General features: G+C 31.9%; 6 protein-coding genes across 13 annotated transcripts; 2 read left to right on the forward strand and 4 right to left on the reverse strand.

The window, feature by feature from the left end:
• Positions 1 to 1,857: 1,857 nt before the first annotated feature.
• Positions 1,858 to 12,571, reverse strand: LOC113400118 (activated Cdc42 kinase Ack). The gene is made up of 10 exons (XM_026639558.2): positions 12,179 to 12,571; positions 11,847 to 12,094; positions 11,186 to 11,603; positions 10,444 to 10,645; positions 8,456 to 8,651; positions 8,013 to 8,138; positions 7,337 to 7,413; positions 4,351 to 4,548; positions 3,595 to 3,720; positions 1,858 to 3,265 (listed from the first exon to the last, which is right to left on the reverse strand). The coding sequence occupies exons 1-10, from the start codon at positions 12,263 to 12,265 to the stop codon at positions 2,205 to 2,207; spliced, it is 2,739 nt and encodes a 912-aa protein (XP_026495343.1). The 5' UTR covers positions 12,266 to 12,571; the 3' UTR covers positions 1,858 to 2,204.
• A 480-nt stretch (positions 12,572 to 13,051) lies between these two features.
• On the forward strand, positions 13,052 to 25,503 carry LOC113400123 (cilia- and flagella-associated protein 65-like). The gene is made up of 26 exons (XM_026639572.2): positions 13,052 to 13,162; positions 13,243 to 13,462; positions 13,604 to 13,758; positions 14,720 to 14,839; positions 14,914 to 15,196; positions 15,945 to 16,026; positions 16,105 to 16,285; positions 17,246 to 17,352; positions 17,432 to 17,564; positions 17,680 to 17,843; positions 18,074 to 18,241; positions 19,434 to 19,500; positions 19,583 to 19,753; positions 20,122 to 20,310; positions 20,802 to 20,878; positions 21,243 to 21,513; positions 21,814 to 22,053; positions 22,212 to 22,385; positions 22,618 to 22,761; positions 23,391 to 23,506; positions 23,700 to 23,819; positions 23,896 to 24,028; positions 24,268 to 24,405; positions 25,008 to 25,126; positions 25,204 to 25,323; positions 25,404 to 25,503. The coding sequence occupies exons 1-26, from the start codon at positions 13,052 to 13,054 to the stop codon at positions 25,501 to 25,503; spliced, it is 3,903 nt and encodes a 1,300-aa protein (XP_026495357.2).
• A 60-nt stretch (positions 25,504 to 25,563) lies between these two features.
• LOC113400119 (S1 RNA-binding domain-containing protein 1) lies at positions 25,564 to 31,977 on the reverse strand. Its single transcript, XM_026639559.2, has 12 exons — positions 31,423 to 31,977; positions 30,672 to 30,825; positions 30,363 to 30,589; positions 29,831 to 30,079; positions 29,193 to 29,427; positions 28,924 to 29,042; positions 28,206 to 28,353; positions 27,714 to 27,797; positions 27,498 to 27,640; positions 27,129 to 27,341; positions 26,635 to 26,891; positions 25,564 to 25,819 (listed from the first exon to the last, which is right to left on the reverse strand). Exons 1-12 carry the CDS (start codon positions 31,893 to 31,895, stop codon positions 25,635 to 25,637), a joined length of 2,487 nt encoding a protein of 828 aa, XP_026495344.2. The 5' UTR covers positions 31,896 to 31,977; the 3' UTR covers positions 25,564 to 25,634.
• Positions 31,978 to 34,484: 2,507 nt separating this feature from the next.
• LOC113400121 (protein-lysine N-methyltransferase EEF2KMT) lies at positions 34,485 to 35,971 on the reverse strand. 2 transcript variants are annotated; one of them, XM_026639569.2, is made up of 5 exons: positions 35,738 to 35,971; positions 35,320 to 35,637; positions 34,982 to 35,240; positions 34,679 to 34,894; positions 34,485 to 34,601 (listed from the first exon to the last, which is right to left on the reverse strand). In XM_026639569.2, the coding sequence occupies exons 1-5, from the start codon at positions 35,804 to 35,806 to the stop codon at positions 34,495 to 34,497; spliced, it is 969 nt and encodes a 322-aa protein (XP_026495354.2). In that variant the 5' UTR covers positions 35,807 to 35,971; the 3' UTR covers positions 34,485 to 34,494. The 2 variants fall into 2 exon arrangements, with proteins under 2 accessions (XP_026495354.2, XP_064071587.1); XM_064215517.1 differs by having other exon boundaries at positions 35,320 to 35,650; positions 35,738 to 35,959.
• Positions 35,972 to 37,936: 1,965 nt separating this feature from the next.
• Positions 37,937 to 39,952, forward strand: LOC113400122 (mitochondrial inner membrane protease ATP23 homolog). Its single transcript, XM_026639570.2, has 5 exons — positions 37,937 to 38,256; positions 38,365 to 38,410; positions 38,495 to 38,576; positions 38,661 to 38,885; positions 39,655 to 39,952. The coding sequence occupies exons 1-5, from the start codon at positions 38,058 to 38,060 to the stop codon at positions 39,850 to 39,852; spliced, it is 750 nt and encodes a 249-aa protein (XP_026495355.1). The 5' UTR covers positions 37,937 to 38,057; the 3' UTR covers positions 39,853 to 39,952.
• LOC113400120 (glycine receptor subunit alpha-4-like) lies at positions 39,933 to 67,559 on the reverse strand. Of its 7 annotated transcripts, none has more exons than XM_026639564.2 (11): positions 67,048 to 67,559; positions 50,812 to 50,879; positions 48,786 to 48,853; positions 47,922 to 48,142; positions 47,384 to 47,466; positions 46,139 to 46,264; positions 45,088 to 45,286; positions 44,535 to 44,763; positions 43,354 to 43,464; positions 42,989 to 43,057; positions 39,933 to 42,587 (listed from the first exon to the last, which is right to left on the reverse strand). In XM_026639564.2, exons 1-11 carry the CDS (start codon positions 67,137 to 67,139, stop codon positions 42,372 to 42,374), a joined length of 1,482 nt encoding a protein of 493 aa, XP_026495349.2. In that variant the 5' UTR covers positions 67,140 to 67,559; the 3' UTR covers positions 39,933 to 42,371. The 7 variants fall into 7 exon arrangements, with proteins under 7 accessions (XP_026495349.2, XP_026495352.1, XP_026495347.2 ...); XM_026639567.2 differs by having other exon boundaries at positions 46,112 to 46,264; positions 50,812 to 50,875; positions 67,048 to 67,556; XM_026639562.2 differs by having other exon boundaries at positions 46,112 to 46,264; positions 67,048 to 67,555.
• Between the last annotated feature and the right edge of the window lie 63,490 nt (positions 67,560 to 131,049).

Here is a 131,049-nt window from a genome sequence, read left to right on the forward strand (position 1 = left end):
ATGTCTGTAACTTTCTAAGTCTATACATTATATGTTTAATAGTCAATTTTTTTTGTACCGCACCTACATACATTAACAAAACAATTTATATACACACATATAAAGATCTCTTGCTATAATGAACAATTAACTGTCTTAATTTTTGATTACAGCTCTTAGTTATAATGATGACATAATATCATATGTTGTTCTAAATAAAGAATATAAAATAGTAATCCTGTTTAAAAATTAGCACATTTTACAGACATATATTTGTTATAATAATATATTTGAGATTAATAGTAGTTTTATAAGGCTACTAAAAATGTATTACTCTTCATATTTTATATAAACATAAGTTGAAACTAGTACTAGAGCATTCAAACTGTGTAGCAAGGAAGAAAACATTTAACGTTCAAATATTTAATACAAATATTATCTTGTACCGGATTGTAGAACTGAATAAACAATTTTGATCATTTGCGCTTTTAAATAAAGAAGCATAAATCAAAGCAACTTTTTCAGACTTAAATTAACTTCTAGAAGTGTCATGGCTATTATATGATACCCAAAATCAAATATAACTAATGTTAGCTGCCATCGTAGATATTTCTGTAATTAATAAAAAATATTAATGTATCTTTGTTTAATTGTCTTCAAAGCGTTACTTGCATTTTTAGTCAGACTGTATTACTTTCTAATAAGCGTTCTGATTCAAATAAGATTGAACATGGATGTTTCGAAAAGTATAAGTGAATGTAAAAAAAAAATATATATAAAATATATTTTAACTGGCTTCAAGTGAATGTCTTCGCTAAACCTAGATCTAAAACTAACAGGTACATTGCGGTGAGGCACCATGTGATGTCGGGATAATTGTGTTTAAATTTCTCGACACAAATACCGTTTGTAAACATTGAACAATATTAAATAATCTCATTCATAGAAAAATTAAAAATCCGGTTTTGGTACGTATAATCTCTTTACATCGATAGTAATGCCCACAACAATTTTCGCGATGGCTCAGGCAACTAATTATTTATACTATAAATTATAAACTATAAGAAAAATATAATCAATTCGTTAATTTCAGATATTTCTTTAAACTAAAAAAAAAGTAAAGTACACACACGTTTACTATTATTAAAGAAAGAAAATTTGCTCTTGTATTTAGGAACTACGTCTTAAGTCATGACTCTATTATTAAAAAAAAAAGTCAATTGACGTAGCAAATCTGAAGACATGTTAACAGCAATAAACAAGACATTTTCTACTGATGTATTTTATATAACCAGTAATACAAATAAATATAAAATGGACAAATCTAAATCAGAATTCGGAAATATACACTCATCCACTTCAAACTCCCATAGTATATGAAAAAACAACTAAATATTTTGTATCTACTGTCTTTCTGTTGGAGTAAATATTTTTGGAACGCGGTTCTTTTACGAGGCTTCAGTAGAGTGAACTGGCAGAAATCGTTCCTTCTCTCTCTCTCTCTGTCTCTTTCTATCAAATTATATAATATTATTTAAACATATATTTTGTTATTGTTTTAATTCACACGGGATTTTTAATAATAATATTTCTTGCCATTAAATTAGTCGCATACTTTGTTAATTTATTTCATTGTGTGTGTTTTTTTATACTTAATATAGCGAAAGCAACTTCTTTTCAACTGGGTGACCCTCGACATACCTCGTTTTTCAGAATAACTTTAAATGTTACAAATAGGGGAATCAAAATGTATTTCTAATTATCTAAATGTAGATACTTTACAAAAATATTTTTCATCTGGAATCTTTAAAAAAAAAATCAATTGAATACCAAAAGTAATACATTTGTTTTAAGTTTATTACTAAATTTACTTTCGTCCCAGATAAATCCATAACGACTTGTCGCTTTTATACAAAACCTTTAATATGTTCATAATTTAAAATATATATATCACAACTAATAATAAACCAAAAGTATAATTATCATCAATTCTTCTATATAAATTCAGTCTGGTCAGTAGTTTCATGTCCAATATTAAACCTAAATATACAATTTTCAAAACAAACTGTTAATTTGACAATCATTATGCTATATAAAATAATAATTTATTTATGTTAAATTTCACTATGGTACTGACTTTGCAGTTTTTTAATTTCAACTTATATGACTTATAATAATTTAGACAGTTAAGGGAGATAATACTAAATTTTACAAATCTATAAAACCTACTTGGGTTGATACGGGCAAGGAGGCGCCGGACGATGGGGCCTCGGTATGGGCTCATACACTTCATCATATATACAAGTATTCGTATAATTTGCACTCGCATACACATCGGGGGTCTCCCCGATCTCACTGTATATATTACTGGCAGTATCGTTCACTTCATCGTACAATACATTCCGGGACGTGGAGGCGCCGTAGGCCGAGTAGCCGTATTGCCCATAATCAACATTCTGGTACTTCAGAGCACTGTAGTTCTTAGAGTTCTCGAGGGAGTCGCTGAAGTTCATTAACTTCTCGCCTTCCTCTTCGTATTTCGGCACATAAATGTTCTTCTCGTAGTCATTGTTCGTCTGACTCCCAGACGGTGTCGAGAATTTCGTGTAATAATCCTTGGTCTCCAAAATAAACTGCTGCTGTGTCGGATTAATCTCGAAGTTACTGTAAATCGGTATGTCGTTGTACCTTTCGTTATTCGTGTTACCGAAGTTCGATGTGGAGGCAACATTACCATACGTGCTGCTATTCGCATAAACATTTTCATTTGTATTTTTCGATCTGAGATTCAACGATTCTGATATCCTGTCGTCCAGCGACATTTCAGCTAACGATTTCACGTTTTCATTCGTTAGGGTCATTTCTGATTCGTCTTTATTCCTCTTTGAGAGAGCGTTCGTGGTTGAATTGGCGTTTGCTAACGTGCCATATGATGTAGCTTGGCTCGTGAGATTATTCATGGCTGGGGTCATGTTATTGTATACGTTTCCATCTGCACTTGTTGATGCATAATTCGAGTACGTTTGAGATTGACTGTATCTATTAAGGGTATCGTCTACTTGTAATTCGTAGGTGGGTTTAGTTCTAGGAGATTCAGGGTTATTCGTCGGCCAGAATGAAGTGTCGAATGGATCTGTCTGGGATGTATAAGCTTGAGTAGTCGTCACGTTGAGCCCGTCTAGAGATTTAGCACCATACAAATTCGGTTGTGACGTCACGGCCTGAGATTCTGTGCAATATGTTGGTAGGCTTTCTATGCTTTGTTGTCCCCAATCTAATTCTTGTCCTGAAAATATACAAAAATAAGACTAGTAGATTACTCTTCAAGCTGAACAATCATAAAACCCACTTTAGCCCTTAGCTTTGATTTTTTAAACTTCGAATACATAAGAACATGATTTGGAATATAATAATGGTAATGCCACACATAATCAATGAGATTTGACAAACTTCATTCAAATTTATCACGATGGATATATATGGAACAGGTAATTATTACTTAATAAATAGTCACGTTACGGTTTCATACATAGACAATCATTAACATAAATTATCTTTAATTTAACATATAACATATATATGTTATTATTATTATATATAGCTATAACAGCTTACCAATTTCTGGTACATCAATCGGTTCATCCAAAATAGAGATATTATTGGGATTAGCTTGCTTCTTGGTTGGTGTAGTTCTATTAGTCATTGGAGGCAAATCCAAGTCGATGAGTAGCTCTTCTTTCACTATAAAACATAATTATAATATAAACAATGTAACAAGGATCTCGTAATAACATTATAGGCCAAGTGACATGGAGTTTCAGCGATATTAATTTCACTAAAATGTACTTCTTCCCCATTCCCCACACTTTTCATTTCTCTTTACGATAAATAGAGCTGTCTTTACTTGAAAGTACAAACGATGCAAAAAAAAAAAACGCGCGTTACGTTACGTATGCAAGAAGACACGCTGCTTTAGGTTAAATCAGAATAATTATATTGACTTCGCAAAGTTAAACCTGGCACGGTATTCGTTCCTATAATCAGATTCCAATTATTTAAAAAAAATTTAAAGCTGTCGTCCAAAAACAGACTAATAAGGCATAGTACCGGATACAAGATTATATTAATGATAAAAAAGGGTGGACTTAGAATTTTTTCATTAGGGATATAAAATAACTTTAATTGACATAATTTGTAAATAAAATGGTGGTGAGGAGTTCCTATAGAGTTTATTGTCGGTTCCTCATTATAAATCTATTTTCCGAACCTAGCTTTACATTTAATACAACACTGTAACATGTTCACTCAAAGGTGCTTTTATGAGTCTACTTCAATAAATAATATCTTGATTAACTAGGACAGACAACGTACCGTGATTCAGGCTCTTGGAGTAGTGGTCGCGCAGCTGGCGCGCGGCGGGCGCGTCGGAGCGGTCGTTGACGAGCTTGTTGTAGGTGACGTGCCTGCTGTGCGCGTGCGGCGCGCGCGTGCTGGCCGCCTGCGCCGCCTCCGCCGTGCGCCGCCGCCGCGCCGCGCCCTCTGCGCCCCCCGTCGCGCCGCCCGGCGCCGCTGCCGACGGCACCGTTATGTTTATTAAAAATGTGCCGATTATAACAGAGACCGACTAGTCGGCCGACTATACGGCAAAACCAACCACGATTAATTTACGCTTTGCATAGGTCGGAGCGGCGGTTTTTGTGTAAAATAAAACTGTTATTGTCCATTAAAGTGAAAGAGCTTAAGTTAGTTAAAATAATGCTCAGGAACTTAAAATAATTAAAATTTAATCATGTCAAAAAGAAAAAAGTTTGATAGATTTATTTTTACCAATTCGATAATGATTCACGTAAAGTCAAGTGTAACCAGTGTAAATGATAATTTATCTAAATTTAATTTAATGTTCCTCCAATCAATAAATATTTTATCAAGAAATATATATAATAAAAGAAGCCAGTTAGCCGGCACCATTTGCCGAGTAGTCCCCGACTAGTCGCCGACTACGAATGTGGCCGAATAGTCGGCTTTAGCCCCTAGTCTTCAAAATTCTTTGTCGTCATCTTTAATAATTATACTGAATCTTTTTATATGAGTAATTTTTTCAATATGTTCACAACCCTATTTTCTACCCCTAGCTGATTTCACTTTTGGGTCGAAACAAGTACCGGTGAAACGTCGGCGGATGACGCTGACATACATTAGACTCGCTGTCATGTATAAGTACCATTTGATCTCAGAGGAGTAATTTCTCTTAATTCAATTCGTGCGTAATTAATTTTACTAATGAAGGATTATAGTTTACTTTAATATCTTAGAAACATTAAAAAACATATTTTTAGTTTCTCAAACTACGTTTTGTACGTATTTTACTTGCCATAGGGGCCATTCATTTATTACGTTAGACTATTTTCGCTTGTTTTTGACCACTCCCCCCCCCCCCTTATTATAAGAAAAAAATAAGAATAAGCGGACCCCCTCCCCACTGTTTAATATTTATTACGTAAGAATCTAAAGGAAAAAATGAATACACGTTTGGTTTATTTTAATGTTTATGTTTCAAAGAATCAATATTTTGAAACATTTATTTGTAATTTCAAAGGTACTAATAATCTTTATTTTTTGGCCCGCCCGTTGCCATAGAAATAGATTTTTTTTTTATACCTATCCACATCCGAGTGAACCTCAACAATCGAACCTTTTTCAAATAATGTTAGCTTTGCGCATTTTTTTTATCTTAAGTAAGAACTATCGAGACTCCTTCCCACCCCCTTGTAAGAAAACATAAGACATGGTCGAGCCCCCTGGCCCCCCTATATCGTTTGTCGTAAACTTGTTTAATCTCACTTCTAAATTTGAATCTTACTTTTAAATTTTTTCTTGAAAATAGGTATATTTATTTTATAAAAGTATCCCATTTTGTGTAGTGCGTTTTAAGTATGACATTTCTATGGCCTTTTTAATGCGAATTTCTAATACGTAGTTTATATGTATCTTCTAAGGATTAACCAGAATTTACAATTTAAGTATATGAAAACAGTTTTTTTGGATGAAACACCGACACAGTCCAGCTATTATGTACAAAATATTTACAAATTATATATACAAAAAACCGTATCAAAATCTTATGCGTCGTCCTGCTTCTAAATTGTATTAAATACTTAGAGCGTGTTTGTAATGACGTCAGAAGTACTAGATACGGACGTATTACTATCGCTGCTCCTTAACAATTTATAAAGACATAATTTAAAATTACTTATAAAGTTTTTTAAAAAAAATAACTGAACAAGGATTTTACAAACAAAACTAAGTCCAGCCCGGCGTTAAATACTTAATAATTATATATAGAGAACTTTTTAAAAAATAAAACATACAGAAAGGAAAAATTGAAGGTCGTAGATTTGAAAAAACATAACACACCAGATAAGTTTTAATTTAAACTAATATAGGTGCGAAATATTTCACAATGTTCATAAACAGTTCAGACGCACGCGTGATAAAACACGCTTAGTCATAGATTTGCAATTTTCAATGCTACGGATAGTTTTGCGTCGTATTATTGAATATATTGTTGCATTCGTGAATTAAATTAAACATACATGCAAACAATAATCTTAAATCATAAAATAAAGAATATTTTTTAGTTAAAACGCTCCGGTTAAAAAAATAATATTAAAAATAACTCTATGCCATAACACTATTGAATATATATGTCGCCGTAAAATTGTAAATACCGTTAGATTATAATGTATCTCGCGAGATTTTCAACTGTTGAAATATTGTGAACCGTAACATACTGCTTAAAACTTAACGCATTTTTTATTAGATTATAATCTATCGACTTTAATTTCAGTTAAATTATATAGGTTAGAGCAACCTAACCTAACCGAAATATTATCAAACTATCGAAATTGTATGTTTTATTGTAAGTTGAATAACTGACGGATATATTATTTACTTGGGGGTAGATCTTCGTGCAAGTCCACCTGGGTAGGTACCATCCACACATCATATAGTGTACCACCGAGCTGCAATACTTTACATTGTTGAGTTCCGGTTTTAATGGCGAGTAAGTCAGAACGGACATAATAACTGAGTTCCCAAAATTTTTGGTGCATTGGAAATGTAAGGAAAGATTAAAATTTTTTACGGCGCCATAATCTATTGGAGCTGTGTATACCACTTATCATCAGATAGCCTGTTTGCCTAAACATTTCACAAAAAAACTTCCGAATTTTCTCTTGGTTTTTTGGGTAAAATCATTATATATCGCTTACGGCACACGATACGTGTATCCCTGCAAATACCGGGAAAAATCTGCAATTAATCAACTATAAGATTCATGATAATCTGTAGATCTTACCTTTTCGAACCGGTGACAGCGCCGGAGCTTTCTTAGCGCTTTGAACGTTCTTGCTTTTAACAGCCGTCACTAATGTACTAGAAATAAAATACTTGTTTATAATAAAAATATTTTACTTTCTTCTTAACATACATGTATTCATATTTTACAAGCTTGAAATATATATATATATATATATATATATATGTGTCGTAGATAAAGCGGAATGGGCGTATTCTGAAACGATGGTGGGCAACACTGGGGGTGGTTGACAGCTGCCGGTTGCCAAGGGTTGTTTATTGAAGGACACGTATATCCCACCTACGTCCGACTTCGCCGCGTTTCCGAAAAACGTACGATGGACGAAGATCGCCCACATTCCCCCACGTTCCCTTCGTTATAAATTTATGATTGAAATAAAGTCAATATAATAAAAAGTATCGATACCTAATGCTATAAAATAGTAATAAAAAATAAATAACTATAACTGAAATCAATTCTATGCAGTATGTGAATTTATTTTATAGTAATAGTAGTTGTCGCTCGCGGCTTCGCTTGCGTTTAAGTGGTTGTATATGCCAAATATCGTCCAAGTCGGTTCAGTCGCTTAGCCGTAAAAGAGCAACACACAGACAGATAGACAGTTCGCATTTATAATATTAGCACAGATTAGGGTATTTCTTTGCAAATATGTTACCTGGGAAATAATCCGACTTCGAGACTGCTCTGGTTCTGTCCCTTCCACCAGTGCAGTTCAGGCCTCTTGTCTATGAGTACTATAGCGTCGCCCGCTTCTATTGTCATCTGTCCATGTTTTCTATAACTGTGAACAAAGTAATCTTCATTTTACGTGTATTATAATGATGATGAGGGGGACATCCCTGCTGATTTCAGCCACGGTACATTTCTCTCTTGCTCTGTTTCATTCAATGGGACGTAACGCCAAATTAAAGGAACCTACATTTGCATGTTTTTCGAGACATCCAAGTATATCACTACTTATAATTCAGCTGCTTTAAGAATGGACAGTAAAACCTAATAGCGTTTATTGACTCGACCAGGGATTTGAACCTATGACCTCGGGATCTCCATATGTACGAGGCGAAAATCTCTGAAGCAAGAATAAGATGTAAAACTTACCTAAGACTAGCAATTGCTGTTTCAAACTTATTTGTCTCCATGTACCGCTGTATACCAACAAAGGTCGGACGTTCCTTGGGATTGAGGTCCCAGCACTGCATCATCAGCATGTAAATATCAGGCGGGCAAGCATTAGGAGCTGATAAACGTTGACCTTCACGCATTATGAGGCGAAGGATCTCTGAACCGTTTAATCCTAAAACAAGAGTTCAAGATGATTTTTTAATCATTCTTTAGGACAATTATCCGGACGCAATTTTGAAAATTAAAACTTTAAATAGACGAAAATTTAGTAAACTTTTTACAGATGTTTGTTTTGTTAACCCTACCCTATTCCGTATTTCGATAGTCAATACTTAGACCATAGATAATAATTTACGTATACAGAAAAATAAATACATGTATCAGTAATAATAATAAGCTATTTCTCAGTATTAATATATTTTGTGCGGCTAATTCCATTTTGGTAATCCTTTGTGCCTTTGGTAATCCGGATTCCATTCTCATTTACCCGGATTAGCGAGTTTCTACCGTAATATGTTGTGTATAAACTGGATCATCCGTTCATAAATGTTTGTGTGTGATTAATGTTCGTATAAAATCATCAACGACTTTACTCATATGTTATGCTGACAAAGATTACGTATTGAATATATTAGCATAATAGCATATAATGTCAATTACGACCTACAGAGGAGCTGTCTTCATCGCGACCCTGATAAATATATTTGTATAGATCGTACAGTATATGGTACAGAATGAGTCTGTTACGAATGTTGAGTGTCTGTTTCCTTACAACGGAAATTGCCTGATTAAATATATGTCTGTGTACATTGTACACAAAAAAAAAACATTTTATATACAAAGGTAGGGTTACAGATTACGTTCTTATCAACTATTGCTATAAAATAAAGTGAATATGTAAGCTGTAGTATACACATTGATTTGTAATATAAGTTGTTACAAAATTTCTGCTAAAAGCAAGCAATTTGTCAAACATATGTTAATTTTTTTTTAATATATGAGTCATATTGTAACGAAATGATTGATAAGCGTAGAGTTCCAATTATATATTTGTATTTAGTTATTAATATTATAATATTTAATTATTTTTTTTTTGTGACAAGGGAACAAGGTCATATTCTAATCAAATAGACTATTAAAAGAAATCTTGAAACATCTTTTTACAGGATAAATTAAATTTAAAGCTACCTCTGCAATATGATTCTATTAGAATTCACTTTGTATCTTACAGATGAAATATCAACAAATAACACACAGTGAAACATCAACTTAATATGCGTATCCTTTAAATATATTATTAGTTATTTTTAACTTGGCCAATAAAAAAACTTAAAGCCCATGTCAAAAAACATTGGTAACTAAGGCATATTACTCAATAGAGGATTATATTAATGATAAAAAAAGTGTGACTTAGTATATATTTTTGATTTATAGGCAGGATTTATAAAAATTTAATTGTACTTTATTGATATACAGTTTAATTAAAATGGTGGATAAGAGTTACTACTGAGTTCCAAGCTGGTTTTTCTCGGTAGAATTTACTTTCCAAACCAGTGGTAGCTTTACATTTAATCTAACACTTGACACGGCACAAAAAATTAGTGTCTTTATGAGCCTACTTGAATAAATAATATTTTTATTTTGTTTTTTAAATATTATAGTCGATATTGCGTTTTATTCATTTTTAATATCGCACACCATTCTGAATTCATGCTTGTCTACTAAAGTGAGATTCGAGTTGCTTTTTATAGAATAGCTCTACTGGTAGTTGAAATGTAGGTTCTACAGAGAAGCACTGGCAAAAAACGCAGCAATTTTATTCGTTTTAAAATCATGATATAATAAAATTTATCATTCATAAAACTTAAAACTAGTTATAAGAGTCTATTTGGATTAATTATATTTGAATTCAAATGCAATACTACACTGCTCTATTAAACCTAGCAATAAATCATAATTCTCACCCATCCAAGGATCTTCTCCAAAAGTATACATCTCCCACAGTGCAACAGCAAACATCCAAACATCAGATGCATGAGAAAATTGCCTAGAACGTAAAGACTCAGGAGCACACCAGGGGAATGGTACACGACGGCGTTCACTCATCACATAACAATCATCAGCATCCGGCAGAGCACGCATTAGACCAAAATCACCAATTTTAACCTAATGAAAAACATATTATGTGATATGGAGTTAATTATACAAACCTGCAAGTGTACTTCAATATTTAACTTTATACAAATTCAACTTTATTAAGATATATAAGTCTATGGTACTTAAAACAACATTATCTATGAGCCTAATTAGCTAAATGGTTCACATATCTTCCGTTCGAGCCTAAGCAAGCAATAAAGAATTTTCATATACTTAATTTGTAATTTATTTCCTGTTAGACAATATAAGAAAACATTGTGAGGAAACCTGCATGAATCAGATAAAATTCTGACACATTTGAACAAACCACATTGAAACTGCATAAAGTTTTCCCTGGGCTCTAAAACATGTTCCTCAAGTTCCTCTAGCAGTGGGTCATTAACGAGGTATTACTTAATTTACTTTAAGATTAGACATAATTTGATTACTAAAAATCTATATGTTTGTTTGTTTAATTTCATACTTAACAAATTGCATAAAAATCTCTTAGGTATGATAAAGTCACTTATATTACATAACAATTTTAATAAGTTGTCAAAATAGACTTACCAAATCTAAATTAGATAACAATATATTCCGGCAAGCTAAATCTCTGTGCAAAAATCTATTTTTCTCCAAATGTGCCATTCCAGCTGCTACTTGAACAGACCACTTTGATATGTAGTTCAAAGACACTTTACCATCTTGAGCTCTTATGTAATCTAATAAAGCACCCATAGGGGCTAGTTCGCACACCATCATCAGTGGATGAAAAACAACACCATGTAATTTGATTAAATTAGGATGTTTTAAGCTATGCATAGCCTCAACTTCTCTTCTAAAGTCATCATAAATTCCCGGCTGAGAGAATGCATCAGCCTTTAATACTTTAACAGCAACTGGCACCATTTGATTTGATGGATCTGTCATTCTCCATTCTCCTCGTTTTACAACTCCGAATGATCCATTACCTAATTCATTGTGTAACCTATGAATGATATTGCATTAACATCACATACTGAATAATTAATAACACTAAGATGTAATATCATGTATATAATGAGCTACGAGTAAAACTATTATTATATAAGTTGCAGAAAGACAAGTCACAAGTAATTTATTGTTAGTTATTAAGGATATTTAAAATTCTATAATACTTCCTCTTTATTAATACCTACTAGATGTTGTATAATGAAATTAAATTAATTTGATATAATAAAATCATACTTACACAATATCTTTCTCCAATATAATACATGTTGTACGAGCTTCAGTTTGTATTTGAGGTTTGATTGCTATATCAGTCTTCTCTCTTGTGATGGAACCTGATCCAAATAATTTATTCCAAAATTTCCTATTCCACAATTGTAACTTCTTTTTTCTGACAGCATCAAGCAGTCTTCGAATGCCAGGTTTGCTGATGCCAATTTTTTCAAGGTCTTCTGCATGTACATAGTCAAAATGCGCCAATCTTGTTATCTGTAATAATGGTTTTAAGTTTACTTATATTACAACTTTTTTATTAACATTTTTAATAACACTTTGTAACAAAATCTCACAAACCTGTAGCTGGTCTCTGATCGGTATATAGAACTGCTCAAGCTGCACATTTTGCAGAATCTCACATAACCAATCAGTACCAGAGTCCATTGTAAATTACGCGTTGCAGCTAGCTTCGTAATATGGTTATTAGAAATCTTCTCAGAAATAACATTTCCAGCAGGAAGTAGAAATTACTGTATACGAGTGCTATTATAGGCTTAAAACTTAAAAAGCTCTCTGAGATATTTATCACATCGAGCTAGATATCCAGTCTATTTGGTTTTATTATAAAAAAAAGTTGTTATATTTTTGTATTGTCTATCTATACACAAAAAAACAAACACAGGACGTATATTACAGAAAAGCTACCTTGTCTTCATCATTGATAAAAACGAACTACAGAAAGAGACAGTAAATCATCATCGCGTATGAAGTATTGAACGGTGTTGCCATATTTTACAAATAGCAGGTAATAAAATCAATATACTATCGTATAATTTTTATAAGTTAAGCTATATTACAATTTATACTATTATGAATAATGATTTTATTGTTTAGATTCAATTAGATAGGTACTCAAATATTGAATTTTAGGTGAAGTATTCGAGGTAAGAAAATTGATCATTGGTTACTTATAACTATTATGTGCCAATAAATTAATTGTTTATACTATTATTAATATTTTGGCCAAAAATATTATTTTGAAATGAGATATTTTATCGTAAGCATAGTTCTGTCCGTAAATATTTTGAACTAAGACGATAAAAAAAACGTCATAATTAAGAGATAAAAAATTGCTTTGATTGACCATCAAATATTTTTCGTAGGAAGTTCATGTTCAATTTGATAGAAAAATAAGAATTTAATTAAAATAACACTTTTAAACAACATATAATGCAAAACTTTTCAGCAGAAAGTATGTCTGATCATAAATCAGTTCATTTTAATAATATTCCTATTGATACTGTTTCTGAAAAAAGCATATCTATCCAAAATGTTTCGAATGTAAGTACATATTTTGAGTTGGATATTAAAATTGGCAAAGTGAACTAAAACATATAAAAGGTTAATAATTTATATTTCAGCACAATTTAACTTATCGCGTTTCATTAATGTACATACTCAATAGCATTGACCAAGTTTTTAAAGTTTCCATTACCTCGAACCCTGTAAGCCCTTTCGATTGGGCCGAGGTAAAAATTGTCTTTAAACCCAAAACTGTCGGACAATCATATACTGATTATTATATAATAGAGGACACAGGTGGAAACACTTGCAGATTAACTATAACAGGAAAATGCTTTGGTGAGTTATGAATTGGTATTGATTAGACTCTACATTTCAATTTTAATTTAATTTTCAGAAGTCCTTAATGGCCATATTAAACATGTATTTCCTAAACTTATCTACCTTGTTACTAGTATATGAACTATTTTACCCTTCCAGGACCTAGAGTATATCTTAATAAAAAACAACTTGTATTTAAAATATTGAAAAATGTAAATAAGCAAATACAAGAGACTATAAATATTATTAATAAATCTTCTGTTGACGCTACTTACCAGTGGCTCTTACCTGTTGGAGGGCAAGGATTTTTTCAAGTAAATACTATTTTTTTAAGTAACAAGTGAAATCAGGTATAATAAAAGCATATGACAAACTTTCTTCGTTTCTTGTGGTTTTGATTACGTACCGTAAATCTCGCTATGAATCTCGTTATGTATCTCGTTGCTGTCAAGTCAACAGATAAACTATATTCTGGCATGAGGGTCTGGTTTCGGGTATGACGGCAAAAGTCTTTAGAAAAACATTGTAAATCTATATATATTATTTTTTTATTCTGTATACATTCTAAAGCTGACGTTATCAGAATAATAAAAGGAAGTAATACAAAATATCAACAGTGTTCTGTTATTTTGGTATAAGACCTAGATCACCGCGCCATTCTATCTACTATGTACCCAGAAGAAATATCACTACGGAGGAGCGCTGACTCTTTCACGACCCCGTGGAGGTCAATTTGATGACCTCGTTTAAAAGAACATCAGCCGATATAGCTGACATTAATCGAAATCTAAAATTGCGGGTTTAAACCCTCGCAAGTTACACTAATTTTTAATGAGCATTAAAGCAACGAGATGGAACATGCTCCAAACCTCCATGGAAGAAAATCAGACCTTAACCATACAGTTCGATATTTACAGTCTCTTCGTTTTCTCTCTTTTCGTCTGTTTTTTTACAACATACAGTATGCCTGGTGCTTAACTTGCTTTGCTATTTTAATGCCTACGGGTTCATCATGGGTTTTCTAATTTGGTTTTCAGAATTTATCTATGCTATTTATTAATCAAAATTAGAAAGAACGAATTCAATTCCGTTAATTTTAATTATTGTTGCATGTTGTGGCATTTAAAATGAAAGGTGCAAATAGTGAGGAACCGAACAACTTTATTAGAAAATGTTTTTAAATAAAATCCATTTTGACCGATTAGTTACAGCAAGACTAGTTTGTCTGGTTCATATTACCAGTATTCAATTTTGACGCCGTTCTTGTATTTATAGATTTCAACTGGTAACTGTGGAGTAATTCGCGCATTTGAAAAAATAAACACAACTATCACATTCTCTGGTATAGCGCTTGGATTTTATACAGCAGAGTTAGTTTGCTTGGTTCTTAACCAGGTAACGTAGAAATTCTTGGCCGTATAATATGCATTTTCGTATATATTTTTAGTTATTTGTTCGTTATTTTATAGGAACCCTTATATTTAAGCGTAATAGCATCTGTAGTACTAGCCGGTACACCACAGTATAACATACAAGACCATATTTTCGAAAAGTATTGGAAACGAAAAAGTCGATCAACGCATTTAATGGAGAATAGCTTAAATCGTTTAAGCTACATACCATCAGCTTCGGTTTTTGACAGATATTTCGACTTTGGTACAGGAAGTGTTAAAGACATGACCTTAAATATATCAAAAACATTGTGTGTTACTAATCATAAGCAGGAAGACGGTTGTATACAGTGGCTTCCAGGTTAGTGATAAATAGTTAGAATAGTTATAAATCTATTTACTCACGAATTATCGGCATACATTAGTGTAAGTGACGCTCGTGTGCGTGAGACGACTGCAAAGACAATAAAAAAATACAAATTATCTTTCTTCTTCCAATTTGTTAAATTAATTTTATCAAAAAATCTAATCTAAATCTAATCTAAAAATCCTATAATACGGATATGTATTTGTTCGTCAATATTTTTGAAGAATTTAATTATGCGCCATCTTGAAAAAGGTAATGTCGTAGAGCATGTTAATACCTGCAACGTATTTTTTTTTTCAATACATTTCAAACAATACTTATAAAACTAACTTGGATGTAGGGCTTTGTGCAAGCTCGTCTGGGTAGGAACCATCATGAATATTCTATCGGCAAACAACGATAGGGTACTTTCTATTGTCTTGTTCGGGTTCAAGGAGATTAAAAAAAATGAGTAGTGATTAATGTTTCTTACAGTAGGTATCAATATTTACGGGCAATGATGACCACTTGCCATTAGGTGGCCCATTTCCCAGTCAGCATAAATAAATAAAATATAAAAACCTTGGTGCGCTTAAGGTTGTAATGAAGAGTTAGTTCAATCCAAATCTTACTTCGGATTTATAATAGGCAGATAGTGCGCACAAGTCATAGTGCTTTTTTTCACATTTTTTTTTTATGGAAATAAATAGCCTATACTTTATAGTATAGATATTGTTAATTCATCCCAGTTGCATGCCCACAGATTCTGATAATGTTTTCCTCATTGATCCCATTACAACTGTGATTCCACCTAATGAATCCAGATTGTTTACTGTAAGATTCAGGTAAAAATATTCGGTATACGAAAAACATTGCTATTTTTGTTTCCTTGACTTTATTTTATTATATCGTTTCTCTATTAGGCCAAAAGCTGACAACGAAGTTTATAGCTATTTATTATGTGGGGATTATCAGTACAAGATATACAATGAAGAAAATTCAGATGTAATTAAAATCAAACATACGTTGTTCAGAATACCGTGTGTGGGCAACACATGGTCTCCTTGTACTGAATGGAGTACAGAATGGAACTGTCCAGCAGAGGTAGTGTCAGTATGTTATTGGAGCATACTTAGTATCTATTATTGTATTCCAGTTTTAAGAGAAAACTATAGGTCAAGGGATATGTTTTCGCCAATAGTGTAAGAGTATTGGATTTAGTATCTAGTCTCATGAATTATAGGAAAACGATGCTTATCGTATTTGTTATAGGTTTAATCTTTGGTCATATTAATATCATCCTCATTAAAAGGAAATGCAGCGTTATAAATTATATTTAATTACGGTTTAACTGGAGAACAGGACAACTTATTTATCTTTTGGTTAATAGTGACAAGGATTTAAGATTGGAGGTTTCTTTCATGTTGTAGTTTCCTACTGTAATTTGTTCTTATGATATAAATATATTATACATTTAGCATCCAACAACCCGCATTGGAGCAGCGTGATGGAATATGCTCCAAGCCTTCTCCTCAAAGGGAGAGGAGACCTTAGCTCAGCAGTGGGAAATTTACAGGCTGTTAATGTAATACATTTATAAAACCAACAGAACTGACTGGATTTGCTTCAAATCCTTCAGCTCCATACGTGTTTTTTTTATGAAATATCAGTAAATATCAGATTGTTTTTATGGAACCGTGAGAGCAAATCTAGTAGGTACCATTATCAAAATTGTTAGGTGTCAAATTATTTATTGCAGAGGGAAATGGGTGTGCGTATTCATACGCTATAAAGTTTTTATTAGAATAGGTATATATCTGTAATCGTAATTTTATAATTAAGTGGTTATCCACTTTGAGTAGTTAATTACTACCATAAATTGAGTACAAGTTTACAGGAGAGCAAAATAACCAGTTTCCATTCGCCGATCCACTTTTTCAGCACAATATAAAGGTGCATTCAAACGCCCTTGACAGTAACTGAGGTCAATTAATAATTAGTCTTTATTTCGATGATATTAATATGTTTTGTTCGTAAGTTAAAAGCACTTTTTAATATTTCTAGATAACTCTACCTCCCACAGTTCCTTCTCGAACGGCTTTTAGCAATTTTTTACTATCGAATAAATTGGATATACCCATGCACTTCAAATTAGTAACGCCACCAAAAACGTTAGTGCACTACAATTACATGAATATATTTTTTTATATATTTTATAAAACCAGTTACGATTCAAGTGACGTGTTATAGGAATTTTGTCGTAATGCCTATGTGTGGGATCGTAACAGGACGTGGTTGGCAAATACTTACGGTAGCTTTTGAGCCACTGTTGTTTGGTGAATACTGCGAAAATTGGGACCTCATTATAAACAGAAATCAAAAAGTAAGTAAATTAATTTTTGTTGAATATTTAAGTTTGTATATTAAATTTTTATAATTTTTATAAATAGTGGCAATAGTAACTTTAATGGACTAATAAAATTTCCCGTTACAAACAGGCTCGTATATGCTTTTTCGCTAGTGCGGAAATAAGTCAAGTTGAGATGATGTCTCACGGATACAATCCAGATACACACGCAATGTATGAGTTTCAACCGACAATAACTGGCTGCACTAACTATTGTACTGCATACCTACATAACCTTACTAGGATGGAAATACAGTTTGTATTTATTTGTATACTATTTCGTTTTATAAATTTTTAATTACGACAATTTCATCCAATATTGATGTAAACAACTAAATGATGGGTATCTGTATCGTTAAGCCTGATTTTTTTGGATAATATTTTGTAAAATATAGATTGAGGTTTTAAAATGAAGGTATCTTGTATACTATATACCTTTAGGATGGAATGAACTAATTAAATTATATTTTCATTTTGACGAAAAGTATGCGGATTCTAAACAACGTTTCATGGTTGGGAGCTGATAACTGTGGATCTTTAGTGTTATTACCTAAAGAAATAGTTCGCTACCATTGGTGGTTCTTCCCCAAAGAACCGAACAAAGTGTACAAAACAACTGTGACGTGTAGCTTTGTCTGTCTGATCAACGGCAAGTAAGTACAATGTTGCATGTACATCATACTGTCTAAGGCAGAACTTCACCTGGTTCAGCTCATAAGCGTACCGATATCACTTTGTAAACCCATTGTAATTTCAGTAGTTCGGGATGGCAAAATAAAATTATGTTTTACAGTGATGTCCAATCTCTCTATATTTGAAAGAAAGAAAGAAGAAAGAAAGAAAGAAAAAACATTTATTGACATACACACATATAAAGAAAAAAAATATATATATACAAAAATGGATATAAAAACAATATAATAATAAAGAAAAAATAATTAAATATAATTAATATGACACTTGTGTGCAGTCAAAAGGAGACAGCTCAGGCTATGAGGGATTTTTATCCCTCTGCTGATTTTCAGCTGTCTCCCTTGTAGCCACGCAATGACAGTATCAACTTGAAAAAAAAAAAAAAGAAAAACATTTGAGGGGCACGAGACGCAAGGCGCAGGTTGCGGCCGATCACACCAACTATTTCTTTGCAATCCCTCACAATCATCCAATTGTTTTCTTATGACAGCTCAATCATTTTAAAAATAAGAAATAGTGTTACATGCCAGTATTAAATGTTATTCCATATAAAATAATATTAATTAAAGTTGTACAAATTATTGATCAATTAATTACAATAATAATTGTATATATTTATAATATGTAATAATAATTTGATATAATTAATTATGACATCCTATGACGTATTACCGTATTGGAGGCTAGGGCTAGTCTCTAACACCATATTTGTGGTTGAGACACAATGTTTATTCAGGAAAGCACGGGTGCGATGCATTGCGTCATCAAGCGAACCCCGAGAGCACGAACACAGCAAATAAAAATTTAACTTGTTTGATTGTAATAAAAAAAACTCCAGTTTATCGGAAAAACGCTTTTCGTACCTATGTATTCGGTTGTATTCGTGCAATTAATGATGAAATAACTCATCTATATGTATTTGAGAAGGTTATACCACTACTACGAGAAAAAAGTCATTTATGTATAAGAAATATACCAGTTAAGGATAAATTACACCAATTCGCTGTTCATATTCAACTAATTTGACACTATATTGAAAAATAAAACTAAATAAATGCATACCTACTCGTTATTTTCTAAAAGGGCATTGGCTTTTATAGATTTATGATTTACTATGTTTAGCACAAACAAATAACAATAACATGTTTCCAGACCAATAGGTGAGCCAACTGAAGTATTTGTTCAAATAAATGGATTTTCGGAGCTACCGGATTTAAGAGTACTCTCATTGCATATTTCTTATTTTGAGCATTTTTGTCGATAACAATATCGAAATTGCTACATTATTTTATCAACTTTAGGTATTACCAAAGACTTTGAATATTCACGATGCGTTGGTTGGAGAAAACGTGACGTTTAATGTCACGTTATATAACTATGGATCGTGCTATTTTACGTCGAAATTGTATCACACCATAGACGGTATGGGCGATGATTTCAAAGGAGATAAATTTGAAATGGAGTCTTCGATTGTGAGTAATATTGTAATAATAGAATGAATACTAATTAATTTTGTCTTTGAGTAAAAATGAAAATCAGTTATTTTGTGTATTATTTAACATATTCAGTCTTATTTATCCTCGAAAGAGTCAGCCAATGCAGGTACGAGGTAAATAACATATGTCAGTAAACTCTTACCAGTGTACGTCTATCTTTCAAATAGAAAATAAAAAGACAAGCAAGACTTATTCCATTGAAATAGTGTGTGTGCTATGAAAAAGCTATTAACAGATATATTTATAATGATTTGATCCAAGATTATCAATTATCATATTATCACTGCTTTAAATATTTACTTAAATCTACTAATTTATCCAATAAATGCAACTTATTGTTGCAGAATAGTCTGAAACCATCAAATCACTGCGAAGTAACACTGACGGTAACAGCAGACCGGGCCGGTTCTAGACAAATAAATATCAAATACACCGTTCTGTTTCGTACAGAATATGAGGAAGTGGAAGAGATACAACCAATAGATAAAAATATTTGCACCGTTTGGTATGATGGAATATACCCAACTATCAAAGTAAGGTCCAAATTAATCTTGAAAAAATGCAATTATAAAAGCTTATAAGATGACGGACCCAAATCCAACCACTGCACTAATTATCTTCAAAACCACGTCAGAAACGTTGCTTACAATTTATGGTTTTTATATATACAAGACCTAAGTTGGCCATTTTGAAGTTTGTCAAAAGTGGCTGCACGAAAGTTTGTAGGAATAAAAAAGAGGATTATCTACATAATAAATCATTTAAACTCTTGTAATATAATTAATTCTAATCTAATTTACTAATAAATGAGAAATATTACAAAAGTTAATATTGTTAAAGGAAAACCCAATCGAAATCTGACATCTTTAAAAGAAAAGTTTACAGAAAGTAATTATAACTTGAAAGGTTATTTCATATTTCTTTTGGTTTCTATCGGCCTTTGGACTTGATAGCGTTAACAATATACAAACTCCCATTTCACCTTTTTAATATTAGCACGATAAATTCACAATTTTATTTTCAGATTAAACGTACAATATCAATTAAGTGCCCTATTGTTCTGAGTAACCACTGCGTCGGGAACATAGTTAACGTAGAAGAGTTCGTATAGCTTACTTATCTCTTATATATTGATTATAAAATCATTTGTTAAAAAAGAAACTTGTATATTAGCTCAGCTTATATTATTTAACTACATGGCTCGTCATCATGGCATATTCAATCCTGTCCTTAAAGAAGTTGTTGGGTTTTTCTGTTACGAAATTCTAACAAGCTCACAGTTGACAGTTACACACGCATACATTTTTATGTGTATGCACAAACCTATGATTGCGTACAGCCTATATTTTCTCCTGTAAAGTTGGTAAAAGAGTTCCTGTTGTAAAGTTGCTGGACAGCTTATTAGAAGTCGAAATTTTCTTAATAATAACTTTATAGTTTCCGTATATCTGCGGATTTTTTTCAGACTGAACAAAGGTCTTCGAGAATGTCGTCCCAATAAACCATTGAATATTAGTCTGCATGCTCCTGACCTTTGTGTACGATCTGAAGAGGTTGAATTTGCGTTCGTTTTGAGTTGCATATATTCAGTACCTGTGCCATTCCGCTTTCGTAGGGAAAAAATATGCGATTGCGAAATGGTTGAAGTTCCAGTTGGTATATCAACGTATGAGATGAGACACACGTGTGTTCATAGACCTTTGGTTGAATTATTTCCTATGAATGGAATCGTTGCGGTATTAACTTTAATTAAATAACTATGAGTTTATCTATTATACTATACATTTGTTTCTAATATTTAAACCAACGTAACTGTATCACATTGACTTAGTGCGATGAAAATATCTAGTGTAGCTTTGTCATAATATTTTTTGGAAATTTGATGCCCATTATATTTTATACATGGTTCAAATATATTTGACCGAATCAAATTACCTAACTAGTTTTGAAATAAAAAATCATATATATTATTTTAAAAAAATATAGGCGATTTGCACATGGTCTTTAAGAAGTATATTTTGTTAATATTATTTCAGCCTAACAATCCTGTGTTATTACATATGAGATTTCAATACACACTCAAAGGACGAAACATACTCTGTTTTGTATTAACTTTGCCTAACCAAAGAACTTTAAATATTTTTATTCATGTAAACGCACTAATGAATTCAAAAGGTATTCTTATTGCTTTACGAAGACAGACCATTGTGGACGATTATTTAACCGTTTTGGATTGTGGAAGAGTTCCCATTAACAACTTGGACCCCGTAATTCGGGTAGGATTATTTTTAACTTTAATAAATTAAATTTATAAATAAATAGTTTTTTACATAGTATTAAAATATGGTGGTAAAATGGTTTCATTGACTTCTTAGCGGAAAATATTTAATAAATTCCTTCTTTTACAATTCGTTGAAAAAAAAAAAAATTTTAGATCGCATGGCTCTATAACCCAACCGAAGTTTTTACAACATGGCGTCTTTTACGAGGGAACTCAGTTACGTCAGACCCAGTTATACGTAGTCTACAATACTTCGCGGAAGTTCCACCAATGGATAAATTGGCAGTACCCTTTGCTTTCATGCCAACGGAAATGGTCGATTATGAAGTTAGCAAATATCTTTGGATATTAAAAATAATAAATCAGCAGTAAACTGAACTAGTTTTTAAAACATATTTTGCACTTACTACATTTTTCTAAGTTGTATATTTGACGCAATCGCATAATAACAAACTAAAGTTTTTAAATTAATTAACGCATCTTTAATTCAAATGTAGATAGGTACTAAAGAGTAGAAGATTATTTTTTTTATGACAAAAATGTATATTTCTCTCTTTAGGTAATTTTCTATTGTTCATTTGGATACGATACAGTGAAAATTCTGGTCAAAGGACAGGGTGGTTTACCTAATTGTATTGAAACGAGGCTTGACATACCATTATATGTGGAAAAAAATATCCGGTCTACCTACAGACACAATGTTGTAAGTAAAAGCGTAATCCTTATGTTGAAATATATCTACGATTTAAGTAATAGTATTAATTATATTAAGAGGCATTTCCCTAATTTGTTTAAAACTAAAGCTAATACGAACAAATACTTTAAATGTTGAACAGTTATTTAAATAACATTTTTATCTCTGATTTTCACGGCTCCTAATTTTACTAGCCACAACACAGCGCCATCTTGCGCTACCGCGCTGATGGAAGCGTATCATTGATCCCTTAAGATTTACGTGTAAGCCTTTTAGATCAACCAAAAGTCGATAAATTCAAAGCAGCATAAATAGCCTTTTTGAGTTCCAATGCAAAAAAGGGAAATGTAGAACCCGTTTCCTTTTGGAGTTTTTTAAACCACAATGAGGTACCTCTAAATAAATCCAGCCACTGATTCAAAGGCAAGTAATCGCATCCTAATATATACGGATTCGCCCACCCACGTATGTGCGCTTCGCGGAACTGTCCGCAGCGCGAGCAAGGAACATGCATCACACATGCCTCTGACATAGATACGTTTTAAAACTCGAATTATATGTCATTTTAAGTGTAAGTGTTACAGATAAAAGATTGAAATATATTCAAAAACAAAATATATCATATCATTACATTTTAGGTCTCCCTTTCCAAAGACCATCTTACCATACCAATAATGCCCACGCACTCACTTTCAAGGGACATTATAGCTATTAACAACGATACAGAAAATACTATGAGATTTATTTGGTTGCCGTAAGTTTTTTTATATAGCTATAACATTATTTTATATAAATGATAAATGTTAGTTGAAATATCCCTACAAATTAATGTATATATTTTAAATAATCATTACATGATTTAATCACAACGTAACGTAACGAAGTGCATCAGGTATGTTTTAGTTGAAATATGATAATTATAAGTTACAGTACAATATTTTATATAGTGAACGTATTGCAAATGTTGTCAACATTGTAATGACGCCATGGTGGGGTGTTATCCAGCCTAAAAGTTCAGAGTGGATAACAGTTACCGCCTATTCTCTACAAGAACCGGCAACATTTACGTAAGAGAATCCATTTTTAATTTAATGAAACTACAAGGCATATCCAATTCTATCAAAATGTTTTTTTTTTTTTTAGGACGACAATTTCATGCGAAATTTTAGATTTGACTAAGCGCAAGCAGTACCAAATGAACGAGATACTGAGGAGGAATAAAATAGACAAATGCAGTCGAGAATTTATTTTGACCGAGGAAGGACTTTCTAATCCCGTAAAACCTTGTTTATTAAAAAAAATATAGTAAAAGTGGAAGATGCTGAAAAAAAAAAGGAAATCGATAGAGATCTTAGCGGTTTAGCGGTCAAAAATATTGATTTTGATTTATTGCATGCCCAAAAAAATACAAGATTAATATTTATATAGCAAAAAAAATATTTATATATTTGAACATAAAATCACAAAAATATTATTTATGCTGTGCATTTATATGAGTTAATTGATGCATTACAGGGAATAAATGACTGTCCACCTTATGTACTCGATATCAAGAAGCCCAAAGCCTCATACCTGGCTATGACTATATCGATTTCTTCACAGGGTCAACGAGATGGATTTCCAAGAATGAAGTTAAAACAAATGTGGGAGCAGGTGCCAAATTTCAGGATTAATTTATAAAAATAGTTAAGGATACAACTATATATACTAGATGGATTTTATAATAAACTTATCAACTATACTAGAGATATTTATAGAGCAAAACGTGTTCATGCACTCAAACATTTCTTAACTTGGTATAGTAAAAGATCAGGCCAAAATATCATATCAAAATTTATTTTAAATCATTATTTTACATGATTTTGTAAATTTGAACCACCGCCTCGAAATGGAGATTCTACCGAGAAGAACCGACAAGGAAGTCAATAGTTACTCTTTTCCGACAATTACTTTCATTACGTATGAACTAAACGTACTTGAATGAAAACGCCAAATTAAATCCAGGCCGCTGCTGAAGATTTCCTGGTGCCACCTCGAGTCGTCTTATCCACTTTTAACCTCACTTTGCTAGTAAACATGTTACGAATATGTATAAGCACCGCAATTACTTCTTATAGGACTGCTTATAAAATGGCCTTTGTCAAGAATTAGAAAACCTTTTAAGGAAATTAAACTTTTATCGAATGGTAGAAGTAGAGTTGTACAAATAACAATTCGCGTATCGCGCATCTAATCCAGTGACTAATTCTCCCCAGCCTCCGCCATATGACTTGCTATCAACTGACTTGAGCAATTATGGAGATCATTCAGAGAATTCGACGGCTACCAACATCGCAACGGGGGATATCATAAAAATCCTTGATGGAATATTGTGGTAGTTTTACCAAAAAGTCTGTATAATTCCATAACATCCTGTGCAAGAAATTTAAGATATTTGGCTAAATATTTCAGGGACGCACTGCACAGTAAGATGTTTAAAGCTCATATTGAGTTTTATGCCAAGGAAAGTATACCGACCTACGACCAATTACTCAAAGTTACGAAACATGATGCGAAGAAGCTAAGTAGACGGTGGGTTATTCACAACCACAAAATATTGTATCCAAAAATATAACTTTGAAATTAATTTAAGGCATTTTTGCTTTCTCTAGAGTAACGTCAGGAATATGCGATGCTGTTGTCAATAAGGCCGTATTTCACGTTTACAACCTCAAAACAAAACAAGGGTTGTCAATTTTGGAAGCAGAATAATTATTATTTATAGTTTATTGTTAATAGAATTTAAATTAAATATAACAAAAACAAAAGTAATTTCATTGAATTAGCATTTATTAAAAAAAAAAAAACAGATCTTATCGGAAAAAATAGGCAAAATAAATATATCAGTCAAGAATGTTGTCAAGTTTTAGTTGTAGCTTCTTTGGTTTGGGAGTTGCAATAACTGTAACAGCAACTCTATCTCCTAGTTTCAATGTTGCGTTACCCATCTTGCTCGTGTGTATGAGTCCATTGTCTCCAACGCCACAGTCAACGAAACATCCAAATGGCACTACATTACGAACAACACCTACAAAAATATTACACTTAAAAATAAACTTTACACTAGATTCCAATGGCAGGGGAAAAAAGATTTACATACATACAATTACTACAAACAGTTCTTGTGTTAGAGACTAGCCCTAGCCTCTAATACGGTGCTACGTCATAGGATGCCATAATTAATTATATCATTAATAATATCACATATTATAAATATATACAATCATTATTGTAATTAATTGATCTATAATTTGTACAACTTTAGTTAATATTATTTTATATGGAATAACATTTAATACTGGCATGTAGCACTATTTCTTATTTTAAAAATGATTGAGCTGTCATAAGGAAAACAATTGGATGAATGTGAGGGATTGTAAAGAAATATAGAGAGATTGGAGCATCATTGTAAAACACAATTTTATTTTGCCATCCCGAACTACTGAAATTACCTGTTTAATATCTTTTTGTCTATAAAAAAAACACTCTCCCACACATCGCCGACATTCGAAACGACATTATTCAACAATCCATAGTGAATACCACAGATTATTTTGAACTCGAACAATGATGTCATATCAATTCAAGGTCAAAGTTGTTTATTTATTTTTATTAGGAATATAAATTAAAATAAAAAATATATAGCATCTCTGATTAGAGATGTTAGAGTAGCGTCTATGCCGCTGGAATCTGTAGTAAAAATAATTAGTATTCCTATAGTGTAAATATTAACTAAATAACTGTTAGAACTTGATTTTGGATCAGAGTTCTAATAGTCTACAAATTTTGAGTATTATAACCAATTCCACACCTCCCAAGGTTCGTTTTGGAAAAATGTGTTACCTGTGAGACTTGTGCCCTTCTTCAATTGGTCGGGAGCTTGAACGGATAGTGAGTAAACAGGTCTGCAGAATGTTATCATGTTGTCTTCATATGTTTTTTGCTTGAAAGCATTTACTATTAACTCGAGAGTGCTGATATCAGTGTTCAAGTCCTTGCTCATTGATACATGGTCTATTGTTGCTACTTTTCTGTCAACTTCTTCGGGGAATCGAGGTTTTGTTAGATCCTTAATATTAACACCTATTTTTTTAGCGAATCTTGAAAAAAATACAAAATTACAGACTTACTGTTTTTTTTTTATTTTTATTTGTAGGCGGATTGGCAGCCAACTGATTGTAAGTGGTCACCACCCATAGACATTTTCATTGTAAGTAATATTAACAGGGTTGGTTACATCGTTCATTGGAAGATTCCTAATTACCCCACTCTACCCCTGATTATATCGACATTCAAACAATAAAATTAAAACATAATAAATAATTAAAATATCTTACAACTTCGCAACAGTGTAACTTTCTGGATGTACAATTGTTGAATCCAAAGGTTCCGAGCCTCCCAATACTTTCAAAAAACCCGCGCATTGTTGGTAAGTTATTTTTCCGATTCCGCTGACTTTCAAAATCTCCGCTCTCATTTTAAAACTGCCATTGTCTTGACGGTACGATATTATCTTCTTCGCTCGGCTTTCATTTAATCCAGAAATCCGTCTAAAAATTTAGGATATCATATAATATTTTTTTAAATATAATTACAATTCATTTTGAGTAATATTTGTGTACGTTGTCATTAAAGGTTTCTTATTCAAGAAAGTTTTACTAGTGTTACCGACGTTGAAGCGTTTTTTTATAATATTAACTTTATACCTTAACATTGCTTGTGACGCTGTGTTAATATCCACTCCAACTAAACTAACAACCTTTTCCACGGTTGCATCCAAAACACTTTCCAGCATTTTTGGAGGAATGTCATGCTGGTAAAGTCCGACGCCTAAATTCTTAGGTTCAACCTGAAAATATTAAATTTCTTCAAATACTTTTCTAAATATAGTTTAATTGCAATTTGGGATCATATCCAAATACCTTTATCAGTTCTCCCAAAGGATCCAATACTCTCCTTGCGATTGATAAAGCTGATATCAAATTTGGATCCATGTTTGGGTGTTCCTTGAATAAAATATTTATATTAAACTTTTGTCTCATCAATTCTAACATATTTTACGAAAAATCTATCTGAATCCGTTTTCGTACAATTACTTATCCATTTAATTTTTCTTCAGTTTCATATTGTAAATTGTGTAAAAAGTAAATTTCGGTAGAGAAAAATCTAATTTGAGCAATGAGTGATCCAAATCTGTACATTAATGTTTTAAAAGTATATTTCGAACTTTGCTACGTCAATCAATTAAATATGCCAAAAGTTGATCACCTAATAGTATGCATATTATATCATAAATCTTAGACTTTTCTAAAAACGACATCGACAATCGCTGTCGCCAATCGCCAATCGTTGAGAATAGACATAATTAAATATTACTTATTTATATAGATAAATAATCTAAAAACGAAATATACCTTCTGCGCCTCCTTGCTGATAGAGTAAATGGACGCACCCTGTTCAGGCACAATAATTACTGGTATTTCATCAGATATGTAATGTTTTTTCAGCCAAGATTCGGTTTCACGACATGCTGTACCATTGCCTAGACCGATTAATTCTACTCTGAAAAACATGTACGAGTGTATTTAAACAATCTCCTAAGCGGTTGGACCAGTTTCGATGAAATTTTTATGTGAATTTGTGTGGGCCTCTGAATTGTTTAGGTACGGTAGGCGGTGCTACGATCAGGAAATAAACAACATAGTTTTACCCAGACGAATTCGGGTCGGGTAAAAAAATATAAAATAAAAAAAAAGTATACAAAAATATCCTTATAGTGGTCGTAAATAAAAGTTGAAACTTTATAGTTGTTGTTGACACTAGCCTAGGATTTAGGCATTGTACCATAAGCATACGACATAAGTAGTATCGAAAAACTATATAATGATAATTTTAACAAATAGATTATATTAAATATTATTAATTTAAATAAATAAATCGTAAAAAAATGTTTGAAAACAGAATTAAGTTATCAGCACTTAAGAAGGCTGTAGTTAAAGTTCGAAAACCAAGAATTGTTAATATGATGAACTTAAACAGGGAATATATTTACTCAATATATGTACAAGCTATTCACTTTTATAAGCACAATGTAAATGTTATTTTTAATTTATTTCAAAATTATTACAATACCTATGCTTTTTAAGAAGATTTCTTAACTGGTTAACAGCTGGATCGTTATTATTGCAATGAAAATTTGGGTATATGTTACAAGCTTCTAATTTCATTCCCGTATTGTCTATGATTCCAACCTTAAAATATAACATTGTTATTTCCTCCATTTAGGCAGTTTAGTGTCGGTGTTTTTCATAAGAAGCCAACAAGACACTTAATGTTTGAACCAAATGGCCAAATTTTCAAGCAATGAGCTTTTTTTATGTCAAGCAAAACGCCAAACTTACTTTGCAGCCAGCCTTGAACCCTGGATCTAATCCTGCTATATTTCTATTCTTTATCGGTTCTGTTAAAAGATATTTTTCCAAATTAGCTGAGAATGTTTTGACGGCTTCTTTTTGTGCCGCATTCGTTAGTTCTGATCGCACTTGTCTAGAGAGCCATGGTTTTATTAGACGATTATATGCGTCGCCAAGTCCCTTATTCACCCAATGATTACTTCTCCACAGAGTTTGACAAAACCTTCAATTGATTATTTTTTTTATTATTGTATAAAGTAAATACTCTCTACTTAATGATTAGGCTAGATTGCTACAGATGTCAAAGCTCTGGATGGCAACCGATTTTCGTTGATTTAAGAAAAAAATCTGAACTTTTATATATTATAATAATGAGCTCTGGTCCCTAATATCATAGAAACAATATTAAACGCCTGAGAAAATGTTGGAAAATTTCATACAGAGGATTGGACTTATGATGCAAGAAAATAGATGCACCGGTACCACCATTGTCCAGTAGATATTTTAAATTTTTATATACTTAAGGCCATAATGCAAATAATTCTTATGTACATAAATATTAAAAGGTAAAACCAAACAAAACCTACATAGCTAAAAGACTAATAGAATATTTGACTAAAACTTACCTTTCAAGTCTATTGTAAAACCAATCAGGTATAATAACTTTCACAGAGAGTATTTTTTCTTCCTCACCTCTGTTAACAGCCAATGTCTGGTAACATTTTACGAATGCAACGGGACACTTCCAATCAAAATATAATTTGTATGTTTCTGGATCTGATCTATTATCAAGCTTTTTGTTATCACCTTCTTGCTTTTCCTTAGTAGAACTCTTCGTTCGACTACTTTGTAGAGTAAATCTAGTTTCTTCTTTCCTATTTAAATTATAGTTTTATTTAATAAACGAAAATAAGTGTTTTTTTTTATTTTGATATTTGCATTTTTATTGGACGGTTTGGAGCGATTCGGAACGATGTATGTATACAGTACCCTATAGCACTCAAAATAATCTAGCTGGTAGAAACCAGTGAAAATAGTTCTGGAGGTTACCCCCTACATACAAACAAACAAATTTCATCTCATTATGAATTACATAAAAAGGATATGTAAATACATATACTATATACCACTAATATAGCATTATTACATGTGACTTACAATGTCCTCATTTGTTGAAGAACTCTTGCATCCTTATACATGATATCTGCTACAATGTGCATTATATGAGTTTCTATTTTATCGACACTTGATAGTTCCTCTGAACCATCACAAAGTGAATTCAAATCAATATATTCATCATTCAAAGCCCTCACTGCATATTTTTCTAAGCCTAAATTGCGGGCCCTTTCTGCTAAGGACACAGAATGTGATTTTAAGGGTCCATACTGAAAACAAAATATATAAAATTATTATTAGTTATAATAATAATGCCAATTTTTTTTAAAAATGTTATGTGTATTTACTCACTACTAAATCTAGTTCAGATAGATTTTTTGTTTTTAATATGCTTTGTTCGATCTCTGGTGTCAGTTTCTTAGATTTTCTTAATGTTTCCAAAACAGATTTCACTTTCTTTTTAAATTGTAGCACATTTTGATAACTTTCATAAATATCTTGAAGTCTGAAATTAATAATAAAGAGGACATACATAGAAATAAATCTTAAAATATAAAAGTACTTGTTTAAATTTAACAGGCAAGTAATAAGAGTTGACAGATTTTTAGTTCATAGATTTATTAGTAAATATTTATTTATTTTGTGAAAACAAACTGTATATAGTAAATTTCAAACACAATAAGTATGTATTAACTAAAGGGTTTAAAATATGATTTTATGAGAACAATTATTGTTATTTAAATAAATACTAGTCTTTTACATAAGGGAAATGTAACAAATCAATTCAACATATTTGTATTAACAAATAATTTTAATATACAAGCTGATTTATTAATTTATGTTTATAAGCTCTTTATTTTTTTATTCTAAAAATTTATTTTATTTTTCAACTATAACTTGTAAATAAAATATAGTCTACATATTTATTTAATAGTATCTAGTTTAAAGAAAATGTGTGACAATATTTTGTTTTAGCAGATCTAGTGGAAAGTGTAAAATATTCAGGAGAATATAATGAATCAAATTGTTTTAAAAAAGATCTTGAGTAATAGTATAGAGAGTAGTGAATTAAAACCTAAAAAAAAAACAATGCAGTCATTACCGATCTGGCATAAGATGATCGACAGTTTCCTTTCTATATCTAGCGATAAATGGTAGTGTGCAACCTTCATTTATTAACGAAATAAATTTTTGAGCTAAGACTGGAGTAATTTTTTCAAAATTTGATAGCATTTCAGCATCATTGAATAAGCTATTGCATTCTTCATATGGAATTTCTCTATTAAGATTAATATCGTTATCAGTGTCATCATTTACGTCTAATTCTTTTTTACTTTGTTTTTTTATTATTTTTCTCTTGGGCTTATCATCATTAATGTCTTTTTTTATTTGCTTTTTAATGACTTTCTTCTTAGGCTTGTCATCTTCACTATTGTCACTTAACAATTCCTTAATTGTGACGAGTTTTTTACTACTTGCTTTAGTAGTTATTCTCTTTTTTATACTAGGTTTTTGATTTTCATCATCAACATCTTTTATTTTCCTTTTTCTAGAACGAGAATCTACGTCTTCCATATTCAATACAAAAATATTTCAATCTAAATTTTATTTATTTCAATAACTGCTTTTGTCCAGTGGTCAAAATACAGGTACTTATTTCAAATTCAAAATAATTTATATCATTACTTAACTTTTGAAGATAAACTTCAAACTGCTTCTATCAAAGTCAGTTGCGTGTAATGATAGACCCAGATATTTGCAAAATTTGTATTGGAAATAAAGGAACGTATTCGATTAAATAAAAATTGATTAATGGTACAATATTAATAAAAATAGAGTACTCAATTGGGTATAGCAAAATGTGAATGGAGCATTATAAGAAATACAAATTTGAATGGTAAAAATTACAAGAAATAATACTACAATAAACAAATTAGAAAATCGTGCAACGTACGCTCCAATCGAATGTATAAAAATATCTTAATAAAAAAGCACATTTTAACAACACGTTTAAAATTATATGATATTAAAAATGCATAAGTTATTGCCACTGGCAGCAAATGTGTTTAAAGAAATTTAATTTTTAACATATAAACATTTAAATTAACACTTAAGAATTTATTTTGTTTCTTTGCATAATGTTTCATTAAATATTAATTATTTGGGCTTGAAAATTAGTATTATAACCTGAATTTATTTATTTACGCGCAAAGTACCAAATTGTAGAAAATCATTTAGGTTTGGACTTTCAAGAACATTTTTTCTTGTATGAATCCTAACTTTATTTTTTTGCAACTACATTTTTATTAAATATATTTTCTTCAAAGTACATGTTTATTTTCATATTCACTAACAATTTTAAATAATATATCGCCCGATTTTTTTTTCAAAGTTATCTATTGAAGCTTAGGACAATGAAAGTAAATGATTTAAACTTTTTCATTAAATTGATTACTGAAACTGATAATAACACAGATTATGAAAATAACTCAAAGGTTTAACATAGGTTTTTGTGCGACCGTCTTGTTAGTCAAGTGGCTGGCTATAGGGTTCGAGATATCAAGTTCTGGATTCAAACCCAATTCAAAAAAGATTGTTAGGTTTTTCTGTTAAAAAAATCCCGGCCCTTGGAAAGTACGTAAATTCGTTGGTGCACCTGAACTTTTTTCAGTCCTGTTGGATATTCCGTGCGTCTCGCGATGCGCCTACTGTTGCGCCATCTCGCGGAACAGTGGTGACAATACGTAGATGCCCAGCTGACTGGCGCCTTCCCAAGTAGTATATGATTCATACGTACTTCGAGGTCATTATTAATCGAAAATAATTAACGTTATGACCTCGACGATAATCCAATGTGGTTTTCAATCAATCTATTTACATTTTTTTCGTGCAAAATCGATATCAAAAGGTACGTAATGTACCAAAAAAAAAATTAGAAATCCAACCCTTCCGAGTGAATGTGTTGCCGCTTATTATTGAATTGAATTTTAGGTAAAAAACTATTCGAAAGCAGGCATGTCTCCAACGTGAGAGAAATTATCGATGTAGATGGTAAACGTATCATCGAGGGAAAATATTTGCCACAAACTAGGGTAACAAACCCTCCGTACGATGTTACGTTGAAGGTATATGAAAAAAATTTTTTTTATTGTAAATTGTATTATTAAGATCTTATGCAAACGACACTAAATCATGAATTTTTACAGTTACTTGTATAAGGATAACAACTCGTTGAAGCAAATATGCACGATCGTACAGTCAAACTAAATAAGTATTTTTAGAGTAATTGTAGATTCTAGTTTCATAGCAATTTCACTAGTGCAAGAGGCACTAATAAGTTAATGCTTTGCTCTTTCGTTTTCCTCAAAGCATGATATATGGCACTGGTGCTGTGGTCCTTGTGTGATTAAAAATATAATTTTTGTGTTGTTTTGTTCATAACTCTAAATTAATGACCCATTCGATATTTTTTTGTATCCAGTGAACACTGAATATTTCATAGGATCAATTTCTTTGTCGCTTGGCTTTTTAACTCTTCCACTATTTTATTGCTATAATAATAAGAATTAATTTTTATAGTTGAATGGGGACCGCACAAAATCCAGGACGCAGTGTGGCTGCAAGGCCGGCTTATCGCTTCGAGGGTGTAAGCACGTCGCTGCTGTTGCCATTTTCATTAACAATGAAAGTTCAAATTCGAAAACTGATCCGCCACAAGTTTGGAATCAACCAAAGAAGAGTCAGGTTTAAAAATATAAAAAAGGTGCTACGATAGAAAGTCTCTTTTCTACCACGAAACGTTTGATCGATTGGAATCATAATCACACGGGCATCTACTAACTTTCCGAATGAGCCGCGAGGGCGGCGCCACATGCGATGCGCACGGGGCCTATTACCGTCGGATTATTACAGTAAAGCTAATGTACCTGTATTTGCACACATTTGTGCACTACATATATTTATTTACTGCGTCCATCGCCCTTGAGATTAGTCGCCGTGGCCGAAATTATTGTAAAATTAAAGAATATTAGAAAACGCAACGGTTTCACAATTTTAAAAACAAAAATCTCAGTATAGTAAGGAAATAAATAATAATTATGATGACAAAAGTAAGCCATTACTAATTAATATGTGTACCTATGTTTAAAAAAGGAATATTAAGAAAACATAGACACTATGATATTTTATTTATTTTTAACAAACATCTATTGATAGAATTATCCCAATCTATTAATCCATTATTGGATAAATTTATCTCCTCATGTTTAAAACATTTCAACTCTGAAAAGAAAACAAAAAAATTTAAAAAGTTGAATGATATTAAGTTATTATCAATATATAACCTAATGGATACATACCTAGTTCCTTTAGAAATTCATTAAATGTATCTTGATTTCGTATGACACTGGCTATGTATATATCTACATTATTATTTATCTTGTGGATCATTAAAAGTACATTTAACAATGACTGCAATATTGATGGGTCATATACTATATCAGCTCCAATAACAATATTTGGTATATAAGGTAATGATAATTCTTCCGTATCATTCCAATCCAACAACATGACACCTAAATATGTTATTCAGTATTAGAGATTACACAAGAACATTTTAAATAGCCCATACATACAATTTTTATTTATAAAAAATATCCAACCTATTGATTTGCCTCCGTTTGTGTACATATTTGTTTTAATATTTTCTTTCAAACAAAAATCTGATAAATTTACTTGAATGTTATTATTCATTGTATTCAATACATCTGAATGGCAATCAGTCATTATCATGGATGTTATATCACATAGTTTAGCAACAGTTATGCCAGTGAATCCAACGCCAGACCCTAGTTCAAGAACATTCTTGTTAGAAAATGTTTCTTTATGACACAAAGCCCAATCTGATAGCATAAGAGCAGCCTAAAATAATAATTGAAGTATTTTAATTCTTACTACTAGTAATAATAATACTTAATTTGGAGTACATATTTATCTTTACCTCCCAAGTCTTTAAGCCAGTAGTCCCATTAAGTACCATGTTTTTTGTTTCCTTGATGGTTATTATATTATTAAAATCATTCCCAACTACATAGTGGCGGTAACAAAAATCATTTATGGAGGTTTTCATGATATTACATAGGAATGTATACATATCGTCATGGACTTCTTGTTCAGGTTCTAATGATTGTATTAGCATTTTAAAAAAGCGGACACAAAAATCTCGATGGCAAGGGTATTTTTTAAAAAGAGCGGTTTTTACGGTTTGCTTTAAAAATAAGTCTTGATTTTCCCAAGTCATTTTTTTTATTTCTTCGGGCTGAAAAATGTAGCTAATTAATTAATTTTAAGATTTAATTCAAAAATGTTTAGGTAAGTACAGGTACTTATTATTCATGATTTTTTTAAGATGAACTTACTTTCAGATTGCAATGTAGGCCTTTAAAAAAAGATAAAGAAAGCTTTTTAATTAAATTATGATCCACCATATTGCTTTTTTGTTTTGTTTAAATACAATGTATGTATTCTTTTTAAATTCTAACCTATTCAAGCAATTTACATGTGAATGTTTGTTGTCATTCACTTAACTTTTTATTTTATTTCTGTAATGTAATCGGTAATTCAGTGTTGACAAATCGTGCCTTTATATTTAGCATAGGCATGGCGATCTGAGATCGATTAATCGAAAGTTCGATTTTTCGAGATTTTTTTAATCGATATGTAGTACTAGATCGATTCATTGAATCGATACATCACCCTTTAAAATCGACATTCGATTTTTTCTGTTTTGGTATAAACCATACCATTAGTTGAAGGTGCCGGTATTACAAGAGTGCTGCCGGCTGCCGATTAATTATTCGAAATCTCGCGAGATGGCTGTGTCTTTAGTCTACTTCGCCTCACTTCTCTTCAATAAAAAGAAAATTACGTTTATAATCTTTGACTTTTTGTATCTGTGCTGTGATTGTCATTACGTCATCATTCATTCATTTGTTGTTTGATTGCGTGACTGTTTGCTTATTAAACATACTGTGACTAGCGAAATAAATACAAATTTTTATGTAGTGTTTGTTGCGGAATAATAACTAATTGAGAGTACGTAAGGAAAGCGCTCCTCATTTTTTAAAGAACTTTAATTGTAGACGGCTTAAAGAAAAGATTTGGGAGTGTCGAGCAAGTTCATTTGTTGGCTGCTGTGACCATTTTAGATCCTAGATTTAAAAAAAGTCATTTTACTGACCATGTAGCCTGTTCACGAGCGATAAATAGAATCAACACTACAATTTCAGATATTACTCTGCAACAACTTTCACAAAATAATATTGAGGAAGTCGATGCTATAGATGGTACTGATAATGATATGAATAAAGGAATTTGGGATTTTCATAAGATGTTGGTGAAAAAGCAACTTTCTATGTGTAATTCACTTGCACAGGAAAGTCAAGGCTTAAATGAAGAATTCAAACATTATTTATCGTAGGCAGTTGTGCACTGAAGTATGATCCTATACTTTACTGGCAAGAACAAAAAAACTCTATTTATCACCATGTTCACTCAATAGCCATGATGTATGATGAGTATTGTGGGATCATCTGTTCTATGTTTGTTTTTAAAAAGTTTAGATATTAAGCATTGGGAACTATAAGCTAAATTAAACTATTTGTTTTGTGAACAATCAATTTTTAAAATAATGTCTTGTTTTCTACCTGATCTGATACTTTGATATGGAAATAAAAATAATTGTTATTATCGAATTCCCTGATTTTACTGATTAAAAGATCGTTGTTTTGTTTTTTGTCTTGTGTTTAATAAAATTGATTTATACTTACATTGTAAAAGCAAATTTGAAAAAAGATCGATTTTTTGGAAATCGATCTTTTAGACCTCGATATTTTTGTGGATCGATTCGTCAGGTCACGATTCGAATCGATCTAAAAATCGATCTTTTTCGAAAGAATTACCATCCCTAATTTAGTAATATGGTGACAAAATGTCAAAAGTTTTGAAATGTTTTGTACCGTCGAGAACAAAATTGGCAAAAGTGGCAATAGGTTATACTATGGTCTATTTTGTTAAATAGTCTTGGAAAAATGAAAAAAAAAATTTGACTAAGAAAAATTTAAGAACATATAAAATCTTTCTCTAATACCCTTTAAATTGAATAAAAGTATAAGTATTTGTCATAAAAATTGGTCAAATTACCTTTTTATATTTTGATAATGCTTAGCAAAATTGGTCTATATATTATACCAATAGTTCTTATTAGTACTTTATAAACTCGACTCAAGACATACGTCCTTAAGCGGGAACTCATATCAGATCTCATTAACTTCCTAAAGTCGTTTTGTAATGCTTCATAAGCATCCAAGGGTAAATTTATTGCTTTTCGATAATTAGACATCCTTTCTTTCTTTATAATAGCCAAGTCAATTACATCAACTTGTAATCGATAATATATACAAAATGAAGATAACACGACAACAGAAAAAATATAACTAAAAACATATTCTGGGCTGTATGTAAAACAATTTTGCCTTTTCGAAGACGATAGGTATAGTTTAGAAAATAATTTGTCAGTGTCACTGACAATTATTGTCAATTGTCAAATTATCAAAGGAACGAACGGGACAACAAATCTATTACCTACTTGTAACCTAAACTATAATAAAGTTTTATATATTACTTACTACTAAGTACTAATCTGATAAAAGTAAATTGTAAATTAATATTTATAACTTAATGTCTAGTAAAAATGAAGAACCATCAAAACTGGATGAAAACGGTAATGAGAAGAAAGAATCTTGGGGTTATGATTTGTATCCAGAAAGACGAGGAACATTTAAACCAACTATCACTAATGTGTTGATAGGTAAAGAGGGAAAAGAAGGTATAGAAAAAATCAAATGTGAGAAGAATGTGTATAATTGTATAAAGGAAAGTAAGTATAATAATCGTTTTGATTTAATAAAAATTAACATTTGTTTTTCATTCTTTAAATTTGAATATGGAAATAAACACAAATCACGATAATGAATATATCTTATAGGTCCTATTGTAAAGGTGATGCTGGCAGCACTCAAGAGCTCTGGTTGGTTAGTTGAAGTACATATATCTATTAAATAAACATTTAGTCACAGACATGGACCAAATTATTAACATGTGAATTTTTTTTGTAGCCCTGTCGATATTAGACGGCATATCTCTTGTGAGGTGTGTGATTATTCTGTCAGTGGTGGTTATGACCCACAATTAAATCAGGTACAGTTTCTTTTAATTTACTATTTAATATATTGCGTACTTACATCTAAATCATTCTTTACAATTTGTTTTGTCTTATTTAAGATTGTGGTATGTCAAAATGTATCAACACGGAAGGGTATGGTACAAGGAGTCTTGACTCATGAGATGATCCACATGTTCGACTATTGCCGTAATGAACTAGATTTCAAGAATATGGAACACCTTGCGTGCACTGAAATCAGAGCTGCCAACCTCACACATTGTTCATTTGCTAGTGCCTGGTCACAAGGTGATGCATCATTGACAAAAATTAAACAAGCTCATCAGGTATGCTTCAACTAAATGCTGTTAAAGAATTAACACAAATGTATATATTATGCAAAGTTTAATATTTTTATCATATATTTATATATTGATGATGTATTTAGTATAGTATCACTTGTGTAATTTCAATGAAATTCTGCCACATATGAATCCACCGACCAACATTGGAGCAGTGTGGTGGAATATGGTCCTAACTTTCTCGTTAAATGAAGGGTTAGCCCAGAAGTGGTAGATTTATAGACTGTTACTTTATTTTATTGATGATGTCCTGATCAATTTTCGAAGACCAACTTAATTAGCCAACTTTATTTTTACTCAAGAAATTTAAATATTAATAAAATATATATATGTGTAAAAAAGTTTATTAACAGTACAATCTTAATATTAAGAAAGTCTCTCAATATAACATGAGAATTAATATCCTATATATATACTTATTTAAGCAGGCTCCTACATGCACTTTTGAATTGTCAAGATACAGGATTAAATTGAATGTAAAACTGATAATGCTAGATTTGATTAAGGTGAATCAATAATTAATGGTGAGATTTTTCTCAAATAAAATTACGTAGTCAACTATTCAAAATGAAATATATATACTAATTCTATGCTTTTTATCATCCATATAATCTCTATTAAGTAATAAGTTCTATTAATTAATTTACCGAATAAAGTAACAATTATAATAAAATGTTGTCAACCTTGTCTGCACTATAAATTGCATAGTTTAGTAGTTTTTGTAAATTATTTACCACAATTATTTTTTTTGCAGGATTGTGTTAAAACAAAAGCTCTATACTCAGTCCTTGCTGTACGTCAGATCGGTAAGGCAGAGGCTGTTGATGTCATAGAAAAAGTATTTCCAAAGTGTTACAATGACCTGGAGCCCATAGGAAGAAGAATTAGGAGGAACTCAGAGGATATGGAACGTGCTTACCGAGAAGCGTCTTACTATGGATATGATTTGTAAAATAGGAACATAAAGTAATGTAGATATGTACATATTGCGATAGGTTTTATTGCAATTTTAGGGTGAAATAATAAAAGATATTTTAATTTATTTAAAATAATGTCTTTTATTTCAACTATTATTTACACATACAATATGTATTGTCTAATTGAAACCTTCATTTTATTTACTACTGTTCACATAACAGTAATCAACTTATATTATTATTTTTTAAACACAAAACAGATTAATTTATTTAATAAGTGAATATTTAAGAGGCAATATTTATTGGTAAATAATAAGTTGCTGGCAACATCATGTGTTATGATTTTTTTAACATTCATATAATTCATATAATTTTTTTTTCTTTCATAAAGAAATGCAAAGTTTTACATTAAATTAAATGATAACCTGCATTCAAACTTCAAACGATTTTTGAAACTGTAATTAAATACAATAGCTAATGTCGAAATACGTTTACTTGACATTGATACTCTAATTATTATAAAACAAACAATCCATAAAAAAATAAAATTTAATGAGGTTTTTTATATTAAAAAGATATATACAATTATTTATTAATAGTTACTTGTAAATAAAAAGTTTTTAGGCTATATTAATAATTATTCGCTTCATTTCTTTTATGACGTGATTAATAATAACAATAATGTCTCTAGAGATCAAATTAATGTAGTTGTGATCTGACAGGTACAGATTAGTTTTTTTTTTAATTCTATATCCGTAGTGAAAATGAATTTGAAACTTTGTGCATAAAAAATATTTGTGCCTTAATATGCCACGGAGGCAAAAGCCAGCAGATAAAGCAATAAATAAGTATAAATATTAAATAAATATTGGACAACATCACATACATTACTCTGATCCCAATGTAAGTAGCTAAAGCACTTGTGTTATGGACATCAGAAGTAACGACGGTACCACAAACACCCAGACCCAAGACAACATAGAAAACTAATGAAGTTTTTCTACATCGACTCGGCCGGGAATCGAACCCGGGACCTCGGAGTGGCGTACCCATGAAAACCGGTGTACACACTACTCGACCACGGAGGTCGTCAAGAAATAAGACAAGCTTATTTACATTTGAATTAATTACATTTGACTAGCATAAAATGTCGTTTTAAAAAACTAGCGTCATACGCGCTATTAAATTAAGTTTTACTAAATAATAACAATTGATTAAAAAAACTAAATCATTTGTTATTTATATTCGTTTTAATGGGTATCCCGTAGAGTACTTATTTTTTTAATATTGATATGTGCATATTACATAGTTTTGATAAGTATGAAATACATTGTCATTTACACGTTCTTTGTGTATATACACCGAATGTGTATATTTTCTTTATAATTGTGTAAGATATTGTGAAACTCGAAGTGCTTTTAAATTTATTTAAGCTGATGACGAATGATCCATATATTTAGAAAATACAGTGTTAAAAGTATTTCTCTAAAATTATTTTTTAAGCCTATAATGTTATATTTATGTAAAGCGAAAGGCACAGTAATAAGGCGTGATGTTCTAGTAATCTACTGAGCTCAAATGGTCCCAATGTCGTGTGATATTTTAAGGCAAAATCTTCAATGTAGACTTATGTTTTTAATCTATACATTAATAAATACTAAAACTATAAATATAGGATTTATTTAAATATCAATCGTTGTCAATACAATATCTACCAAAAACACGTTAATCCACTTTTTATGAAAACTTGCAAAAACCACTCGATGATGATGAATAATATATTTCGCTGAGCGAGAATTGCTTATTTTTGTCTAACTGAATAAAGTCGTGAGAAGGACTAGTAAATATGTTTATAGTTAAAAAAACAAGGAGATAAAAATTCATTCTGCAAATAATTATATTAAAGTAAAAGCTTAAAGAATTAGTACCTATGTCAAATTGGATACTAATTCTTTTGAACTCTATGACATTTCAGTCTACATACAAATAAGATCTTCAAATCTGACTACATTTTAAATTCAGAACTGTACAATAGGACGGATAGTCAAAACGTTCTTAAAAGTATTAACATTAGGCACACACATGACATTCATTTCATCAGCATAAGGGAAGTTTTCAAGAATACTGAAAACTTCTTCGGTATAATTACATTTCAGATAGTTACGACTATCTTAGAAAATGGTAGTACAGGGTTATTATAATAGATAAAGCTTTAAATTATTTAAATTACAAGAAAATAACAAAAGTATATTTTAGTTATTGCTTTTTTAAATTATTGCATTTCTCCTGGCCATACCATATCATGATTTTATAATAAATTTCTGTTATTTCGTCATAATTATTAAAATATATCAAGACAATAAACATATTGCAATGTTTTAAATGAACTTATACATATATCCTATAAAACAGTTTAACGTTTTTTAATATTTTTTTTATAAACTTAATAATTAAATCGTCATTAACAATGGGTCAAACGTTAATAAAGTATCTAGCAGCTTATCTAATATTTACAATTGTCTTATACCGAGTAGGCACTCTATACGAAGTCACATTAGTCGGGCATCGCTCGGTGTGCTTCACTGAGATAAGTGGTCCAGTAGATGATAGTGAAAAGAGTAAAACAAATAGGGAATACCATGAGGGCGAACTTGTCTAGTGCCCCATGTTGAGCGCCACAGAACATGACGCCTCGATCAGCCATCGCAGCAAACCTTACTAAGAAACTTCCAGAGGAGTCACCTGGCATCGTGTCCAAAATTGGCGAGTCCTAAAGAGAATATCATTAAATAATATCGGGTTTTAACTTCTTAGAATTTTGGCATTTTATTATTAAACATACTACGACTTCAATTTACAATTTTAAATCTACTAGCGTCCATAACATACCTGTGTGTGCAATGCGATGAAAGCATTGGTGTAGGTACTTGTTTTGTCTAATTATTTATACTGAGCCACAAAAAGGTAGTTGAAGATAATAAAGCTTTAAATATAGTCAAATTTTGCGCTAATAGAGTTAAAATATTGTGTAATCTTTTAACGGATTTTATAAGTTCTAGCTTATTGTCTATCTATGCACTCAAATCAATTTAGTCTACATGGATGGACCTAAATACATAAAGTTCTTCTAGCTTCATTTAGCGTGACCCACACAGTGCATTGAACTTTTACCTTACTGACTGTTCTCGTCTCACATCCGACTTTATTGTCTCTTCGAAGCCTTCTCTCCTTAGATGACAACTAAAAATTGTTTGCCTAATTTAAGAAAAAAACAACAAAGTCCATACATATACCGTACGCTAACGCGCAACTGTTTTAGCTGATGCCGTGTAAATGCAATTTACTTACTACTTAGTAATTGAACACATCTTTTTTACGTCGTCGTGTAAACACGTGCGTGTTAATGCTAACGTTTGGCTAAAACATACTCCATTGTATATTTTTAATGCTTTTGAAGTCTACATGGATAATAATTTATTCAAGATGTTGAGTTGAGATGTAAATGCTAAGAGTTCACTGCTTATAAAAATATTTACCCTCTGAATCGTCTGATGAGAGAATTGTTGCTTAAGACCTTCATCTTCTACACTGAGTTGCGGAGAGAAAACACCACCTTGAGGTGTACCACTAACTGGTGTACTTAACCTCTGTTAAAAAAAAATAGTCTTCATTATAAAATAAACACAAGGAAATTTGACTACAAAAGCTTAGTGAGAAAAGTAAAAGCCCGTAAATACACTTCAGATCAAGAGGGTCATTTATCTAGAAAGTTTGTAGCCTTTTTTATATCTCTGCTTGCTGAATGATATATCGTGTAAACACTTAAGTCTTTATTGGCTCGAAGCGAGTTAAGAACCCAAGATCTCGAGATCTGCAGTCTTTTAGGCTAGCAATTAGACCAAGAAGTTGATTATACTAATACTATAAAAAGGAAAGTAAGTTTTGTTTATTGGTGATAATTTCAGTACAAACTTAGAATCTTTATATTTTTCAGATACAGTCACGGGATTCCCGGAATATGTAATACGTGGATGGTTAATGATAGAGTTTGTAATGAAAAAGAATCAATAAATAAATAAAAACGTAGAATTTCGGTAATACCATCGATCTATCATAGTTCAACCTTTGCCATGCACATCAACGCTTACCATCATTGCTCGTATTGCCCTTTCTATCGAGCCAAATTTGGTAGGAACCTTTTAGTAGAGTTTCGGATATTCACTTTAAAATAGATTACTGTAATTTTCGTCAGGTCAAGGTCTTTTTGAAAGTTTTAGAGAGAGTTTGGTATACTTCTCGATCCGGATGACGAAAACGTCCTTTGGGATTTGATGGTGCTTTTTATACGTTTGAAACGAATTCATCTATGGTTAACTGCTCACTTTTAATTTCGAAATTCAAAACGTGCGTTCTTTATCACAATATTTTTTGACGAAATTCAAACATAATTGATGCGCATAATTCGCGGTGAATTTCCTCCGTCGCCTAAAAATGCATTGTGGGACGAGACGTTATGCTGAACAGACCTGTCACACTTTTCTCCACAAACACAGTTCGCGTGGATGTGAGATCTGTGCGGGGTTTTATCGATAACGCCCGATCGAGCAAGGTCAACGACGTACATATATCTACCTCTGATTTAGATTTGCTTGGAGTATGAACTCTGCGTCGTATATTATACTACACAAATATATTGTATTCGTTCTAAATTAAGTACCTGTGAATGGTTGATGTGTATGGGCGGCGCGAGTTGCGCGGCGGAAGCGGCGCGCCGAAGGTCTTGTCGCCGTCTACTCCAACTCTTGTCATAGCGGATGCCAAAAAGCACCACAAAGTATTCTAATAACGCAAGGAACACGAATATCGTGCACGAGATCAGCCAAACCTCAATGCATTTCAGTTCCAGAGCATCGGGAGAATTCGTGCTGAAAATGACACCAATAATACTTAATTTGAAATATTTTTAAAATCTTTTAAAGATGTAGATCTCTGTTTTGTATTTTTTAAGACTTCAATTTAAGTATAAATAACATAGAAGATATTATTATTATTAATTATTACCAAAAGTTTGGTACATGTTTTATCAAAATCTTTATAGCCGCTTCCAAAAAAATAAAAATATGTAAATATAACATCAAATTTGTAAAATATTTAATTAAACAATTGAAAAACTGCAAGTTTATAGATAAATATAGACAGCAGTGAGGTTCAGGTTTTAATTTAATTAAAAATTTGTAATGAATAAATATCAAAATAAAGGTTAAACCAACCTCACAGTATCAAACATGGTGACCAATGAGAGCAAAGTAGTCACTAGCAACACCATCCGTCCCGGTACAATCTCCGGTATGACACAGAAGCTGCCCCAAGATATGATGACAAAGAGGGAGGAAGGTAAATAGCTCTCTAGAAGGTAGCCCCGCAGTTCACGAGACAGCTTGATTTGCAAACGTGCCGCGGAATGCTCACCTGTGAATATTTAATTTACATTTTTTGTTTTTTTTCTTTTTTTTTTAATAAATTTAGTTTGGATAAAGTAATGGTAAGACTGTTATGAAGGTAAAGTCATAAATTATATTTTATACAAAGCAGTCAGTATATTAAACGTTCAATATATTATGCAATTGAAAAAAGGAATTAGTATCAAAAACTTACAGTGATTGGATTTGACAAATTTCAAGACATTTATTGAGTAACTCTTAAAATAATATTTGCGTCTATTCTAATAGAATCTGTACAAACAAACATTCTACTACATTTTTTAAATTAATTAAAACTTATGTTTTTTTTTTAATTTCTCTATTTAAAATCAACACGTAGAACAAAATTTTAGGTGTATTAACCACTTCTACTTAAAGTTTTTTTATTTGCACACTTTCTATTAGAATTAATAAATACGCTTTTCACGTCATATTTATGAAAAAAAAACACGAGCAAGTTACGAATGTTCAAGTTAGGTTTAAAGAAGAAGTTTATTTCCAAAAAGAACAAAGTTCGCTTACAAAGGAAATTTTAAAATTATAACTACATTTAAGATATTACAAATAATAAACAGTAGTGATATCAAACAAGATCAGTGAAATCCTCTAATATATGGGTTCTTAATCGTTTATTAACTCAAGTATAGTAAAGACCATAAGTAATCCCAGTGTTTTAAAGTTCATATTTTTTTTTTCATTCGTAACAAGCACAAGTAGCGTCATGCAAGCATACCGCATAGCGTTAGTAAAGGTTAATTACAAATTGTTACAGGTGGGCGAAAACTGAAGCGCAAAGCGATAAATATACATTTACCTTCACCAAAATTTCGAATATGTTTACTTTTGTCCGTAACAAATGTGACCACGTATTTGGGGAGACGAAACTCGCGTCGCTGCTCCCCGGCCAAGCCAAACCAAGGCGCCACTTCACGCCACTCGAACCGCACGTCTTCTCTCGTGTATTTGTCTATAAAAATAGAATATATTTACATTATTTTTAACAATTGTTAAAGGTAAGTTTGTAATTTAACAATAAACAACGCATAAAGTTATTTTTTTGTAAGATAAATAGGACAAATGCCTGAAATAAACTTATGTTATTTTCGTCCATAAACATCGCTGATCAATTTTCGCTTAGGCGGCCTATATTAAAGACGAAATATATTACAAAAGCGTGTCCGCAAACAGGTATACTCTAAATCCATAGTATCACAGTCTGATTGGACGTTAATTTGCATTCGTGCTTTTCGAGGTAGAGGTGCAGAAGTGTATGATTGCCAAATTCCGAAGTATTGGGTTGATTTGACTTTTTTAAATTATAAAACACTATTTTTTGGCCAAGCCCTGTTTCGAGTACTAACTGGTTTTGCTCAGTTTATTAATGACTCAAGGGCCCGTAGATTATGTAAATTTTACATTTGAACTAGATTCATTGATGTACTTGTCTATAATAATACCATGACGCTCATACGTCGTAATGACGTTAATACTATAATTTAAAGGCTATTTTAAGTCTACTCTGGGACGGCTCCTGAGATCTTTTCCTAAATTAAAGTTCCATTCACGTTTTAAGACATGCCTGTTATTTTTTCCATTCATTCATTCATTTATTTTTTTAAATTATGACTTGTTTTCCTAAAGGGCTTAGATCTTTTAAGGCGTAATTCAATAGATAAATAAATACAGTGAATAGATTTTTATATATTTCTTTCTGAGTGAATAAAATATTAGTAATGCAAAGGAACACAACATTTTCAAGCTTGTAGCAAGAAATAAATTTTATAAATATAATTATATATAATTTTAAAACCGCTTGCGGGATTAGATGTTTCTTAATGATGCTCGGTTTGATTGAAAGAATTCTACTAAATATTAGTTTAAAATAAAAATAAAAATTTCATTATTTAAATTACGCCAAGCGAAGCGAGAGATTAATATCTAGTAATAACATGACTCAATTCTATTCAATTAGGTAATTGAAATTAAAATAAAAGATGAAACCGCCAACAACTCAGTAAAAGGCACAAGTGAAATCTTTTTGTATAAAATAAAATTACTATGTATATAACTATATAAAATAACTCACAGCTACTGAAGTCTATAGCGCAGTTTTGTACATCTAACGGGTAGAGAACGAAGTCCATTTCACATTTGATGGTGATCGTGGCACTGAAAATTAAATCGTAAACATATAATTGTCTTAAACGAACCAATTCTATTATCTATTATTAAATGTATATCTTTGAAGTGATATACTTCAATAATTCTACGTCTTTACGTTGATTTTAGCATTACTTATAGCTAAAGATTTGCTATCCGTTCTAGTTTCCCAGGGTTCGTCCTAGTTTAACGAATAGACGTACATATGTTTTAGAAGTGTCATTTATAAAATTCAAGATGTTTTTATTCTGTGATTTTTGCCCGCACTTTTAGTAGTAATAATAAACTATTATTTTAATTTACTAATGGCAATCCTCTTTTACAACTTTCATTATTTTTAATAAAAGGTAACTTTGTAAAATATTTAAAAATTGTTATTAAAAAAATATATCTTATAAACTTTTATGTGTATTTTGTCTTATATGTAGTAAAAAAATATATTTCATGAAAGATAATAGACGAACCCGATACTGACTGAGACGGTGCGGTTGGCATACAATCGTAACGATGCCATTTCCTGTAACACCGACAATATTCTCATGGTCTGCAGCTGCCATATATATAGGTCTGGGGTCCAGATCAGCTGTCGGAATTCCCAGGGCAGGTCGATGTATGACCGCCCTGGTGGGACTTTTAACCGCATCTCTTCCCATGATACTTGTAGGAAAACGTCTAGTGTGATCTCCTTGGACAATTAAGAGACAAATTAATTTATAATAATATTATTTTTGTAGCTATGGACATTTAAAATAATTATTGTAATAGTTAATTATTTGATGTTTTAATTATGATACTGATTGTATTTTTAATTTTTAAATTAAAAAAATAAATTACATTTTCAGATGAAATAACTGGCTAGTTGCAAGACTAAAGTTTTTTTAAATAAAAAAATGAGGCGATAAATAAATATAAATAAAAAAGGAGGGAAAGTGAGATTGTACAATATGAGTAGTTAATATGAGGAAAATAACATGAGTTCGTCCCGAGTCCTGACTTCGTACAGATAAAATTCATACAAAGCAAGAATTCCCCACTCTCCTCTTTGAAGTTGTAATTTCCGAAAATCCGTTCTTATTGAGCGTCCTCTTCGGATAATCGGACCTTTAATTTCGGAGATTTCGTGTTGAGTCAATAATATATCGTTTATATTTATGTATATAGAATGTTAATCTATTTATGACATAGGTAGTAAGATTATATAGTAATTATTAATTGCTCTCCTTTATCGGAAATAAAAGTAATGTATCATTAAAGTAATACAAATACAATACAAATGACCTTGAACTTAATGATACAGCTATTTCAAGAAGACAATCGTTTAAAAATACCTCTCTATTCTCATCGACTCCAGATACTCTGTTGACGTTTACTCCGATATAAACTGTCGTGTTTTTACCTGTAAAAGTGAAATTACAATCAGACCTTGACGTTTCGGTTTCATTGAATTGCTATAAACTGTTGCATAGGTTGTAGTCGTTAGGGTTACGTCCATTAAATTTTTGCTAACTATTAGTGGTATAATAAGTCGATAATTATTTATAGCGCAGATATTTTTTTTATACCCGCACTGTTTACTCGTGTCTGTGAAGTGTTACTATAATATTAATACATTTTGTGGTTTTTACCCGATAGGTCTTTGTGAGTTGGTACCCACTAATCATTCAATTTTACAAAAGATCAATGCTTTGTTGTGTTTCGGTTTGAAGAGTTAGCCAGTGTAATAACAGACACAAGGAATACAACATGTTTAATCTCCTGGTTAGTGGTTGTTTACAAGATTCAGTGTCTATAGGCGAAGGCGGTTTTTTACCACAAGGTCTACCATCATATAATCGTAGTTTAATTGTTGATAATTTTTAATCGATAATTGTATATTATTTACAGTTTACCTAATTGTAAATACTTATTTGCTTTATTATATATCATGGACTTTATATAATAAAATTAGATAAAAATGAATATTCATTGACTTGTGTCGCGCTACGTATCCAGTGGACGTATACCTTTTAACCGTGGGTTCATGGCGCCCATCGGAGATATCACCGGTACGCTCCCGTCTTTACTACCGAGCTTACTGAATTTATTAAAATTAAACCAAGCCAAGCTAACCCACTTAATGAAAGGTAATTGCTGAATGTATTTTTAATATTGTTTTCAAAGGTGGAGACGATAGATTTTAATGACCCATCAAATACAGATAACGAAGGTTTGCTTCAATGATATTGTGTAACAAATATTAATAAATAGATTACTAGAGAAGGATGTATGGAACATCATTAATAATGTCTTATTGATTTTTTTACTATTATATAAAATATAATCTTAATTACAATCTTCGTGAGAGCCATCGCGGAAAATTCATGGTCAGTGTATGGTAAATTAATGCTTGTATAATGATTGGCCAAACGTCAGAGTGACGTGTGACTGTTTTGCTGACTAATGTCCGGTCTTAAGTGGATAGCTGTCTAGTTTGGTCGAATCATCAATGCGTTGCAAAAACTCTTCCATAAATACAAGCTATTAAAAATAACGAACTAAGGTACCTAAATCCAAAAAGGCTGTAACAGTGCGGCACTACCTTTGACCTTTTTATATATTCAGGCAAAGGGATTGTATTATACAGTTTTCTATCACTGTCATAATTTTCTAGGTTTATCAATTATATTATTCTTTATTGACAACTGTTACTGTTGTGACTTGCTTTATAATTTTATTTGTCATTTGATTTCTAAACAAATAATAATAATAACCCATCGAATACCTATATCAGATGTAGATATTTATTTGGCAAAGGTGTATTAATATATTATAAACAACACCATTTAATGTTTAAATTGAACAAATAATACAATTTCATGTTTTATTTCTTCCAATATAAAGTTTATATTTGTTTTTATTTTTTCATAAATCATATAATATTGTATTATTGAGAACCTCAATTTAAAAACTTTTAATCGCTTTATATTCTAAAATATTATTTAAACTGAAAAATGGTTAAATAAACCTCACATTGATTTTTAAAATATCTACTGAACGATACCGCACATGATACCGTCATTATTTTTTTTTTATTTTGACTTCATGGCGCCTGGATGTCGCTGTGATGTTACTTTTTTATGATTTTTGGTGATGTGATAGTGAGACGTAATACCCTAAGGACGAGTTTTTTTGTGCTTCTTCAGGTGCCCCACCAGACGTGTTGCCCTAGGCAATTGCTTAATTTGATTAAGGGTTAATCCGTCACTGAGTACAACAAAAGCGATGTTTGTCTTATTAAGAAGCCGCGATTTTCGTTTAAGATATGCTACACTATTTCTAATCTGTATGCTAAAAATGAGAATTGTTTTCACTCACCAGGTGGAATGTTTCTACTGTAGTTTGTTGGAAGTTGATATGCATGTTGGTCTATATACAGGATCTGGCTGAAAAAAAGTTTACAGAAATTAAATACCTAAATACTGGCAATAACAATTATAATTTGAAAAAAGAAAACTATATTATGAGCGAAAAACAAATTTGAGTATTGTTCAAATTATTAATAGAGTAATATAACAACTGCAAGTTATTATTAAATGATTACTAGTAGTACTAGTATATTTAACTTAAATCGTAATTATTTCTTCTAATGCTTGTCATAATTGTAGGTAAAATAAATATAAAAATAAATTAAAATTGTATTGATAAATATTAATTTCAGAACATTGTGACTAGTAAGCATGTAGATCAATTAAATTAATTACTGTACTTATTTTCATTTGGCACAATCAAATATTGTATACGTTTTGGGGTTGACCGTTTGAGAAAACGCCGCTAAACACAATCAACCTTTGTGTCATTGTGCAAAAAAGTATAATAAAAAAAACAATATACATAGATTTATTTTCGTATTTTCTTTCAAGTCGTTGCCGACATCAGCAAATAACATTAACTATAGAATTTACCACAGACTACGAGTTTGTTTGAGTTCGCTAATTCCATTAATGGCTAAATAATCTTTTGTTATTTTACTCACACTCCCCTCTGTTTCTTGTTTGCTAGAATATTACTTTCATGGTTTCAGTTTAGTTATTAAGTGTTAAGTTTATAATGAGGTGTATTGCTATGACTATAGAATTGTTTTTCGAACGACTAAACGCTGTTGAAATCAACAATACATATAACATTATTAAAAAATATATAAGAATAATGTGTGAATACTTATAACTACGCACCCATACATAGACAATTTATAACATGCTACAAACCACCTAAACGCCTAAATATGTGGATATCTTAGAACAAAATTTACTTCTAATTAAATGTATTTATTAAGATCTTAGTACCCTTTTCATTACTGCCATAATGCCATTGGCTTAATTATCAATAAAAATATAATAATAATAATAAATAATTTTCTTTGATAATATCTAATCGTTTTCCTTTCATCAGAATACTCTGTACTAGATAAAAACCCAGCTCTGCTCGGGTAAAATAAATAATACGAATAATATCAATATACTAACTACTTCTGCACGAAATTATTATTAATCGGAACACACTTTCTGAATGCACCCGTAAACGTCAAACATGGCCACCCGTTGAACTTCATGTCATTGAATTTTACGTATTTAATATCGAAATATCACGATTATACGAAATTTGCGGTTATATTTTTTTAACGATCTATTATTTATATAATTTATATAATTGTGGTTAAGTTTCGTTCGGGTCTATTGTAGACCTGCACGATATTATTAATATAGATTTGTTAGAATAATCTATTTGAAAATGATTTAGGTAGAAACGAGAACTGTTCGTATATATAATAAAAATATAAATATTATGAGACACTAATATAGACATACATAATGAAGCCGCTGTAATACTCGTAAATTCTATGTATTATTAAAGCATAATCCTACGAATTAAATATAATTGATTAAATATATTGTAAAATATTTAATAAACAGGTATGTTTTAGCTAGGTTTTTTTAATTTTACCTGCTAAATCGCTCTACTAATATACAAATACTTTACGGACTCCAATGATGTCGTTCCGATCACATTTATAATATTATAACACTAAGAATCTAGTTAGGAATTCTAATAAAACTTATCGTAAATTAATGTAGATTATAGGCATTTTAAGCGTCAATTACATTACGTGTAAATTATATTTAGATATAGGTACTTTCAAAACCCAAAATAATAAATAAAATATTTTTAATATATTTTAAAAACTTCGTTATAATATGTGATGTGAATATGTGTCAATGAGTGTTCTGTCCAAGGATAGTTTGAAGTCTATCAACTAATGTTATTATAGGGACGTTCGCGTTTACCGCCTAAGATGCGATAAGCTAACGGCTTAGATATTTATTTGTAGATCATATCTATTCGTTCTGAGTTGCACCAGTGCACGTCGGCTCGTTCAGATCTTAACCAGATACTGAAACCTCTAAAAGTACTCGGGAGACTTATATAATAAGATAAAATTACTTGGATATTTTCCTAAGCGTTTTATATTTAATGGCAAGTATTTCATTTATGTTCAACTAGATACTATATTTCATACATAAACAGCTACAGTTGTAGTATAGCTCGTCTTTGTAACATTTTTATATCATTCTTACTGTATAGTTGAAAATAAGAAATGATAAGTATTATCGAATAATAAAGTACATGGGAGACTTGTCCGCAAAATGGATCATCCATCGAACTAAAAGTAGGTACTGGTTTTACATAACAATATAAAAAAAATTATCTACTAATATACAATGTTAAAAAAAATCTAAAGCTTAATAGACAGAATAGATTTATTTATATTTTTATTTCAGTGCGGGTTGATGAACATGATAGAATTTAATTCGTTGAAAGAAATTAAAATTTATCGTTTATTACGAATGTAATCATAAACCTAATATGTAATAATATATATTTTTTTATATCTACATATAATTTATTAAGAATATTTTCATATTTTATTGAAAAGAAGGAGACTAAAAGTTATTGGTTCCAAAGATAGGTATTATACCATGTTTTATTACCATGTGAACTTTACAAAGGTCTACTTTTGTCCAAAATGTGGCTGAATCTCAACTACACGCGATACTGGCATTCATTATTACATACGAACTGTTCTAGAACGAAAACTACACTACTACAGAATTGAATAACAATTTAAATATAACTTTACATTAATTTCGTAACCTTCTCAACCGTAAATAATACATTGTAACAGACTTGTAAAAGTTCAGAAGTGAACACTATTAATTGCTTACTGCTTGCGAGTAAATAGCTTGTCTTGCTCACGACAGGAAAACGTATATAAAGACTTTTTGATTGACTCCGCTTAATGGAAATTATACTTAATTTTATGTAATTTAGGTAGACTGGCAAATGCGCCTTCTGATGGTAAGTGGTTACCACTGGCCATAGAGCTTAAGAAATATTGTTTGTTTCTCAAATCATCATATCAATGAGCCATTAAACTAGGAAACTAAATGTTATATGTGCTTGTAAACACACTGGCTTACTCACCCTTCAAACCGGAACACAACAATACTATTTATTGCTTTTCAGCGGTAGAATATAAAAATATGATGAGTGGGCGGTAACCAGACGGGATTGCATAAGCCCTAAACATTTTTTATGTATATGAAGACATTGATATTTAAACATTAGAATCAGAATAAAGTTTTAGTATACAAATATTCCGATATAGAGAACGTCGTGATTATAAATGAACTTCTAAAGAATACTGTGAGTTGTCTAACGCTGTTCAGTAATGTTTTTTTTTATAATCAATGAAACTTGGAGATTAATACTAATTAATACCTATATACAGAATATGAGATTCTGATAAATGCTTAAAAAAATTACCATTTTTGATATCTACTATCTACTTACGTATATATGTATGTAAGACCAGTCCAGATATTAAGTTAAAAACATATAAAATAACTTATCGTGAATTACAGATTGACTTCAATGAACAATAATTACATATACTTGATTTAAATTACATATATTATCTATACTAATCTATAAAGCGGAAGAGTTTGTTTGTTTGTTTGTTTAAACGCGCTAATCTCAGGAACTACTGGTCCGATTTGAAAAATTCTTTTTTTGTTGAATAGTCCAATTATAGAGGAAGGCTTTAGGCTATATAACATTACGCTGCGACCAATAGGAGCGCAGCGACAGTGAGAAATGTTGCAAAAACGGGGAAAATTATTCACATTTATGGACTTTCGATGCGTGCGCAGCATAAACGTTTTAAGTTACTCAAAAAATGTGTATGAAAGATATATTCCTCTTTTAATAATAAAAAAAAAGTCCGTGACACTATATGTCTATTTGTTAAGAGTGTGCTAGCAGGCGGGGCGCGGCGGCGGATGAGGGGGAGGCGGGTCAGCCCCGCCGCCGCGCTCGCCACTCTCACCCGCGGGTGTAGTTCTGCGAAGTAGCAATGCACATAACGACTTAAAAAAATTAACATTCTTAATAGTTAAATTATTTATCAAAATTAGGTTTTGTTATCAGCTTATTTGCTCATTATTTTTTATCGTTTAAAATCGGTTACATTTAAATCATAATCTGCTGTAGTTTTAACTTACGATATAAGATAAAATTTCAATGAACATTCCTTCGTACTTTGCAAGTAAACAATTCAAACGTTTCACGGTATAAATAAGGTATAAAAATTACATTACACACGTAAAAAAGTTCAAACTGGCGAGCGATACTTTCACCGATGCAGATTAATCATCACTGAGAAAATAAATTATGCAAATAAGCAAATAGGTGAATATCGTTTAAAATGACTACACAAATAAATTAGTAGTTCAATATTTCAAGTAATTTCTATTACGTTCAAGCATATTCAACACGGTTGTACTATAATCACCTTATGAAATAATAACACCAAAGGAGAAACAATCTAAACTTCTTATTGTTCGGTTTGTTTATCTTATTACGTTTAAGTTAATATTGTTTGTTTTCAACCGACTTCAAAAAGGAGGAGGTTATCAATTCGTCTGTATTTTTTTTTTTTATATGTCTGTTACCTCATAACTTTTCACTGGATTTTGATAATTTTTTTTTGTTTGAAAGGTAGTGCTTCCCGTGTGGCCCCATTTTAATTTTATCCTGTTACGATGATGGTATCCTTATGAAAACGATATAAGTCTTAAATGTGCATTATATATGTGCGCGATAAATAGGTGAATAACTCAAAATTGTGCCAACCAATTTTAATGATTCTTTTTTTATTATAAAGGATATACTTCAAGGGTACTATGGTGAAAGTTTGGTAAGGTTCTGAGCATAGGATCCATGACAAAGTAACGGTACGGAAGGGAACGGAACAATTCTAAGGAGCACGTTAGCGATACTCGGCCGAATCTTTTAGAAACAAAAATTTTGACAAAAAAAAACCGACTTCAAAAGAGAAAAAAAATAATATGCTCTAAAAAGTAAAAAATAATTGCTTATTATTCTACAACTTAATAATCAAGTAACTTATTCTACTTACCAATATGTAGGTACGTTCTGTGTTTCCACGCAAGGAGATAAGTATGTACCTACCCACTTTAAATCTAACTTAACACAAACCTATGAATAACAAACAATGATCACAATATTTTTTAGATTTATACTATGTAAAATGAAATTAAAAATATTTAGACTATTTAAAAGTCAGCAAAGTTATTACGATAATATATTATAGTTAAAATTATTGTTATTTTTGGAGGCGGTGTCAGCCAAGGTAGGTTTGTAAATATATGATATACTCCAAATTTGTAAATCTGGTCTATCGATAAATACACTTCTTCTTGATGTTTTTTTAAACCCTATACGTACATAGTGGTCCTATATAATGACAGAAAATTGGAATCAAAATTGAGTGTTTAAGCAAACATGTCTACCGTCAGGTATTACAATTCATGAACTTTTCTCCTAATCCAAGACAAAGAAAAGTCATTCAGATTTACTATTACATTTCCTGTTGAACGTTTTGTTTGTTTTGGCAGAGTATGAATTTTGTTTGTGATTTATTTATTTACAATTGACTTTTTCTTTTGTCTTACATCCAGATGTCGATACACCTGCATCGAATTGTTAACAAAAAAATATTCGCAATCGTACACTATTGTACAATATTTCTTTTATGTTTAAGAAAAGGGTTGTCATAATTGACCGTATAACAATAAGCAATAAAAACACAGATGTTGGTAATTTATTTAGACAAACTTTACCGGTAATTTTAAGAGGAACTAGAGCAGACATTGTAAGGTCTTACCTTAAAAGTTCACCGTTATGGAAATTTGTCCATACCTTAAAACTATCTACGAATATGAGAGCACATTTGGGGGGAGGAAGTACAAATTTTCCTTCAAAGTTACTTTTAATAGGAGATGGAAAAGTACCTCATTCTGAAAATAAAATTGAAATTGATCGCGATTTAGGAGAAAAAGTGACTAGCATAGAGGATTTAATATCAAAAGTTTACCCTAATATCGTCGAAATAGAAAATAAAGATTACCAATGGATGTGTCAAAGGGCAATATTGGCGGCGAGAAATAGTAGCGTTGACGAAATTAACGACCTAATTTTAACCAAACTTCCAGGCGATATAACTACCTACACATCTATTGATAATGTAATGGATCAAGAAGATGCTGTCCATTACCCACAAGAGTTTCTCAATTCTTTAAACCCGAGCGGCCTTCCACCACATTCCCTGAAGTTAAAAATAGGTGCTGCGATAATTTTACTCAGAAATCTTAAACCACCAAATTTATGTAACGGGACCCGCCTTCAAGTAAAATTCCTTCGCAATAACGTGATCGTTGCAACAGTTTTGACTGGTCCGGCAGTTGGTCAAACAGTGCTTATACCTCGCATCCCAATGATTCCAAATGATTTACCTTTTAATTTTAAAAGAATTCAATTTCCCATTAAGTTATCTTTTGCCGTAACCATTAATAAATCACAGGGCCAAACATTTAAACACGTAGGAATCGATTTACGTCAAGACTGCTTTTCACACGGCCAACTATATGTCGCGTTGTCAAGATCGGGTTGCGGGCAAAATCAGTATGTTCTTCTACCACAAGAAAATAAAACTAAAAATATAATCTACGCTAAAGTACTGTAAAACATATTATTAAATCTTATTGACGATTATAATAACAAAAACCAACGTGAGCAATCAAACGATAATCATGATAGTGTTTCCGACAACTACGCGAACGAAGTCGCGGGCACAGCTAGTGTAGAATAAAACGCATTCAACACGAACACTTTACGTATATTTTTCTTAAATTTTCAATAATGACATGTGTCGAATATTAACACTTAATTTAATCCACTGCAATACACGCATACAACTTGAAAGTACTTAAGTTTTAAAAACTGTTTCTATTATCGTTCTAGGTCATCGGTTTGCACTTGTTTGATTTAAATTAAATTATATGCATATTTTACCATAGATTATTTAGCTTATTAACGTTTATATACTTCGTAGTGTTATTATGGCTGTTTTGGAGAATTGTTTGAATTGCGCAATCTGTGGTATAAAATAGTTTTTTTTTTTTTAATTTGACAGGTTTTTATTGTTTGCGGCATTCAATACAAGATTATACAGATGTTAAAAAGGAATGAAGTTAATACTTGTTGACGTCCAGGTAGGATATATTACATACATATATAATTGTATTTAACTAACATGACAGTATTTTTAAATGTCGAAAAAGAGTAACTACTGAGTTTCTTGCCGGTTCTTCTCGGTGGAATCTACATTCCGAACTGGTGGTAGCTTCACTTAATATAGTTTGTTAAATGACGATTCAAAAGTGCTTGTAAAAGCCTACTTGAATAAAGTATATTTTTATTTTTATTTTAGTTTTGACGTTCATAAAACATTTTTTTCGCAAATCAATAGTGAATATCATGGATTAATGAAGCTCTCGACCAATGATATAGCGTAAATTTGTCTGTCAAATGTTGTTAATTTGGAGTTTCTCCTCTTATGGTTGGAATAGAGTACAGGTAGCTAAATTCTTTAGTGTACTATCCGTTTCCCGCTCGCTTAGCCTTTAAGACTTTGAATGGAACAATCTTTACGTTTTACAAAAAAAAAAATCTGAAGCAAAAAGATTTCATATCGATCGCGTGTATCGTGTATTTTATTACATATTACTCGTAAGTTAATTACTTTGCTTCTTTGGTATTTATCCTTGGCCAAAAAGCTGCCTCGTTGGTCTAAACGAAGCAGATCCAAAAGTACTGAGATCCAACACCAGGTTTGTCCAATATTTATATCCAATAGTTATATTGAATTTTTCTACAGAAATTCTCAGTAGCAGTTTGGAATTTGGGACTTGGCAGTGTTCACGCTTTCGTGCATCAAAATGCATCAGTGCATGCTAGAAGTGGACTTGTAGTGAAATTCAATTATCTTATTAGTTTTCCACTATCTAGTATAATAGTATATTGTAGGTAACATTTTCAGATGTAGAAGTTTAAGTGGTATCTCTTTACGAGTATGTATGCGTTAAAGTCAAATTATACATTTTAACGAATCAATTATATGTAATTGCGCAAAGGTACCTTTCTATTACGTTGTATTGCACATAGTATATTTTATTTTAATATTAATTATATTCATATATGTATTAATATTAACTATTTTCAACGATCTTAAAATATTCTATGTTATTTTTTATTAGTCGATATCAAATATTAGACATTGTTTACCATTTAACGATCGAATATGGTCCAAAAATATCAGAATAGTGGCATCTGAATCGCAACTGAAGATTACGGCTTGAAGGCCGGGTGAGTACCTCTTACTTTTGTATTTAATTTCGGTTTTATAATTTATACCGCAGACAGTATGGAAAAACACACGCAGGTGTGTATAATTTATCCAATGTAATTCTGCCACTCCAAAAAGCTTCTTAAATGGTTTTCATCGATTTGATTGTTACCAATGAGTTTTTCGAGTGATTTTTATACAACTGCTACATATTTGTAATACTTATAAAAATGACTGAACATAGGGAAATTAGAATGCGTTCCAAGCTAAATGGATTGTATTCTATCGTCATTCTAAATAACGTTTGATCATTAAATCACGTTTTCTTTAATTGAATTATAAGCGCTTAAATAGCATTCAAATTATGAATGAACATAAAACAATAGTGACTCCTCTGTAAATACTTGAGTAAACAAAAAGTAATTTATACTAATATTATAAATGTGAAAGAAACTCTGTCTGCCTGTCTGTATGTTACTTTTTCACGGCCAAACCACTTACCGAATTTGGTGAAATATGGTATGAAGTGAGTTTGAATCTAAAGAAAGGACATAGGATTTTTATACCCAAAAACTGACGGTGAAACGAGAATAAAGCCGCAGGCGACAATTAGTGGATAATAAATGTTCTTTTTTAAGAAGAAATCCTTCTAGACTTTTAAGGTTGAAGATGATTGCATAACGCTGTTCTGTTGTAGGTTGTAGTAATAATGAGCCTAAATCTTTGGCAGAATCTGTTTTATTTTAAAATGTACTTTTATTCCCTCCAACGTTAAACAAATAAAATTTTATTGAAGTGTTTATAAGTTTATAATGTTGGCTGTAGAAGCGTTTCACGTTTATACTTCGCTGATATTTTATGCCTCTATTTTCATAAATTTAGGACATTTCTCAAAATAGAATTTAAGTCTATAAAGAATTACGTCTAATGTTTTTTTTATAAATATTTCAATAAAGTTAAAGATCTGGTAGAACAAAATAATATGTTGTTTATTAATAAAATATGTATATTTCAATATTTTAGCAAAGTTGGGTTTAGAAAAAGATTTCTATACTTATAAGCTAAAATAGTCGACTATAGGAGTGTAATATTTTAAAGCACATAACATTCAAAACAATCTATTCATGGAAATGAAAAATAATGACTCCATAATTAGGTTTGATATCAACAATTAAAAATACATTGTAACGAAATACGTAAGTCATTTATGGTATAGCAGGCTAGCACTGCAGCCAAGTACCATCTAGTGGCGAGTTACATTGAAGTGAATAATATACAAACCTCCTTGAAAAATATGTATATTGTGCCAATTTTCACGCTGATCGGTCAAACGTTGTCGAAGTCGATAAATCTATGAATGATATATAAATATACATTTTAATTTATAAGATATAATAAAGCAATTATTCACTGGATAACAGCGCTTGATAGCCTGTCATGGCAGGTATGTGTCGTATCTTGGCGTCAGGCCAAGTCGTCTGCAGAGCAAGCCCAGATTTCTTGACACATCAGAGGAAAGCATCTTCTCTAATTCATATCAAGTAACCTGAGTTTAAACAGATACTTTGGGCCTTCACGGACGTCTGTCATAAAATACGTAGTGTACGTCGTTAAGCTAAATGTTAAGCGATTCGTTTGTCACGTTGTGGATTTATTTTCAGCGCTGAGTATTAAAAATAATACCTACAAGCAATTTTATGTTTATGAAAAGTAGCACATTTTGGAAGAAATTTGTTACAAACGAAAACTTTGAAAGAGAAAAACTTTTCGTTACATTTTTTTTTCCTTAATTGTATAGAAGTGAGTCTTATAATTTAAGCAGCAATGGCTACCCTTCGAATCTGCACGGGAGAGCGTAGCGAGAGAAGGCACGAGTGTCGACGTCGCGTCGGTGGAGATCTCACGCTGTCGAGCGTAATTAAAGCCATGCTCGCCAATTAAACATATCTCTGCCGATTATCGCCACGCTCCGTCAGGATGTGGGGCGCCGTGTCCTGAATGGCGATAGTTTTTTTATGCGAGAGTGTCATACCGTGGAATGAATTTCAGACAAAAAACAACCACGAATGAAAAAAAATTGCGAAACGACTCGAACGGCACCGACTGTACTATATTAGAAAGAATCATACCTGTTGTCCGGACTCATTTTCATAATAATCTTAATGATAGAATAGAATGACTCGTAAATAAATGTTATCGTTACATTTGGTTTAAGAATATTATTCATGAGAGTAATCGTAGCTATAATTATCCACTTAAATACTGTGTGTGTGAAAATTGTTTCAGGTATTATAGATAAATCAGCTAGATTTACTAAACAAATTAATTACCGTAGTTCCAAAAGCTGTTACTAAATAAACCAACATTGAAATGTAGGACTTCGAGAACAAATTAAGAACTGTCATCGCCTATAACAAGAATGATGAATATTTGTAATAATATCATCACAAATTTACACATCGAATATTCTGTAATACATTATTGAATTTTTTATTTACAAATAACCCTTAGTTATCTTGTTTTGATAATAGCTATACCTTATTATTTTAGATTAAAGTAGTTTTTATACATTATTTTTTATCGTAATAATTATATACTCTTTTATATACAATTGTAATAATTGTTATTGTTACATTTATTGTGATATTAACGATTTCAGTTTACTTTTATGCATGCCGAGTTCGCCTTTAAACTTGGAGAAGTACTTTCACTACGTTGATAAAAACATACTTCTACCGGAAGAACGTATGCAAAATACTCAGAAACAATTACAATAGACTATTTGACAATGCGACAAATAAAGTGTCAATTATTAAAATCAGTATATATTATGAGTTTGAAAACGGTTATTTATTGACGAAAGTTGAACATAATAATTAATTTATTAAAAAAGTCATAAATAAAAATGCATTTTTTTAAACGTTTGTCACGTGACATAAAACGCTCCTGATTGGTCGGGCTTATGATGACGTCACTTGCTTGTTAACCTCGTTTGCCTACTGTATGTGGATTATATGTGCCACAGATTACAATACAGGTAAGTGACGTCACCGACCCCATTGCAGCGCCATATTGTCAAAGTAGCGTTTTCGCGCGCTATTTAAATATGGAATTTTTAATTTGATATTTTTCAGCAAATATGTACTAGAATTAAAAACAAACAACTTTTACTGAGTTCCTTAACCTCTACTAAATAATATAAAATGTATTTTAAAAACCAGTCAAACAGCTTATTTATATTTGTATGCGATACGCAATTCTTTAATGTACTCTACTAAAATCTATACTCGCCAATGCATATCAGCGCACGTAAACGCATCACTGCTCTAATAGTTATGCATATACGAATACGACAGACTGTGGTGCAATGAAAGGTATTCAGCGCGAGGGTTTATTTCTGTTGTCACAGTTACCCCACCCGCTAGTTATATTTGGATTAATAATGACGCAGATGCTAACTGGTTAATTTTGGCGCCATTGAAAGGTTATTGTTGTCATAAAGTAGTGTTATAGTTTTACGGTTACTCTCAACACATATTTCCTATTATTTGCGAAATCGAAAGTTTTATGTATCGTGTCGGGAATTTCGTTGATTTGACTATGTATTTGTAATATTAACAGTGTATAAATATGCAATTTATGTACGGTAATTGTGTATAATTAGTTAAATATTGAATGGTTAATTTGTATACTAAATATGTGTTTAAGCATTTAACAATAATATATATATAATTTTGGAATGTTATCATTTTATTTAGGTTATTTTAATTGTAACACGTTGGAAATAAAAAATAATCAAGAAGTGTCGACCAGAGTAAGTTCTGTTCGTAAATAAATTAAGCATGTTGTCTTTTGTTGAGGACTACTATTTATCGAAAATATTGAAGTCCTGTTTATCTGTGTTCGTAACGTAATTAATTTAAAAAAACAACTTCTAACTATATCTGGAATTTTGTTTTATTAAAAGAAATCTCACCACTTGACCTGAATGATCTGGATAATACAATAGTCTATTCATTATTTTTATGTAGAGCAATGATTACTTATATACTTTACAATAGCTCTTGGTTTGTCACGGATTTGAACCTCGGTGTTCCTTTTGAACGAAGGCCACCCAACTGCACAAGATATACTCGTATTATAGACTATAGAGCAATGTATGTACAGACAAGGCACACTGTCTATTGATACTCTGTGAATCTATCTTATATTATACTAAGCTATGTTATGATGTGCAATTTTATAAATGTTTAAACAAATTCATTGTTAACTGGATTTTATAATTATATAAAACAAAGTTGCCCTCTTTGTTTGACTGTGTCTTCGCGTTCTTTCTCTAAATCAGTCAACGGTTTTTGATTTGAATTTCGAATAAACGAGGAGGGTTTGTGTATATAATTTGTACAAAAAAGATGAATGTTGGCGGGGATTTATCCAAGAAAAACAGTTTTCGTGCGCTTGCATGGCTAGCGTTGGCTAAATATAAGGAGGTATATTGAAACAATGTACGAAATGATTGTCTTAAAAAGGCTGACGGAAAAGTGGATAAACGCAATATTAATTGATTAATATATTTGTTTCTTATGATACAAATACCGGAATAATAATTTTTGGTCAGTTCCTACTATTAAATTACCATTAACTCTTAAAGACAATAGCCATCTTAAGCGATACTAAATAAGTATAATTAAGATCAATATAAGTTTACCTCCTTGTATCTGTATGTAAATAGTTCTGTATATTTGATTGATTTGAAGTTTTCGGATGAATGTCATGTAAAAAATTAGGTTAAGACCGTTCAGACGTGCATTTTATAATTTTCATACAGAATACACAATATTAATCAAAATCTTGCCATTTCTTCCCTCTCTTTTACTCTATTTTTCGGTAGAATTGGTTTTAATTTATGTAAAATGGCGATTAAAAATTTATTGCTTGAGAATTACATATACTTTGACAAATCACTAAAATTTTTGACTAAAACTACTAAAACTTGCATTAAAAGTTGATAAAATTTGAGTATTGTAACACGTTAGACAAGCATGAAATCAACTTTAAATAAAATAATGTTCGGCTATTCATTCGCCAGCATGCACTTGACGAATGTACCAAATACCGAATACATAAAGACAGACACAGGTATCCTTATAAAATAAAATTACTACATCATATCTGTTAACAATTAGATTTCTAAAAAGCACACTAAATTTAAAAAAATTGACGGTAAATTGATTTTATTTGTGAAAGATTTCTAGTTCACAGTGTGGTTGTCATAGTTTTGTGGCCTATAATCTTTCTCGATCATCTAACTCAAATAGGTACAATCATCGAAACGTGTGTGATTCGTTACAGATAGGTTGATTTAATAATTAAATATATTCATAATAGTTTAATATTAATAATACCCATTGAAATCATTTGCTAATATCTAATGATTTATAAAATATAAACCATTCACTTCCCGTAGTTCTTTGAAACTGTTAGAAGTTCAAGGTACGCTTTGTGTCGCTATTAGGAAGTTGGTTTGTTTATTCAATTGGCTTCAGTTTATCATCACATTTGGGCAAGTTTGCGTCAGTGTGACGCATTAATGAACATCGGAAGCTTACCTTGTTTTGAAAACTTTTAAGTCTTAGAATTGTTTGTATTTTTAATATGAACTAATAAAATTTTAATAATAAATACATAATCAAAAGTCTTTGTTTATGATATAGCAAATGGGCCACCTGATGGTAAATGGTCACCATCGTCTATAGACAATGGCGCTGTAAGAAATATTAACCGATTCTTACATCTACCCAACTAGCCCTACCAGAAAATCTGTCCAGAGATCTGTGAGAAAGTAAGACAAAAATAACGACGAAAGTTTGACTTTGACTGTATAGTCTTTGAATGTAAGAAATAAAATATAAAATGGGCATATTAATGGCTCAGTTATGTTCATTAAAATGTATTTGAAGTTTTGCTATGAATCATGTACAATTGTACATACACAATATTTTTGAATTATTGACAACGGATTAAAATAGCTCTAGCTTCCATCAATTTAAGTATATAATCATCAGAATAGGGCCCTGGTTTTGTGTTTCCGTAAAATTCGTTTTAGGCCAAGATAATAATGGCTAATAAAAATAAACATCCGAGTAAGAATCGTAACCTCACCATTTCGTCACTAACCTTGTAATTGAATTATGTTTTTAATTCTATAAAACGCAACGAAATAATATTTATGTAACACGAACATTAAACGTATTTAATGTGGTATTTCATGTAATTAGAAGGGTAACCCCAATACTGAATGAATGAACGAATGATTTGTTGTTTACCAAATAATATTTCCTTTTATTAGTTACTTAAACATTCAAGAAATAGGTACTATTTTGCTTTAGAAAACCTGACGGTATACAATAACCTTCGCTAGGAAATTTGTGTTATGGCTCCCATTATTATAGTAACTTTTTTAAAATTTTGTGAATAAATCTTGTGAATTATATTATAACATTTGTCACGATTATGTTTAACAGAAATTGAATTTCTTAAAAAAAAAATCAAATTTTCCTTTATTCAAGTAGGCTTTTACAAGCACTTTTAAATTGTCCTTTTACATAACTATAAAATCACTCAACTCAAGGAAAAAGTAAAGGTAAAAACGGATTGGAATGTAGATTCTACCGAAAAGAACCAGCCCGAAACTCACTTGTTACTTTTTTCCAACATTTGAAATGGAGTTATGTCAGTTAAATACAACTATATATCTCACCCTGTCTGAAAGACAACAAGTATCAGCTTCACGCTTTTCTATAAATCATTAAAACCCAAATCGTTTACCCATTAAACATTTTTGAAGGCTTTGTTTGTTGCTTTAGTTTCTTTGTTTAAATAAAAAAAGTAATAAAACTCCAAACATATAAATGTAACTAATAATCATCGGTTAGTAAGTCTAAGTAGTATATTATTATTAGGCATTATGTTGTTGTACGCACACGCTTTTGAATTGGGACATGTCTGCTAAATCAGTCAGAATTGAGATCGTTGCACCTGGCCAAGCTTGGCGGTCAGCGGTTAGTCGCAAGTGTTTATGTCAACAACGAGGCTTGCCAAGCGACTCGTCCCGTCTCCTTGGACGACTTGAGCAGAGATCAATCTTACAAATTCACTAATTTTGCACATTCGACACGATCGAAATGATTCAATTGTAGAAGTTTTTAGTTTAGATTTTAGTATATATTAAACATCTATAACATATACTTTATTGTATTTTAAGCGTGTGTATTTATTTATATCTTCATTTAATTGTTGGTTGTTGATGGTAAAATTAAACAAGACTTACGTTACTACAATGACAAAGCTGAGTTTATCCTGAATTATAATTAGTTCTACATTGTAACAGTCCATACAAATCGATCTGAGCTCGGACTAAGATCTTTTAACATCTTATATAATATTGTTGTTCTTTGTACCTTTTACCGTTTGATCTAATTATATGAGCTTTAAATAATTCAAATGTTTTATCAAGACATAACATCTGTAAAGTTATTATTTTGTATGATTAGTCGAGAGATAACTATGTCTAGCTCGTCTCCCCGAATCTAACGCCGTCGTAACAAGCGTATTTTTATAGCTCATCCGAGGTCCCCGCGCCGTTAGCCAAATTTTAACCTCTAAAATTATTTCGCATTCTGCTTGTTATAAAATAGCGCGCAAAAATGTTTTAAATAGTTTCAGCATGTCATTAATATTTTTGAAAGTTTTGAGTGAACTGTCACTATGAAGTTTTTGTAACGAACCTTGCACATTCAAGTAATTCCTTGTTTGGAGTGAAAGAGACGCCGTCGCCCTGCGCGAGGAGCGCCAGCAGCGGCATGAAGAGCGTCCACATGGCGGGCTATGGGCGCGCGTTCCGCCGCCGCTTGTCGCTCGCGCACTTCCTCACAACACACACTCGGCTGCACATCATCAGCTCACGAGGCACATCACAGATCGGGTCGAGTCGCGAGCTGTACCGAATCCGGCGGGTCGAGGTCCGAGAAGTAGAGAGCGCGCCGCGATACTGCGCTACTTGCGATGTTGACGGCGGGCGGGCGCGGGCGCGGTCACGGGCGCAACCTTCGTTTCCGCGCGATCTCACCCTGTGATGCGACGCCACGCGAGAAAACTACATGCTACGCAATCCGCTACGCAGCTGGCGTTCGCATGAGTGACGGCTTAAAAGTGATGTGCTCTTTAATGCTAATATTTATATCTAGTTAACGGCAACAACGCATAACCTTGGCGAAGATGTAATTTTTTAATATCAGAATATGCCTCTATGCAATTTCGTTCCGATATTTTAATTTGATTAGTATAGTAAGTTTACTAAAAGTCAGTTTATAGCACGTGTCACGATCGCGTGACCCGACTTGCCGTGCCCAATAGTCAGATAATATTTTGCAAATGTAGGTACATACTAAGTAAAATTATATTTACATAAGAATATATATTTATTTTCATATGTATATTATAATCATATGTAAATTGTGCTACGTTTGGTAAAAAAACGTTTTATTGGTTAACTTTATATTCCATTAGATTGCATTGAAAATAAACAGAATTGAAGATCATAAAAGGTATTGCGTGTGTCGTGTTTGTATTAAATTCCCGCGTAATCCCCAAACGACGTACACAGACAAGCGAACTAATTTTTTTCAACTAAATACAATGTATAATTGACTATTACAAAAAGTATATAATATGCTACTTGTTAAGTCGTTTGTCCTGACTGACTATCAACGCAAAGCGTAAACTACTCATTGTGAGCCTTGAAAGTTGAAATTTGGAACAAGGTTTATTTTGTGGAACATATTTTTTATAAATTTAAACTTTAATAAATTTATATGAAAGCGTTAGCTTTTTGAAGTTACAAACGTGAAAATCGGAATCCTTATATTATCCGCACGTAGTCGAGACTGATTGCTTATACCAACAAAATTATTTTTTACTTTAAAAACGTCGAAATATTTTAGATATTTTTTAATCACCTGCACCAAAGAAAAGTTTAAACATTTTTTTTTGGTATTCAAAATTGTGTACATATTTTAGTTCTCATCTTTTTCTGTACCCCTGAAACCTTTATAATATTTAATGATGATTTCGGTTGAGTTAAGACGTGAAAACATAAAAAAGTAACTTACTTTATGAACATACTTAACAATAAAAAAACATCATTATCATTTTAATATGATTTGACTGTTAAAAATTGTATTAAAATGTTCGTACTTATGAAGTTTTACACGAAAAAGTAGTTTATGAGTTAGCTTTTTGTTCTATAGTCAAATTACGATTACTCAACGTTCAAAAGTTTATGATTTTTTTTCGAATAAATTCCTTTATGCATTCAATTGAAAATCTTTTATTCCAGTCGTTTTATAGGATAAATCAAATAACACCATTGTATCTTGTCCACTTTGGAAGTTCTCCAACACACGAATACAACTATTAAAACTAATTTATCGATAAAATCATCACTTTGTAAAATAAATGCATTAATACGATGAGTGATTCTGTAGTGAGTTGTAAAATTTTGTTTTAATTCCTACAAGAAATTTAGGATTAAAATCGTCTTACATATGTTTGAAGGCAATTGGCTTTGAAATTTTCTTATAACTGTGTAGCTACGCAACTCAATATTGGATGTCATGTTTTATATTTAAACTTGCATTTCATAGGATTCACTTCGGCCCCGCGTACTCTACTTATGCGCATAACATTATTTACATAAAACCAGTTAAGAGCGCTTCGGAGTCGTCCATAGAATGTTCCTTATTTTCAAAAGGAAATTTAATTTAATTTTTCTATTTGTAATGCTTGTTCAACAGGTCAATCGGTGTGAAACTTGTTTTGATTAAATTGTAAGATAACCACCACACACTACACCACACATACTAACAGGTGAAGTAGAAGACGCTGAGAAATTAACAAGTAACTAACTTGTAATAATGAAGAATTTACCAGCGCTGGGAATATACCGATATTACAGAACAAAACAAAGTTTTACAGAATTATTATTATATTTATAGAATTATATACAATCGAACAATAAGTGTATTAAAATTTAAATATGCAATTGAAGAAAATTGCACCCAGAAAAACAGATATATAAACAGACAGACGGACAAGATAGGGTTCCATTTATTTATAATTAGCGGAACTCTAAAAGCAAGTGTTAACAACATAAATAAACTACACGTACAATGCACATTTTTGAATTTGTTACAATTAGCGTTTATTGATACAGTGATTAATTATAATTTATCAAACATTTAATTTAAACGAAAATGAATAATATGTATATTTTTTTACGTTAACAAATTAAGAAGAAATATTGAGTGTTCGGCTAATCATCAGGTCGGTCTAAAATAATTCGCTTCGTGCGTGCATTGAAGAGAAACAAAGCGATAAAACCCGTATAAGCTCAAAAATCTGATTGGTAGACATACTGATACATATCGTCCTCTTAGCAGAAGAGAGTGGTTTTGTTCAGCAGTGTGATATTAATGAGCTATTACTTGATGTGTCATTACTTCACAGCTGTATTCGTTTCCAGACAATAATATATCAACTTTGTTTTCCATTTTAACTTGTATCTAACGTTTCACAATGAACAGTTAAAATGTGAATGATTATGTCTGCAGTAAATATTTGCTATTACTAAAAACAAAGTTCAACACGGCAATAACGACAACGTTATCCAAAATAATAAAACATGCAAAACTATAAATGTCAACATAATTGTCAAGCTTTTATTATTAAATTTAATGTTCAAGATAAAAAATAATGAAATTATATGCAAATTAACGATAAAAAAAAAACGATACGAGTACATATTAACAAATGCACGCGACACAATACTGTTAATGTAACTGCGGCAAAATTTGTAAAGCAAACAAATATAATCCGAACATTTCAGAACACTCATTAGCTAACCATAAACCTGAACGTAACTATCGGTTTATAGACACGATGATCAGGTGAAAAACGTTTTCGTTCAATTAACGTCCTTTGCGCTATAGAAATAAGAATCTTGTTTTGTGCGTGAGTTAACTGTTTATAAGTAAACATTTTGCCAGTGCCAGGGAGCCAGATAGAGGCATGCTATAAATAAATACAGATTTGTTTTCTTGCTAATGCTTGAAGTGCTGTTACGTGGGCAGAGGCCCGGGTCGCATTTTTGACATCATGCGGATCACCTATGACATTATTTAAACTATGATAACTCTGCTGTTTACTTCTATTGCTGCTTATTATTAGGTATCTTCTGCTGGTTACTCCAGAGGTTATATCTCGCTTACATTTCATGGAGATCGATTCAGTGGTTAGGTTGTAATGTGATGACAAATTAATAAGACTTATTTTAACAGAGTTACTTTCGCATTTAAAATTTTAGTCTGATCGTGGTTAGTTTAAATGTGCCTAAAAGTATTAAAATAATAGCTGGTAACTAGGCTAAGAACTCCTATCATTTTTGATAGGAAGCTAATTTAAACGATGCTGCGATGAGGGTTGTTGAAATACTGTTACCATATTCCTTACTAAACCTTAAATATTATAATTCCAGGAGTTCATTCAGAGTAGGAGCAAACTTTTAATAAGATGTAACTTTAAATAATGGTATTTAAACAATGCTTGAATGGTCAAGCATTGTTTTATAAAAGCTCAATCTCAATACCCAAACTACGCCAATCTATTTGATATTCGATACAACAGTCTATCCAGATCGTAAATATCATCTACCAATAATTAACGCACCTTCACCAGTTGAATCAGGTATTTATTATCGCTGATAGAAATTGTGTTTGTAGTGCAAGATATTTAGTGCTGATGTTATTAGAAATCCATGTTTATAGAAACTAAATTCTGATCCAACTTTCCCTTTCCGTCGCCTATTTCTGGTGTGTCTAGCGTTAAGCGCTCTCAGACTGGGATCTTTTGGAGACGTCACCGGAATTGTTTCACGTCGGCTCTCATGCGTAGGCTGACTTTTTTTTTTAAATATGGCTGAGAGCCAGTTGTTTTGGCGGTCTTTGTCAATGTTAGATTTATTAATACTTTGCATTGTCGCTCTTCTGGCTAGTCTGAACGGTTGTCCTTTTAGCGAAATTCACTAGTGACGATAATAGTGACCTACAATTTTATATTGAGTGATCTATTTCGTTGTACTTAATATTTTTATATAAATAAAATTATTTTTCTAGAAAAGTTCCAATTAAATATTTAGATAGGTTATTTATGTATCTCTAAACTCCAAACAAACAAAAAAAATCTTTCCAATTTTGTGGATCCTTAGCTAATCTAAGTCCCTGATTTCTTGGTCTATTTCGCTCGCTTAATCCATAATCGAACCAGTTCATAAAACCAGGTCAATCAAAATTGCGTCATACCGTCTGGTATTTGAAAAATGTAATTATTTGTATGTTGGTCGCAAGTAGCCGAAATAAACTGTATGCGACTGTCGTTGCCAGATTCCCGGCGCGTGCGCGTCTCCCTGCCAGCTGCGAGACGTCGCAACCGCTATGTCTTGCGATTACGCATATCATTTATTAAACACTCATTATCACCCGTGATAGTAACACAAGCATAGCGCTTTATATATATCATTAAACTTTACCCTGATTATACTTCTTATACTAGATTTAGAGACACACACATACACATTGTATTAATTGCCAGTATACAAACGTATATAAAAATATTACACATATAAATAAACACGTATTATATTAACAAATACAATCGTCAGTGTATGAATTAAAAAGCATTTAAAAAAATCAATGAGAAACATAGATTTCAATATCTTAGTATTCAAATGCAATATGCGGGTACTTAAAAATATACCTAAGTATTTATATATACGGACGTCATTAAAGTCGTTCGAAGAGAAATCTCTATTCATATCAAATAAAATTTAAGTACGCTTGTCATAATTGCTACCAACCTTGCCATCCCTCATGATTTTCTTTGCCATTCGTTTAATTAACGTTTTGCGTTTAAACACTTATTAGTTTTATGCAAAATAGTGTAAATATCACCTCGCGTGTGAGCAATGTGAATGTAATGAAGGTGAAATAAATCTAAATATAATTTACAATGCGCTTTATAAGCAAGGAGTAAGATTTAGATGCACATAAACGATATTGTAAGTCATTTTTGATAGTTTTAGCAATTACATTCGAGAAATCTTGTATTATTTAATCTGCACAGCGATTTTCATGTTATTTGAGGTTTGGGGTAAGTGTTTTATTCGAATAACAATATTACGATCCTTTATGTGGGAGTACGAGTGTGCTTTCGTCTGTGATATCTTTTTTTTTAAAGTACATATTGGTATAGAATGGGACCCTGACAGTAATTGGGTATCACCGCCCATAGAAATTGACGCTGTAAGAAATATTAACCATTCCTTACATTGCCAATATACCTTGGGGAATATGTTATGTCCCTTGTTACTATAGTGCACTGGCTCACCCCCCCTGAAATCGGAACACAAAACTAAGTATTGCTATTTGGCGGTAAAATATGTGATGAGTGTGTCTACCCAGCAGACTTGGATGAAGACCTAATTACTTTTTAAATATTTATATATCAATATTATTAATAATTTAATTTGAATTGACAATCGTTTTATCATAAACACTGTTACATAACTCACGATGATTTATTAATGATACGTTTCATAAAGTTTATAAGACATTATTTACAGAAAAACTCGGTTATGCGTGTCACTTTGATTATTTATATGCGTGCCAGTCCTTAAGATTTGGCCCAGCCCATAAACACGGAAGTTGTAACGATGCCGTACTAAAGGCAGAGAACAATACATTATTTAGGAACCTACAGAAAATTATGAATGAAATTTTGGATGATAATTTTTACTTTATAGGAAGTTGCCGTGGTTTTACAACTAATTAATACGAAACCTTGACCTCACTTTGTTTTGTACAACAAAGAAAGTTACTTCATTTTTCACTATTGAAGTTAATGCTTTACATATTTGCCAAAGAACGTTGACACATTATTGCTAATTTCACCAAACATATAGAAACTATTTATTGTCAAACGGCATAGATAATTTAATGAACGAAACAATCGATGTACATCGAGAAAGCTAGAAAATATGTTTTTGAACGAACGTGGAAGACATTGAGTGGTCAGTTTACTACCAACAGCGAGATTTAAGATGTAATATAATTCTGTTTTATAATTACATTGGCGCTCTCACTAAAAATCAATGCATATTATTGCTGGTTGGCGGCACACTAACCAGTAGTAGTACCACCCAGACGAACGTGCAACAAAATCCTACCTATAAAAATTACATGAATTATTTAAAAAAAGTTCTCTTTAAAAACTAACTAATATAACATTAAGGAAAGCGTGTTTTCCACGTCGAGTTAATTCAAGGCTTTCATAATTTCTTTAGTTTACAGCGAACATGCATGTTTCAAATTATTGCAAATGTTCACAGAGATTATAATATCAATGTCGTGTCTATGAATTTGTCTCAACTATGCGATGGATAAAGGTTTCATTTTTATAATTAGTTTTCTTTTAACTCTGTCGGTTCTTGAATGTTTTTTTTTTTTAAATACAGTCAAGTAAAGTCTTTGTGTAAGCCTGTCTGCGTTGGAAGCACTCATGGGACATTATATCGCCAAACATAATTACTCAGTATTGTTGAGTTCCGGCTTGAAGGGCGAGTGAGCCAGTCTAATGTCAGGTAGATGGGACATAACATCTTAGTTCTCAAGGTTTTGTTGCAAATCGAAATTCGTTGTAAGGATGGTTAATATTTCTTAAGGTGCCAATGACAATGAGTGGTTGAAATCACTTACTAACTTCTATTATTTTCAAGTCCGCCACTAGATATTATCATAAAAAATATTTTTGATTAACAGATCAGCATTAAAAAAAAAACCCAACCAAAACCATAAATTTATAATAAAACGATGCCTCATACGATATTTAAAAGTGTACATCAATAAGTAAACAAAGGCTATGCTGTGTTTATAAAAATAGATAAAATTTAAAGCCAGCAAGAAATATCACTCAGTGAAAAAGGTTAGAGGTAGCAGTACAGTCACATTCACAATTGTTAAAAAAATGTATTATTACAAGTACTTTAAAGAAGCTTCCACTTTTGTTCAAAGAAGCTTTTAATCGTCCTTATAAATCTGGCTAAATTAAGAACAGTTTTCTTGTAAATTATTCACAGTATAATCTTCTACTAACAAATTCACAGTTTATGGTAATCGAATCGAAACAGTATCGTAACCGCGGAGACGTTTTCCTATTCTACTAAAGCAACGATCTAGTTGCGTATCGTATCGTAAACGATATAAATAAGTACAATTGACTCTCGGTTACGATTATGCTGAGGCTAATTTTTGTGACGAGTAGTCGAAATTGGATCGGAATAGAATCGGGAACGTATGATTGTCGTTATAAGTGAGAATTGGCCCCCTGGTTGAGGTAGACTGATTATTTCTTGCATAATGACGTCTTAATTTTTTTGTCGTAAGTATTTTTAATAAAAAATCAGTGATATGAGGAAAAGGATTTTTTTAAAATTTGTATCCAATTATTATAAATAATGTTAAAATGAAGTACTCGAATGGGTGTTGGAGAATACACGTGTAGCATTTCTTTTGACGTAGATGGGTTTCCTCACGATATTTTCTTTTGCGCCAAGCACTAAATAAATAATGCATGAATTAATTCAATGATGATGACGATCTCTATCAGGTGTCTCCAATCTAATCAAAATATTATTCAAGTAAAGTCTTAAAAGCGGTTATGAATCGTCGTGTACAGTATTAAAATAAATGTGAAGTTTCCACCGGCTCGAAAAGTAGATTTTACCGAGAAGAGCCGGCAAGATACGCAGTAGTTAATCTTTTACACAACTTTAATTACAGATTACATATTTATCAAATACAATTCAATTTATATAAATCCTGCTTGAAAACAAACAAACATCCACGCTTTTTTATAATGAATAGTCTTGTGTTGTTTTAACTTACCCTCTTCATAAATATAAATATTATGACAAAAAAAAAAAAACAGTCATAAATAATACATTTATAACTGTGGTATCTTAGTAACGAAGTCTCGTACATATATATCAGAAAAATACGAGTAAAGAATGTTGTTGCTGAATGTACTGATGTACCTTTCATATTACTTCGAACTGACAATGCACCTTCTACGACGTAAACGATCAGAAAATCAGTCGACAGATTGAACTTTAAAATTCTAGCAATGCCTGTTACGACAGTTGATTGGCAAGCGTTTGGATTTAGTATTGTTTATTTTATGTACTTATTCTTGAAAAAAAAAATCATAATTATCAAATATTATTATTATTATTTTTCATTAGAAGTAAAACGATGTTGTATACAAGAGTTGGTTACAGATCTACAAACATGGCTGCCCGTTGTTCGATATTATCATTTATATTTCTCGTGATTGTTTTTTTCAGATCAATATTTTCAATATGTTTCGAAATGAGATCGTAGCAGGCTTGAATTCTCACTCTAATTTACATAGTATTCCGACGTGCGTTTTGTTTGTTTTTTCACTTTCGATATTATTGTTGTTATACATGTTCTTTATGTGTATATTTATATTACTTTACCGAGCCAGTCAGTATTGTCACACTTAGTTATTACATATATAGTATTATGTTACCGTACGAGAGTAAATAAATATAATTGTCATGTATATTGGCTCAGAGTACGCGTGACCTAGAGGGCCTCCTCTGAGGCTCGACATTGCCTCTACGAAATATACAAACAAAGAGGTTAAATTTTATGTTCATAAATAGATGTGTATGTTCTTATGTTTGTTCACATTATGTTGATAATTCATCTAATTGTGATAAAACGTTGATGATGAAAATACCAAGATTTTTCGTATGTTAATCGGTCAATCTAAACCTTAGTAGTTCAAATTATAGTATCGTTCAAAATAAAAAGCATTCGCATTACCTGTTGTAGTATTAACGCTTATAATTTAATTCTGCCCGAAAAAATGTCTTGATGCAACAACGATAAAAATAAAATATGTTTCGGTAAAGTTACCAAGGACGACACTAATCACCGAAGACTACTCGAGTCAAGGTTTCCGCTTTCTGACATTCCATACAAATATTAATAATATCCGCAACATTATTCATACAGAGCTTCATCATTAATAATAAATTAGCGGAAGGAAACAGCTAACACTTGCATCGGTGATAGAATAACTTTAGGTATAATAATAAAAATGAGTATGTCAATATTACATAGTGCTGTCAAAAATGCTTTTGCCATTGTATTATCGTATTGTAAGTAATATATTCAATCATAACCTGACTAGGTACTATTTACTTGGGGTGCATGTTAATCACCTCCTCGTTGTGCACCCTGGGCAACGGGCCCGGCTTGAGCTTGCTCGTCGGCCACGGCTAAGACTGACGCGGCGGGATGCCACGGGGCCGCTCCTGGTTCGTCTCTGGTGGGCAGAGTGGACTGTGTGAGTGGCTTCATTGGCTAGAATGGGGAGAGCTCTTTAGAGCCTCCGAGATGTGTTTACACCGGTGGTCAGTGGCGGAGCCAACCATCTTATCCCCCGGGCGGCATGCGTAAATGCATTTCCTTCTCGTAAAACTAAAAAGGTACTATTTATTTACTGTATTTAGCGCATGCCACCATTTAACTATTAATGTTAACATAATTTCTATGTCAATGTAATTAAAGATATAAAAAAAATAACAGTTAGTCGAATAGAGCCAAATTTTCTCTTCCTACCGTAAAAGCCTAAGGAATTTTAGGCAAGCAATTAAAAGCAATTACAAGGGGCATCTCTAACACACGAGTGAAAGTCGTCGACTCCCAACTAATTGAGTGAATGAGGATGATGATGATGAAGGGAAACAATAATGAGTTGGCAATATAAAGAATTTATACTATCGTTTGATATATTATAAAACAATACATACCCTCGTCTCCAATTAGTTAGAGAATAAATCTGATGTTGGAATACCATGTGAGAGGCACCATCTGAAAGGTATGTTATGAAGTCTTGCGTGAGATGTTCGAAATTTGATGTCAAGGACAATAGTAAATGGGACCGTCTGCGTGACCCAAGGTTTTCCCGCCTCAGACCCTAATGTCGGTTTGATATTATTAGTAGCGAAGGGTGAAATATTTTGTCATCCTTAAAGAGGTTTACGCGGCGCTGTTATTTCCTTTATTTTTCTTTTTTATTATCAACGGCAACTTTGTAACATGAATCAGCTTTAATAACATCAATAAATAATTCGTCCTGTTTCATTTTGTTATATTAATTGACGTTTGTGGTTACTGCTATACTCCTTTGGATTGTTGTGCAAAGTGACAGACATATAAATACATCCTGTATAATTTCACCCTTCCTCAAGAAATAGACTATATATTTCGAGAACAATGGTTCAAAATTGACTTGTAGTTTCTGAGCCCTCTCTACTAAAGAAACCCTCTAGCTTTATAATAATGTAAATATCTTATCTTTCTCTGAAATTGCATGATAATCTTAATTCATATTGACGTATCTATCGCCCACTTGAATGTTCAACTAGACCAAATACTTGACAAAATGAACGTCTCAGTTCAGGGCTAAGGTCTCCTCTCCTTTTGAGGAAAAGTTTTGGTTAATCTGGCACGCTACTACAATGCGAGTCGAAGCCTATTAATTATATTAAAAATAAAAGTAAGATGAGGTAATCATTAAGTTCCCTTTGATTTTTTTAAATGATCAAGGCTCAGTATTAGATAATAATTATATTCATATTTATCATTTCATGCTATTTACAAAAAGGAAGCTCAGAAGATTGAGAGCTTCGAAGAGCTTCGGTTCCAAACAAACAACAATATATTTTTTTACTTAGAAGAGGAGCATATGGGCCACCTGATGGTAAGTGGTAACCACCGCCCACAGACAATGCCGCTGTAAGTAATATTAACCATTCCTTACATCGCCAGTGCGCCACTAACCTTGGGAACTAAGTGTTATGTCCCTTGTGCCTATAGTTACACTGGCTCACTCACCCTTCAAACCGGAACACAACAATACTGAGTACTTTTGTTAAGCGGTAGAAGCCCTACCACTAAGTATAACACCACATTGGACGATGCCATCTAGCTGAAAGTGAAGAAAATACTTCACGAATGAAACTCGCGAGAAATGTTGTCTGAAGATTTTTGTAATATAGTTGTCAACAGCTAGATGTCGCCACTTATAAAATATATAACATATTAGTAAAATTCGTACAACTAGTAGATGGCCATGATTTTTTTTACTATTGTTATAGTGCACTTAAAACAGTCTGCAAGTAAAAAGGTTTAAAAAATACAGAACTAAATATCAAGTTTGTAGTACATTAATATATATAATTTATTGTGGTTATCTATTATTTATATTAAATAAATAAGCAAAGGCGAAACAGTCGAGGCCTTTTTCTTCTATCTATCAGATAGATTATAATCAACAAAAAAAAAAGATATTTACAAGAGAAAATAAAAATGTATGTAACTTGCAATTTCAAATCTTCAATTGTTTTTATTATTAAAGGCCGACAATGCACCTGCAAGACCCCGTAGCGTTGCAGATGTCCATGAGCGATGGTAGTAACTTTCCAGAATGATCTATTAAAAATTTTGTTCAAATTACAAACAATGTTTTAATTTTGCGTGAAAATAACAGTATACGTTTCAAAAGAAAAAAAGGTACAATTTTAATTAAATGACTTGGACTTCTAACCGTTAACTAGGGCATGCGAATTAGAGGTAAATTAGGTATATAGCTTTAATTAAAAATTGTTTGTATAATTAATGTAGATAATATGAAGATCAATACAATATCATTCGCGTGGATTTAGACTATATGTTCAATCAGAATAACAATATAGCCTAAGTAAACGCGTGCCAACGCTTACGTTTATTGCTAGAAGCATTAAAACTTATAAGTAGGACAAACTGACAAAGTTTTAGACTTAATGATATAAGGATTGTTTGATATTAAAACATTAAACACAAACGAAACCATCGGCACACTTTGTCTAATTATATATTTGTATGTATCTAAGAAAGTCTCATCATTAATAAGAATGATTTATATTAATTAGAAAATTGCATTCTATATATAAATAGACACGAAGGTATTTTATGCTTATGTCATAGTCTAATTTGTTTTTTTTCTTTTTTATATCTCCTAAATTTTGTTACTATCCAGACCGACTATGTAGTCCAGAATTAAACGAAACTAAATAACACCTTTTCAAGGACACATTGATGATGTAGTCTGGAATCTATGACTTCTTATAATGACTTATATTTATATTATACCTAGTAGCTGTACTAGAGACTTTACCCGCGAGAAATTTATAAAACTTTACCTCTAGCACACAAACCGTCACCCCAATTTTAAGTCCTTTGGGTGGTGAATTAAAAAAGTGTATAGTTTATGCCTTTATTTGTAACTCAAACTATTTATGCACAGATCATTTTTCATCAAAATCAAATATATCAATACGACGGTCTTTTTTGTCAAAGTCAAAGTCAAAAATCTTTATTCAATATAGAAGTGTTTACACTTGCTTATTGATTGTCAAAAATCTACCACCGGTTCGGAATTTAGCACCTCGGACCTGAGAAGAACCGGCGAAAGAAACTCAGCGGGATATATACATATATATATATATATTTTTTGGATTAACATTAATTAGATTCTAAACTTTCAGTGTAATTCTCATTTATCGTCCCTAACAGAAAGACATAGTCTCGTAGAATACGCGGTTAGAAAAGTTGAGAACTACTGTGAACTAACCGATATTGATACCGCCCGTCTAGTGTATTTTAGTGAGTTTCATAGTATTATGTCATATGGCATATCACCTCGGATTAACGCTACAGATATTGAATCTATTTTTATTTTACAAAAGAAAACTGTCCGGGCTATTTATAAACTTGGAGCTAGAGACTCTATCGGGATTATTTAATAAAGTAGGAATACTTACAGTTGCGTCGCAATATATTTACAACAATGTTAGTATATTCACAGTAACGTCGATCACTGCGATAGAATCAGAGATGATCATTATATGAACACGAGACGAAAGAATAAGCTATTTTGCCAAGTTTCCGAATCCGCAAAATTAATCAATCCTTCTGAGGGCAAGGTATTCGTTATTATAATAAAAATTGAAATTTTGAATGATTCATAAATTAAAATATATTTTTTTAATTATTAAAGACAAGATGTTAAAAAGCGCGGAGTAATTGATGACTTTCAGACAGGCAATATATAATTGTTTTTAACTAACACAACGTATCTCAAATATTGGAAAAGAGTAACTACTGAGTTTCTTGCCGATTCTTCTCGGTATAATCTACATTCGGATCAGTTAGTAGCTTTACTTTTAATATAGTACTGTGTAACATGACGATTCAAAAGTAAAAGTCTACTCTAATATGACTACCATATCGCTATAAAATAAAAAAAGTCCTAAAATTTCCATTTTGAAGCTGCCTGGTAATAAATACACGGGGGCATACTGTAATAACATCGATACAAATTAAAAAATAAGTTACTAGATTCAATACATAAAGTAATAAAAATGTATATTTACCCGCTTCTATTGACTCGAAATTCAGTAAGCGTCGCCGTATCTACAATCAATTCTGTCGACGTGGCTTTGAATAAATTTTCAAAGCGCCTGCCTTATAAATGCGTATTTATGCAAACATCCTTAATAGGCAGTGCCGTGCATCCGAGAAGTACAAAACTATGGCATACATACCTAGTCTTTGAGTAATCTCTAGAATAATGAAACTGTATGAAACGGGGTTTTGATTGAAGAATATGAAGGCTTTTTAAATAGCTCGGAGCAAATGTATTTTGCATCAGGAATGACACTATGAATGTGATGCTATGAATTGGGTTGATGGTAATAATAATTTTGATCAGGGAAAATTAAAGAATTCAGAGTATATCTAATTGACAAGCTAAAAAGAGGCTGGAGTTTCATTATACACTTCAAAAAAATCTTAGATGTCATACAGGTTTTATTATTACGATATTATTGTTGTACTATTTAATAATAATTTTTTAAAAATATATTGCGATTTTAAATGTTGTATATTACTGTTTGTCTGTCTGTCTGAATGCGACGAACACAAAAACGGTTGAACGGATTTTCATACGGTTTTCCCCACTGACAGAGTGATTCATCTGGAAGGTTGAAGTTTTTTTTTTTATGTAGGCGGATAAGCTGATGGGCCACCTGATGGTACTTACCATCAGGTGATCACCACCACCCATAGATAATAGATGAAACATTAACCAATCCTTACATCGTCAATGCGCCACCAACCATGGGAAGTAAGATATTATTCCCCTTGTACTTGTAGTTATATTGGATCACTCACCCCTCAAACCGTAACACAACAATACTGAGTACTGCTGTTTGGTAGTAGAATATCTGATGAGTGGGTGGTGGTGGGTAGGTACCCACACGAGTTTGCACAAAAAGACCTACCAGCAAGGTGTAATAATTCATTAAGGTTTTATGTAAATTGGTTGAAATATGGCGATGATATTTTAAGATATAATGTCGAAAGCTTTACTGGCGCGGCTGAATAAACAAATGGAGTTATACGTATTACGATTTTTAAACATTTTATGAAGACTAATACTACCAGTGTGAAGCTGGGACTGGTTGTTAGTTAAAGAAGCTATGAAATATCATTTAGTTCTTATTTTCTTTTAAGTGTAATATTCTATTATACTGTTAAATAATATATTTGACCCGGACTGGAATACGATTCTATTTTACAATCGTATTTTGCCAATCCTGACGAATGTTTTTAATTTTCAATAAAGTCAGCTTCCTCCTGAGATGGAGATATTAGTAACTTCTTAAGGAAGGTTACATTCTCGGGGAATTAAGTTATATAATATATAAGAATTCCTTTTTATCGTTACAATATATCAAAAATTCGCCTCAATATCTGCTCTTAATAAAAACGAACTACCACCGAGAGTGTAAGGCTTTCTTAATTAAATTGAGCAAACTCTCTCGGTATCCATCTGAGCTTCGACGAAAAGTTTTAATCTCCGTAACAACTAAGAGTGATTCGGACGAATTTATAAATTAAAGCAATTTTATTTCAATTCAATGTTATATGAAGTAACTTTACATCGTTACGCGTTGGCTTTGTGGATACAGTTTAAGAGAGATGTCACAATTGGCTCTGAGTTGTAGTAATGTCGTATTATTCGTGAGGATTTACGTATTTTATATATTATTATGTGGTTATTTGAATTCGATTCTAAAATTGATTTATTTGTTTTTGATAAAATACTTCAGATATTAAGATTCATTTAATACAACCTTTTTAAAAGTTCGAGTTCAAATCATTTACAATTTTGTAACCTTTAGGTTGAACCAATTCACCGCCTACGTTATGGTTCCCACAAAAAAAAAAAAAAGATATAATAAATTATGAATTATGAAAATTTCTTAGAATCTCATCAAATTTAACTAAATATTCCGATCCACATAGCCATAGATATTCAAATAAAAACATTATGAAGAAAATCGCCTGTAGAATTTTGCTATTTAGAAATCCTTTTTTCGTATGACCAACAGCTTGATATTTAATAAAGCCGAACCAATGTTATGTTATCATAAACGCCAGACAAGAAATCACATATGTAATATATGGTGAGAGTATTAGAAGTTGGGTTAGCAATATACTGTCGGCAAGGCCACAGAATAAAATCAAATCGTTTTATTCTTTTGTACACGTATTACAATAATATTGTTCACGTATTGGCTAGATTGAATCCGTTGGTGGAATAAAATGGGACATTAAAAAAAATTAGCTACTTAACTACTTATACTTATTTTATTTTATTAGAATAATCAACAGTATGATTTTGTACTTACAGGTTATTCCACTTACATCTTGCAAAATTAGATTTGTTAATAGTCCAGTAGTCTTAGTCAAAATATTTGCCAAAAAAATTGTTATAAAATGATTTTTGTGTTCTTTGACCTTAATAATAGTGTACGTGTCATGTGTAAGTTTTGAGAGTTTATATGTGGATATCTCGAATTTCGAGATGACACTACTAAGATAACTGTAATATAGCATATTTATGAACGAAGACATAATGAAGTATCTTAGGAATATAAATTAGTAAAAAATAGTAAATGTCTATACCTAAATAGTATTATCTTTGATTAGTTTTGTTAGAGTAGGACCTATGTCGGAGAGCTTTGTAATATTATTTAGCATATAGTATAGTAATAGTTAAACAAGCCAATAACTCGATAATTATAACAAAACTAAATAGACCTACCTATAGACATAAGTGATATGCACGGGGGACAATACCAGGGAGCCAATTCTTCAACTTATAATGGTTATGATATATTCCCGATTCTATTTCGATCCAACATTTATTACTCAAAAAAATAAACCTCAACTTATCGTAAATGAGGCACGATATTTCGATCCGACTTCGACCGAACCATAAGTGGATTGTTGAGTTAGTAGAATACGAGAACGGCTGATCGGCAATAATTACGTTTCGATTAGATTGCTGTAAAGTGACAAAATGTTATTAGAATTGGCGCCCTGAGTCATGCAATACGTGTGTGCTGGTGTGACTTTCAAATGTTATTGAGACACGTAGATTTTTTTAATATGGCATTAGTTCTGTACTCAGTGAAGAGACTTCGTATGAAGATGTGATGTTTTCATTTATTTTGAAAATATAATTAAGAAATTTAAGAACCTTATTCTTCTGTTTCAAGCAATATTATACATATTTTCAAAATAACATACTTACATAAAAAAAATTTTACTTAACTTTGTAATAACATTTTCATAGGCGTATACTTAAATTAAATATATTAAGTCAAGACAGTACAAAATGCTATAAAGTTAAAGATATGCTGATAATAAAAACTTACTTTACGCCTATGTAAACACTATTGGTATTGCCATATTATAACGTTACATTATCAAAAAATGCAACAATTAATAAGGATTAACCAGTTTCAAAGAGTTTTTTGTATAATATATAGTATCTACTACATCAAAAACAAAAAAAGCATCTTTAGCTAACCGCCCATTTCTTATGAAATCCTCCAATTAATGGAAAGCGAAACATTTTAATGAGATATAATATCGTTTGATTTTTTTATCTTCTTGGATCAGTGTAAGTTTCGAAGCAATCTGAGATTTTTTACCATTTATCTTTGTAAAACCCGTCTAAAATTATGGTTTTTAAACTTAAGTATAATATTTCAGTTTTCAATACTGTTGAGATATTTCTTACCTCTAATCTTTTTTCAAGTAAGCAACATAACTGACATTTATATGATTTGATGTACATTGACACGTTGCAGCAGCTGTTGCTATTCAAATTTAATTGGTGCTCATCTTTATAATAGCTGTCATTGATCAATACGAATTGTAATTTGTAAAATTAGAATAATAATGATTAAAGTTATAGGACACTTAAGTGATGTCATATAATTTACGAAGTAATAAAGTCTGTGGAATAAGTATTGATATTGTCTTATTCGCCATACTTTGATCTGATTGATTCCTAACGCTTCAATCTCCAACCTGGCTTTCAAATACTGAGTCGGTTAAGCCTAGATTGTTTTTATTTTGCCAATAAAGTTTCAATAGTAACTTATTATTAGGGAATTGTGTGTCGCGTACGACGTAAAGCCGTTGGATTTGCGCCTGATCCTTGTTCAGTCATGCCGGGTTAATATTCCATCGAACTGTATTTACTAAGTGTATACACTCGGGTAGTATAATGTATATTGTTAAGTTAACTGGTCTCTGCTAAGATTGGCCCCTGTGACCGAATATAATAATATTTTACAAGTGGGGACTTGTCCCCCTTAACTTGATGTAAGTGATCTAATAGAAATAGATTAAACTCGACTCCCGCTCAGCAACAGTGTATCCCTTAGGGTAAAACAGGGTAAATCTGTTAGTTTGAAACGACGAGAACGAAGTTATCCTGACCATAAAACTCGGCTACATAACGTCTAGTAAAAACCTGTTCTGTTACTCCAGAAAGCCTAAGCCTAAATATATTCTTCAATGGGCCAGAAAATTGTAAAAGAGGCTTGCGTTTCAACCCATCACACCTCATAGTAAGTATTGATGTCGAAATGCTCTCCCAGAAACTGCCTAACATTCTTGCTCTGTAGATTTAGAGCTTTATATTAGACAGAAAATACAGTTACCGGATGAGCATTACACGCCTTAGGTGTTCGCATCACAAATGAGCTAGCGAAGTGTTTCATGCGAAAAATTGGGTTGTCAATGATGTTTAGGATGGACACCCTTTCAATATCTGCTTTCAACATCTCTCAAAGTTTGATTACAAAATTGAAGGAGATTCATTCATACGTATTATATGAGTATTCTAGGTTACTGGTATTTTTATTATTAGGTACAAAGAGCTTGTTTTCCGGTTAGACAAATAAAAAAGTATATAATACTTTGATCAAAATAAAACAAAATTGAGGTTTTTTTTTGTTTCATTTTTATTATAACTTTTTATATAAGTTTAAGTATCGAAAAGTTTAAAGGGGCTTAAAGGAAATGTTAATGAATTTGATGATTTTGTTAAGATATTGCGACATCAATTACACACACAGTCTTCTTTTCTAAGAAGGTTATTTAAGTAATGATATTTTAATCGGTTATAACAATCATATTTAACCACTTCGTAATTTTAATGACTAATAAAAAATTTATAAAAAGACACAGGTCACGAGCTATTGGGTCTAAATTTCAAGCCAGGCCGTTAAAAAGGTCTTTCAGTAAATTTTCAGAAGCAGCAGAGTTGGATTTCCTATCAATCGGCGTTTGTATGTCTGTAATGGAGAGTTCATCTATGATTTTTTAAACATTGGATAATATCCTTGGTATAGACATAAACATTTTCTTTATATAACTTCAACAATATACTATTATGTATTAAAAAACTTCTGCGTAACAAATCTTGAAATCTTCGTCCTGACATAAATCAAAAGCTGTAAATGACATTAATGAGAGTACTTCCCTTAGCTTACAAAAAGTATAAATTTAATTAATTGCTTTTTTTTCTTGTAACTACGTGACATCGAAGAGATTTTTGAAAATAACGGTTTCGTTAAAGGAAAAAAATTAACAGTTTACAAAATCGGCAATGGAAACTAAAAAACACTAAAAATGTATATATGTGGTTGTGTCTATAAATTTTACTCTTGTATAAAATAAACGTAAAACTATTTTTTCATAACATACATCTGATTTAAAAATGCAAATGATAATAATTTGTAATATTATAATATAGAATATTAATTATTAATTCGTTTTTATTACAAATTATTATCCGTTTCTTACAATAGATTTTATAGATAGAATAGAGTTTATTTTGCATATTTGCCTTCGTCTCTTGTTATGTCCCTAATTTTGCATATAACCTGTTTAAAAAGAAATATTTTATATAATAAGGAGAATTAGTGTGACTTTCCGAACGTCATACGTCAAACTGTCAGATGTCTTTTAAATTCATTTGCTTTTTGGCGGGAGGCATCGCGAAATACGGTCAGGCGTATCCTTGTTAAACTATTTTTGTAATAATATTAGCAAACCAGAAATTGATTAAAATATTTTGTTATTAATTAATAATTATTTTATATTAATGTAATAAATTTATTAAAAGTTTTGTTTTGTTAATATAATATATATATTTTAAATAGGTTATATACATAATTAGCTACATAGAAAGATACTCAGGTTTAAGGCCGGGCTTAAAACGGTTAAGGTTTTATATTACAGAGATTATTCTCTGTTGTTCGTCTTAGAGATTTGAAATGTTTGATTAAAGTTGTATTTAAAAGTAAAGTAACAGCTTATAAATACTCCTCGGCCAGGCTCTTCTCCTCTTAATAAGAAGGTTTGGGACTTATGCTTGGTTATGCTCGGACACATGTGGCAGTTTTTTCACACATACTGGTTTCATCGAAGTTTTCCTTCACTACACAGCATAGACGAATTATAAATACAAATTAATCACATGAGAATTTAGTGATACTTGCCTGAGCTTGAACCCGCAATTATAGGTGAAGATTCACGTGTTCAAACCACTGGGCTTATATAGCTCATTCAAGATCGCTTAAATCTAAAATTAAAGGAGAATTTAGAATTAAATTTAGAGAGCCATATTAATTTCATGTATATCATAGTCTGGAATTTAAAAAGCTCTTCTTGTATTTTTCTAAGTTATCTTTATACTGTTTGAATATTAAATTTTAGGTAACGCTTTATTCATGAATAATAAAGAAATATTATTATTTAAAAACTATTATTGTAGTTAATTTTTAATATTAAGTGGAATAAAATATATATAAAGTACTATACTTTATTTTAGTAGGCATTTTACGGGTTTTATTTAAATGAAAAATTACCACAGAATACATCAAATACAAAATGTATGCGACATGAATATCAACGAATGTATTCATTCTTAGTTTTAGATCGCTACAACATTTTAGAGCAGGTTTAAACCTATTTCATAGATTTGTTTGCATGTTTACAATAATGAGCCGAGATGGCCCAGTGGTTAGAACGCGTGCATCTTAACCGATGATTTCGGGTTCAAACCCAGGCAGGCACCACTGAATTTTCATGTGCTTAATTTGTGTTTATAATTCATCTCGTGCTCGGCGGTTTTTTTTTATGTCATAGGTGGCAAACGAGCAGGAGGCTCACCTGATGGAAAGTGACTACCACCGCCCATGGACATCTGCAACATGGGCGGGCTTGCAGGTGCGTTGCCGGCCTTTCAGGAAAGAGTACGCTCTTTTCTTGAAGGTTCCCAAGTCGTATCGGTTCGGAAAAACCGTCGGCGAAAGCTGGTTCCACAGAGTGGTTGTGCGAGGCAGAAAATATCTTAAAATGTCTTTTTGTGAAGGAAAACATCGTGAGGGAACCTGCATGTGTCTAATTACAACGAAATTCTGTCACATGTGTATTCCGCCAACCCGCATTGGAGCAGCGTAGTAAAATATGCTCCAAACCTTCTCCTCAAAGGGAGAGGAGGCCTTTAGCCCAGCAGTAAGAAATTTACAGGCTGCTAATGCTAATGCTTACATAATACATAAAAATATATATGGCACAGTAGACAAACTAGTAAAAGGATCATCTGATGGAAGGTATAAGATATAAGGTAAGCTGAGAATATTAACCGTTTACAGAGTTTTTGTGTTAATTATTCGCACCGCTTTTAATATAAGATCGTGGATAAGTTTTTATTGAGTCTACCGTACCGCATCACGAAATTATTATTTGGAACATACTTTCTGAACGCACCCGTAAACGTCAAACATGGCCGCCCGTTGAACTGTCATGTCTTTGAATTTTTTGGATTGAATATAGAAATATATCAATTATACGAATTTTGCAAACAATACCCATATGTATTCGAATAAAAAATATTATATTTAACTATCGGGTCTATCGTTGACCTTTACGAAATTATTAATATAGAAGATATAAATACTTTAAAAACTCAGTTAGGGATATTATAATAACTTATGTAATTCAGTTTATTTATGTGTTAGTTACTTGAAACTGAGAACACATAAATCCTAAATCAGTTTATGAGTTTTAATACGTGTGTTTTGTATTTATTATTATAGACACAAACGTTTAAAAATAGTTTCATAACATTTTAAAAAAAGTATTATAATATACGTATGTCATTGTACTTAATTCGCTTCTATTATTAGAATTATATCCGGAGTAAGCGCTATGCTATCAAGAAGGTTGCACAAGGGACCGTAATTTACTTAGGGAGCGGCCGGATAATAGTCCCTAATATGCAATTTTAGTTAATATATCTTACTAAGTCAGTGTGCGATCCCTTTCTGAGAATAGGACCTTAATTACTACTTACTAAGTGTTTGGTGGACCCATATGTTTAATTTTGGTATTATTATGTAAATGGAAAAAAAAAAAAAATATCCCGCTGAGTTTCTTTCGCCGGTTCTTCTCAGGTCCGAGGTGCTAAATTCCGAACCGGTGGTAGATTTTTGACAATCAATAAGCAAGTGTAAACACTTCTATATTGAATAAAGATTTTTGATTTGATTTGATTTGATATGATTTATATGATAATAAATTATGAATGTTCAAGGAAAGAAGTGCTTTATGAACTGCACTTTGCCCGAATTTAACCTCCGGCATCGTGGTATCACACCTCGAGTCGAGTTCGCCGCGAAGAGAGAGCCTAAAAGATCAGCTTTCTCATTCGCGGTATAGGCCAATGACTCACCGTCCCTGTGCAAAGATGGAAAAGAGGGCTGACAGAAATTCCCTAATACAGCCTTAGCGACAGACCAGAACGCACGTGTTCCTGAAGTCTCTCGCCAATTCTGCCAATGTGCTCCGTCTTCGCCTTAGCAATCCCGTTTTTGAAAGACCTAGAGGCAGATTTATATTCCTTTCTGAATGCGCCGGTATTTACATCACGAGACGCCGTTCCCATTTTCGGCGTGAAGCCGTTTTGCAGAAACGACCAAACCAGGGCTGGGACTTGCCACCGATGGGGACCGCAGAATACGGAATGAATAGTTCCATACCCTGAAGTACCACATCGGCGACAGAGTCAGCAACAACGCTCGGATCATCCGGCGAGAAACAAACCCGCCCCCACGGGTAGGATGCAAAGAAGGACCGTATCCCATCCCAATCTGCTGACTTGAAAATGAGTAGATACGTATTTAAGCGTTTCTGGATATTTTACGCCTAAGGGGAGAAATAGAGTTTGACATTTCGAATACAGGTTAGCCTGGAAGTCCGTCATTTTGGAGTTAGAAGCATGAAATTTTATTTTTGGGCTGCCGATTAAAATTAAATTGATTCGCATTTAAGCGTTTTTGGATATTTTACGCTTAAGGAGAGAAATTGGGTTGACATTTCGTATATAGGATCGGTTGGAAGTCCGTCATTTTTGAAGTTGGAAGCCTGAAATTTAATTTTTGGGCTACCTATTAAAAATTAGTTGATTCGCATTTAAGCGTTTCTGGATATTCTACCCTAAGGGCTGAAATACACACCAATGTGGTATACAAAGAGGTCTCACATTAACGTAATATTTTAAGTTAATTTGTAAAAATATTCATACTTTTCGCGGGCAAAGCCGCGGGTAACAGCTAGTGTACTATAAAATAATACTTTTTAATGAGTGACCTGCAGTGTCCATACATGGACGTTTACTGAGAAATGGTGACAGGACAGAACAGTAAAAGTTGTACAAAGGCACTAAGAACGCGCTATGCTTGATGTTAAGCTCAAAGACCGCATTTCGAACACCGAGACTTCGGTTATCGGAATCGAATTGAATCTTCGAGATATCGGATAGCGAGCAATGTAATTAAAATAGCTTCATACTGGTGAGCTAAACGGGGAGATATACAGGATGTCCCAGAAATCAACGTCAAGCCGGCAATAGGCAATGGGCCAAGTGATGGGGGTTATCAGAACAATAAGAAATAAATATTTATAAATAATTTTAAAAAATATGTATAAGATCCGACAAAATCCGGATCGTCGAGCAGGAAGATAGGTCGCAAAGGCATTTTTCCGAAAATAAATAAGGGCGGCAATGAAGCAAGGCTAATATAATATATATAATGTATATATATGACGAATGAAATGTAAATAACGATTTTTTTTTTTTTATAAAATCCAGGTTACCGTTCAAAATTAGTTTTGGGTTTTGGAAATCAACTCTTAAACTGAAGCGTGTTAGACTTATTGAGAAACATTATGGTTGCAGATTATATTATATTATAAATAAATTTTACTATTATTATTTTTTGGATTAAGTATAAATGTATATTTTAATATATCGCATTCTGTTTTTAAAAGTTTTTTTTTTTAAATGGATAGTTTGTATATACTTCTGTGTGTTATATTGTAACATTTTTCTACAATTATTTAGTTCAGTACTTGAGATTATTATAACTATTTAATACGATTTCCTAAATAAAATTTTCTTCTTATTTTAAATATATCTTTTATGAAATGTATTTCTAGGTAAAATCTCAGCTGTGACTCCGGGTCAAATTGGGGCGGGTATATTACTTAAATAAATCTTATGAACTTCAGAGAGGTACGTAATTCAATTATAAATGTCTTTTTGGTTAACTTAAAAAACGAATGGGGTTGTCGGGTAAAAGAAAAGAACTCCATTATTCATGAAATTTTATATATCTTTTTTTATAATATCATTAACTGTATAAAATGACTTAGCGAGTTAGTATAAATTTTGTTAGTACGGTATATTATTAGGGAAATTATATTATATTAAATTGCTTAGGAATACGTTAGATTAGGAACAAGCTCGGTATTAAGAGTTCGCTGACTGCCTGATTGGTGTAGTCGATAGATATAAGGCCGGGCATATTATTGCACTACAATATGCCCTGCGCAGGTGAGTTAAGTTTCTCTTGAGATAGTTGCTATGACCGAAATTACTGAAGACAACATTATTATTAATAGTTCGACATATTTATACTGTATTTGATGAAATAGATCCATAACTACTTATCAATTTATGCAATAGGTGACAGGCAAATGGACCACCTAATGGTAAGTCGTCACCACCGCCCAAAGACATTGGCGCTGTAAGAAATAATAACTATTCCTTACATCGCACCAATGCGCCACCAACCTTGGGAGCTAAGATGTTATTTCCACCACCTAGATGTCCGAAAGTCCACAACAGCGCGATTTATAAGAAATTTTCTCCCTCGCACAACCATTCTGTAGAACCAGCTTTCGCCAGTGGTTTTTCCGAACCGATACGACTTGGGAACCTTCAAGAAAAGAGCGTACTCCTTCCTTAAAGGCCGGCAACGCACCTGCAGGCCTCCCGGTGTTGCAGGTGTCTATGGGCGGTGGTAGTCACTTTCCATCAGGTGAGACCCCTACTTTGCCACCTATCACATTAAAAAAAAATCCCTTGTGCCTGTAGTTACACTGGATCACTCAGCCTTAAAACCGGAACACGAAAAATACTAAGTATTGTAGTTTGGCTGTAGAATATCTGGGCTTACACAAAGCCCATACCGAGTAAATATATATATACGAAATAAAGTCCGAAATGATATACCTCTGGATGTGCACGTTTGTGTAATTATAAGGCAAAATTAATTATGAAGTCCTGTTCTATTTCTAAGATATAATACGCAATTAATAATATTCGTAGTTTGGTCTAATGTATACTACTACTATAAACTTGGAGCCCAATAACTAGTTCCATAGTTCACTAAGACTCTGAGAAAGATTAAGATCTAAATCCTAAATCGTATTAAGTCTTAATGTAACGAAACAGGTGAGGAAACTTGAGAAGCATTCCAGCTCTTATATTGAATTTCTCTTTTGAAATAAAAGAACATTTTATCGTATAGTTAAAAAGTTCTGCTGAGTTTCTTTCGCTGGTTCTTCTCAGCTCTGGGTACTTTACTATGTAGTGTTTAATTTGACGATCAATAAGTTAGTGTAATGCTTCTATGTTGAATAAATGAATTTGATTTGATTTAATTTGATTTGCCGCAGTTGAACGAATGAAGACTTTTATAGATTTTAATAGCGTAGAATTACTTATATATTTAGCTGCTACTTACATTGTTCTCTTCACTCAAGTCAACAAGTCTAATAATCTCAGATAAATCAATATAAAATTTTTGTCCGTCTGAACCAAGTTTGATGAAATTTTATAAGTTTGAACACCAAGGGAGGACATACTTTTTAATCATAGATGCCTAACAGCTGACAACCAATCACTAAAATGCGAGAACAACCGCGGGCGACTACTAGTTATCTATAAATATAATACAAAATTCGCTTGAAATGAAAGTTTGATACAATGACTAACTTATTGTAATAAGTCAAAGACAACGGTGGCCTTATTGCTCTCAGCGATCTCTTCTAGGCAAACTTTGATGAAAGGATTTTTGAACAAATAAGAATCGCGTGTCATAAAGTTTTTACATAAATTATTATAATATCATAGTTTAAATCAAGTCCTTTTCAATTTAGAGAATCACTAATATTAATTATTATTTATAAATAATACGATTTTAAGGCTTTGTAAGGAAAACAGTTAAAGATCTTTCCCGTTGTTCATTATAGTGAGTGATGGAGGGTCTACAAGAATAAAACTCTGGGGTTAGTCAATCGACAATAATTTTATTTTGAACTTTAGTATATTATAGCTACATATTATTTTTCGAGGTTAAACAATCACTTGTCATAAAAATATACTTTTTCTTTATCTTTGCTTTTGTGGTCGCAAAAGAGTTACATAGAAGATATATAAAAACTTATCTGTAGGTAATGCAGTAACGTAGTATTGAATCGTTCCAAGTAAGCCAATTAATGTTCATACAGTTTATAGCTTTACTTCGATGAAGATAAAACTCTGAACAAGATGTTACTCGACGCTTTTACACGAGAGCAGGTATTAAGTAGGGTTATTATGGGATATGATTTCATCATCATCATCAGCCCACATTCGTCCACTGCTGGACATAGGCCTCTCCAAATGCACGCCACTGTGGTCTTTCTTTGATATTATTTGTTAATACATATTTTATAACTAAGATTGAAAATTTGTAAACATTTGCAAGCTATTGTTCTAGCCTTCCTCAGTTTATAAGCTAGACGTGTTACAACAGACGACTACAAGTACAACAGACGTGATTCGCACTTTGCTGGTTAAAATGACTATTTTTATTATACATTGGTAGGTTTTAATGTTATGACCATGTGAGTTCTAGAACAGGTGTAACTTACAATAAGGTCAAAATGGACAATTTGCTTGTATGGCTTCCTATAGTAATTAATTTAAAAATATGGATAGTTCTATCTATATTTAACAAATTGATCTATAGTGGCTGTCTAACTACATTACTTGTTACTTAACAAGCAGTTTTCTACACATACAAAAACATAAAATATAAATGTAAGTATTATGTCATACATCAATTCAATGTACAAGCTTTATGCTCGATAGTTTGCGTATTTCACCACGGAGACACAACAGTGCATAAAAAAAGAAAGATATTATTTTTAGCGATCTCTTTGTGAATCTACCCAGCTAACAATTTGGAGTATGTTGGTCAATTAACCGTGTTCTCTAGACGATTCGCTTCGTTTGTTACGTCAACTTTGTACAACTGTTAAGGTAAGCTGGGTAAAACGTTTTTTCTACGATTTGGAAATAAAATGTATTTATTTGTAGGCCTAATTTCTGCTCTTATTTAGTTAGACCCAAGCTCATTTGCTAGGTAACCGTATAAGAGAATCATTGACGGTCTTTTTATTTCCATGACATAAGAAAAATGTTTTCAAGAACCTAAAAGATAAAATTTGTACCAAAAATAATTCAAAAAGGGTCGGATACATTTCTCAAGTGAGTCTCTTTCGTTGCGACCAGTATATTTTTTGTAGTGGCCAGTGTCTTTTTTGCAATAAAATGTTTTGATACATTTAAAATCCTTTTGCATTGCTAAGAAACTAATATATTTTTGATTTCTTTATTTCTGCTTCAAATGTTTTCAGATAATTCTAGAATAACGGTATCAGCTGAGCCTAATTAGCTTCTAATATGGCAGCACTTCTTCACAGACTTTACTGTTCAAAATCAGCGATGGTTCAACATTGTTATACTGTATTAGGTAGGTAAACCTACCTAACCACCTAACCTAACCAGGTAATACTAATGGACCAGTGTTCTAAATTTGACATTCATTATTTAAAATGACAATTTCATTATTGAAGTTTTAGAGCGGTGATTTTATGTTTCGAAGATATTTCTACTCTTGGTTTAATTTTTTAGTGATAACAAGAATGGTAAACGACTACTAAACAACTAATTAAAAAAAAAGGTTAACAAACAGAGGAGGAAAAGGTACGGAACCGTTTTGTCATTGTCAATTTACATTTATATATTAATACTTGGTGGTAGGGCTTTTGCAACTACATTTGGATAGGTACTCACCACTCATCATATTTTTCATGCATAAGGGACAACATCTCAGTTCCCAATTTGGTTGGCGCATTATTTATGTAAGAAATAGTTAAAATTTCATAGGACGCAATAATCTATGGACATTTGTTACCACTTACCATCAGCTGGCCCATTTGCCCGTCGTATTATAATCGACTCGATAATATTTCTTCAAAGTGATCTTTGATTGAAATAAACATTGGTGTCTGGTAAATAAATATGAAGGATCCCGGTACACGTGAAATGAAGCAATCATATTATCTTTATGTTAATCAACGGAATGGATCTGTATTGCGAGGAGAATCTTTATGGACAATAATCTGAAATAACAGCCTAATGGTATTAGTAAAGAATATGACGATTTATCAGTTATGAATGTAACAAGATTATATAAAGATATGTTTATGTTGTAAGTTTCGCTTAGCGGCAAGGTAACATCCACTCGTTATATATTCTATCTAAGGGCAACACTTAGTATTGTTTAGTTTGATGTAGGTATATAGGCAATTGTGACCACTAATCACCAGGTGTTCCATTCACAAGACTGCTAACGAATAAATAAATACGTGGGCGTCTCGGGACGCCCGACAGAAGTGATAACTTAAACAGTCCGAAATAAGGCTAGCGCTGTGGTGAGAGGAGGAGTCAGCCTACCTAGTTGTATGCGTAAGCGAAACGGAAGCCAGACAGCTTGGCACCGTAACGCGTTACGTAAAGAAGCTGTTTACCCTCCGATAAGAAGTTATCACTTCAAAAATAATGTTATGTCAAAGTAACAGCCCATAAACAATCCATAGTGGGGCAAAGGATGTTCACTTAAAGAGCATTGGAAGATTAATCAATGATGCTGTTCCACGGCATGTGCCATATTGAATCCAATGTGGTAAGTGTTACTTACAAACATATATATAAATTACCCACCCGTCCCCTCCCGACGCACGTTTACGCACACATGCGTGCGTATTATTATTTTTTTTAAAAATACGATATACAAAAATATGTGTTTTTTTATTCTATAGAAGATTATCATTAAAATACTATTTTCTTAATAAATTGATTGTAGAATAATCTGACAAAAACCCAGAATGATACAGGCTTACTGCTTGTTCGAAGTCGGCATTATTTTTTTGAAGTTATGAAAGATATGTATATAATAGAAGTATATATGGACAATTCTGAGTTTGTTTTATCTCAGATAGTCACAAAGTCCAAAAATATATCAAAATCACTTTACGTGTGTTCAAAGTTTCAATTTATCAAGTTACCACCTATAAAAAAATATTTAAAACATTTGAAAATATTTATAAAATGCGTTAGGACTGTTTAACATTGTAGCGTTTGTTCAATAGAGGTTGTCCACAAAGGTGTGAGGAAAAGGAACACGTTGGGTTCAATTTATTTCAACAAAGTTACAAAGGAAATACACTACGGTTTCTTTTAGTCGCTTTCCTATTTGTTCAGTACAAGTGGCTTTTCAGTTCATTTGAAATCCCTTGAATTGAAATCTAATAGAAAATATTCACTAAAATAAAATATCTAAAAGGAAATTAATACTTGAAACATATCTTTGAAATATAAATCATTCATTCATCGTATATTTTATCAATATTACTTTTTTTTAAGAAATAATTGGCAAGCGGGCCGGCTCAGCTGTGGAAAGTGACCACCACCACCGATGGTGACATCTACAACAGGGCGTGTGAAGGTGTCATAGATTATACCAAACTTTTTATTTAGAAGGTATCATATGAATTATATTTTGGGAAGTCTAATGTTTGCTAAATCTTCAGTTTTTTCGTCCCCGGGGATCGTTTCAATTTTTTTTAGAAGGGTATCCATGTATGGTTACATGTGACTATGCATATTTTTATGTGTTTGTTTGTGTACATATGTGTGTGTACACTTACCGATGTACATTGTACCTTAGTGAGTGTTATTCGTCATATATGTTGAGAACAAATAATAATATCAACCTAAGTATATAATGAAACCGGTTATGCGTGTACGTCCGAAAAGACTTTCAATTGATTTGAATTTTCTTATAGATTTATTTTCTTATTTCGACACGAAGACAACCAATTTGTTAAGCAAACTATTCACATATATAAAACAAGCTGAACCTGTGGCTTTACCCGCGTGAAATTTATAAAATTTTAACTATAGCACATAAACCGTCACCCCACCATTGTACACCCTTGAGGGGTGAATTAAAAAAGTGGCCTAAGTAGAAGTCATTCTCCGGGACTCAAACTATCTCCATACCAAATTTTACCTAAGTTAGTTCATCGATTTAAGCGTGAAGAGGCATTTATAATTTTACTAAGGATTTTGACTAAAAACTTCATAAATTATAGCACGTCTTTGGAATCAAACGTAGTTTTTACACGTCAGAACAGTGCAGTTTCAGTGGTATAATCATGTACTCCAAAACATAGATACAAAGTATCTTGGCAAACGTAAAATAGAAAATTAGTGAGAACAATAATGAACTCCACATTTGATCTATGCCTATATTAAAGCTTGAAGCTTTAAAAAGGGATATTTCCACGATTGTAATTATGGATACTTAAGGAAATTTGACTTATCGTATAGATGTTACTGTTTTATTTATGAAGTATTGATACTTTAAAAAAAATAATATTAATATATAAGAGCGAAATATCACGAAATCTCAGAAAATATAACACCTTCAAACTTGAAATTTGGTAGATAGGTTCCTTATAGGGTGTAGACATCCGCTACGAACCCCCTAAGGAGGTAAAATGGTGGTTGGAAGTTTGTGTTTTATAAATATCGCGCTAGTAAAGTCGCAGGTTCAGCTAGTATGTTCTATTTAAATACAACATGTATAATTAATATTGATTTTTAATTCAGGTAAATAGCCTGAGAATACGTTTGATCCTATTGTTCTCACTTTGTCCTTAGCATTAGTCCCGACGCAAATTACTAGCTTCAGTCCAAACCATCGCAAGTTGAAATATATACGTTAGTTACCTCTGATTTAATTATTTACTCTCATTAGTTAATTAAACAAGTTGAGTACAAGTTAAACATAATTTGATTTGGTAATTAGGAGATTAGAAATTCTCGAAAACAAGTGAATTTCCATCTGATGAAAATATTAAAATAAATGTAGTTAATTAATAAATGTTTCAAACTCCATCTTAATCGATTAAAAAGTTATTTAATTAAATTGGATCTGATTAACATTCCACTACCGCCAAAGAGCCATACTTAGTATTGTTGTGTTTCGGTTTGATGGGTAAATGAGCCAGTGTAACTACGGGAACGAGGGACATAACATTTTAGTGTTCATGTTTGGTGACGCTTTGATGATGTATGGGATGGTTAACATTTCTTACGGCACCAATTATTTCTTCTGGTGGGCTATTTGCCTATGAATGTTATAACAGGGACTCCAGACAGAAGTTATAACTTAAACTGGCCGAAATATGGCTAGCGCTGTGGGTGAGAGAGGAGGAGCCTGCCTACCGCTACCATATGCGTAAGAGAAGGGGAAGCCCGACAGACTGGTGCCGTAACGCGTTACGTAACGAAGCGGTTTACGCTCCTATAAGAAGTTATCAGTTCAAAAATCACAATGCTAATATAACATAAATTATAATGAAATTACTTCATGAGGGAAAGAGCCTCGTTTGGATCATAAGACTACGTGAGAACTATGCGGGATGATTTGTTTATTATATGTTCAAGAACATGAAATTCTAGCTTGTTACGTTAATAGTTAAAATTTAAAGTGAAACTACGAAGCGCAGCTACTTATGTCATTAAATTCTTCTACGAGATGCGCTATATCTTCCGGTATAAGTTTTTTGTATATTATATCAATTAGATATTACAGATATTAAGTAAATTCAAGTTTTATAAATATATCGCGTATTCAATAAGTACATTTCGTCAAATATTGGATGGAATAAAAACAAACTTAGTGGCAGTATCAGCCGCATTCACAAGTACATTTCATTATAAGTCCTTAAACTTAAATTTTCTACTGTAATCTATTCTATTATCGCGGATATCGCATTCACACTGTTAAATTTTACAGGCCAATAATTTCGAAGGCAGAGATTGTCACTAGGCCACGCGTATCGTGATTCCACCATAGATTTCTTCCCGTTAAAACACGTAATTCTTAGATTTAAGAAATATATTTCAACTACTTTCGTTAGACCTCCGAAGCTGAAGCAGACCGGTCTTTCGACCAGTCATTAATTTATCCACAAATATTATAATTATGTTATTTTTATTACGAGTACTCAATTCAAAAATATACTTAACGTTTTAATTCTCAATAAATGAAAAGAGCATACTCATTCCTAAAGGGCCGCTAACGCACTTGCAAGCCCACTGGTGTTGCAGATATCCATGGTCGGTGGTAATCACTTTCCATTAGATGAGCCTCCTGCTTGTTTGCCCTCTATAAATTAAAAAAAAAAGTAATGAACTATTATATATGCAAATCTATTCGATATAAGTTCTTAGGTATAGGTTTTTTTCAAACAAAGCAATCAGAAAGTCTAATAAACGCTTCAAAATTAAAATTCAATCTTGGCTTTGACTTCATATATTGCGGTAATGTGTGAGATGAAACAATTTGAACGAGGAGATTAAAAAGAGGAGGTCGTTTTATTTCAACTCATGAATTTCAAATAAGATGACATAAAACCTTGCATATATATTAACTTTTTTATTTATTATATTTGGGGTTTTATAGCGATCACCCCATTTTTATTATTTCGGAGTTCGTTACCATAACTGAATAGTGCGAATATAATATCTCAATTACATAATAAATATCGTGAACCTTTAAAGTGCAATATAAAACTTTTGATATATGAGGCAGGAATATATTTTTTTACATGTGTGTTTTAATTTTATATTTATGTAAAGGGACGCTCTATACATTCCTCGGTGGTCGCTTGAGCGTTGTCGGCCGCAATCAATAATTTGTCACGAGAGGTCGAGTTGCGGTTATTATAATTAGCAGTGACTAACTATCAATGTTCAACTATATGTTACTAATACGCTTAGGTAAATTGTTTACTCTGTGATTTTATTTCTCTTAATTAAAAAAAAGGTTCCCAAGGGTATTTTATAGATATCTTTCTATCTTCAATTTACTTAACACTCGACAATCATTATTTCGAATTACGTGGTCATCGCAAAAAGCGCCGGGTGCAAGAATTCTGGTTAAATTCCAAATTTTGTTCATATAAGAAAAAAGTAGTATACAGGTTTTAAATGAAAATTTCCATCAAAAGCACGATAGCTGAAAGATACAGTTTAGGTCACGTTCAAGGGTTTCTTGTTAATTTTATAACAATCGATATCAATAATCGCTTAACATACACGATTTGTTTGAAACGAAGGAAGGAACGTGCAGATGTTAAATGACCTAAAATTTTTCTCATCAATAATAAATATACACGCCTCAGTACTGATATTAATTATTTCTGCAACAAAGAATATGAAAAGAATAATAGAGACGGATCACGCGAGGATATAAGAATACATATAAAGTGAAAAGAGAACCATTGTCTGTATTAATTACAAGGGGCGACCACATAAACAATTTTTTTTTTTTTATGTTGGATGTGGCAATCGAGCAGGAGGCTCACCTGATGGAAAGTGACTACCACCGCCCATGGACATCTGCAACACCGGGGGGCTTGCAGGTGCGTTGCCGGCCTTTCAGGAATGAGTACGCTCTTTTCTTGAAGGTTCCCAAGTCGTATCGGTTCGGAAAAACCGCCCGCGAAAGCTTTCACAGAGTAGTTGTGCGAGGCAGAAATGTCTTAAAAAATGCGCTGTTGTGGATTTTCGGACATCTAGGTGGTGTGGGTGATATTTTGAATTTTGACGAGATGTCCGAAGGTGAAATTCAGCAAACGGGATTAATCCGAACAATTCCTCGGAACATTTCCCGTGATAAATTCTGTAGAAGATGCAGAGCGATCCAACATTTTTACGCAAAGCCAAAGGATCAAGCAGATCGGAAAGGGCTTGATCGTCGATAATTCGAGCCGCTCTACGTTGGATACGGTCAAATGGAAGGAGCTGGTACTGGGGAGCACCCGCCCAGAGGTGAGAGCAGTACTCCATGTGTGGCCGAATTTGTGCCTTGTAGAGTCTTAGACGATGGGCCGACGTGAAATACTGTCTTGCCTTGCTGAGCACACCGAGCTTTTTTGATGCCAATTTGGCTTTGCCTTCCAATTGACCGCGGAACTGAGCGAGGCTCGAAATATCGACGCCAAGTATTTCGATACTAGCTGTGGCGGCTAACGGAATGTTCTCAAACCGTGGAGATACGATAATGGTGTTTTTTTAGCAGTTAACGCGCAAACTTGTGTCTTTTTGGGGTTGAAATGGACTAGGTTTAGCCAGCCCCAGTTCGAGACTTTGTTTAACGTAGACTCGATTTAAGACACAAGTTTGTTCCGGTTATCTTCGACGTTTTTCCGATAAATATTAACACGGCCGGTGTATGAGGTGTCTACGGTACTGTCGTCTGCATAGCAGTGAATGTTACTGATTTGCAAGTCATTGATATGCAGAAGAAACAGAGTGGGTGATTTTTCGTATATATGTAGGTATATTATGTTTATAAAAAACGATTGACCCTGCAGGCTATCCCAACAAATTGTCGCTATTTTAATTAGTTAGTATTATATATTATACTTTATACATACTATTATATATAGTATTTTTATATTCAATAAAAAGAAAATGTTTGGTAATAATAATAATTTGTTTTTCAATTTTTGAATCAATAACATGGAAATTTTTGGAATTAGTATAAAAATATCTAACAATAAAAAAAAATTAACAATGTTTTCGGAACAGCTCAACCGATTAACTCAAAAATCTAATCATATCTCCGTCTCGATAAACCTTACCGAACACCGTGTCCCGAATCTCAATCAGTTAATTCGTTCTTGAGATATCGTACGACAAATAATATTTACACACACACACATGTAGGGCGGACTTCAAGCTGTAAATAGTGTGTGTAAGAAAAGTATGCCCTAGGAACATGAAATACGGAGAACCGATGAGAAATCTATTTTCGAAACTAACTAATAACTTCCCAATTACCTTTAAATCATCGATATAAAAAAAAGTAAACCTAAAATAATATGATATATTTAGATTTATAATAAAGATTAAATGCTGACTGAATTTCATTTTATTATGAATATTTGAAATCAAATAAATCAATTGTTATATGCATTTAGATGACAACGTATGTCTTCTTGACCTGTTTCGCCACTGAGGTTAGTTTCAAAGGAGAATCCTCGTCTATACTAGAAATATAATATTATATCTTACCAGTTTTTACGCAAACATAGGTCTATTCATTCAATCTTACAGGCTCAACGCCATCCCTGTAATTCGACACTAGCGGAAAGAAATCGGACCCAGGAGAAGTTTAACGTGCTTTCCACGACTCGAGAGCTTACTGCCAACTTCCTAACTCCAGGCTTCTATAGGGAACTGGCAGAAAATTCCAATTTTGTCTTGTTGAGATGTCCAACTTTGCAAGGAACTGCTATTTAATCTTTTATAGATCACTTTTCGGTGACTACATCTCATAAAAGAAAACTTATTCAAAAAACCAAAATCAAAATATACTTTATTCAAGTAGGCTTTTACAAGCACTTTTGAATCGTCATTTAACAAACTATATTAAGTAAAGCTACCACCGGTTCGGAATGTGGATTCTACCGAAAAGAACCGGCAAGATACTCAGTAGTTATTCTTTGTCAACATCTAAAAATACAGTCATGTTAGTTAAATACAATTATATATGTATGTTGATTTGATTGATTTTATTATACATTTTTAATATGATTTTGAAAATAATTGTAATTTTATATTATATATTTTTTTATCTAAACGAATGATAGGTGTTGATCGTAAAGTGCACGGTGTTTACGTACTACCCAATTCTTAGAGCTAGCCGTAACTGCCTATAATTGAAAGTTCAATTACATAGAACTAAGTTCATGGAATTTGTTCATGTGCTATTATTATTTTTATTGACAATTCCCATATAAATAAATAAATAATTACCTTCATGAATATATGAACAATTTCCGATTCTCAATAGAATATATTCTTTATGAATATATTTTTGTTTTTATGATTGTTTATCTTATATTATGTAATTAAAAGATATTTTTCAATTAAATAATTACATATTATCAGAGTAAAATATGTAAATTGTAAATGTGCCTTTACAGATACATAAATATCGTTACAATAAGCGTTGGCTTTAGATATTCATTTCATTCAATTATCTTTTCAAGATTTTGCCTCCATACGAGTACTAGTATTATAAAACGATTAAGCAAAGCGAAACAATAATCAGCTAATTTCCACCATCTTCAGCGCTGGTCGAGTATTACATAAGATGTACGGACACTGTAAATGCGGCCACGAATCTCCGGAAGCCGGTGGGTAGTTATTTGCCAGACGGACAGCTTTAGAAATACTCCACATTGTAATCTCAACGGTCGACAGCTCCGATATTATGTATTCAAGATTCAAAACCCGGTTTGAATTATATTAAAAGTTAAAATCCTCTTGGATTTCTTCGTATGTATTTCGGCATTAGAACTAAAAGCATAAGTCTGTCTTTAAAACAATTACTGAAACATATTTTCAGTCGCGTGTCTTTGTTCTTTAGCATTTGCTTTTCCAACTTACTTAATATAATAATATGAATTAGTTTAGTATGAAGCAGTAGATGTAAAGTGTAATTGAGATTAATTATTATTACCAAATGAATTCATAATATTAGTATTATAAGATTAACCTGGTTACTTGGTGGTAGGGGTATGTACAAGCCCGTCTGGGTAGGGACCACCCACTCATCAGATATTCTACCGCCAAATAACAGTACTCTATATTGTTGTGTTCCGGTTAGAAGGGTGAGTGAGCCAGTGTAATCGCAGGCACAAGGGACATAACGTCTTAGTTCCCAAGGTTGGTGGCGCAATGGTGATGTAAGGAATGGTTAATATTTCTTACAGCGCCTTTGTCTATGGGCAGTGGTGACCACTTACCATCAGGTGGCCCATATATGCTCGTCGGCCAACCAATGCCATAAAAAAGCCTGTTTAAGCTTTGAATTCAAAATAGTACTTTATGCAGTTACAATAAGAATCTTAAAATTTAAGGAAACGACAAGTGTATTCGTTGAAAATCTGTGTTACAGCTAAAAGCCTTACGTTGCCCTTAAGCTTAATATTGTTACAGAAGTGTATGTAAAGACACACGAACTGAACTCGTGTATGATATCGCCGCGGTTCGAAAGACGCTCAATGGGATTAGTGTTTCTAAAATATGATAAGCTCGATAAATAGAGTAATTTCAAGATTTTTCTGCAAATTACAAGTGCTGATCATATATTTTTATAAATTTTTATTTTACTCCTCAGTATTTGAAATGCTTTCCGAGGATTTGACGAGGTTAACTTCACACTGGCTGTATAAAAATTCTACTTACTATTTATTAGTTTTGGCGATTTTATGACTTCATAATCTATGCTAGTGTGGCCGTTCCTTATGATTGTCAAATAAAATACGATTAAGCATTTCTAAATATAGTTTTGAGAGTGGCCGGCGACGAATGACATGTCAGTGTGACGATGTATCGGGGTCAAGTGCAACTTCGACGGAACAATAAACGTCAGATCAATAGACTTATTGCTTTTGAAACTTCCACTGAGATGATATGTATTCTATATAAAGACATATAACTTAGCCTGACCGCTGTCACGGAAAGTTTAAGAATATTTTATATCAAGTTGCATTGGCTTCCTTTGCATCGACGGATAAGAAAGTACAATCTTCACTATCCCCTGAGATATTGTTAATATTTGCGATAGCAATGATTTCCAATCGATGCAAAATATGAAATAATATTTTAAAATTAGAATTACTAAAAAAATAATAATTTAATAACATTAATTCCTTAACTACTGCGACTGCGGTCTCCGACGTGGAACACCCCTGTGCTCAAAACACAGAGGTTTTCCGGATTCCAATTGATATGCGGAAAAATCATTGTATAAATAGATTTTCTATACAATAAATATGTAACGACACAAAATTTAACAAGTGCCAAAAACCGTGTCTGGCTTCTAAGGTTATTAACTAAAAAGTCAGGTCACTGGTTGAATTCATTACCCCTTAAAAATCTTGGGACACTTTTAGATAATGAATGTTTCCGCATTTCAATTGGCCTCCGCCTGGGAATACCGCTGTGCTTTGACCACAGATGCCGGTGTGGAAAGGAGGTGAACTTCTTCGGTTTACACGGTCTCTCTTGTCCAAGGTCTCAGTATATAATACATTAAAAAGGGCTCTTGCTACCATCGACGTTCCTGCTCTTACTGAGTCTCGTGGAATTAGTCGTGATGATGATAAGACACATTGGTTTCCTGGGAACGAGGACGGGCCTTTGTGTGTTAAGCAATGTTAAGAACCGATGCCGGCTTAAAAGGTGAAGCATAAACGATCCAAATATTCGTGTCTTATGTCGTATTACTTTTTTGTCCCATTTGCTGTTGAAACACTTGGCTATTGGAGTGGCAGTGCAAAAAGCTTAATTAAAAGTATAACACCTCGCCTTATTGCCTCCACTAGTAACCAGAGGGCTGGTTCGTTTTTTGCCCAGAGGATCGGAATTGCGATTCAACGGGGAAATGCTGCTAGCATTCTTGCCACCATTCCACGCGGTCAAGATTTATACAGTAATTATTTTTAATTACTATTTGTATATATTTAAAGAGTTAATTATTTTTTAAATCTTTTCATGTCAACATTTATAAGTAAAATTTATGCATAACAAATGTTGTGATTAAAAACTAATTTTGTAAAAGATGAACAATATGTAAATTCATTGTTATTTATAACATTAAACGTAATATATTTTTTTAATATGAAATAAAATGTATTTTTAATTAAAAAAAATCATTGAATTGTGAAAAGTATTATAAGAATACATACAGATCTACGTACAAATTCACTCACAAAGGCGCTCCTTCCCGTAAAATTATTATCGGCGTACATTAGGATGAGTGAGTGACGCTGGTGCTTACAAAATGTGTTAGTGTGCGTATCACGCACACTCTCGTCAAAAGTAAAGATAGCAAAAAAATATAAATTAGATTATATTTGTTACGATTATTTTATTAACAAAAAAAAATAACTCGAAGGGTGTTACGAAGGCGCGCCTCAATAGATCTACATCTATATATACAGAAGTTTAGTTTTATTCGGTTTGTAACGTATGTATAAGTATTGTACCCGTGCAACTTGAACACAACATCATGAATACTAGCCGTTGACTTTAGAATATCTTAGTGTGTTAACTAAAAGTAAGTTAACAAATGTGACACATGTCGGTTTCCTCACAATGTTTTCTACACTGCCGAGCACGTAATGAATTATAAACACAAACGGGTTTGAACCCACAATCATTGGTTGAAGACACACGCGTTCTAACCACTAAGCCATCCCGGTTCCTCGAAATTCAAATAATAATATTATTATATAGTTATTTTAAAATTCAATCAATTTTAAAGTAAAAACTAATAAAGCTTTTCGTTCGTTAGATGATTAAAATACTTTTGACAGTTCTGCTAGTTTTAAATTTGTTTATTTTTATGTAATTAAAGCTATATTATAAACAACACAAAACATAACTTTGTCTGTTTGTACAACTCTAAATTATGTTTTTTTTTAATGAATTAAAACATAAATTATACAGAAACCTTAAATATTTACTGTAATGATGGTTTCTCATTAACGAGTCTGTTAATAGTTTCTCGTTTGCATTTGCTTTGATTCTCTAGGCAACAATAATATGTTGTCTCTAGATGTTCATACAACCAGAATACTTTATAACAATACAATTAAATAAACATGATCTATTCTTGACTTCAATATTATTGTTGAATTATTCAAATGTTACTTGTTAATTAACTTGTTGGTACTTAGACTAAGATTTGCTTAGTGGTAGGGCTTTGTGCAAGCCCGTCTGGGTAGGTACCACCTACTCATCAGATATTCTACCGCCAAACATCAGTACTTAGTATCGTTGTGTTCCGGTTTGAAGGGTGAGTGAGCCAGTGTAACTACAGGCACAAGGGACGTAACATCTTAGTTCCCAAGGTTGGTGGCGCATTGGTGATGTAAGGAATAGTTAATATTTCTTAATATTTGTCTATGGGCGGTGGTGAAAAAAAAAAAAACTTGTGCAGTGTGCTATTTTGATTAAAGTTCTTCGAAATGTATTTAAATGAAAAGTTAACAGCGATATAAATAAATAAAATGTGGTCATTTTGGGACATCCGATGTGAAATATTGAAACGGATTGGTTATTCAAAGAATTTATAATTATAGAAACGAATAAATACATTTTATATACGCGCCAAGCTCACATAATTGGGGGAAAGCGGCGCCAGAGAGAGCGTACAGCGGTCGGTCATGAGTCGGTTTTACTCCTATGATAAGCCAATAGAAGTCTCACATCAAAATATAAAATAACACGTAAAAATATGTCATATAAAAAAGTATCTCAAACGATTTAATAAATTAAAACCAGCTTGTTGAACGACGGGAGATTGGGTGAGATTGAATTTAGGAGATAACGTCCTTCGCTTGTCAATTTTCTTATTTAAATTCAGTAAAGATTTTTTATTAAGTTGATAACCAAATATCGGTAACAACTCAACTTTTAACAGTCTATATTTGGGATTTGATTTAACTATTTAACGATAAATCTATTCCTTTAGTTGTAACAACTGTATACGATTATTTTTAATGACATTACAATGTCGAAATCAATTGAAAGCCACATATGTTTAAATTTAAAATGTAAAAATTTTTTTTTAGGTTATGAGATAATAAGATCTTAGGAAGATCTATCATTTTCAATTCCGAGTAAATTAAATAGACATGAACACATAAGTAAGTAGTATTGTTAGCAATTAACATTTCATTTATTTTAAAAGTAAAAAGATGTATATTAGTATACGGAGGTGTATACCAAGCTTTCTCTAAAATAGTGCATTGGTATAGTAGTAAAAAATACTGTTAAATAGTAAAATAACTAAATGAGTTGAATTTACTACACCCAAGTTAAGATGTGTAAAATCATAAGCGCTTTCAAATGGGATCAAATTTACATAGATAGTATTTAGTATAAAAAATCTCTTTTGTAAATTCCTAGCAATCAAGTAACATATTATAAAATTTTCACATGCCATTATTTACCAATTTTACTTTGCAAATAATGTTATTCACGTAGAAATCACGTGGAACGAATAATTTTTCTATTATGTCGACCCTTCGTTCGCACAAAAGACTTTTGAAGAGGTAACATACTAGTACTAATATCCATAAAGCATTTTACATCGTTAAGATTACCTTCCATAGATTTTATGTATCAAAGTAAGTTATCACTAATATATATTATATTTTTGTTTAAGCTTTACTTATAGAATATTCAAATTAGAAGATAACTAGATCTCCGTTTCAATTTAGCAAATTTGCAGATATATTTTTTTTTATTAACGTGATTATTAAAAAAATATTATGAATATAGCAGACATCAGCTGTATAATAAATAATAACAATGTAATTATAAGCTTATAAAAGCTAAAGCGTTGGATTAATAGATTTTGCGTGAAAATATAATTGAATTATCACTGTTTCAATTATATTTTCTATGTTAAATAATATATGAGAATTATCGATCGGCATATTTTCGTAAATTAATAATAATTTACGTTAATATTGAAGCCTTATAAATAGTATAATTTTATTTTAAATCTTAACAATTTGTTAAACGAAATTAATTTAAAGCTACAACTCGGACAGTTCAGTTTGATTAAATTTTCTTTAGGAATTAACAAAATTTCCATTTCACGTTTTAGAAATTATCTCTCGATAGTGAGGTTGTTTGTTTATTGTTCGTCATGCCCGTTCTTTTGTATTTCTTTATGTAAAAATGTTGGCCTAATTAAGAAAAATGTTTCGTCTTTCAAGAGCATTTCATTGTCTATGTGTACCAGAGTTGAAATAAGACCGATTAAGTTAACTTCTTCGTTATTGTTCTAAGCATTTATTATCTTAATGAATACAATATATCGATCGTACACGTTTCTTTTACATGTAGATATTAGGTTTGGTATTTGTTTGTCTGTGTGAGCACTCTACTGAAAACGGCTGGATTTGAATGAAATTAAATATGTTAATCATTGTTAATTTAGAAAATTCATGTGGATTCAGAGGATGGGCTCGACGTTCATATTCCCTGAATATTAATTTTAAAGGGGTTTGTTAAGGTATTTAAAATACGCATTTAAATGGCGCAAAAATTCATCACAACATTATACCAGTCTGTTCAAAAACCATGACATGAATAATTACAAAATGTAAAACATGACATTAAAAAAATTGCAATTCACGAAAGAGAAAACTTTATAAAGACATAATATAAGAAAACCTTTTAATTAAATTTCTCTTCAAATTTAAATAATGATAAAATCATTAATACACAATGTATTGATTAAAAATATATACCTAAAATCGGCATACTATTCGTATAATACGTCTTTCTATTGTTTGATTGAATTTGGTAGTTTGCATGTTTTTAATTCCAGGCACCACAACATATCTGGCTAAACAGATAGTACAGTGTGTTTGTGTACAAGGTAATATTGCGTCTATTATAATAAAATACAAGTATTGAACACATACATGTGCAATACTAATGAAATATTATTACTAATACAAGTATTAGTAATAATATTTCTTGTAAATATATGTATAAACAGCTACACGTCCAAACTATGGCATACCTATTTTGGCATAATATCCGATCCGTCTTTCTGCAGCTATATAAGTTATTCGTTGTTTCCGTCAAACATAACTCCATTTAATAGCTATGTTTCGGTATGAAAAGTGATTGTCCTTTGTAACTGTTACATACACTGACTCATTTAAGACCGTAAATTGTACGTTGACTAAGTGACTTATTAATAATACAAGATTCGATGCAGTAATAATGTTTATGTTTCAGACTACTTACCAGACGACAGGCGGCACTTCAGTGCGTTCCACGTTATACAGATAATATATATTATACGCCGGCCTCGTTTGTGTAGTGACTAGGTTATAACGCTGCAGATTTCGAGATCAGGGGCTTCAAGCTGCGTTGGGCCATTAAATCATATATAATCAAAAAATATTCATTTCTGATCTGATCTCAGTTTGCAATAGGTAAGTGATTACACTATTACGCTTCAATCGATATTAATAAATGGCAAAAAATAAAAAATAAATTGTATACATTAAACTTATACTAGTATACAGCGCTACTTAAACTTATACTAGTATACAGCGCTTTTGGAGAAATTTTTTAAATTATAATGGCACTATATGAGTACTGCCGCGTAGCAATTTCATCCGCTTTAAATTAAGTCTATGGAAGTGACAAGCTTGAATTTTATGTTCTTAAGTTCGCAATTTTTAATTTTAACTTATTACTTCTGTATTAGGCAGCTTTTGTGCTATTAAGATAGCAGACGGAGTATTGGTAGCATGTGCGAGAACTGCGCGCGGTACTGGACATTATTTGGACATTGCTGCATGACTTTATATATAATTCTAATAAAAGTAGGCTAAGCTACTCCTTATGACTTCAGCTATCTGCCAGTTATAGTCCCGTCAAAATCGGTCCAGCCGTTCCAGAGATTAGCCAGAACAAAAAGACAGACAGACAAAAATTGTAAAAAATGTTTTTTTGGTATATGTACCATGTATATACATAAATTTGCATTTAGTAAAAAGCGGCAAGCAGATACTCCAATTTTATTATATGTATGTATAGAAAAAAAACAATGAAAAATAACAACGCTTCATTGCACGTGTTTTTGTCTGTTTAATAGTTTACTATTACAACTATATACCTCTTTTAATATCTTTTCGCAAATATATTCGTGAAGAATCTTTAAAATATACAGTAATAGAGATGGATTGCATGTAATTGCGTGATTCTAAATTTACAACAGTATTTTACGGATACGTGTGTTGCGAGCGAAATGCGCTTAGCCTTGAGTTAAGTAGTTTTAACTTTAAATTTTATCTAGCATTTGAATTCGTTTTTAAAAGCTCCGTTATTTATAAATTAATAAAAATAAATTTCTATTTTTCTGTGTTACCTTTAGGTAACACAGAAAAATAGAAATTTATTTTGTTACATTTAAAGACGCTGTATATGATTTTAATTTTTCATGAAAATGACGTTCGTTATGTATATTGTAAGAGATTTAGAGTCTAAAACAGCTTGAACAAATCGTTTATATGTTTGTTTGTGTTGAACAAATGTATGTATTTTAATAATATGTTCGAATTATACTTAGCACCGATTCAGAATATAAATTCTTAAAGAAGTTATTAGATACTCTAGTTAACTACTACTGGCTTCACCAATTACTTATATAAGTACATATGTTCCTTAAACACAATTATTATCTACCCTATATTAAAATTTAGGAATAACTCCTGACTTTTAAATCACCTATATAGTAATTTGGAATGATGGCGATTTATGAATCTCATGTGAATGAAGTAAAATACATTTTGATTATATTGTTTTATTGATACGTACGTATACGTATGATAGCTACGTAATTAATAAAGCGCGGAAACAAATACTTTCAATGATTAATTGCGCTTCAAAAAACAAACATTGTTAATGACAGGGACTAATTAGGTTCACTGTAATCCACTTCGATATATTTAGACGGACCTGGTTGCTGATCGCTGTTTGACTTGTCGTTACAATGTAACTTATGAAATAGATTTTCTTTTAATTGTCTTATTCGTATCATACTAGTTATCGGTCGCTGTTCCTCTCTCTCAGCCAACAGCCAAACATCCTTAGGGCTCAAGCTTGTTGAGCTTGTTTGAACTATATCAAATAAGCTATATATGTTAATGCCGAACAGCTGTCTATATATATTGATATACTTTCAGTTCTTATTTTTACGTTTTAATTTAAAAAATCATAGTTGTAGTGTTCATAGTATCTTTGAAGATTTCAGTTACATACACATACACTCACTTACACTCACACACACACACACACAAACACACACACAGAGAGAGAGAGAGAGAGAGTGTGACTACAATAAATAATATCCATCCTTTTTTTTAAATAAAATACCTATTATATTAAGTCAAGTTTTGTTAAGATGTCAGGTACATGTTAAATCGTAATAAAAATATGTGATGTGTGCGGTGTGATCATTCAAGCATAACAATCGACATCGTCATACCGAATATGTAATATATATTTTATTTACACACCTCACTTGTTTCATTTTATCATACTATTAAAACGAAAATGATGTGCGGAAAAAATCAGATTGGAACGATAAAAAAAATGTATTATTTACGACCTTTCGCCCGCTCTCGGGAACATTGAAAAAATAAGTCACGGTTCTACCTCAATATAACGAATAAAGTATTATATATTGATAAGGCTCAAAAAGGATTTGGTACTTTTTTTGTGTCTATATATTTTTTATAAATTTTCTTTATAGCCAATATGATATTTTGTTAATATTTATTTTATATTGATTTACGTGACTATCGAAATTGTTCAGACAATTTTTTATCGTGCTAAATATTTTTTTAAACTACGAGTATAACCCACTCAGGGACTTGAAATTTGGAGAAGATATTATATATATTAGTAGGAATTATTAAAGATTTTAAAGGGGTCTATTCAACTAACTGACTCGTTCAAAGAGTTAATATTTTGTGTACAAGAAGATAAGTAATCTCTGGAGGCCTTACACCAACGGTGAGAAATTTATTGGCTGTTTTTATCTAACATATATATCATATTTTTGGGATTAGACAAGTATATCGCTTTAATAGCGCGCTTACATCAATTTTATTACTTTTTTGCAGAGATGGGACGTAATTTTTTTATGCTGTAGGTAGCAAACGGACAGAAGGCTCACCTAATGTAAAGTGACTAACACCGTCTGCAACACCGGGGGCTTGGAGACGCCTTACCGGCCTTTAACAAAGGTGTAGGCTCTTTCTTTGACGGTTTTCAAGTCGTATCGTAGTCGTATCGGCGAAAACTTGTTTCACAGAGAGGTTTTGCAAGGCAGAACATGCTTTAGAAATCACGCTGTTCTGGATTTAAAGACATCTAGGTGGTTCGGGTGGAACTTAGAATTTTGACGAGATGTCCGAAGGTGAAATTCAGCAGCAAGGATTAATCCAATCAATACCTCGGAACATTCCCTTGAAAAATGCGGTAAAAGATGCAGAGTGTTTCAACATCTCAACGCAAAGCCAAAGGATCAAGCAAATCGGATAGGGCTTGATCGTGATCAATAATTCGATGGGCTTTGCGTTGAATACGGTGAAATGGAAGAATCTGGTACTGAAGAGCACCCGCCCTGAGGTGACAGATCACTTGAAAAATGTTAACTTAAACTAATATCATTTAAGTAATTAAATATTAAAGAATAGCCTTTATATTTTTAAAATGAAAATAATATATGAATATCTAAAATGTATAACATTTTCTATTTCGAATGAACTAATACTTTATTGTTAAATCCCGTGGGTATCCGCCTCGTGAAAGACGCTGAGCAGCAATTTGTATCCTAATTAGATATGCTGTACTTACTCTTCACTGCGGGTTAGCGATACACCTCTTTAAATTTAATATAAAATACAGGTTTCTTTCACGATATTTCTTCACCGTTACACTCAAGATTAATTATATATTTTTTTATAAAATACATCCTTTTTTTTCGTTTGCAACTACTACGTCAAAATTCGTGAAAATTAACTCAAAATTAAGTCAAAATTAACTGAAGTAGCGAGGCTGTGCAAAGTAAATAAACATATACAATATATACAGTATGAAAACTGATACTTAAATATTGGTAACGAAATAAAAAAGGTCCACAAAAATAAAAAATAAGGCCTATATATTATGTCTTTTAATATCGCGTAATATTATACGATTAGCGAAAAGAAGCGATTACTTACTCACATCCCTAAAATACTGAAACTGTATAAGCTTCTTAGCAATATCCTTAATTTATTAAACATGCGTTTATAAGTGAATTTTAGTTTAGCGATAACCGCCACTGTTTAATTATTGCAACGGCGACGGTCGTACCGTGTGAACATGTCTACGAGTTACTTGACGTTCCTTAGTACCCAGTGTAGGAATATCATAAGAATGTCATAGTTTAGCTCTTTCAATGTATTAGTGTGTGTTGGGTGGAATATTCTATATAATATTGTTTTTTTTTTTAGTGATATTATTCTTTTTGAGGCTTTTAAATCGTCATTTTACAAACTATATTAAGTGAAGCTACCACCGGTTCGGAATGTAGATTCTACCGAAAAGTACCGGCAAGAAACTCAGCAGTTACTCTTTTTCAACATTTAAAATACAAAGTTATTTTAGTTAAATACAATTATAAATGTATGTAATATAAATATTCTACCTGAAACTCAACAAGTATTAGCTCCACACTTTTTTATCGTCTATATAATCTTGTATTGAATAATATGCGCTTTTTTTTATTAATATATTTTTAAAAATTAATTGAATTTATCAATCGGCAAAGTCAAAAATATCTGCTTAATTTTATTATAAAAACGGATATCTTGCCCCGAGAAGGATTTATTGACTTTGCGGAGTCAGAAACATGGCGTTATAAGCTTATCCTTTCGTCTCGCGTACATACAATTATTATAACTGATTCTATTTAAGTGATCAATGTTACTGTGAATACACATACTATCGTTGTAATGTATAAAAAAAAGTTTAACGTAATATAGAAGCGAGAGGTCAAGTTAAGAAATAGTACCAGCTATCACGCCTACAATATTATACAAACTATCTTTATGATGTTTTAACTAGAATTAACTCAATTTTATTTCATGACTAATAATAATTACATAGTTATAATCAGGCTATCATGCCTTGATTCCAACTTAATCTTCCTATCACCAGATATAGTCTCCAGCAAACCGTATAATAATATAAAAATATTATATTATACGTTCAAATGTAATGACGATAATGTTTTATGAAAACAATAAGCTACATTTGATATTACAATTTGCGAAATAACACGGGTTATTGGAAACAGTAACCCTAGAAAGGTCAAATTGATTATTAATCATACCATTCGTAACGTCAAACCAATCTAATATAAAGCGAAGCAAGCCCATTGGAGTTCGTTTCATTGTTAGTGACATTGGTGGGAAAGGAGCGCTATTTTAAACAAAGGTAATAGGTAAAGGTCCAAATAGTTCTGACTAAGTTTACGGAGTGAGCAAGGAGGTAGCCTTGGAATACTTAGTCTGTGTTCATTGAAAAGTTTACTTTAGATATTTACAAATTTAAGTATATTTTTGCTTGCGTTTTTCCTTTTATTAAAATAATTTCTTAAATCGCTACTATCAGTGTATCGCTAAATCATTTTGCGAATATATATGTATATCTAACTAATATTATAAATGTAACTCTGCCCTTCTGTATGTTACTCTTTCACGTCTAAACCACTGGAGCGAATTTAATGTAATTTGGTATTAAGCACACTTGAACTCCAAGGAGGGACATCGGTTACTTGTTTATGCATAAAACCTGAGGACGAACCCCTAAAATGCGAGCGAAGACGCGGGTGGCAACTAAAATATAATCGGCCAAAATAGCTCTGTTTTCGCATCTTTTGTTTATCGCCTATACCTAGATTATTTAAGTATATGTATTCCTATTATTACGGCCCGTATGTTCGCAGTGGATAATAAATCTCATTTATGTAACCTGAGATTGTAGCGCAAAGGAAAGAAGAAAAAACGTAATTACTCCCAAAAAAATGAATTAACAATGTATTATTGTATTGTTTTTAAAATTAATTACCCTGTTTGTGTACAAATAGAGATTATTTTAACTCATCTATTAGTTATTGTCACACTGATTTATGCATTTTTTTTGTTTTTCAGAAAAATGCTCTTATTTATAACAGATAATAAGTGTGATTCTTTATTGATTAAATGAGTAGTAATAATTTAATCGTTGATATTAATATATCTTTATTATATCTTAATCATATATTAATCGGACTCATATGTTGACAGCTGTAGATTTTTTAGCTTCTTTTTTTTCTTCACAGTAAAGCAAAGGTATTGCAGCATAATATTATCAGTAAGCTATTGATTAAAAAAAAAAGTTATCAAACGTCATGCGTCAGAGAAATGTTGTCGCTACTATATAAAAAGTCAAGTGCGAGTTGAACTCGCGTGAAGAGGGCTTTAGACGAAATCCTATTACGATCGAAAAGAGACGTGTTAAAATCTTAAGTATTAATTAAGAATTTACGATAGAGAAAGTTTAAAGATATATTTTAATCTTTAAACTTTCTCTATCGTCATCAACGCTTATAAATTTATTTCCCGCATAATAAAGCAATTTAATTTACCTTATAAATATTTTTGTTGAGGATTACGCCTAAATTTTTGGCTTTGTTTAAAAGGTAGAATAACCAGTTTGCATTTTTTTCTATTATTTTCTTTGCAGATTATAATGTTGTTTGTTTTTCATAGTGGATATTCTTATTTGGTACGTGGTTTTATGTGGTATTATCAAGTATATTGATAATAATATATATTGTTTGAAACTTGAGATAAGTACGTGTTTTAAATATTTGTAAATACAACCAAATAAGCCAACATTTGGTCAAATATACATTGGTATCGATACTCCCTCTGAGTCGTGAGACGTTGCGAATAGTAAATTCATGTTCAATTGTCCAAAGCAATAAATTTTCAAAGTGAGTGCTGACAAGAAATATCTCAAATCAACCGTCAGCAGAACCGGATTAAACTCAATAAAAAGTTGTATGAAAATGAAACAAAGTAAACAGAGCGCTCTAACAATAGACTCTAACAATACTGTTCCGTAGTTTGAATGAAGTAAATGGAGTTTTCGTTTCATACTCTGTTTATTATATCTCGATAGTTTATTTAGTTTTATTTTGTCAAGGAAATAAATCAAATCAAAATAACAGTTTTGAGTAAAAATAAAAGGAAACCAAAAAATATTAGTAAATATAATAATTTTATTTATGTTTAAACAGACTTCTAGAAACGAATAAAAGCAACGTAATATTTTATTTTTCTAAGTAATGGTAGGTATTTGAAAAATAATAAGTTATAAAGGACACATTTTTTTCACTACACAAAATGTTTTTTGAAAGATGAAAGATCTTTATGTAATCATAGTCGAAGTCAAAAATCTTTATATGTATATATATATATATATCTTATAAAAAAATCTACTGTCATACTAGCTTCAGAAATAAATACCTCAGACCTGAAAAAAATCAGCGAAAGAACTTCAGCGCGTCATTTCCTTTTTTTTTAAACCTCTTTTTTTAATAATTTTATTACAATGCATTTTTTGTATTACAAATCAAATTTCTATAAATTTATTCAATTACCTCCTTCTTGATGGTCAAATTAGTTACTACGAATTTCTATTCGAAACGGCCTGGAGGCGATTGTTTCGTTCCCAATGAGTGTCTATGCATGTATACGTGTGTCTATGTTTCTATATGTATATGTCCTGTGTTTCCATGTGTGTGTGTTTGAAATCATTAGTTTTATAATATTCCATTAAAACAATTTTGGGGATGTTGCACAAGCGTGTACATTGACTAACAAAATCATTATCAACCTTGTCTTCTCGGCGAACATTTGTAACCAGCTAATGCTATTTTTTAGTACGAATGAACGTCACAATTTTTACAAGAGTATTTTATATTTGTACATTTCATTATCATATAAGAGAAGCGAAAGTCAATATTTTAATTAAATTATATTTGTTTATTCAATACATTTTGGGGCCCAGTTCCTATATTGTATTAATAGTTATCTTGTATAAGGAATACACAAACTGAGTGTCCACATCAGGCGACAATCTAAATTTCCTAACCGCGAATACTCCAAAAGTCAGTGTACTCGCCAACCCATTATTATGCCCCATTTTAAGTGGAATACATTAGTAATATCGTTTTTATGTTTGTAATATTTTACCTAACTTTTTTTTATAAAATATAGAATTTTGAATATCGCAAACTAAACTTCGATCCAATTCTTTGCGATTATTACACTACGCTGATCTAGTTAGGAATGTTGGATAAACATAATAATGTTTGAATTTATCTAGTCACATACAGGTTCAACCACGTTATTTGGCTTTACCGCCGAGCACGAGTTCAATTATAAACACAATCACAAATTAAGGACATGAAACATGCACAAAATGAGTCGTACTTTCCCGGATTTGAAACCGCGATAATCGGTATATACAAACGCACACGCTTAACGCGCACACGCGCACACCACCACACACTCACACACACAGACATCTCTACTGGACCATTTTAGCTAGGATTCTTATTAGTTGATTATTCTCATTTAAGCGAATTATTACGATACACAAATAAGGTTATTCATAATAATATATGAATAATTTCACGCGGTTACAATGAATTTAGACGGGACTCTAAAAAGTAGATTATTTACTTCTGTGGTAATTTAAAACAAAATTTTGTTCTTTAGATTGTATTCTAAATCAAGTTGAGCGGTAGAAATTAATTCAGTCATGGTGCTCATTAAACAGTTTGTATACGAATACTTAATATATTCAATACGATGTTTGTTAATAAAGTTGTGACAACATTTATGTTACAAGGGAATAACGTTACTGTGGACATGATAATTTGCCGCCAAGCTTTGCGGTGTGCATTCCAATGTGCTTCGCTCGTTTAACTGGCATTATAACCACCTCACATGGTAAATCGAGACTTAAACTTAATTTATTAGGATTAATAGAGGATTACTTAACAAACTTACTTGACAAATGGGCCACCCTATGGTAAGTGGTCAACACTGTTAATAGTCATTGGCACAGCAAAATACCTACATTACCAATGCACCAACAACATGCAACCTTGTGAACTAAGACATTATGTCCCTTGTGCCTGTTGTACCGCTTGCTCATCTTTAAACCGTAATACAACAATACTAGTTACTGTGTTGTTGTAAAAGATGTGTAGAGTGGGTGGTACTCAACCAGACGGGCTTGCATAGACACCTGACATTGTTATAACAATATGATATATGTAATTTCAGTAGTTCGGGATGGCAAAATAAAATTATGTTTTACAATGATGTTCCAATCTCTCTATATTTCTTTACAATCCCTCACAATCATCCAATTGTTTTCCTTATGACAGCTCAATCATTTTAAAAATAAGAAATAGTGTTACATGCCAGTATTAAATGTTATTCCATATAAAATAATATTCATTAAAGTTGTACAAATTATTGGTCAATTAATTACAATAATAATTGTATATATTTATAATATGTAATAATAATAATAATGTGATATATAAATACCTGGCAACCAACCAATACGTCAACATTGTAAAAAATTGGACTGTCATAAAATTATTTAAAGAAATTTATGTAAAATAGTTTAAATCTGAGTTTTAAACCTGAAAAAGTGTAAAACAGATATTTGAATACCAATAATAATAAAATATACGTTTATACAAACATGAATAAATATATATCTACAATAATGTGGACTCTATCGAAAAATAAAGTGACAGTGTCAAAACAAAATACATAATGTATAAAATCCAAGAACATGTTGACAAGAGGCAGACAAAGATCGCACAACAATCCATCTCCGGACCCGCCGTTCAGCTCCGCCTCGCAGGAACAGGACCCCGCACAAGGAAGTAGTCTGGTGTCTGCAATTGCGTCGAGCTCGAGCGACGAGTACTTCTCCCCGCCGACGTCGCCAACACCTGTACGTCCAGCGGGGAGACGCCGGCCACCGACGGGCTTGGGAGCCAGAGGCCAACCGGCCTCGAACGGGGTCCCCGCTTCCGGTGGTGGTGTGCAGCGCATGCGATGGACACAACCCTAATAATGTGATATTATTAACGATATAATGCAATGACATAACACCATATTGGGGGCTAGGGCTAGTCGCTAGCACTCGGCCATCCTGCATCTGCGATCACAAAGATTTTGTTTATACAAATCTTGGAATACATTATAAGTAACGTATAATATACCGCTCTCTTTACTTGTTATTGCGATGAGAAATATCCTAACCAGCAGCTCGAGGTCACGTGGCCCAATCGTTGACAGTTCTCGCATCGAAGATTCGTTTTGCAGTCTCGCGCTTCATGTCCTAAGCGCCGACAGCAGCAGCATACTTTAGGCAGGATCGGTTGCCGCGTTGCAGAAGAATTCTCTCCAGCCGTTTTATTGATTCCGCTGATGAAACTTCCAACACTTCCTCGTTTCCAGATAGATTTATTCATCGTACTAGATGCCTCGATAGTTTATAGTTTTTTAATGGTGTCAGGTATCCATAGAGCTCTTGTGGTGTGGTGTACTTGATAGCTTTAGCGTTCGTCCGTATTTCTAAGGGTAGACCCTTTATGATGCATGAAATAACATCTCCTTCAATATTGCAATTCTTAATAAGTGTCATTTTTGAATATATATGTATTTAGCCATGGTTTCTCGATTCGTTTTATTACTTGCTTTTCCAATCTGTTCCAATCGTTCGACGAAGTCGGTAGACTAGTCCCTGGCGAAGCCTCTTAAATGAATTTGCATTACGAATTTGCGATCTTTGTTGTCTGTATAATATCTCCGAGTTGGTCAATTTTGTGCAGCTAGTTGACGATATTGCTTGTTTTTCCATCTGGTCGAAACTTCGGTATGACTTCAATTCTTCTTCTTTTCGGCGTAGAAAGTTCATGGGTCGTCTCAAAGAAGAATTTTTTTTTTGTGTTTCATCGGCCGTCGAGGTAATTGAAGACTCACTTGAAGTCCGCCTTCGTTTTCCAAGGCCTGTTGAATATGGGTCAGACACCGTGATTGTGATCGTGATTGTGATCGTGATCCCACTTCTGAAGTGTAATTTCAGTAGGTCGGGATGGCAAAATAAAATTATGTTTTACAGTGATGTTCCAATCTCTCTATATTTTTTTGCAATCCCTCACAATCATCCAATTGTTTTCCTTATGACAGCTCAATAATTTTTAAAATAAGAAATACTGTTACATGCCAGTATTAAATGTTATTCCATATAAAATAATATTAATTCAAGTTGTACAAGTTATTGGTCAATTAATTACAATAATAATTGTATATATTTATAATATGTAATAATAAAAATAATGTGATATTATTAATGATATAATGCAATGACATAACACCATATTGGGGGTTAGGGCTAGTCCCTAACATATAGAAATATTTTATGTATAAGTTAATAATTAAATTCAATCATTTCATAACATATTTGAAGACGTCACAAGCTAAATAGAATACAAATATTATTCAATTGAACCAAAATAAACAAACAAGTATGTATGTATTTTGATATATGTGAACTAATATTACGTTGTCGATTGAAAATATCTTTGCTTTATTGAAATAAGAATCGCAGTAATGTAGAACTGAAAAAATATCTTGAAAAGTAATTTCATACAATATGTGGCATCAAGAATTGAGATTTTGATGTTATGAATAATTTATCGGGAACAATAGATGAAGTTCTTCTTATGTTAGACAACATAACATAAGAAAAAATAAACGTAGCAAAAACTTAGCGACGAGAGATTTGACATATAAAATTGATTTGTGTAAAGCATTTATTTATTTAACACAACTTACTTAAGTTACACATATAATATAGATACTGATAACTAAATAACAGTACGTTTGATCTAAACATAATATAAAAACTGCAATATCCATACTAATGTCATAAACGCGCAAGTAACTCTGCCTGTCTGTGAACTCAAAGGTTTTTTGAGTTTTAGGATAACTAAGTTGTATTAAGCAACCGATGTTAAGGAGTTCATAAAATTAGAAGTTCAAGCAACTCAACTAGAGACTGCGATAGATCAGCGGCGCGTCCGTCATCGGTATGAGCTTCTGGTACAGGGTTCATGGCGTAGGTCTCAGGCAATTAACCACAATGATACAATATGACAATTCTTGTACTTTATGTACATAATCAGCGATCACAAATTATAAAGTAGATATATTATAACTATCAGAATTGCGTGAACCAACGGTCCCGTTTTGGAAGGAACTGTATCGCACTTTATAGTAAAATTTAGCTTCCGACTCAAAATAATTCAAAATGTGACTGTTGTCCCTTCTAACAATTCCCATCACGTGACTCAATAAGTCACGGCGTTCACACCGCACAGATACAACAAAATCAACTGAATTACTAATTATTCGTAATCGACGACATATATATATATATGTATATATATATATAAGTAAATAGATACAATCAATACATGATGTCCTCGTGAACGATTTCGTTGAAGGAAACTGCAAAAGAGAATTGACGTATTTTTTTCAAGGGAGTTGAGCAGGATTCTACACTCTCTGGTCTATTCCCGCGTTCTTATAATTGACGAAATGGATTTCTGACCCATCCTACCGGAGCGGAGGAGCAACGGTTTAAAGTATTATCCGGGGTAAGGCCAGTTTAAACTTTCAAATTTCGGGCTGTTATTGAGAGTTTCTTAATTGAAAAACCCACAATTGTTTAATTGTCCGACTCGGGATTTGAATATAGAATATTACGATACGCACTCTTAAAAGCCACCATATACCAAAGATCAAGATTTCTAATCAATATCAATCAAAAATCTTCGTAATAAAATTATTTCAGATCCTTATAAAAAATAAAAAAATGCAAAAATATGTATTAAATATATTAAAATACCTTAATAACCATAGTGGCTTAATAACACACTCCAACTACGTAATATATAGAAAATTTTAGTCAACAACGTTAAATCGCTAAGCCAGGTACATTATCAAGTAGATTATAAAGGTTGTTTAAATTTATGCGTAAAGCTTGTACTTTGGGAACCAATTTCAAGTTGTCATTTACAGGTTCTATTGCTTATTACGAACAACTTTAATTTGATCTCCCGAGGTTAAAATAAATCGTTCAGTATTAAGTTAACTAACTTCAAACTTTCAGATACCATCGAATAATTAATTATTTATCGTTTCCACTCTATTTAACGATTCATTATTAATTATTTTTAAATATCGTATATTTAGTTGGTTGGGCTTTGTGTAAGCTCGTCTAGGTCGATATCACATATTCTACTGTGTTTCGCTTTAAAGGGTTAGTGAGCCAGTGTACATTCAAGCACAAGGGACGTATCATCAAAGTTCTCTAAGTGGTCAAATTAAAGCACATGAAAATTCAGTGGTGTTTCCTCGCGCTTAAACGCGCAAATATATACACGGGGTTATCTAAACTATCGGTATACCTAACACTTAATTTTGAATAGTTTTATTGTTTCGTGGCAGTTTTGTTTCATCACCATTAAAAGTGTCTCAACATCTGAAGGCTGTATAATAAATGAAAGGTTCGGTAGATTTGATTGATCCCGCCGGACTATTTCATAGTTCGTTAGGTTGAAATATTCTCGGTCGAATAAAGCCTTTCAAACCGTAGAGCGGCGCCTGGAATCTTTTATCTGAGTATAACACACCCCCTTTTCAACGCCGCGATAAATAAATGCCTACAATTTATATTTTCAAAAGAGAATATAATATGATTAGTGATACTCAATGGATTTTAATTTAGCTTTTAAAATTTCTCTCATCATTTTATTTTATGGTTATCTTCATTTGTTTCGGGATGATTTAAACACGGTTGTATTTTGTATAAAGGATATCTACATTTTATTATGACATGATTTAACTTTAACAGGTTACATCTGTGTCCAAATTAATTACTATCGGTTGAGCGCTTTAGTCATTGTATATAAGAAGTTTAGAAATAAAAATACATATTTATGTTCGAATTTATTAAATAACTAGTAGTTCGAGTAAAATTTCAAAATTTAGTATATAAAAATATATATTACATAGCAACCATATTCGTTTCTTTTTCAAACATAACAAATTTGTAACTTTCACGCAAAGTTTTATTTAATACGTTGTTTTATAATAATAAAACGCTGGGGACTGAGGCCGAGGTCAAAGTATTGTAATATAGCAAAATTTAATATCAAATATAAACTCGTATTTTCCAAATAATATTTTTGGCCCAGAATATTCGCGATCGTTTATTTGAGGGTTATTATTATGTCGATTTGCAATTTAAACTTTGCCTGTTCAACCCTGACGCGCTATTGTCGTTTCCTTTCCTATAATAAATCTATAATCAATCAAATAAATATCTCATCCCGCCTATCACCGTCTTAAGAACGGACAGTTTTTTTATTACATTAAAAATAAAATATAAAAGTGAATAATTGTAGTATATTTGTATACAAATTGAAAGCGCATTATAACTTCTGTTAATAATCCACTTGTGAGGTACATTTCCTTTGTTTAATGAAGTATCGATGAGATAATATCTTATCATCGCTTCTTGACAGCTTCTGGACTAAATAGCAAGTGTTTGTAAGAGAGAGGTGACAAGGCAGGTCCTCTCGACGGGAAGGTATCGATCGGCGCGCTGCGCAACAAGTGACGCCGTTATACACACGGCTGTTGGGGATGACGAATCATGTGAGACAGCGCTTTAATAATACAACTGTTGATGGAACTTTAAGCGTTTATACCGCAACTACGTATTACAATCTGTTAGAACGCATTCAGAGACTAATGATTCGCATTATTTATGTTGTAACTATGCTAGCTGTTTTAGGGCGTTTGATAAACTATTAATGTTACAAATTTATTTAATGCAAGATTTGTCTACGATTAAATGCACGGATTCATCAGCATTAAACGTTACTGTTCCGCCCCTTTGGTAAATGGTATAGTCTCATCAATAAATGGGCTATAAAACACTTTCATCAAAACAAATCGGACTGGTAGATCTTGAGGATGATTGAATGCAGATCTTGAGATAGAAAAGAGCAACTATCTGAGTTTCTTGCAGTTTCTTCTCGCAGGAGGCTGCCTACCGATCGGTGGTGGTGCTTAAATATTGATAATTCAAAAACGCTCCATTGTGAAGTTTGAATAAAATATTTTTGATTTGATTTGAATTGAGACTGAGGGCGTTAAAATGAACTAGTTAAATTGTGTAGTTTATTTATGGTGATATTTAAAAAAACAGATGATAGTTTATAAACGCACATTCTATATCACATTTTTTAGCCCTGAGCTATTTTTAAGGCAACGTGGGAAACAATGCAATAAATGTTTATTTTTCACCTGAAACAATACACAATGGCGAGCGAATACGTATTCAAACGGACCAATAGCCGCAACGTACGCCCTAAATATGTACTCAATTGGTAGCACGCTCACCGTCTGTTGACACGCTTGCCGCATCTAGTAAACAAAACGAACAATTGAAAGTCTCAACGGTCTAACGAGGTCCACTGCTATCATTGCGGACAATGACGACTCCCACTAGTAAAACATTAATTACTTAAAGTAATAAACTGTGATCCAACCAGGAATGTTCTTCTGAATATAAAATTCAGTATTAAAATTTCAAAGGTTATAAAGTTAATGTATTTCAAGTCGTCTCTCAAGAGACACATTTTGTTCGAGATGAAAGTTTGTACATCTTATTTCATTGTACTAATATATTCTCGATCTAAAATATTTACGAAAAATTTCAACGAATACAAAACGCAAAAAAAAACATACTATAATAAAATGTTTTTCGTATAAGTTCTTAATATATTGTATTATTTGTCTTATTTACTGCTTATTACATTATATACTAATCATCACAGAATCCTCCCGTACCGACCCATTATTTTTACGCAGTTGAAACCTTGGGTAAGGTGGTCGGGCCTCAGAGAAGGGACCGGGATCGCAGAGGCTGCAGAATTGCGTCAATATAACGCATTCCCGTGTTTTGCTCCTCTTGTGGCCCAGCTGAGATCTCCTCAGGGGTGAAGGTAATCTCGCCATCTCATTGTGTTCATCGCCGTCTGAATCAGGACACGTGAGGTCCAGCGTAGCCTTATTATATATATATATATATATATATATATATATATACCCTATTGCATAGCATACTGATACTAATCAAAGGTAATGAAATTTAGACTTTTTTACTAGTTTTAAATAATTTAGATTTTCATAACATAAATAACAAATCAAAATAAAACCCATTTAAATGGAAATCTACCTCTGATTAGAAGTGTAAATTCTATCAGAAAGAAGTACAATCAAAAAGTATATATTAATTAAAATAACATGAAATGAACTCTTAATACGATAATGTTTAATACGGTAACGTTTAAATTTATAGCAAATATTTTTTTTAGCATTGTTTTCAGTTTGGCAAAAGAGGTCTCATTTACTAGCTAGACAAGTCTAGCATGTCAATCAAGGAATATTAACCCCGCTCCATAGCATATTATAGCCCATTAGTAACAGCAGTGTGGATAGTACCTACATCTACATTAAACATTGCAACGACTGATGGTTTACGCCCTAGCTTGTTGTAGACAACGCAAACAAAGGATGACAGTGTAATTTATTTTCAATATCCACACAGGCATGTTTTCACTTTAGGTTAAATTAAATTTGTGAAAATATCAGCGTGATACTAAGCTTTACGTAAGCGGTGTAGTGTAAAATTTGCGAAGGCTTTGCCGGTAGTCCTAAATTAATATCGCTTTGTAATTTTCTGCGTATTTATTACTCTGTCGAATCCGATTAATTAATTTATAATCGAGATACTTTAGGTAAAATAAAAGTTTGCTTAAAAATAATTCTACAATATTTTATAAATTTTGATTTTAACTAATATTTTCTATGTACGTACCTCAATTGTAATGTATAATTACATTACTAATAAGGAAATTATTATTAGAATATAGTTATATTAGCTTATAAGAAATTTAGAAACAAACGGATTAACATTTAATGTTAATGATACTAAGGCCATAAAAATACTTACATCCAAGGGAAATAAAAGTCTTGCAAATAATTTACTATCAGCGTTGAACATCGGTTAATGTTGTACATCAATATATTATCCAACTTGGAGACTACCGTAATTAATCTTCAGCACACCGCGCGTACGTGTGTGTGTACAGACGAACAATATGTCAAAACTTTACGTCACTTGGAAATTACTTCGATAATATCATAACATTAAGAGAGACATATGTTTATTAGCAGTGATAAAAATTCGCCGTGTCATCTCGAATCTCATTACGTGGCAAATGTTTGCATGAGTATATATTTTGTATTTCACACTTCAATAACTATTTACAATGGATATTTTATTCACAGTGGGCCGAATAAAACGATGCATCCTTCTCGAAACACTAAATTGATCACTGGGGATCTCTAACGTAATAAAGATTTAACTACTCAATAACCGCAAGTATTCATTATAATGGTATTATTATATAAACCATTTTCGCTAATGTTATTTAATGCTCTATTTAGACTTGAACGACTTGGCCGGCTCGGGATTATTCTTGTATAGAATATATCGTATCATAATATAAGTTTATTTCTCAAATGTAAATCATAGTATTAGGTCTGCTCCTGTGCTCGTCAAGCATGCGACCGAGCCATGCAAGTCAAGGTATCTTAATATGAAATTCTAATAGGTAGGACGACTGATTTTACCCAAACACTTTGAATTCGGCTCTTACTTTATATCTTGGTTGTAAAATTCATCCGTCTACAAAAAAATTCGCTTGGACTGATTAGTTGAATGTGCTAAATCTAAGTTGACCGGCCAAAAGATATGACTCACACACACGAAAAAAAAATCGACTCCTTAAATATTTGTAACCGGGTAACATATTTCTGTATTCCCAAATTACAGGGAAAGCGGATGGTATCAAAATCAAAATATACTTTATTCAAGTAGGCCTTTACAAGCAATTTTGAATCGTCATTTAACAAACTATATTAAGTGAACTGTATTAGGTAAAAACTATAACTGCGCAACTTCTTGTGACTTATTCTTGTCTGGCTAACTTAGATTTCCTCTTTCATATATAGTCGTAATGAATAAATAAATAAGATACAATATGTAAGCCATCATCATCCTCCGGCCCTTATTCCAATTTTATTTGGGATCGCTGCAGCATGTCTTCTTCTTCCATACTTCTCTGTCTGACGTCATCTCACAAGTAATATTCTTTCCAGCCATATCGTCTTTCACACAATCTATCCATCGTTTCTTTGGTCGTCCCCTTCCTCTCGTCCCCCATTAGACCATTGATGCTTCAGATACAATATGTACGTAATATACAAAAAAAATGAAGGATTTTCATACTTTGTAATGATACATAAAAAATAATAAAGTATCGCTTTAGAGTTTTATAATTTCTCAATGGTTTAAATGATCAACAATATCGAGTTACACCGAAATAAACCGGATGGCAAGTTGATTTTGACTCTGAAAGTTGGCATTGTGAGGCATATAAAAATGGATGTCCTTTATAGTATAGCCATATTATTTGTCTCGGATATAAGCACTCATCCACTCGCTATGTTATGCTACAGGGATGCGGTGATTCACACAAGTATAGTAGACATCATATCTCATCCTATGTGTCCTAAGCCCTTGTGTCAACAATGTCAGTTCAAGGGTTAAGGGTATACTCAGGTGGCCTGCTCATTTGTTGATATAAAATAAAAAATATAATCGAAATATTTTTATACATCCTTAAATTGGAAACTCACGCTGTTAAACATTATTTCCTGTATTGTAATATATGGAATTACTATATATCAATTACATAAATCGTTTTTTTCCTGTTTTAGCACAAAATTAATTCATTTTTATTTATTCATGAATATCATATAGGGTAATAACAATGAAAAAAAATCAGAAGTAAATATATTTATTATAAGTTACAATATTTATATTCGGTACAAATATTTAAAATTATATTATGAAAAACATATAATATAGGGGATATGGCGAGAAGAATTTTATGACTGTATTAAATATATCAATACATTTTAGAAATTTACATTAAAAGTTTACAAGTAAACTGTCTACAATTTCAAATCCATCTGTGCTGACTGCTGAACATAGCAGGTTTAAAGAACTACAATATAATTAAATAAAGATCAGTGAAGCCATAACGAGAAACTATGCACCAGATATTCTATTAACACCAATATAATCCATTAAAAAGTTTCAAACGAATAAATCTACATCACATATAGTCAAAATAAGCAAAATATAGAGCGCATTTATCAATCGCGTGTTTGTGGCGGTTCGTTTGAATGATTTTGGGTCACAATGCGAATGGTATCTCCTGCAAGCACTGCGTGCAATTCCCAACATAATCATCCATCATCAGTAAGGTAGTAGGAAAACAATAAAGTCAGCCCTTATTTACATAAGAATTATTAACATTAATAGGCAGAAATATAATAAAAAAGACGTGCAAAAGTATGATATGTAAGAACAATTTCCTTAATACACCTTTGGACGTCTGTTTTTGAGTATATTAAAATTTAGAATAAGATTTCATTTCTTGAAATAAGTATAGTCCTTTGTACCGATCTGAGCAGTTTTCTTCTTTCTCATCTTTTAATACAAATAAGTGGTTTACCACGACTGATCGTTGTCACAAGTATACAAGTATACCATTTTCGTTTAGAAATCCGTTACTCACGCGTGATATTGAGATGATGTTAGCAGGAGACTTTGAAGTATCTTTGTTCCTATTTAAGCTCACAGTTCCCATCCTGTTGCGCTCTATAGCTTGCTTGTTTATACTCTAAAATCTACCAATTCTAGTTTTTAGCATAAACGTTATGATTAGTTGCCGAAGTTTCAAATTTCGAACGCAATAATGTTTTATGAACTTCAAGAAGCGCATTCTTGATAATATTTGAATCATTGTTAAAATAAATACCAGTCTTACTTATGTATTATTTTCTTGATTACAATAAATTAAATGTATTCTTGTCGGCTCTTAACCATAACGCTATTGTTTACGAGTTACAATATTTAAAATTTCTATTTACAAATACACTTTTATATTTTTAAACGAACATATCACATATTTTTAAAGAAAATATAAAGTACACGTCTTGTATTGGCTTAATGCAACAAACGAGGTTCTATTTCTGGTAAATTGTAGAAGATTTACAGTTCTCTTTAGTCAAAGCAAAGTTATTTCTCCCTCTTTATACAAACAAATACTTATGTTATAAATATAAATTGATTCTTTTTTTAAACTAATACACAGCCATATGACTGGAATGGAAATTAATAAGCGAATTAATTTAACGAAGCGTTTTAAATGAAAAGGTTAATCGTAAAAAAGGCACGACTATAAAATATGAATTAATAAAAATATTTTTATCTGTTAAAATTTAAATTTGTAAATATATATTAAATGTTTCAAATAAAGATTTTGTCAATTTTGCTTAGTCACTGGCTACTTATACTTGACACGTGTTATCGTGACCCTTAATATT

This window comes from Vanessa tameamea, chromosome 8 (assembly GCF_037043105.1).
Source record: "Vanessa tameamea isolate UH-Manoa-2023 chromosome 8, ilVanTame1 primary haplotype, whole genome shotgun sequence".
Classification (NCBI taxonomy): domain Eukaryota; kingdom Metazoa; phylum Arthropoda; class Insecta; order Lepidoptera; family Nymphalidae; genus Vanessa; species Vanessa tameamea.

Excerpts from the sequence above, each read along its gene's own strand:
- LOC113400118 (XM_026639558.2), bottom strand. The coding sequence starts at position 12,265 with ATGGACTCTGGTACTGATTGGTTATGTGAGATTCTGCAAAATGTGCAG. Across the intron at positions 10,646-11,185 it reads TGTTATCTAATTTAGATTTG|GTTAAAATTGGTGATTTTGG; the intron begins GTAAGTCTATTT and ends GTTTTTCATTAG. Across the intron at positions 8,652-10,443 it reads TGGAGAAGATCCTTGGATGG|GATTAAACGGTTCAGAGATC; the intron begins GTGAGAATTATG and ends CTCTTGTTTTAG.
- LOC113400123 (XM_026639572.2), top strand. The coding sequence starts at position 13,052 with ATGCAAAACTTTTCAGCAGAAAGTATGTCTGATCATAAATCAGTTCAT. Across the intron at positions 13,163-13,242 it reads CTATCCAAAATGTTTCGAAT|CACAATTTAACTTATCGCGT; the intron begins GTAAGTACATAT and ends TTTATATTTCAG. Across the intron at positions 19,501-19,582 it reads CGGAGCTACCGGATTTAAGA|GTATTACCAAAGACTTTGAA; the intron begins GTACTCTCATTG and ends TATCAACTTTAG.
- LOC113400119 (XM_026639559.2), bottom strand. The coding sequence starts at position 31,895 with ATGGAAGACGTAGATTCTCGTTCTAGAAAAAGGAAAATAAAAGATGTT. Across the intron at positions 28,354-28,923 it reads AATCTTCTTAAAAAGCATAG|AGTAGAATTAATCGGTCTAG; the intron begins GTATTGTAATAA and ends CATGTTTTTCAG. Across the intron at positions 27,798-28,205 it reads TCAGCAAGGAGGCGCAGAAG|GAACACCCAAACATGGATCC; the intron begins GTATATTTCGTT and ends ATTTTATTCAAG.
- LOC113400121 (XM_026639569.2), bottom strand. The coding sequence starts at position 35,806 with ATGGTGGATCATAATTTAATTAAAAAGCTTTCTTTATCTTTTTTTAAA. Across the intron at positions 35,241-35,319 it reads CTGGCTTAAAGACTTGGGAG|GCTGCTCTTATGCTATCAGA; the intron begins GTAAAGATAAAT and ends TTATTATTTTAG. Across the intron at positions 34,602-34,678 it reads TGAATTTCTAAAGGAACTAG|AGTTGAAATGTTTTAAACAT; the intron begins GTATGTATCCAT and ends TTTTCTTTTCAG.
- LOC113400122 (XM_026639570.2), top strand. The coding sequence starts at position 38,058 with ATGTCTAGTAAAAATGAAGAACCATCAAAACTGGATGAAAACGGTAAT. Across the intron at positions 38,577-38,660 it reads ATGACCCACAATTAAATCAG|ATTGTGGTATGTCAAAATGT; the intron begins GTACAGTTTCTT and ends GTCTTATTTAAG. Across the intron at positions 38,886-39,654 it reads AAATTAAACAAGCTCATCAG|GATTGTGTTAAAACAAAAGC; the intron begins GTATGCTTCAAC and ends TTTTTTTTGCAG.
- LOC113400120 (XM_026639562.2), bottom strand. The coding sequence starts at position 67,139 with ATGTGGACGCTCTTCATGCCGCTGCTGGCGCTCCTCGCGCAGGGCGAC. Across the intron at positions 47,467-47,921 it reads ACCGTCTCAGTCAGTATCGG|TGCCACGATCACCATCAAAT; the intron begins GTTCGTCTATTA and ends TTTAATTTTCAG. Across the intron at positions 44,764-45,087 it reads ACCATGTTTGATACTGTGAG|TATTATTGGTGTCATTTTCA; the intron begins GTTGGTTTAACC and ends TTTCAAATTAAG.